The sequence below is a fragment of the Labeo rohita genome, chromosome 25, assembly GCF_022985175.1.
Source record: "Labeo rohita strain BAU-BD-2019 chromosome 25, IGBB_LRoh.1.0, whole genome shotgun sequence".
Lineage (NCBI taxonomy): Eukaryota > Metazoa > Chordata > Actinopteri > Cypriniformes > Cyprinidae > Labeo > Labeo rohita.
This window is the reverse complement of record NC_066893.1, coordinates 27,282,126-27,421,069: the sequence shown is the minus strand read 5'-3', so window position 1 is coordinate 27,421,069 and position 138,944 is coordinate 27,282,126. Positions and strand designations below refer to the sequence as shown.

The 138,944-nt window shown below is 37.9% G+C and overlaps 8 protein-coding genes and 3 long non-coding RNA genes across 15 annotated transcripts; 2 read left to right on the top strand and 9 right to left on the bottom strand.

Moving 5' to 3' along the window:
* Nucleotides 1-20,986: 20,986 nt before the first annotated feature.
* On the bottom strand, nt 20,987-23,423 carry LOC127156667 (uncharacterized). 2 transcript variants are annotated; one of them, XM_051099649.1, is made up of 3 exons: nt 23,170-23,423; nt 22,999-23,085; nt 20,987-22,748 (listed from the first exon to the last, which is right to left on the bottom strand). In XM_051099649.1, the coding sequence occupies exons 2-3, from the start codon at nt 23,075-23,077 to the stop codon at nt 21,352-21,354; spliced, it is 1,476 nt and encodes a 491-aa protein (XP_050955606.1). In that variant the 5' UTR covers nt 23,078-23,085; nt 23,170-23,423; the 3' UTR covers nt 20,987-21,351. The 2 variants fall into 2 exon arrangements, with proteins under 2 accessions (XP_050955606.1, XP_050955605.1); XM_051099648.1 differs by having other exon boundaries at nt 22,999-23,423.
* A 3,991-nt stretch (nt 23,424-27,414) lies between these two features.
* Nucleotides 27,415-33,244, bottom strand: LOC127156665 (uncharacterized). Of its 2 annotated transcripts, none has more exons than XM_051099645.1 (2): nt 33,060-33,244; nt 27,415-32,764 (listed from the first exon to the last, which is right to left on the bottom strand). In XM_051099645.1, exons 1-2 carry the CDS (start codon nt 33,136-33,138, stop codon nt 31,281-31,283), a joined length of 1,563 nt encoding a protein of 520 aa, XP_050955602.1. In that variant the 5' UTR covers nt 33,139-33,244; the 3' UTR covers nt 27,415-31,280. Both variants share the same exon structure in this region, with proteins under 2 accessions (XP_050955602.1, XP_050955603.1).
* Nucleotides 33,245-50,276: 17,032 nt separating this feature from the next.
* LOC127156671 (uncharacterized) lies at nt 50,277-52,667 on the bottom strand. Its single transcript, XM_051099655.1, has 2 exons — nt 52,364-52,667; nt 50,277-51,891 (listed from the first exon to the last, which is right to left on the bottom strand). The coding sequence occupies exons 1-2, from the start codon at nt 52,434-52,436 to the stop codon at nt 50,576-50,578; spliced, it is 1,389 nt and encodes a 462-aa protein (XP_050955612.1). The 5' UTR covers nt 52,437-52,667; the 3' UTR covers nt 50,277-50,575.
* Nucleotides 52,668-54,355: 1,688 nt separating this feature from the next.
* LOC127156669 (uncharacterized) lies at nt 54,356-56,720 on the bottom strand. The gene is made up of 2 exons (XM_051099653.1): nt 56,639-56,720; nt 54,356-55,708 (listed from the first exon to the last, which is right to left on the bottom strand). Exons 1-2 carry the CDS (start codon nt 56,709-56,711, stop codon nt 54,381-54,383), a joined length of 1,401 nt encoding a protein of 466 aa, XP_050955610.1. The 5' UTR covers nt 56,712-56,720; the 3' UTR covers nt 54,356-54,380.
* Nucleotides 56,721-73,829: 17,109 nt separating this feature from the next.
* LOC127156672 (uncharacterized) lies at nt 73,830-77,036 on the bottom strand. Of its 2 annotated transcripts, none has more exons than XM_051099656.1 (2): nt 75,288-77,036; nt 73,830-75,160 (listed from the first exon to the last, which is right to left on the bottom strand). In XM_051099656.1, exons 1-2 carry the CDS (start codon nt 75,364-75,366, stop codon nt 73,860-73,862), a joined length of 1,380 nt encoding a protein of 459 aa, XP_050955613.1. In that variant the 5' UTR covers nt 75,367-77,036; the 3' UTR covers nt 73,830-73,859. The 2 variants fall into 2 exon arrangements, with proteins under 2 accessions (XP_050955613.1, XP_050955614.1); XM_051099657.1 differs by having other exon boundaries at nt 75,438-77,036.
* A 10,901-nt stretch (nt 77,037-87,937) lies between these two features.
* LOC127156676 (uncharacterized) lies at nt 87,938-90,402 on the bottom strand. The gene is made up of 2 exons (XR_007825764.1): nt 90,193-90,402; nt 87,938-88,178 (listed from the first exon to the last, which is right to left on the bottom strand). It is a non-coding gene; the product is annotated as an uncharacterized LOC127156676 (long non-coding RNA).
* Nucleotides 90,403-90,635: 233 nt separating this feature from the next.
* On the bottom strand, nt 90,636-93,738 carry LOC127156670 (uncharacterized). Its single transcript, XM_051099654.1, has 3 exons — nt 93,630-93,738; nt 93,436-93,521; nt 90,636-93,205 (listed from the first exon to the last, which is right to left on the bottom strand). Exons 2-3 carry the CDS (start codon nt 93,512-93,514, stop codon nt 91,890-91,892), a joined length of 1,395 nt encoding a protein of 464 aa, XP_050955611.1. The 5' UTR covers nt 93,515-93,521; nt 93,630-93,738; the 3' UTR covers nt 90,636-91,889.
* Nucleotides 93,739-97,492: 3,754 nt separating this feature from the next.
* LOC127156675 (GTPase IMAP family member 2-like) lies at nt 97,493-99,071 on the top strand. The gene is made up of 2 exons (XM_051099659.1): nt 97,493-97,609; nt 97,929-99,071. The coding sequence occupies exons 1-2, from the start codon at nt 97,543-97,545 to the stop codon at nt 98,852-98,854; spliced, it is 993 nt and encodes a 330-aa protein (XP_050955616.1). The 5' UTR covers nt 97,493-97,542; the 3' UTR covers nt 98,855-99,071.
* An 11,432-nt stretch (nt 99,072-110,503) lies between these two features.
* On the top strand, nt 110,504-111,994 carry LOC127156679 (uncharacterized). The gene is made up of 3 exons (XR_007825767.1): nt 110,504-110,844; nt 111,253-111,341; nt 111,483-111,994. It is a non-coding gene; the product is annotated as an uncharacterized LOC127156679 (long non-coding RNA).
* Nucleotides 111,995-117,352: 5,358 nt separating this feature from the next.
* LOC127156678 (uncharacterized) lies at nt 117,353-117,972 on the bottom strand. Its single transcript, XR_007825766.1, has 3 exons — nt 117,889-117,972; nt 117,693-117,779; nt 117,353-117,504 (listed from the first exon to the last, which is right to left on the bottom strand). It is a non-coding gene; the product is annotated as an uncharacterized LOC127156678 (long non-coding RNA).
* A 9,352-nt stretch (nt 117,973-127,324) lies between these two features.
* On the bottom strand, nt 127,325-129,779 carry LOC127156668 (uncharacterized). 2 transcript variants are annotated; one of them, XM_051099652.1, is made up of 3 exons: nt 129,563-129,779; nt 129,404-129,490; nt 127,325-129,041 (listed from the first exon to the last, which is right to left on the bottom strand). In XM_051099652.1, the coding sequence occupies exons 2-3, from the start codon at nt 129,480-129,482 to the stop codon at nt 127,705-127,707; spliced, it is 1,416 nt and encodes a 471-aa protein (XP_050955609.1). In that variant the 5' UTR covers nt 129,483-129,490; nt 129,563-129,779; the 3' UTR covers nt 127,325-127,704. The 2 variants fall into 2 exon arrangements, with proteins under 2 accessions (XP_050955609.1, XP_050955608.1); XM_051099651.1 differs by having other exon boundaries at nt 129,404-129,779.
* Between the last annotated feature and the right edge of the window lie 9,165 nt (nt 129,780-138,944).

The following is a 138,944-nucleotide window of genomic DNA, read 5'->3' as shown; positions in this document are numbered from 1 at the left end:
TGTTGAATGCAACAGGCATTAAAGTTTGTGACAGTCTTTACATCAACAGTTGTGCAGATGTTCTCACGCAGGCTGAATGAAATGTGCAGCACGTCGACTCATTAATCATACATTTCTGATACATCTGCTCGTGTTCTTTGTGAAATGTACCACAGGGTTATTTTTCAGCACAGAGTCTAGGATTGTTTGTCAAGGTAGTGAGAGGACGAAATATATTACACTCTGAGAAATACATGTGTGCGTTTCTTTAAGCATTAGTGTGTAAGTATAACCGAGTTTTCCCCAACTTTGCCTCAAGGTGGACTTCATCATGAGCTTTCACCGATTGCTTTATGAGACAGCCTATGATAAACGAGGGCTATCTGAGGAAAACGGAAATCAAATTACCCCCGACAGGCAATCCAAATGCCCGCTAGCGCTTCCGTTGAGTCAGTAGCATGCTGTTGAGAACGAGTACTGCTCACAGATAATCAGTCAGGTAATAGTTTCCCATTCTTCAGAAATCCCAGCTGTCTGTTTGGCCCTCTTTGTGCTGCAAACGCATTAGCAGAGGGACGTCCGCTGTATTACGCAACCTTCTCAATGAAATTTCAAGGATTTGCGCATTAGCTTGTTCATTTTTGCCTGATTTGATTGCTTATGTTTCAGAGGCTTCTGTCTAAGATCTCTGAGAACAAACTTCTGACAATATTTTGATGCATTATGATGCAAAAAACAGCCAAACCCAGTGACCTTGGTAGCTTGTTTTTGTCTTAGCGTCTCCAATATGCTATATATAATTTGTAATGATCAATGTAATTAATGACATTTTACCTGAGACTGTTTGCAATCAGTCTCCTTCACATGCAGCTAATGGTTGAACATTTAGTACTGATAGCGTGAGTGCAGAGGAAGATGGAAAAACAGGTGGATGAAATGTTGTCCTCATGAGATCTTTGCTCTCTCATCTCCAAAACAAATCCATAGCAGATGGCTAATGACAGACAGACAGAGCGAAAACAACACTCCATACAGGAGTGAACTATCAGGAACACTGGAGTGAAAAAATCAAAACACCATATCACGCTGTTGCTGTGCTTTGTGCATGATTAGTATGTTGCTAGCAGCGTGTTTTAGTATGTTTCTAGGTAGTGCTATTAGTATGTTGCTGAGCTGTTCAGAGTGTTTTAATGCATTGCTATACTGTTCTGAGTGGTTTTCAGTGCGTTGCTCTGCTGTTGCTATTAGAGGTCGACCGATATTGGATTTTACAGATAACCGATACTCTACTATTTTAAAAAAACAAAAACAAAAAAAAGTAGCCTACTGAACCATACTTTGTTTTATCAATCTTAATGTTACAAATAGACTCATATTGTAAAGTGTTACCATAACATCAACAATCAAGCTAAAGATGGCCATCTTTAAATATCTGCACAAAGGCCACAGTATTGAAATTGCATACATATGGATATTGTGTGCTTTCACAATTTAACTGTTTCTCTTCTAGAACATTTGTGGTTATCTAATCAAAATATAAAAACACGTTAGTCACACAACGGGCAAAATTGCAGCACTGCGTCTAGAAGAACTCGCAGCTATCTGGTATCACACACACTGGTCACGTTCAATTCAAGCAGCGGTCTACAAGACTTTATTTGATCACCAAATGGGCAAAAGTACTGCTGTCCTTTCTCCACTAATGCAGCATCTAGTCAACAAATTCATCGCTTAGTAATAGTAAACCGATAGTTCCGCCAATTGACTATCGGTGCCGAACACTAGTGTGTTCCTGTGCTGTTCCTAAGTTTTTCCAGAGTGTTTTTGTTTTTATGTTAAATGCTGTTAGTGTGTTGCTGTGCTGTTTATAGTGTGTTACTATGCTGTTCTAAGTGTTTTAGTGTGTTGTGTTGTGTTGCTGTACTGTTGCTATGCTGTTCTGAATGTTTTTTATGTTTTTATGTTAAATGCTGTTAGTGTGTTGCTATGCTGTTCTGAGTGGTTTTTAGTGTGTTGCTGTGCTGTTCTAAGTGCTTTTAGTGTTGGTATGCTGTGCTAAGCTTTTTTGACTTATGTTTCTGTGTTAAATGCAGTTAGTGTGTTGCTCTGCTGTTGCTATGCTGTTCGAAGTGTTTTTAGTGTGTTGCTATGCTGTTGCTAACTTGTTCCAAGTGTTTCAGTTTTTGTGCTGTTGCTGTTCTGTTCTGAGTGTTTATAGTGTGCTGCTATTCTGTTTTGAGTAGTTTTCAGTGTGTTGCTGTACTGATTCTATGCTGTTTCACGTGTTTTAGTGTGTTGCTATGCTGTACTGAGTGTTTTTAGTGTGTTGCTATGCTGTTCCAAGTGTTTCAGTGTTTCTGTGCTGTTGCTATGCTGTTATGGGTGTTTTTATTGCCTTGCTATGCTGTCCGAAGTGTTTCAGTGCATTTCTGTGCTGTTCCAAATGTTTTTGTGTGTTGCTGTGTGGTTACTATGCTGTTCTGAGTGTGTTTAGTGTTGCTATGCTGTTCAGAGTGTTTTTACCCTGGTGAAAAAAACAGCATATGCTGGTAGGTATGTTTTGATGCTGGGATGCTGGGTTTTGATGCTGGTCCTTTGCTGGTTTATGCTGGTCCTTGAGTGTTTTTGTGTGTTGCTGTGCTGTTACTATGCTGGTCCGAGTGTTTTTTTGGTGTTGCTATGCTGTTGCTATGCTGTTCCAAGTGTTCCTGTGCTGTTGCTATGCTGTACTGAGCAAAGAACCAGCTTAACCAGCTAACCAGCTAAGGACCAGCTTAAACCAGCATCAACACATACCTACCAGCATATGATGTTTTTCACCAGAGTAGTGTGTTGCTATGCTGTTTTGAATGTTTTTAGTGTGTTACTATGGTGTTCCAAGAGTTTCAGTGTGTGTTCTGTGCTGTCGCTATGCTGGTCCGAGTGTTTTTTTGCTGTTGCTATGCTGTTTTAAGTGTTTTTATTGTCTTGCTATGCTGTTCCAAGTGTTCCTGTGCTGTTGCTATGCTGTACTGAGTGTTTTTAGTGTGTTGCTATGCTGTTCAGAGTGTTTTTGGTGTTGCTATGCTGTTGCTATGCTGTACTGAGTGTTTTTAGTGTTGCTATGCTGTTACTTTTCTGGGTGTTTTAGTATGTTTAGTATGTGTGTTGCTATGCTGTTCAGACTGTTTTAATGCATTGCTACTCTGTTCTGAGTGGTTTTCAGTGTGTTGCTGTTGGTATGTTTTTCCAAGTGTTTCAGTGGTTTTCTATGCTGTTCTTTTTGGTGGTTTTGGTGTGATGCTATGTGGTTGCTATGTTGTTCTGAGTATTTTTATTGCATTGCTATGCCGTTCAGATTGTTTTTAGTGCGTTGCTATGCTGTTGCTATGCTGTTCAGAGTGTTTTTAAGTGCGTTGCCATGCCGTTGCTATCCTGCTCTAATTGTTTTTAGTGCATTGCTATGCTGTTGCTATGCCATTCATAGTGCTTTTTAGTGTGTTGCTGTGCAGTTGCTAGTGTGTTCTGAGTGTCTGCCAAATGGAGTTATCCATTGAGACTGTAGATATGGACCAGATCACTCCTACAATATAAGTTTGTTGGATTTATTTTACATATTTCCGTTTTTATCCTGCAATCAATAGTAAGTAGGGAGGCTTGACATTAGATAACCAATAATACTGATTTAATAGTTGTGTAACCAAACCGAAATGCATTTTGTTTACTCTCAAGGCTAAAATAAAAGACTGAAGTATCTGCAGCCAATTTAATAATAAACTGTTGTTAGGGGATTAGGACATTATAATAGCTAGAATTTAGACTTGCCTCACCATTTAATGCGTGACTGGATAAACACCACAATAGTGTTTATATTTATGAAATATTATTCATATGACCTGACATGACCCTATCATGGATGTAAAACTCCTGGGAGACATTTTCACCATTTCCACACGGAAAGGGACATAAAAGAGAAGCCATCACATGAGCAGGACCCGCAGATGGATGAAAATATGCTCAACAGATGGAAAAAGGCAAAAACTTGTAAAACTGACTGGGAACTGACAGTGTCCCATGGAGCCATTCACTGCGTCTGAACTTCAAAGACACATCTGGATTGGCCCAAACCTCCTCCGAGAGACGTCCCCTGCGGACACAAAGAGATTTGACTCATTACACGGTTTCAGTGTCCAATGTCATGTCCAATGTCAAAAATAAAACATCAGTTTACCAGGGAATGAATGTAGTTGTAATGAGGATGTCGCATCAGGTCAGTCTCATGAAGCCTGTCAGAACCATCTTAAAGATTGTTTTTCAACCCAGGATTAAAATAATAAAGACAGTAAATTATGTGACCGTTAATCATATTTTTCTCGCAAATGTTCATTATTTTAATGCAAAAAAAGAAACAAAAACATACACAGGATTTAAGAAGACTACTCAGAAGCCTCATTGTGAGATTCGAGCATATTTCTCTTTGATGGAAATTAATGCAATGATCAAAAACTTTTGTTCCAGGCCGCATGTCATAAGCCTCCAAAGCAGTTTTGGTTTCCCCCAAAAATAGCAAATCTGAAGAGTGCATAATCTCAGAGCATATCCCTGCTGCACTGAAGTTAGACATTTGTCTGGTTGATCAAGCAGCGCCGCCGGCCTAGTTTAGCATCTCATGAGGCCCACAGGGTTGATCCGCTCCAGACTGCCACTCGGCGATAGGATTCTTTCAGAGGAGCTTCTGTTTGGCTCAGATAGTGAAATAAAACAGAAAATGTGTTTACCAAAAAGTTCTGCCTGTCAATCACGATAATGAAACCTGAATCTCATTTTCTATAATGCACTCATTTTTTATATTTATGAAATTTTGAACATATCAGAGGTGACGTGAATCAAAAATTAAAGACTAAATTTCCTTACGGCACATTACTAATCTCATTGTGCGTGCATTATGCTGTCACTGCATGTTATTCTGAATTTAAAAAACGTTTGTCTTAATAACATTTCATTGCTCTGCCTCTGAAATAACCTTCCTTTTCATGTGATGTCATTGTTTTTTTCCCAGCTATCAGGGAGCATTCTCAGAACTTTGGCTAAAGTTCTGTCAAGGTTGTTTCAAAGTTATGAACAAATGTTCTTTCAGTTGAAGTTATCTGTTTTTTATTTAATCCAAGGGGGTAGGATTTAGTAGGGACATGCCACTAACAATATCCAGTAACTAATAAATTGTTCCTAGTTTAATTTTGATCAAACAATTAAAAATGTGTGTTTGTAACCATCGTTGTTTTAATTTTGTTTTCAAGGACATGCATTTAATCCATGTGCGGAGTAAAAACATAGCACAGTTCAGTTAACCCAGTTAAAACTGAATGTACAAAGCAAACTGCTATCTGAAATATCCACAAAATAAGAAACAACACTGAAATGTGTGGTTTCCTCTTAAACCGTCACTAACTAAGTTAAAATATAGTGAATTAATCTACAAACTCGATCATAATGCACAGTGTTTCCATCTAACATGTATTTTGAGGTGCTGCTCATCATATTAATGGAGTGTTTTCACTAAGTAGCAGTAAACCGGTCACCTCACCTGAATATGTTTGTGGATTTGTGTATCTTTGGAATGCAAATGGTAGTATTTTATTTGTAAACATCATACTTTTAAGCTTATTTCAGTTAAAGGAGTAATTTACAGATAATATACTCTCACCCCCTTGTCGTCCAAGATGTTCATGTCTTTCTTTCTTCAGCCTTAAAGAAATTGTTTTTTGAAGAAAACATTTCAGGATTTTTCTCCATATAATGGACTGATATGGTGCCCTGAGTTTGAGCTTCCAAAATGCAGTTTAAATGCAGCTTCAAACGATCCCAAATGTGGTTGTAAACAACCCCAGCCGATGAAGAAGGGTCTTATCTAGCAAAACAATCGGTTGTTTTCATTAAAAAAAGTACATTTTTAATCTCAAACGCTCATCTTGTCTTGCTCTCCCTGAACTCTGTTTATTCTGGTTCAAGACAGTTAGGGTATGTCGAAAAACTGAAATCATATTTTCTCCCTCAACTCATTTCAAAATCATCCTACATCGCTGCAGAAGTACCGACCCAGTCTTTGCAAAGTGAACATGCAAAGAAGATCAAACACCCTTAACAAAAAAGGTAAAACAGCGATATAGGACGATTTTGAAGTTGAGGGACAACATGAGATGGGAATTTTTCGACATACCCTAACTGTCATGAACCGGAAAAAAAACAGTCCAGACAGAGCAAGACAAGATGAGTGTGACATTAAAAAGTATATAAATTATATTACTTTTATGAAAATAACCGATCATTTCGAGAAGTACAGAAACTGATTCAACTGAGTGAGTCATTTACGCTGGAACCACTCCAGCGTAAACCAAATCAATAGAGCCATTCATTTTCGAACTTTGACATCACTTGTGATAATTGTAAAAAGCATGTATAATGATTTGTGAAACTGAGCTTTTCTAAACTTTGAATTACCATTACCAACATTTGAATAACCATTGTGTCGCAAAATGATTCACTGTTACAAAGCACTTCAAATCGCATATCACAAATCATTTAGATCGGGACTTCAGAGCACATAACGCGAATCATTTGACTTAGATCGGAACTTCTGAGCGAGTTTGGGAATCTTTTGATTCAAATCAGAACTTAGGAGCGGTTCGTGAATCATTGCATGAATTGAATGATTCGCGCTCCGTAGTCCTGATCTGAAATTATGGTTTGCGACTCATTATTAAGATTGGAACTTCGGAATGGGTTTGTGAATCTTTTGATTCAGATCTGAACTTTGGAGCATGGATCGTGAATCATTTAATTTAGATCGGGAACTAGGTGCGAGTTTGGGAATCGTTTGATTCATATCAAGACTTCCAAGTGCGTATTGCGAGTCATTTGATTGAGGTTGAGACTTTGTAGCGCAAATCTTTTATTCATATTTTTTGTTTTTTATCAAGCAGTACAAAACATTAAAACCATTAAGGCAGTGCAGTTAAAAACAAAACAAAGAAAAAAGAAAGAAAGAAAGTAAAGAAAATCTTTGAAGAACTTTATTATAGTAAAAGTGTAGTAACCATGGGTTTAACAGAACTTTGGATAGTTTCCATATACTTGTCTTGATCAACGTTGAGTAAATAAAAAGAGAGGTTTAGAGCCAAATTATGTGTGAGAATGAAATGAAATTGAGTTAGCAAGAAAAACAAATTAAGTTATATTTTTGTATGTTCTCTTTGGAATTGTCAAACAATCCAAAGAAATCATCTTTAAAACAGGAAGAAAGGTCACTTACAAAATGAGATTGGATGAACAATCTTTTTGTGAAATTTGGATTAACTCAGTCTGTTGTTTGACCTCTTCATATTTAAGGAGAGAGTTTTATCATTTTGCAAATATTATGGGAAAGTTATGCTTTTGAATGTTCTCTGAACCACCTACATCTAGCATTAACAATTAAAAACACTGAAAACTATAATGTGCTAGAAAATAGTTGTCACTGATTTTTGTATGGGTGAACATTTTGAGAACATTAAAGCACAGATAACTTTGAACAAATGTTCTAATGTTACTGGAGGAATGTTTTTGTATAGAATTTTGAGAGAACCTACTGTACCATATACTCACCTGCTACCTTATATGTCCTTATACTCCACCCATGTATTAAATGCACGTCCTTGAAAGTGAAATTACAACAACAGTGGTTCCATATACATATATTTAATTGTTATCCATATCTATTTTATTGTTATACAGTTTATGCAAACTGCACATCGTATTTTGTTTTTAATAGAATGTTTTCAAAACATACTGTAACCCAGCTGCAACGCTATTAACTATTGTAAAAACATTTGTGCTTGCTGCAGTGAGCATTTAGCTTTAACTACGCTTGTTTAAACAAAGTTATCAGTTGTTTGAGAGGTGCAGAAGCAGGTTAACTTGTCAGAGCGATGCGCATGACGGCCCCACAGCCACGTAAGCTGATGAAAGGTTGCGTCAAATTCTCTGAACCATTAAACAGAATTACAACCTATGTCATTAAGAGGAATGACCGAGAGGAGCTTTGATTTGTGCTGGGCCCAGGAAAGAATTTCAGGGGAGAGACCGGACGAATTAAGCTGCCATATAAAGCAACGTAAGAGCTTGGGCTTCAGTGATGTGTGTGAACATTTGAAGGAAATCAGAGGGCAATGATACATTAAACAGTGTTTCACAGTGTAATTCACCTCTGCGTGATGTTCTCAAAGACTGAACATAAGGAGATGATTAGCAGGACGGCTAAATTGTATATGGATGGAAAACACAGAGGAATGTTTTTCTCATCCAATGCTGTGGAAACCAAAACTGTGTCTTGTCACGTTACAGGCTTCTCTTACTTTTTAAGTATGTAAAACGTGTTTGTATGTCTATGTGTGTGTGTGTACTTGTTCTTGCTATATTGTGGGGACCAAATGTCCCCACAAGGATAGTAAAACCTGAAATTATTGACATTGTGCACAATGTAAAAAAAAAATGATTATCTGAAAATGTAACGATGTAAACATGTTTTCTGTAAGACAATATCATTTGGTCAATATAAAAACTATAGACGTCTATGGAAAGTCCCCACAATTCACAAAAATTGTGTTTGTGTGTGTGTGTGTGTGTGTACGCATGTGTGCGTATATGCATACACACAACTATCCTAGGGCAACATGGTAATTTATGCTAGCAACATGCTAAAACATGCTAACAAGTTGTCAATGTTAATTCATGCTATAATCATGTTAGCAACTTATTAAATCATTAAGAAACATGTAAAATCATGCTAGTAACGTGAAATCATGTCAACGTGCTAAAGCATGGTAGCAACATGCTACCAATGTTTTAATCATGTTATCATTAAATCATGTATCATGCTGGCAGCATGATAAAAAAGTAGAAATGTGCTAAATCAAACATTAGCAAAGTTAAATTATGTTATTAATGTGGTGAATCATGCCAGTATTATACTAAAACATGTTAGCAATGTGCCAAGCTAGCAACGTGCCAAGCTAGCAACATGCTAAAACATGCTAGCAATGGACTGTGTGCAGCGTCGAACTTCCACTGTGTCCAGAAGTTGGGAAACCAGTTTACGGTTTACTTTGCATTGCCCAGAATATCAGTATTTAGATGTCTCCGACATGTGTCTAAAGTGATCATCAGCGATGTCCATCGTATCATGATCTCCTGCTCCAACACGCAGGCAGAACAAGGGATTTAATCTCTATATATTGAGTGATTTGAAATAGTTGAAACTAATGCGGTAAGGGTAAAATCTTTGCGTGGCAGGGGCAGCTGCCACAAAAACCTTCCACTCGACCTGCCACCGCTATATGCGCCTGCCAGTCGACCTGCCACCGCCACAGGCAGCTGCCACTCCACCCGCCACCACTATACACGCCTGCCACTCCACCCGCCACCGCCAGATATGCATCAATCGGAGATGTTTAGGCAGGCGCGACGCTTCTGTGCTGCGCACGCCATTTTGGATTTAAAGGGAGGAATAAAACATAAGTTAAGGTAGCAAATATGTAAATAAATGTAAACCTGCACTGTTTGTTTGTTTATATGCATCAATCGGAGTGTATACATGGATTTAAAGGGAGGAAAACCTAAAGTAACATAACAAATAGGTAAATAAGTATAGAATTGTCTGTTTACTTACGTGCATCAACCAAAGTGTAAACAGTGAGAGGCAGCTGCCACAAAACCTGCCATAATGTACCTTGTTTTATTCCTTGCTGCCTTAACTTATGCTTTATTGCTCTCTTTAAATCAATAATGGTGCGCGCAGCATCGAAGCGTCGCGCCTGCCTCAAAAACTCTTACTGTTTACACTCCAATTGATGCATATAAACAAACAGAAAGTGCAGTTCTATTCTTATTTGCATATTTGCTGCCTTAACTTATGCTTTATTCCTCCCTTTAAATAATGGTGCGCGCAGCACCGAAGCGTCGCGCCTGCCTCAACCGCTCTCACTGTTTACACTCCGACTGATGCATATGAACAAACAGAAAGTGCCTACAACATATTTTCTGCCTTACCGTCACTGTTTACGCGCCTGCCTCAACCGCTCTCACTGTTTACACTCCGACTGATGCATATGAACAAACAGAAAGTGCAATTCTACTCTTAGTTACATATTTTCTGCCTTACCGTATGCTTTGTTCCTCGCTTTAAATCCATAATGGCGCGCCTGCCTCAACCGCTCTCACTGTTTACACTCCGACTGATGCATATAAACAAACAGAAAGTGCAATTCTACTCTTATTTACATATTTGCTGCCTTACCTTATGCGTCATTCCTCCCTTTTAATCCGTAATTGTGCGCGCAGCACCGAAGCGTCACACTTGCCTTACTGTATTCACTGATTGACGCATATCTGGCGGTGACAGGTGCATATAGCGGTGGCAGGTCGAGTGGGAGGCAAATTCAGCAGTGGCAGGTTAAGTGGCAGGCGCACGTAGTGGTGGCAGGTCTTTGTGGCAGCTGCCCCTGCCACGCAAAGATTTTACTCCCTCTCAACTACTGTGTAGTGTCGATCGGCTGCTAGAGGCTAAGCTAGTTCCCGATGCGTTCATTTTAAATGCAGACTGTTCGTTTTTGTGTGTGTGATAATTGTATTATCAGTTGTATTGACCTTTGCCCTTTCTCAGTTTATAATAAAGATCAGGGCACAGGTGAAGTCATTGTCAGAACATTGTGCTAGCTAACATTACAAGCATTAGTAAAGCTGAGAAACTTCTCAGTTGGTGAAGCTAGGATTGATAAGCCAACATTTATAAGCTTGCTGCTTTAATAACCCAGCATTTGTATTGTTCCCGGGGATTTTGCTATGGTAATTCATGTTTAATATAACACTTAAATTAGTACGCAATGAAAAGAGTTGCTAAAATTGACAAGTGAGTTTACCTTGCTGGTCCCCAATTAGATTATGCACACTTGTTCCGTTAAGGTTATTCGTAATGTAACTCTCATATAATGAAAACAGTTAGTAGGCAGGTACGTGATGGCAAATTAAGCGTTTTTAGCTGGAATGGCTTTTAGCTGCCACAGGCATGCCTAACAAAATCTGTGGTGATACTGCTGGAGCCAAATATTGTTGCATTTCAAATGAAAATTTTAGGAAAAAAGTGTGTAAAAAAGAGTTTTATTGGTAACACTTTACAATAAGGTTCATTAGTTGACTTTAGTTAACAACGTTAGTTAACATAAACTAAGAATGAACAAGACTTCTACAGCATTTATTAATCTTAATGTTAATTACAGCATTTACTAAAGCATTATTAAAATCACAAGTTGTGCTTGTTAACATTAGTTAATGCACTGTGAACTAACATGAACGAACAATGAACGACTGTATTTTAATTAACTAACATTGCCAAAGATTAATAAATAGTGTAATAAATCTATTGTTTATTGTTCATGTTAGTTAATGCATCAACTAATGTCAACAAATGACACCTTATTGTAAAGTGTTACCGTTTTATTTTATCATCATCATCGTTTATATAACATTTAATATTTAATTGTGCATTCCCTAATGTTTACATTTAGATTACCGTCACCTTCATATCATGTTAATTATAGTATCATGTTAGTATGATGATATATACTTTTAAGTTAGATTAAAAGTGAAAAGAGCTTGTTCTTATCAATACCAGAATTATACTAATTAATTAGTAATATCAAATAAAATTTTTGGAAGTAATTGTGAAATTACATGAAGTACTTAAGTGGTTCAACAAAAGTGTACATTTTCATTTAATTACGGTTAACATGCGATTAAGTGTCCAAAAGCATTACATTTAGTTTCACATAAATATATTATTTTAAATGGTTTCCATGATAAGTACTTTTAAATGGACTCGTAGCACAATGATCTGACAATGTCTTCACCTTGCCCTGATCTTTATTAGATTAAACTATTTCAAATAACTCTATATAGAGTTTAAATCCCTTGTTCTGCCTGCGTGTTGGAGCAGGAGACCAGGCATCAATGATACGACGGCTGTCAGAGACATTTAGTAAATGCTGACATTCTGGGTGACGTGAACATAAACCGGAAACTGGTATCCCGACTTTTGGAGGCTTGTGCACATAGTCCATAGTAATGTAAAAAAGGCTAACAATGTGTTAAATCATGATAGCTATATCTTAAAACATGCTGACAATGTGCTAAATCATGTCAACAATGTGCTAAAACGGTAGAAATGTGCTAAATCAAGCATTAGCAATGTTAAATTATGTTGTTAATGTTTTAAATCATGCCAGCGTTAATATCAAAACATGTTAGCAATGTGCCAAGCTAGCAACATGCTAAAACAGGTTCGCAGCATATTAAACCATGCCAGAAGTGTGCTAAATCATGATAGCAATGTAAAAATGCTAACAATGTGTTAAATCATGATAGCAAAATGTTAAAACGTTAGCAATGTGTTAAATCATGTTAGCAACATTTTATTGCCTTTTTTAAAATCTTCAAACTTTTCAGAGTTTTTTTTTTAACTGTTAGGCAAGGCTTTGTCAAACCAAAATCAAAGTTTGTCATCAAACGTTAGTCATCTAGTTATAACCGTTAGTGTGCAGCTCCTGTTTGAATCGCCGCGAAGCTTTTCCCGCCGTGAGTCTCCTGAGAGGCTGTAACTGAAACCCAAAATAAATACAAACACTGTAGATCAGACTGTGAAAGCAAATGCCTGTTGAGGCAAACTTGTCAAGAGGTCAAATAAATCACTGATCATGCTGCTGAGAGTCAAAACCTCTGGAGATCCCTGCGGTTCAATTTCACAAATAAACGCCTGCCTCACGCCAAGATCTGATGTTATTACAAATAATTGTCTTTGAAAAATAAACGTTTACACTGGACGCGCGACAAAGCGACCGTTGCAAATTTGTCCTTCGTGTCAGTGCGAGTGCTTAAGTTAAGTCAGAAATAGAAACAGCAATCAGTTTACTGTCGGTGGTTTGTGGTGTCGGCTCGCGTCGCGCCGCATCCGGTATAGATAATTCGGTATAGATTATAATAGACTTCGTCATGTTGCGTTGCGCAGCTCACGTCCGTGTTTGACATCAGCTGAAAAATAAACTCATTTCAGAGGTGGAGCAAGTTTTGATTAAAGATTATGAAGACACATTTTATTTTCTTTGGAACAACATACACATGACTCATTCACATTTAGACCTGACACATAAATTAGCAAGGGGAATGTTACAATTATTCAACAAATATTTAATAAAGAGTCAACTTTGATATGCCAGAGAGTTCAACCTCTTTAACACTGTTCAGGTCTCGCTTTCATTGTATTGTACATCTGTGGGAGTCTTTAAAAACCTGTTAAAATATGTACAGAACAACCTATTAGCATTTATAGTGCATGTCTTTAAATAAAAAATGTGAAAAATGCTGTAAAACCCAAAGTAAACATGCAGGAGCGGCTTGGGGACGCCAATAAAATCTTGTATCAACAATTAGCTTCATTTGAATATGAAGCTCAGCGCTGCAGAGAAAGATGGATTCCAGATGGAGACTGATGTTGAGAGTAAGATCATGGAATATTATTATTCCCCGGAACGGTGACGGACAGATATGTAAACGTGCTTAGATGCTTAATACATTTCCAGCTGTGGTTGTGTGGCCTTATTTTCACACCGTCCCGATGGTGTTTCCAGAGCTGCTGGCACCTTTCCGTCTGCATTGTTTAGATGAATTCCGCACAGACGGAATTCCGAACCCCCTCCCATCCACAAATGTCTGAGATGTTATGTAATTCCCCCTTGGCCTAAATTATCGCTTCAGAGAAAGGCAGTAATATATTTGAACTCAAATTCAAAAAATTACATCACCTGTATAGAGTGAAGTTCAAAAGCGATTTGCCCTCAAAATTTACAGTTTTATTCCTTTCTGTGCAGGTTTTTACTGAGGGGTTTGTTCATATATCACACGCCTGATTTTTATTTTATTTAACTTTGTGTCTGTAAAGTTCAAATACATATCTTTATAGGGCATTTTCTTAAAATTAAGTTTTCTTTTCACCTCAGCAGCACTTGTACATCATATTTACATTTATTCCTGTGTATGCTGAAGGTTTTTATAGAGGGGTTTGTTCATATACCATTTTTTATGCATATATTTTTATACTTACATATATACTTTTTTTATTAATATGTCAACAAAATAAATGAATGCATTTATGTGTTCCAAAGTATAGCAAAAACAATAAAACTGTGATTTTTTTTTTTTTTAAAAAACTCTTTTCTATTTGAATATATTTTAAAAAAGTAACTTATTCCTGATTTCATTTCTCCAGTCATATGATCATTCAGAAATTATTCTGATATTCTGATTTGCTGATCAAAAAGCATTTATTAATAATATTATGTTGAAAACAGCTGAGTAGAATTTTTTTCAAGTTTCTTTGATGAATAGAAAGAACAGCATTTATCTGAAACAGAAATCTTTTGTAACATTATAAATGTCTTTATTATCACTTTTGATCGATTTACAGCATCCTTGCTAAATAAAAATATGAATTTCTGTCATTTCTTTCCCAAAAATGTATATACTGACTCCAAGCTTTTGAATGGTATAGTGTGTAATGTTACAAAAGCTTTTTATTTCAGATAAATGCTGATCTTTGGATCTTTGTATTCATCAAAGAATCCTGAAAAAACATTCTTGACTGTTTTAAATATTGATAATAATAATACTAAATTACTAAATGATTCTTGAACAGCAAATCAGCATATTAGAATGATTTCTGAAGGATCATGTGACACTGAAGACTGGAGTAATGATGCTGAAAATTTAGCTTTGATCACAAGAATAAATTACACTTTAAAAGTTATTTAAATAAAAAACAGCTATTTTAAATAGTAAAAATAGTTCCCTTTTTTGGATCAAGTAAATGCAGGCTTGGTGAGCAAAAGAGACTTCTTTAAAATCATAAAAAATCTTACTGTTCAAAAACTTTTGACTGGTAATGTATTTGCATTTTTACTCAATTTTTTTGTACCAAATTCACCCTGGGTGTCTTGCCTTATAAGGTACGCAAACTTCAGAAAGCTTTTGATCTCCATTTAAACCCATTAAATGTCTTACGACACTTCTAGACACATTTGTCTTTATGGAATTAAGCTAATCCTGATGTTTATTTGATTTATTCATAATGCTGAAATCTGTCAGTGAGAGATTTCTAGCTGTGATCATCCCGTGTTTCTGTTTTGATAATCAGCAGCTTCTGGCTCTGGAAGTGGAATAATTTTTTCGCCAAAATGAACACAGTTCATTTGAACAAAACGCAGATACATAAGCAAAGTCACACATCTGCTGTTCAAAAACCTTGACAAAGATGATCATTAGTGTAATTTCTCTCTTCATAAGCACATTTTTGCACAAATAATGTGCTCAGCAAAGAAAATGTTTAGTTGAGTTCAGCATACATTTTTCTTTATGAACATTCAACTTTGTTTATTAGATGTTAGCAGGATGAAAACATTGTTATTGTATTTCCTTTTCGTATTTCCTTTTGTATTTCCGGTCGATAATAACTGTCGAATAATCTTTTTCCCAGCATGATGGTGTAGTTATGACACCGACCGGCAGGGGCTAAAAAAAACAGAGTAGATCTTCACATCTTCAGCTCCAATCTGCTTTAAGATTTGAAATGAATACCCTCAGATTCTAGTGAATAGACTTTTCTGTCAGCATGAATCAAATGAGGTGAAATGATGGAGAAAGATGATCTTGAGACTAACTTCTAGCGCCTATTAGCTACATTTATCTGCTTTTACAGCTGGTGTTTAATGCTGAGGCTGGTTTAGTGCTTAGCACAGGCAAACCGAGTAACGCTGGAAGAGCAGACACCTGTGGATCAGTGCAGAGGCTGAAAAAACATGACTGAAATTTCCAAGCAGCCGCAGAGATGTTAAACAGTCGAAAATTGAGTCTGCAAGGGTAATATAAGGACACAGGGAACAGGGAATGATCTCAAAATGTTCTGGCAAGGTTCTTCTCCATAGTTCTAAACCAGAAAGTCCATCTAGTAAAGTTAACAGAATGTTCGTTCAAAGTTATCTGTTCTTTACTAATGTTAGCACAAAAATCTTACTCATACATCATTAATGGAACTTTTTAAAAATGTTTTAGTTGATTTTAAAATGTTACTACTTTTTTTTAGAATGTTTAGAGAACATTCAAAAGTAACATTTCCATATTATTTGCCAAAAGATAAATAGGAATCTTCCCTTAACATTCACATAATACATAAAATCTTCTGGAAAAGTTCTTTCAAAGTTATAAACAAAAAAAAAAGTTCTTCAGCTTGTTACTAGAATGCTTTTGATTTTTGAACAAATGTTCTCAAAATGTTACACACACAAAAAATCTTTTGCACAAAAATGTTACTGATAAATCATTTATGGAACATTTTCAAAAATGTTACTAAGATATAGAATGTTCAGATAACATTCAAAAGTAACATTTCTCACAATGTTTGCAGAATTCTAAAATGGAAAGTGTCCAAATGTTTGCATAATCAAGAAAAAACATTTTTAAAGCATTTAAGAATGGATGTTTTGAACATTTTAGAGAACATTTGTATATGTAACCACTGTTGTTGTGATTTAACTTTCAAGGACATACATTTAATAAGGCAGCCAAGTGTTTAAAGCATCCGTGCACATTTCAGTTGAATGATGTGTACCCTCTTTAACTTTGTTGCTGAATGTACAAAGCAAGCTGTTAGCTGAAATATCCACAAAATAAAACAACACTGAAATTTGCAGTTCATCGGTCAACAAGATGTGCGTGAACTGATTTCTACTTGTCAGCAACTGGACTGCAGTGGTTAATATTTAAAATATAGAGAATTAAGCTACAAATTTGATCATAATGCATAATCCATATGATATGCATTTTAAGATGCAGCTCATCATTTTCATCGTCAGAGTTTTCACTACCTCACCTGAATATCTTCGTAGATTTGTGTTGGATGTTATCTTTGAAATGTAAATATTGATATTATATTTGTAAACATCATACCCTTTTTGCTTATATCAGTTAATGTCATAAAACTACCGAGCTAAGCCAGTTGTAGTACTCACGGTGTCGTATAAACATGGCTGAAGACGCAAAAGTGGAGGAACAGACAAAGTGATTCAATTGAGTGAGTCATTTACGATGGAACCGTTCTGATGATTCAAACTTATGACTTCAGTCATTCAATTCAAGCAATTCACTAGCAAAGACCAGTTTGAAAGAGCCATTCATTTTCGAATTTCGAAATTGCATGTGAAATTAAGCTTTTGGAAACTCCAAATCAGTTAACCGTGCGTCGCAAAACAATACGGCTTGGCAACCGACGTCACTGCGCAGTGCATTCTGGGACGGCTCCGCCATATTGTGAGGCCACATCGGGCGAGACTTAAAACAACCAGTTACTACACGAAAATGTGTCGAAAACAATGTTGAAAAGTCGATTAAATGAACGAAATTTATTATACAGAGCAGTGTCCTGCACGCGGGCGGGTACCCGACAGGAGACCCGCTAAAATTGACATAACGGGTGGAATAATATTTGTGTCGGGTGCGGGATCGGATACCGTGACAGGCACGGGTATTTGCTCTTTGGACTCAATCCGGTACTGATACTCAGCTCCTCTTAAACGGTCCCGTGCTTGTGTTCACGCTCTGTCTGAAGACCGTTTAAAAGCCCTTTCACACGGGACGTGGCAAACGGTGGAATCGCTGCGCAGCTGCTGCTTCCTCTCATAGTGAAAGCGTTTTGCAGTCGAGCCGGTGTTCGGGACGCGGTCTCGGGGTGAACGTAGTGGCAAACAACAAGGTCACATTTGATTTTACTAAAAACGAAATAAACAAAACCTGACGAAAATAGTGTATGTGTTATTTGCTATTTATCTTTTATGGGACAACGACTAGCGTAATTTTCATGTCAGACAGTTAAATATGACATTTTACACATAATTGTATTTTTTATCTGGTAAACCAACTCTTATACACGCATGCTCTGGATTTTTAAAATTCATTTATTAATCTCTGTTTTTGATTGATCATACAATGTACAATTTGATTGATGGGAATTCCATTATATTTTAAATGATCTTGATTATGTTTTTAACACTCCGACATGAGCTCAGTTCTTTTGGTTGTTAATAATAATCTGTCCGAGGGGTGCGGGTTTATCAAGCAGGACCCGTGCAGGACTCTGATGCAGAGACAAACTTCTGCCGGACACAAGAAACTGATCCAAATGAGGTGCCTGCAAGAGAATGTACAGTAGGGGTTCGATCTTCAACTGGCTGGCAGGAGCTACCACTGACAGGTCATGTGACCTGATTGAACCCCCTCTCAGAATGTACTCGAGACCCCGGCGATTTGCCTCCTGTGACATTTCCAGATATTTTTGTAAGTTTAGTCTGTGGAGTGCTTATAACGAGGCTCTGTTTCGTAATTTTAAATCTATGGAAGCCCACATTCAGTTCACAAATGACTGGGTCCAAATGACTTTGGTAGCCTACAAACCGCCAAGTGAAAATTTTAAGGTGACCATATTTCTGAAATGACATTTCCTAGTTCAGTGGACAAAATCTCACTTAAATCTCACTTGTGATTATATACAATTAAAAAACGGGGACAATATGTTTTTGTTTTTTAATTGTTGTGGGATTAATATCATAATTGATCATTACAGTGATGTTTGAGGATGTTTATACAATTCAACAAAAATCACACAATGAAAAATACCAAACAGCAAAAACAGTAGGATTAGGGTGAATTCAGGTAAAATTCCAAACATCTAAAAGAACAGGATACTCAGAAATCAGGATATTGTTAAAATGAACTCTACAAAACTTTTAAAATGTCTATGGCTTTATAAAAACACATTAAAAATAAAACATTAAATATGAGAACATATGATAAATAAAACTATATTTACTGTAACACTGTTTCGAAGCGCTCCAGTCGGATCGCAAATCATTTTATTCATATCGAAACTTCAAATCGCGAATCATTTAGATCAGGACTTCCGAGCCGGTTCGCGAATCATTTGATTTAAATCTTCAACTTTGCGTATCGTGAATCATTTTATTCAGTTCAGGACTTTGGAGCGTGTATAGCGAATCATTTGTAAGACTGGACCTCTGAGAGAGTTTGTGAATCTTTTGATCCAGATCAGAGCGGGTTCGCGAATCATTTCACAAAATGAATGGTTCTTGATCCGCGCTCCGAAGTCTCGATCTGAAATGAAGGTTGGTGAATCATTATTCAGATCGGGATTTCAGAGCGTGGAACGAGAATTAATGGAAGTTTTGAACATTTGAAGAACATTCTGAAATAAAGTTTTCATAAACTAATGGGAACATTAGCAAAATGTTATTGGAACATATTTTTGTTAGCTGCGATGGTACAGTAATGGTTTCAGATGTTAAAGTAGGCTATTTTAAGTATTGTGCCTGAATGATTGCCATATTAATATGGGATTTATATTCTAAGGTTCAAAGAATAGCATATATTACTATGGTAGATGTCCAATAAAATCCAATATATTAGTATTCCATGTGAAAAATAACAATAATAACAAGAACATGAAACTTTTTACTTTTTTTTTTTTTTGAAACTGTATTTAGCTTTATAACTCCAATCTGTTTTGCTGAACTGTGGCTCTGGGCTTTGAACGGTGCTTTAATATCTAAATGAGTCATTATAAACGTTTCAAATATCTTAAATCTCCAATATTAAAAACGCCTGAAGCACCGGAGACAAAGGAAGGAATAATCTCATTGTTCACGGGTGAAAATACTTTGTAGTTCACCTCTGAACGTTTGCTTTTCCACCGTATCTGCTTCCTAGATAATCCATTGTCATTTGCTTTTGCTTTCTTTCAAAGTGAACTCTCAACCTCAGTGTCGCTACAGGAAATGACCCGTGTGTGTGAGACAAAATGGGGAGGTCTTGAAAACGCCAGTAAACTATTTTACGTGGCTCTCAGGAGCTGCTGCATAAGAGTGTTTTATACAAGCCATGAATCTTCAGGGACGACGTGTCCTCAGTAAATCACAGCTTATATTTAGTGTTTAGCTCAGTGATCTGTCAAAACACAAGCACATGTACGGAGCAAAAAGTTTTTAAAATATGACTGTGCAACAGTTTCCAACTTCCTACTTGGACAAGCTTAATTGAACTCTTGAGAAAAACAGATTTAACAAAGGCTAGAAGTGGTGTGCTGGTCTAACTTGGTTTGACCAGCCAACTGAAGTGCCCCAAACCTCTCTAAAACATCAAATCAGACTGGCTTAATCAGATCAACCAGACTGGGAGACCAACTAAACACTTTAAGCTGGTTTAAGAGGGTTTCTCTTTACCACAAAAGATCGATAGAACATCAAATCTTACTACAACTGCAGAAAAAAAGTTGCCTTTGTCTAAAGATGGTAAACTAGAAATGTCCCTCTTGAAAAGACTATAGTTTAAACTTTTACACTGCCATTTAAAAGTTTGATTTTGATTTTTAAATACTTTTGAATAAAGTCTCTTCTGCTCACCAAGGCTGCATTTAATCAATCAAAAACACAGTAAAAACAGTAAAATTGTGAAATATTAATACAATTTAAAATAGCTGTTTTCTGTGGTAATATATTTTAAGATTTAATATTTATTCATTTTAATGGCAAAGATTAATTCTCAGCAGCCATTTGGCAGTATTCAGTCATGACATGTATGGAAAATTGCTAAATATAACATGTATTAATAAAATGTACTACAGTACTAAATATCACCCTACTTTTTAGTTGAATTTAGCTTATTATAACAAAAAGGAATAAGAGAAATATGCTTGAAAAAAACATTAAAAGCTTACAGAAATGTTCTGGGTTCAATACAAGATAAATCTTAAATGAATGAAACACTTCATCTCAGTGTTTTTATTTGTGGTCATTATTTTTGCCACTTCATGGACAAAAACCAAAAGATTGCACAACAAATAACAAATTATATGTCTGGTAACAACCAAAAAACATGTTCACATTATAAAAATGTGTAAGGTATATCAAATGACACAGTGGGTAGCGAGTTTTGCAGTCAAATTGTTTTAGTCAATCAGCTGAGCCGTAAACACAATGTGACTAACGACTGTGGTAAATAAATGACATTATGGCCACACTGATTGGTTAATGACATCAGAATGACATCACAAACTTTCAAAAACAAAGCAAGCTATAATAACTTTCATATATCGCATAAATATTCAATTTAATATTGCTTTCCGAAACCTGTAGTTTGTCAGAATTCACAGCTCCTTTTGAAAAGTCATCAATAGAAAAATGCTTTTCCGAGTCATGGCACAGAATGTCCAATCAGCATTAATGAACCAAACAATAACGCTGGATAAAACAAGTACGAACCGACTAGGTATTCAATACATACCTTCACGAAACTCATCAGCATCTCTAAAGTCAGAACAGCAGAACCAATAAACACACAACCACATGAAAAACTCACTGAAGGAAGAAGTAAATTAATTACGGTGTTCTGCATGTTGGCATCTAAATTGTTAGATGCAATTACAATCATGATTATTATCAAAATTATTGTGAGCGTCACTCCAAACAGAGCTTTGAGCACAATCACGCACAAAATTGTGAGTTCGGCACCTACTGCACAGAACAGAAATAATAGGAATAATTCTCTGACACTCAGTTTTTTTAACACAAATGCTAAATTTACAAATGCAATCACACCATTTGTGACTCCAAAAGCAGCACAGCATGCTACAAAAACATCAGAGAAAGTCCTTACACTAGCAATTGATCCAAGAGTCACTCCTAGACCTACTGTAAATAAAAACTCTGTTTTGATTTTGTTACTTGACTTGCGCATTGGGAAATACTTTAGAAATGCAGCCACAACTGTGGAGCACAGAGCCAAATTTAGTGCAAAAGCAACATGTGGACTCAAAGCGTTTCTTAAAGACGCCATAAATGTCACGAGTCCAGCTAAAGTTGCCTCAAGAATTAACATTGTGTGCTTTCGTTCAGTAGCCAGAACAATCGCAATTAGTGAAATGAGCAAACTCCATCCAACCAGTCCTGAAGTGTCATGCATTTCAGATGAGACCTGATTTTCTCCAAGTTTGCCATCAATTTCTTTTAGTCTTTGTAAAAGCTCCAGCCTTTCAGCTTCTAACTGTTGAGTTCGATTCAGTGCTGTGTAAAATCTGTCACTATTGAGCCAAACTAACTTGTTTATTTCTTCTACCAGAGCTGCTTTTTCAGCAGGTTTTGGTTCGGAGTCTCTTATGATGCGAAATCTTCCTCCACACGCGTTGATCATTTCTCTGGACGCTCCTGTGAGATGTTCCTGGTGATTTTGGAGCAGAAGAACAATGCAGTACTGCAGGACTTTTGCTCCCAGCAGCTTCTGGGCTCGTTTCACAATATCACACTGTTGTGATTGTTGATCTTCCAGATTCAGGACCATTAAAACGGCGTGAGGTCCAGGAGATGAGAGATACAGCGCTTTTGTGAAGGTCTGTCTCGCTGTGTCGTCCTCACAGAGGTTTGGTCCAGTGACCAGCATCATTCTATGACCATCGTCTGTAAATACTGGAGTCTTTACAATCTCTCTGTCCTCCTGTCCATCGTCTTTCCTTCCTGACAGAAGATCTGCAGCGCTGAATCTGGAGCGACCTCTGATTCCCACTATCAGGATCCTCAGAGCCTCATCATGAGAAGCTAAAAAAAGAAGCTAAATTTGAATTAAAAGTTAACTTTGCAGTGTTTGTATGACAGAATTGTTTATGTGAACCATTTAATGTCCATGTTAATTCATTACAATGTTTATTTATTTATTTTCTGTGGTTAAACAGGCACATTTGTTTACCTACAAACTGCCACTGACTTTGCATTACAACCATGAATGCATGCACTTTCAGTTATGGAGAGTAGAATACAAATATAATAAGTAAAAGTAAAAAGAGATTACCTTCAACTTTTATAGATGTGATGTGAAAAGCAACAATCAGTGTGAGGATCCATTTTAACTGTTTCCCGTTTAGTTTCATTTTTCAGCCTGGGAATTAAAGCCCCTCTTACTCGCTTTCCAATTAATGTAATCTACAGTATAACCAATGTATGATGCATCGTGATTACTTACAGCACGATCGTTTTATTACACAGCACTGACAGTGCAGCTGAATCCTATTTCTTGGTTTGTAAAGTGAAACAAAAGTTTCACTTTTATTTTCGCTCGCGTGCTTCTTGCTGTTACAGCTATATTTAGCACGAAGTCGGATTACTATACAATGAATAATGATATAACGTAACCAAGACCGAACAACTTGAGCAAGCTCGCTTTTAAACCAACTTCATTCAATTAGTTTAGTATATAGTAGCAATATCACCGCAGCGGCTTTGAACTTTCTGGGGGCTGGGGTAGGACGGACACGTTTGACTCAAAAACCAATCAGAATGTTCACTTCTGCTGCGCGGCATGTTTCCTAACCAATCGTGTTTCGCGTTTCGAATCAGGGGGCGGGACATAACAGTGCCTGCGGTCAGTGACCTCCAACTGAACTTACTGACTCACAGTTTTTCCCAGCAAAATGTGTGTCGTTGTTTGACGATATATATACTTGTATACTGACTGAGAAAACACAATATCCCACGTGTTTATAACAGTTGTTTATAAACAGAGCTAGCGATGTTCTTTTGAAACTGTTCTTTTTGAACAGAAAAACGGTCTGATTCACACTGAATCATTCATGAAACTGTAGGACACAAACTAGATAAGTAAAGTTTGAGAACAAACTTTAAGTTGGCTTGAGAAAGCCTAGCCTGAAAGTTTGAAGCAGTTGTAAAAGTATGAAAGCAGCTAGCATGATTCAACACATTGCTTACACGATTTAACATGTTGTTAACATGTATTAGCATGATTAGTTTGTTGCTTGTATTTTATAGGCTGATTACAATGTTGTTAGCATGATTAGCATGTTAGAATAATTAGCAAATTACTAGAATGTTGTTAGCATGATTAGCAAGTTACTAGCATGTTTCTAGCCTGATTAGCATGTTGATAGCATGTTACTAGCTTGTTGTTAACATGTTTCTAGTTAACATGATTAGCATGTTACTAGCATGTTGTAGCATGATTAGCAAGATACTAGCATGTTGCTAGCATATTGCTAACATGTTTTTAACATGATTAGCATGTTACTAGCATGTTGTCAGCACGATTAGCAAGTTACTACCATGTTGTTAGCATGATTAGCATGTTACTAGCATGTTGTTAACATGTTTCCAGTATGATTAACATGTAACTAGCATGTTGTTAGCACTTTTACCAAGTTACTAGCATGTTGTTAACACGATTAGCATGTTACTAGCATGTTTCTAACATGATTAGCATGTTGCTAACACGATTAGCATGTTACTAGCATGTTACTAGCATGATTTAGATAGATTCGAAATATTAGAGTGGACGCTTAAATGGATTAGAAATAGTACATACAAGGGAAGCTTGATTGAGTCTCAAGGGATTCTGGGAGTTTAGATTTGAATTTTGTCAGTTGGAGTTTGAATAGTGTTGCTCATTTGAACATTCCGTCAGTGTAAGTCTATGGGATTTTTGGTGGTTTTGATAGTCTGGTTTATGAAAACCGTAAGCCGGATCAGTCTGAAAAGATACAGCACACCGAGTCAGACCAGTCTGAAGATCTGGACCGAGTTTGGTGGTTCTAGCTTGAAAGCTCTAGGAGGAGATAGATACCGAAATTTGGCTCAGAAGAAGCATAATAATAATATTCTTAAATAGTAGATCAGTAAGTTGACTTTCTCAAGCCAATTTAATAACGCTGGATGAAAAGGAATATTTACAATCCAAACCAGAGATGAAGATCTTTATTGAGTTCAACAGCAATGTGCAGCTTATTAATGTCTCCCACCAGGTAAAGTCGTTCTCTGACCAAAGAGTTTTAAAACATTAACAGTACACCAAAGCATTTAAAATAAATTGTATACACCATACTACTAAAATCAGATAAACATTCAGTGCCAAGGTATAGTACCACAGTATTACTATTAATATGTATGCTACAATATTACTGCCACAGTAGGCTTTTTAAAACAACATTTTGAGTAACTAAATAGGTTGAAAGTTGTTTGTAAATTATTATATCAATATATTTGAAAACTTTTTGTGGTGAATATAAAACTGATACCATAATACCAAGGCCAAATTTAGTGATATGGAGACATCTGGGCAGTCTTTATAATCTCTCTGTCCTCCTGTCATCCGACAGAAGATCTGCAGCGTTGATTCTGGAGTGACCTCTGATTCCCACTATCAGGATCCTCAGAGCCTCACCATGAGAAACTGGAAGAGAAAGTGCAAAGAAGAAACTTTTTTGCCACTGCATGGGGTAAGAAAAATAATTATTCTTCAAATCATTGGCCTTCTTTTAAGGATGTTTAGGTATCTTTTGGAGGAAAACAAAGTGCTGATTAAGAAAAATGTTTTTGTCGTGTTTGTATACAACAGCAATGACACCAAATGGCATTGATTCTCACGTGTCATGTGACTGACAGTGATTTGGCAAGTTGATAAAAAGCTGCAAGGGAGAATTGAAACTGAGAGAATATTGATAACATTAGTATACAGTGGGTACAGAAAGTATTCAGACCCCCTTAAATTTTTCACTCTTTGTTATATTGCAGCCATTTGCTAAAATCATTTAAGTTTATTTTTTTTCCTCATTAATGTACACACAGCACCCCATATTGACAGAAAAACACAGAATTGTTGACATTTTTGCAGATTTATTAAAAAAGAAAAACTGAAATATCACATGGTCCTAAGTATTCAGACCCTTTGCTCAGTATTTAGTAGAAGCACCCTTTTGATCTAATACAGCCATGAGTCTTTTTGGGAAAGATGCAACAAGTTTTTCACACCTGGATTTGGGGATCCTCTGCCATTCCTCCTTGCAGATCCTCTCCTTTTCTGTCAGGTTGGATGGTAAACGTTGGTAGACAGCCATTTTTAGGTCTCTCCAGAGATGCTCAATTGGGTTTAAGTTAGGGCTCTGGCTGGGCCATTCAAGAACAGTCACGGAGTTGTTGTGAAGCCACTCCTTCGTTATTTTAGCTGTGTGCTTAGGGTCATTGTCTTGTTGGAAGGTAAACCTTCGGCCCAGTCTGAGGTCCTGAGCACTCTGGAGAAGGTTTTTGTCCAGGATATCCCTGTACTTGGCCGCATTCATCTTTCCCTCGATTGCAACCAGTCGTCCTGTCACTGTTGGGACTGTATTGGACAGGTGATGAGCAGTGCCTGGTTTTCTCCACACATACCGCTTAGAATTAAGGCCAAAAAGTTCTATCTTGGTCTCATCAGACCAGAGAATCTTATTTCTCACCATCTTGGAGTCCTTCAGGTGGGCTTTCATGTGTCTTGCCCTGAGGAGAGGCTTCCGTCGGGCCACTCTGCCATAAAGCCCCGACTGGTGGAGGGCTGCAGTGATGGTTGACTTTCTACAACTTTCTCCCATCTCCCGACTGCATCTCTGGAGCTCAGCCAACAGTGAGTTCTTCTTTACCTCTCTCACCAAGGCTCTTCTCCCCCGATAGCTCAGTTTGGCCGGACGGCCAGCTCTAGGAAGGGTTCTGGTCGTCCCAAACGTCTTCCATTTAAGGATTATGGAGGCCACTGTGCTCTTAGGAACCTTAAGTGCAGCAGAATTTTTTTTGTAACCTTGGCCAGATCTGTGCCTTGCCACAATTCTGTCTCTGAGCTCTTCAGGCAGTTCCTTTGACCTCAGGATTCTCATTTGCTCTGACATGCACTGTGAGCTGTAAGGTCTTATATAGACAATATATCAACAATTCTGTGTTTTTCTGTCAATATGGGGTGCTGTGTGTACATTAATGAGGAAAAAAAATGAACTTGGCTGCAATATAACAAAGAGTGAAGAATTTAAGGGGGTCTGAATACTTTCCGTACCCACTGTATATATATACATATAGTTACAATTCCCAGAGAAAACAAACTGGAAAAATAATTGGAATAATGTTGGATAAATGTATCTGCCAAATGAAAACAAAATAAAATAAAAAATAAATGTTTTGTGATTTAACATTTAAGCAGGAGTTTAAATTATTGTAAAAAAAAAAAAAAAAAAAATATATATATATATATATATATATATATAAAATAAGAAATAATTCCTAGTTAAATAATTGAATAGTAGAAGAGAGCAGACACTAACCATCTGAAGATGAGATGTGAAATGCAACAATCAATATTATCAGGCAGTTTGTTTTTTTCATCTTGTTCGACCCTATCTTGTATATTACAAAGTTGGTTTTGATTTGAGAAAACAAAACAAACAAACAAAAAACTGTTCTTTATTATTAACTGTTCTTTATTATTATTTAAAGGGCTCACGTCATGCATTATTTATTTGTATTATTATATGCTTCTGAATACTTACGTGATTGAACATAAATACTCTAAGAAACAAGATTGTGTCTTTACAGTGTTATTTATTGAAAGCTGAAAGCAGTAAAATTAATCTGGATTGATTCTAGATTTTACTAGATTCTCATATGCTTTAAAAACACTTATTGCAAGAAGATGTAAAATCAAAAACATGTATAGAACTGTTATTTAGAATTACTTGATTTAGGTGAATTTCATGAATTTTATTTGAAGTGTTAAGTACAATGAAGAAAACATGTCTGTATATCACAGAGAACACAAGACTCTTAAAAATGTAAATTTCTATATTTACATATTGATTTGTCTCTCAGATTATAACTGTTGTGTCTCATTCAGTGTAGAGCAAAATTGTGATCTCGATTCAGGACCATTAAAACAGGTCCGAGAGACGAGAGAAAATGCGCAGTTGTGACATTCTGTTTTGTTTTATCATCTTCAGTGGTTTTCTGCACTGTATAATCAGCGTTAAAGAAGCCAACAGTAACGCTGGATAAAACAAAAAAGAACCGAGGAAATATTCTATATATACGTTAAGCGAAATCTCTAAAATCAGAACAATTGAAGCAATAAACAAACAAAAACATGGAAAAAACACTAAAGGAGGAAGTAACTCGATTACGGTGTTCTTCGTTTTGGCATCTAAATTTAACGCTGCAGTTATGATCACTGTTATTAGCAGAATTATTGTGAGCGTCACTCCGAACAAAGCATTAGGCACAATCACACACAACGTCACAAGTTCAGCACCCAATCCACAAAACAGAAATAACAGGAATAATTCTGGGACATTCAGCTTTTTGAGCTCCAGTAATAAATCATAAGTTACAATCGTGACTCCAAAAGCAGCACAGCATGCAATAAAAACATCAGAAAAAGTCTTTATGCCAGTGACTGAACCAAGTGTTATTCCTAAACCTACTGTAAATAAAAACTCAGTTTTCCCATTGTTTCCATTGTTACTTGACTCACGCATTGTGAAATACTTTAAAAATGCAGCCACAACTGTGGAGCACAGAGACAAATTTAGTGCAAAAGCAACATGTGGACTCAAAGTGTTTCTTAAAGATGCCATAAATGTCACAAGGCCAGCTAAAGTTACCACAAAAACTAACTTTTTGTCTGTTTGTTCAACAGCCAGATCAACTGCGATCAGTGAAATGATCAGACTCCATCCAATCAGTCCTAAACCGTCGCGCATTGCAGATGAGATCTGATTTTCCCCAAGTTTGCTGTCGATTTCACTTAGTCTTTTCAAAAGCTCCAGCCTTTTTAACTGTAGCCGTTGTCTCAATACTGAGTAAAATCTGTGATCATTGAGCCAAACCAGCTTGTCTATTTCTCCAACGAGAGCTGCTCTTTCAGCAGGTTTTGGTTCAGAGTCATTTATAACATGAAATCTTCCTCCACATGCATTGATCATTTCTCCAACAATCCCTCTGGATGCTCCTGTGAAACATTTCTGTTGATTTTGGAGCAGGAGAACAGTGCAGTACTGCAGGACTTCTTCTCCCAGCTGCTCCTGGGCTCGTTTCACAATATCACACTGTTGTGATTGTTGATCTTCCAGATTCAGGACCATTAAAACGGCGTGAGGTCCAGGAGACAAAAGATACAGCATAGTGAAGATCTGTCTCGCTGTGTCCTCCTCACAGAGGTTTGGTCCAGTGACCAGCATCATTCTACGACCCTCGTCTGTAATTACTGGAATCAGAGGTCAGTCCAGATTCATCGCTGCAGATCTTTTGTCAGGAAGGAAAGACGGCGGTCATGTATTCCTGCCATTGGTTCCCTTGTTCAATGTGTCATGTTCTGATTGGTTGTCTAAGTCATGTGTCTTGTTTCTCATTGGTTTGTTTTTGTCACGTGACCCTCATTGTTTGCTATAAGTAGCCCTCTTGTAGCCATTGTTCCTTGTCGTGTATGTATGGTGAGTTTATGTTTCTTTTCTTTGCCAAGTCAAGTCTGTATCAAGTCAAGTCTTTGTTTATTGTTTAGGGTTTGGATTCTGGATTTCACGTTTGTCTAAATAAAGCTGCAGTGGACCGATCGTTACACGTTAAACCAATCAGAATGTTAATATTGAGATTGAGGTCTCTGCAGAGCAAAAGTGGGCATTTCTGACTTTGTGGGTGTTTCTAAATCAGGGGTGCCCAAACTTAGTCCTGGATGGCAGTGTCCTGCAGATTTTAGATCCAGCTTGCCTCAACACACCTGCCAGGAAGTTTCTAGTACGTTTCCCAACTCCAGTCCTTGCGCCCCCCGCTATGCTTATTTTGCATGTCTCTCTTAGTTAAAGGAGAAGTCCACTTCCAGAACAACAATTCACAAATAATTTCCTCACCCCCTTGTCATCCAAGATGTTCATGTCTTTCCGTCTTCAGTCGTGAAGAAATTATGGTTTTTGAGGAAAACATTTTAGGATTTTTCTCCATATAATGGACTTCATTGGTGCCCCCATTTTGAACTTCCAAAATGCAGTTTAAATGCAGCTTCAAAGTGTTCTAAACGATCCCAGTCGAGGACGAAGGGTCTTATTTAATAAAACGATCAGTCATTTTTTTTGTAAAATAAAAATTTGTATACTTTTTGAACACAAAAGCTTGTGTAGCACAGGCTCTGGCAAAATATTCCTTTTTCAAATTGCCTGATAAACCACCTCATGCGAGCGTAAAATATTGTGCAATATATGGAAGTTTTTGCGAAATTGACGTGTTTCCGGTAGGCATATTTTCAGTTCGCAATTTCAGTTTGCTTAATTGAAAGGGTAATAAAAACGCAGCTACAGTTAACCAGTATTATATACCATTTGGAAAATGTGTGGTCAGTGGGTGCATTTCCGTTACAGATTTGCGCAAACTTTTGCGATATTTTATAAATGTTGATAAAAACGGTTTGGAATACACAAATTTGAAATATCAAATATCACTGTACTGTATGTTTAATTGCATAGATTATGTCATAATGTTTATAGGGTTATAAATTAAAGAGTGTTCCAAAAAGTGCCTGGTTTTGCAACAATTACCAAATGCATTAAAATAAATCAAATAATCATTTTTAATAATAATAATAATAATAATAATAATATTAAAAAGGGAAATAAAAGGGACATGTATTCAATTACAATTGAAATGTATATTAATTGTCAAGTCACCTTTATTTGACCAGTGCCTTGGACAATACAGATTGTTTCAAACTGCTTCACAGAAATATATAGGATAATAACAATCAAGTATATGTACATCAAGTAATAAGGGTCACTTAGTTTACATAATCTGAACGCTGAATAAATAAGCTTTTCATTGATGTATGTTTTTTTAAGGTAGGGCAATTTTTGCCCGAGATACAACTATTTGAAATTCTGGAATCTGAGGGTGCAAAAAAAATAAAAAATAAATAAAAATATTGCGAAAATCGTCTTTAAAGTTGTCCAAATAAAGTTCTTAGCGATGCATATTACTCATTAAAAATAGTAATTAAATGTAATTAAAATAAAAGTAATTAAAAAAAAAGTTCTGATATATTTACTGTAGGAAATTTACAAAATATCTACATGGAACATGATCTTTACTTATTATCTTTACTTATTATCTTTTTGTGATTTTTAGCATAAAAGAAAAATCGATCATTTTGACCAATACTATGTATTTTGGCTATTGCTACAAATATATCCATGCTACTTAAAACTGGTTTTGTAATCCAGAGTCACAAATATGAGACTGCTGTGATATGCTGTGATTCATTTAGGTGCTGTGTGTGACTTGTCCTTACACAGTCTACTTTCTCCAAATGACTTTTAATGTACCTAACAGTAATGCAGCATAAAACAGGTAAGATCTGACCAAGTTTTCTACAATTACTTTGAGAAAACTCATCACCAACCCTAAACTGGGAAAGACTAATGAACCAATGAGCACACAAGCACATGGCAAAATCACTATAAAAATAATGAAATGCATCACATTCTCTATAGTTTTACCTTTAAAATGGAAATGCACCATTGTAATTCCTAATATTAGAAGAATTATTGAAATCTTCACACCAAGCAGGCCAAACACATACACAAACCCCTTTGAGAGTATTGCTCCCACTGAACAAAACAGAAATGACCTGAGCACAAACAATGGAGATTCATGGGTGATAATTTCATTGTAAACTGAAAGGAATGTCAAAGCCCCAAATATGACCCCAGGAGCAGTGTAACATGCTATGAACACATCTGACCAGGTTCTGATGCTGACAATTGTTCCCAAGATCAAAGATGAACCTAGCAGAAATGGTAAACTTAATATTACTGTTGCCAAATAATATAGTAGCAAATGCAAATAAACTATTATTAACAAAGGTAAAATTAGTATTAATAAAATACTGGGTGATAGATTTGAAATGTTATAATTTGTTGTTCTAAAGTTTTTAATTAATTTGTGGTCTGTTGTAAACAAAGTTGCCACAATTGATGTTATCAAGGCCAAATTAAATGGTATAGCAACATCTGGACTCAGAAAATGTCTTAGATACACCATAAACAATACAAGTAAAGTCAATGCTGTCCCAAAAATTAAGGTTTTGTCCTTTCCTTCAGTATAAATAACAAGAGTGGTAAATAATGCAAGGAAAATCCCTCCTACAATTCCAACTGCTCCTCCTAAAATGTCATATTTTACAGACAAATGTGGATTTTCCTCAGGTAAGTCTTGAGCGGTTGCCTCAGTTTCTAACTTCTGTGTCAATACTGAGTAAAATCCGTCACCATTGAGCCAAACTAACTTGTCTATTTCTGCTACGAGAGCTGCGGTTTGAGCAAGTTTTGGTTCAGAGTCACTTATGATGTAAAATCTTCCTCCACATGCGTTGATCATTTCTCTGAACGCTCCTGTGAGACGTTTCTGGTGATTTTGATGCAGAAGAACAATGCAGTACTTCAGGACTTCTTCTCCCAGCAGCTCCTGGGCTCGTTTCACAATATCACACTGTTGTGATTGTTGATCTTCCAGATTCAGGACTATTAAAACAGCGTGAGGTCCAGGAGATGAGAGAGACAGCGCTGTTGTGAAGGTCTGTCTCGCTGTGTCCTCCTCACAGAGGTTTGGTCCAGTGACCAGCATCATTCTACGACCCTCATCTGTAATTACTGGAGTTTTTACAATCTCTCTGTCCTCCTGTCCACTGTCTTTCCTTCCTGACAGAAGATCTGCAGCACTGAATCTGGACTCACCTCTGATTCCCATGATGAGGATTCTCACTTCATCATTATGAGAAGCTGAAAAGGAAAGTTAAAGATGAAAATATCAGAAAATATTATTTGAATAAAAGATCATTTAATACATGCATTTTAATGGTGTACATTTATTAGAATGTTTCATTTTGTATTTATTTTTTTAATTTTAACCATCAAATACATTGTTACAACCATGAATCCATTACATCCAGTACAGTGGACACAGTTATTTTCAGTTATGTAAGGTAGACTACAAATATAAGTTTCTTGTACAAGATTATATTGTTTTATAAGTAAAATGAGATTAGATACACATTTACATTACATTATACATTACCTTCAGCCTTTACAGATGTGATGTGAAATGTAAGAATCAGCGTGAGGATCCATTTTGATTGTTTTCTGTTTAGTTTCATTTTAGTGAGATTAGAAGAAAAACTCTTACTTGCTTTCCAAAATCTGTTAATTTAATGTATAATCTTACAATATAAGAAAAAACTATGTAATATAACCAAAATCTGGTTAACAGTACTGACGGTGCAGCTGCATCCTGCGTCTTTGTTTGTAAAGTGAAAGTTTCACCTTTATTTCCTGTTGTGTGCTTCTTGTGTTCATGTGTACCTTGTATATGAGGCGCCACATAGGATTTGAAATTTTGAAAATAAAAAAAAGTCATGTACTGCAGTTTATTTTTTCTTAAAGGGGTCATCGGATGCCCATTTTCCACAAGTTGATATGATTCTTTAGGGTCTTAATGAAAAGTCTCTAATATACTTTAAAAATTCTCAATGGTTTTGTAAAACAACACCCTTTTTACCTTGCCAAAATCAGCTCTGCAAAAATCATCTCATTCTAAGGGGTTGTTCCTTTAAATGCAAATGAGCTCTGCTCGCCCCGCCCCTCTCTTCTCTCTGTGGAAAGACGGTCTTGTTTACTTTAGCTGCTAAACTTCCTAACTACCACGTTATAAGGAAAGGTGATTGCAAAGATTCATAAAAAACCCCTTATACTCACTTCTGCCGTAAGTGAAGCTGGATCACGAACGATTCGTGCAAATATAGACGGATATATGTAGATCGGGAGACGCATTCACTTCACAAACAAATGTAATCTACTGCATCTTCAGTGGCTCAGATGTCGGGAGTAAATGACGACCACTATGTTCATTATTACATCCAGCAACACAACACCTCAATCACTCAATCAGAGATATTCTTGTCTAACTTACATCTCTGCTCCGGCATCGAAACATGGAGGTCGGACTGTTACAGCTGATCTACAGTAAGAGCTCATGCCAATCAACTATTGTGGGAGTGTCCTCTGTGAATGTGACGCCACAACGACAGTCATCTGAGAACGGCTCGATTTGAAAAAGGGGATATTATTGTTACAGATTAATTAAAAACCACTGCATGGATTTTTATCATTATAGGGTAGATTTGTACACACACTGCCAACACACATTAATGTTCAAACAACATGAAAAAGTGAACTTCGCATCCGATGACCCCTTTAAACAGGCTGGACACACATTCAACTGTAAAACTGTATTAGTTTAAAATACTCAAGACATGTTTTATTAAATATATTGAAACTGGTGTATGTACAAATATATAGCATATAAAAGAAATAAAGGTAGAGCGAGATTGGATTTTGTGGATACAATAATAGCCACAAAAGTTTACACTGAATTAAATACCAGATACAGTTTACCATGTAAACAAAAAACCAATCATATTCAGAATTTTTTTTTTATTACAATATGAACAGCATAAAGTAAGCAATGTCATAATTCATCATCAGTAGATCATAAGCAATCACATAAGCATAAGCAATGTTTTTATTTTAAACATGCAGTTCAGATGTATTAAAGTGACTTTTCTTTTTAAGTTTAATAATCACTTTAGTCCAAATCTCTATTCTTGTTTTTCTGGCCCCAAATTTAAAACATCTGATAATTATGACTTTAAGGACCCTCTTAAAGTCCATTTTAAAGACCCAAATTATGCAGCAATGTTTTAATGGATACTACATTATTTGTTCAGCTGTTAATAGACTCTATTGAGCAAATAATGTTTGTTAAGTAATAATTGCCAGTTTTATACTGTCTGTTTAATATTTACATACAGTTATCAACTGTGAGAAATCACAACGGTGACATGATCTAAAGTAGTTCCAGGAGAATATGGAAATTAATCAGATGTTTTTATTTAGCGATAAAGGATATAGCAACAATTAGAACTAAAATATATACATAATAATCTGTTGTGCTGTATGTTAGTTGCTGTTTGTGACTTAATCTGATGCAGTCAGCCATTGATACATGACTATTAATGAACCAATCAGTAATACCACATGAAAAAGAAAAGAACTGAGCAAGATTTCTATAGCTACTTTGATAAAACTTATCACCAAGCCTAAAATGAGAAAAACTGAACCAATGAGTACACAAACACATGGAAAAACCACTATAATAACAATAAACCAGAACACATTGTTTAAAATTCCACTCATTAAATGCACACATAACATAGTAAATCCTATTATTAGCAGAAATATTGTCATCTTCACATCAAGGAGTGGAGATAACATGCTCACAAACCCCAGTGAGAGAACCGCCCCTACTGAACAAAACAGACATGACCTGAACATAAATACTGGAGATTCATGGCTAATGTTTTTGTCAGCTATTAATACAAAAGCCCCGAATGTAACCCCTGGAGCCACGTGACAAGCTATGAGCACATCTGACCACGTCCTGATGCTGAAGATTGTTCCCAAGAACACAGCTGAACCCATCCAAAACATGAAGTATTGATATTTTAATGCATCATTGTTTGTACTATTATTTGATAAATTTGACATGGCTTGACTTTTTTTGACTGCTCTAGGTACGTTTGTTATTAATGTTATCAAAACCAAAATAAATGGTATGGCAACATCCGGACGTATAAAGTATCTTAAATTGAGCAAAATGATTAGGTGTTTATAAACCTCAGAATTAAAATCCATGTTCCGTCTACGAGGGTAAACATTAGGAGCGGAAGCCAGGAAGGTCCATACTGCTCCTCCAACTGCTCCTACTAGACTTTCATAAAGTACAATCGAGAGCATATTTTCTTTATGCACATCTTGACTGGCCTTTTCTGTTTCTAACTTTTGTTTCAGTACTGAGTAAAATCTGTCACCATTAAGCCAAACTAACTTGTCTATTTCTGCTACGAGAGCTGCAGCTTGAGCAGGTTTTGGTTTAGAGTCTCTTATGAAGTAAAATCTTCCTCCACACACATTGATCATTTCTCCTGATGCTTCTGTGAGACGTTCCTGGTGATTTTGGAGCAGAAGAACAATGCAGTACTGCAGGACTTCTGCTCCCAGCAGCTCCTGGGCTCGTTTCACAATATCACACTGTTGTGATTGTTGATCTTCCAGATTCAGGACTATCAAAAAGGCGTGAGGTCCAGGAGACGAGAGAGACAGCGCTGTTGTGAAGGTCTGTCTCGCTGTGTCTTCCTCACAGAGGTTTGGTCCAGTGACCAGCATCATTCTACGACCCTCGTCTGTGATTACTGGAGTCTTTACAATCTCTATGTCCTCCTGTCCACCGTCTTCCCTTCCTGACAGAAGATCTGCAGCACTGAATCTGGACTGACCTCTGATTCCCACTATCAGGATCCTCACTTCATCATCATCATTATCTTCATCATCATCATGAGAAGCTGGAGGAGAGAGTTGAAACATCAGGCAAAGAAGACAAATATTTGCCAGTGCATGGGGTAAGAAAAATAATTAAAGATATATTCTCTATTTGTAGTGTTTGTATACAACAGCAATGACACCAAATGCCACTGATTCTCATGTCATGTGACTGACAGTGATTTGGCAAGTTGATAAAAAGCTTAAAGAGAAAATGAAACTGAGAAAATATTGCTAAAATTAGTATATATGAAAATTTCATATCTTTTGCTGATATATAATGTCTCTATTTAATTATTTTCTCTAAATTGTTAAAGATGCTACATCTTCGAATCAGATGAACAATCATGGTGCTAACAATGCTTTTATTTTAGTTCCAAATCCCAGAGAACACAAATTGAAAAAATAAATAAATAAATTACATTGGATTAAAATATCTGCCAAATGCATAAATGCATAAATGCATAAATTGTGATTTTACATTTAAGCAGGAATTAAAGTTTAAATTGTAAAATCATTCCTAGTTAAAAGACTGAATAGTAGAAAAGAGCAGATACTAACCTTCTGAAGATGAGATGTGAAATACAAGAATCAATATTAGCAACCAATTTGTTTTTATCTTATTTGACTTCATTTTACAATCACAGGTGTTGTCGCACAGAGTGAATTACAAAGTTGGTTTCGATTTTGAAAACCAAAACAACCTGTTCTGCATTTAAAGGGCTCATGTCATGCATTGTTTATTTGTATTATTATTTTTCCTGAACATGTGAGATTTTACTGCAGAAAATCTGCTGAATGAGGGAAACAGGAGAATATGTTTAAGCAAATCATTCACAAAGAGAACAAATCACCAAATAACATTTAGATCATACATTTATTAAAAACAAATACAATCGTTACAATTGATGTCCCACTGAGCAAACGACGTCCAAACGACGTCATTTCAACGTCTTTGTCGGAATATAGACATGATCTGGACGTCGGGTGGACGTCTCATGTTTGTTGGGGTGAGCCATATCAAAAAAAAAATTACAGATGCCTGAGTGAAATAACAATGAGAAAACAGTTTGCACACTGTTGCATCTGAATAATTCTGTTATTAGACATAAATGCTTTTGTAGAACATAAATACTCTAAGAAACAAGATTGTGAGTTTGCATTGTGTTTTTTATTAAAAACTGAAAGCAGTAAAATTAATCTGGGTTGATTCTAGATCTTCATATGCTTTAAAAATATATTGCAAGAAACATCAAAATGTAATTAAGATGTAAGTTTAATAACTTTTACAGAATTGTTATGTAGAATTACTTGATTTGGGTGAATTTCATGAATTCTATAAGCTGTAGTATGCAGCTACAATTGAGGACAGAGTAAAATTTATTGGAACAGCAACATTTAGACTCAGATTATTTCTTAATGTGACTATTAATATAACAAGTGCACTTAATATTGCTCCAAAATTGGAATGTTCATCCCTTTTTTAGCGAAAATAAAAATTCAGTAAAATGAAGAAAATATGTCTGTATATTACAGATAATAGCAGATTCTAAATTTCTTCATTTTACGATTTCTCTCTGATTGTCTTTTATCGTGTGAAATCTTCCTCTTCATGCACTGATCATTTCTCCAGCAGTCTTCCTTGATATAGAACTTGTTTCACAATAACACACAGTCTGATTCAGAATTCAGAACCATTACAGCGGTACGAAAGAAACTGCTTGTTGTTTTATTTATTTTCATGCAGAGGCTTTATGGGCTGTATAATCAGCACTAAAGAAGCCAACAGTAACACTGGATAAAACAAGAAAGAGCTGAGGAAGTATTCGATATATACCATAAGCAAACTCAACAACATCTCTAAAATCAGAACAACTGAAGCAATAAACACACAAGAAGATGAAAAAGTCACTGAAGGAAGAAGTAACTCGATTACTTTTATCTTCATTTTGGGGTCTAATTTGAACGCTGCAATTGCAATCACAATTATTATAAGAATTATTGTGAGCATCACTCCAAACAGAGCAGTGAGCACAATTTCACACAACACCATGAGTTCAGCACCTACTGCACAAAACCAGAATAGCAGGAGTAATTCTTGGACATTCAGTTTTTGGGGCTCGAGTGAGAAATGTATGAATTCGCAAGCCCCAGTTGTGACTCCAAAAGCAGCACAACATGCTATGGAAAAATCGGGAAAAAGTCCTAATGCTAGCGATTGATCCAAGAATCTCTCCTAAACCTACTGCAAATAAAAGCTCTGAATCAAATATTCCATTGTTTCCACCGTTTCCATTGTTATTTGGCTTGTACATTGTGAAATACTTTAAAAATGCAGCCACAACTGTGGAGCACAGAGACAAATTTAGTGCAAAAGCAACATGTGGACTCATAGTGGTTCTTAAAGACACCATAAATGCCACAAGGCCAGCTAAAGTTACCACAAAAACTAACATATTTTCCGCCTTTTCAACAGCCAGATAAACTGCGATCACTGAAATGATCAGACTCCATCCGACCACTCCTAAAATGTCACGCATTGCAGATAAGAACTGATTTTCTCCAAGTTTGCTGTCTATTTCACTTAGTCTTTTCAAAAGCTCCAGCCTTTCTGACTGTAACTGTTGTCTCAATACTGAGTAAAATCTGTGATCATTGAGCCAAACTATCTTGTCTATTTCTGCTACGAGAGCTGCAGCTTGAGCAGGTTTTGGTTCAGAGTCCCTTATGATGTAAAATCTTCCTCCACACGCGTTGATCATTTCTCTGGACGCTCCTGTGAGACGTTCCTGGTGATTTTGGAGCAGAAGAACAATGCAGTACTGCAGGACTTCTGCTCCCAACAGCTCCTGGGCTCGTTTCACAATATCACACTGTTGTGATTGTTGATCTTCCAGATTCAGGACCATTAAAACGGCATGAGGTCCAGGAGACGAGAGAGACAGCATAGTGAAGATCTGTCTTGCTGTGTCCTCATCACAGAGGTTTGATCCAGTGATCAGCATCATTCTACGACCCTCGTCTGTAATTACTGGAGTCTTTACAATCTCTCTGTCCTCCTGTCCACCATCTTACTCTCCTGACAGAAGATCTGCAGCACTGAATCTGGACTGACCTGTGATTCCCACTATCAGGATCCTCAGAGCCTCATCATGAGAAGCTGGAAGAGAAAGCGAAGCCATGCAAAGAAAAACAATTTGCAAGTGGGGTAAGAAAAATAATCAGATATATTCTCTAAAAACAAGTGTTTAGTACATTTGCCTTGTTTTAAAGACATTACAACATTTTTGCTTGAAAAGCAGACTAATGCTAATTAAGAAAAGGTATTTGCAGTGAAATGTGGTGTAGGATTTACTTTAAAACTGTTCTCACTCAGAAATTGCTATTCAGTTTCACAGATAATTAAATTTAAAAAACTGCAAGAATCATATTAAATTAAATGTAAAGTTAAATAAACTAAAAGACTATTTTCTTGCATAACATAATCCAATAACCTCTTATATATATAGATTCGAAAAATCACTTCACATATCACTGCAAGTTTGCTGAAAGTCTGAAAGTAAAAAAATGAAAAGTGAATTCTGGCTACGTAGTAGATTAATCTATAGTATTCAGACTTTTGTTGATAAACACTGTCTCTGATTGTGTATTTGCTCCAAATTATTTTAAAGGTTGTATTTTTAAATGAGAGGAACAATCATAGTGCCAAAAATGCTGTTCTTGTGATTTAAATTATGAGAGAACTCAAACTCAAACATTACACTCAAAATAAAGGTTCCAAAAGGTTGTTTTAGAAGTGATGCCATAGAAGAACCATTTTTGGCTCCCCAAAGAACCTTTCAGTGAACCGTTCTTAAAAGAACCATTTTGAAGAACATTTTAAAATGAACCTTTTTCAAATTTAAAGAAGCTTTTCTGCATTTGAAAGATTCTGTGGATGTTCAAGGTTCTTCATGGAACCATTGATGCCAATAAAGAACCTTTATTTTTAAGAGTGTAGATTAAAGCATTTGCCAAATGCATATTTAATGCTTTGAATTTGAGGTTTAAGCAGGAATTAGTTAAAATTACAATCAAATTAATAAAAAATAATTGTTGGCTAAATAGTAAAAGAGAGCAGATACTAACCTTCTGAAGATGAGATGTGAAATGCAAGAATCAATATTAGAAGCCAGTTTGATTTTCTCTTGGTTAATTCCATCTGAAGCAAGTTGCTGAGTTAGTTTTCAACGTGACAAAAACAAACAAATCCAACCTAGATTTTGCGGTTTTGTGAAAAGATTTGTGTCATTCTTGATTTATTTCGTTATTTCCCCCTGAGGGCTTTTTATAATGTTAGTAAAATAGTTTTGGGACAAAACAATCATAACTTAGCAATAATTGACCATTTTCCACCCAGTCTCTGCAATGACCATCTAAAAGAAAAACATGGTTTAGGAGCTGCTTCTCCTTTAAGGCTTATGAAAAAAAGTAAAACATCTTTACATAAGAAATAAGTATCAACATGCCCAGCCACAGCCCATGTGTGAGACTGCAGAAAACCCAGTGAATGAAGGAAACAAACAAACCTACAGATATTTATTGAAAACTAAATGTCACATTTTATGTGAAATGCTTAAACTCTTAGAAATGTTTCACTTTAATAACATTGAGGATACACACCGTTTACACACTGTAGCTCCCAAGTTACACCCCTAGTTACTAGTTATTAGGGGTTCAAGCACGTAGCGCTGAAACCCTATTGTAACTGTTAGAATGGTACAGATCAGCGATCTCCACGTAAAACTAATTGTACAGACCAAACCGTAAGTCATAGAGACTTGAAACTTGGAGAAATAGTGGTACTCACACCACCGACAACGTCACTTAGACTCACTTCAATTGGCCTGGCGGGAGCACTACAGTGATTAAAAGTACGAAATCACTCATAACTCCTAAACCATCAGTTGCAGGCTCAACTGTCTTATGTCGTTGGAATCTTTGGGTCACACCGGACAAAACGCATGCCTCAGATTCGATCATGAGCCTCTGTGAAATTTTCGATTTTTAGCAAAACCCACTTTTGTGAAATAGTCCTAGGTTTTTCGTCCGATCGGAAGCAAACCAGTCGCAAAGGGGCGCAAAAATGCTCGAAAGGGGCAGGGCCACTTTTAGTAAAATGCCTGTAACTCCTGAACGGAATGAGATATCTTCGCCAAACCCGTCCACTGGGAGGCAATGTTACATTTTTCAAGGGCGTACATAATTGCACATTGCGTGTTTTTTCACACATACATGCAATATTTGCATCATATGACAGAACTCCTTGTTCTGGACAACTTTGCCTCTAGAACCAGAAATCATTTGTCAAATGTTTGAGGAGATGTCAAAAACCTACTTTTGCAAAGTAGTCCTAGGTTTTTCGCTCAGTCTGAAAAAAACAAACAAAAAAAAACACTGCAGTACAACTCTCTGGACTCTCTAGGTCAATAATTATCAAAAAATTAAGCCTAAAGGAAAACTCAAAACTTCACAAAACCTGCTGAGCACATTCGACGGGTGATTCTAAACAAGCATGCAAAGTTTTAAAGTGCTCCTATTATGCCATTTTAAAGGTTGTTAATATTGTTTTAATAGATTCCTAAAACAGGTTTACATGTATGCAAGGTCAAAAAACACTTTAGTTTTCTCCAAAACTCCATCTGATTGGTCAGATGGCGCAGTCCTTTATGATTGGTCTACCGCATACAGTGCGTGTAGGAAAACTAAATGCCTATTGCCATTAACTTAATGCCAGCCCTGGAGAATTGTCAATACATAGAAAAGATGGCATCGATTTTACCATACCAATTCGAGCCAGAGTCTGACGATGAAACAGCTGAAGTGGCTGATCGACAAGTTAGCACAGTCTACCGTGGAAAGTGCTCACAATTTGCTTATGTAAGTGAACCGGGCACACTTCTGTGTTGTGAACTTCAACATTGTATTATGAATTAAGGCGGCTTTCACACCAAACGCGGAAAGCGCTGCGCTGGCCGCTGGGTTCAGTCAGTGCAGCCTTTCAGAGCGCAGCGGAAAAATTTCAACTCATTTGAACTTTGAGCGCAGCGCATGTGGCTTGCGCGGTCGACGCAGAAACAAGCCGTCCTCATGCGGTGCAAGCAATTGAAATGAATGGGTTTCACAGTGCAGGGCTTTCTGCATTCGGTGTGAAAGCCGCTTTGTGTGCCATCCTTTATCATTCCTCCAACTAATGAGACAGACAGACATTCAAGCTGCATCAATCACAAATTTTTAGACTACAGTGGATCCACAGCTGAACAACAGAACGTCTAGGTTACATCTGTAACCCTCGTTCCCTGAAGGAGGGAACGGAGATGTTACGTCGAGTGACGTATTTGGGATTGTACTTGGGAGCCCAATCACCTCTGAGCTAAAGAGAAAAGGCCAATGAAAATTGGCGAGTGGATCTTGCACAGCAAGCCACTCCCCGTACATACGGGTATATAAGACGGCAGTGTGCATCCACTCATTCAGGTTTTTGCTGAGGAGCCGAGCCAAAACCCAGCATTCAGCATAGTTCAGGATTGTGGCAGGGGGACGTAACGTCTCCGTTCCCTCCCTCAGGGAACGAGGGTTACAGATGTAACCTAGATGTCAGTCGTTCACTCCGACGTTACGTCGAGTGACGTATTTGGAATCGACCCATGGAAAACGCCACAATGCTGAACCACATTACGTGGCTGAACGCAAATGCTGACAGGCAAGCGTGTCAGAACAAATGGTTCGACACGTAACCTTCCCAACGCCCTGTAGGCCGAAAGAGGACTACCAGGGGTGCCAGATTTCTGAAGCATCTGTTGGGAGGGTGGAGCACATTGAATAATGTGGGATAAAGAGAAATTTTTTTTTTTTTTTTTTTTTTAGGGAAACACGGGTTAAGAGGGTATTCCCGTGGAACAATACTGAGACAGGCTGCCACAACCGGAGGCTGAAGGAGGTCCACTACTGGAGCACAGTCACGGACTACTCCGTCCTAGTCCGGGCTGCGGGGCACGGAGGACCCAGTGTTCAGAGGAACGACTGGGAAGAAAGCGCACGGATCCACAAGGAATGGCGCAGCAAGCCAACACCGAGCCTACCTCCCTGTATTGGTGTTATGTTAACACACGGGAGGAAACAGGCTCTACGTGGAGATTATAGAATCTCGCGAAGGTGTTAGGTGTCGCCTGGCCTGCAGCTCTACAGATGTCTGCTAGAGAGGCGCCGTGCCTACCACGGCTTGGGGAAGGCCAGCGAGGTCTGCCGCGTCCCGTCCAGGAGCCACACGTGGAGGTTCCACAGGTCAGGGCACGGGTGCCAGATCGTGCCCATCCCCTGAGAAAGAAGGTCCTTCCTCAGGGGAATTTTCCAGGGAGGGGCTGTCGCGAGAAGCATGAGGTCAGCAAACCAGGTTCGGGTGGGCCAATAAGGTGCAACCAGCAGAACCTGCTTCTCGTTCTCCCTGATCTTGCACAGGGTCTGTGCAAGGAGGCTCACTGGGGGAAAGGCGTACTTGAGGAGTCCCCGGGGCCAGCTGTGTGCCAGCGCGTCCCTGCCGAGGGGAGCCTCGGTCAGGGAGTAAAAGAGCCGGCAATGGGAGGATTCCGGGGAGGCAAACAGGTCTACCTGAGCCTCTCCGAATCGATTCCAAATTAGCTGGACTACCTGGGGGTGGAGTCGCCATTCTCCAGGATGGGTGAGCTGTTGTGAAAGCGCATCGGCTGCACGATTCAGCTCTCCTGGAATGTGAACAGCGCGCAATGATTTGAGCCGCGTCTGACTCCAAAGGAGGAGATGGCGGGCGAGTTGCGACATGCGACGGGAGCGTAGACCCCCCTGGTGGTTAATGTACGCTACGGTCGCTGTGTTGTCCGTGCGGACTAGCACGTGTTTGTGTCGCAGCATCTGTAGAAACCGCCAAAGCGCGAGAAACACTGCTAGCAACTCGAGGCAATTGACATGCCAATGCAGTCGAGGTCCTGTCCAGGAGCCCGAAGCTGCTTGCCCGTTGCAAACGGCACCCCAGCCCGTCATGGAGGCATCTGTGTTGACCACTACATGCCTGGACACCTGTCCTAAGGGCACTCCCGCCCGTAGGAAGGCAGGGTCTGACCACGGGCTGAAGAGAAGGCGGCACTCCGGGGTAACGCTGACCCGGAAGGTACCGCGGTGCCATGCCCATCTTGGGATCTGGTTGTGTAGCCAACGCTGAAGCGGTCTCATATGGAGCAAGCCGAGTGGTGTTACAGCGGCTGCGGCTGCGGCTGTGGCTGCCATATGCCCCAGGAGCCTCTGGAAGTATTTGAGAGGGACCGCTGTCTTGTGTCTGAAAAGTTTCAGACAGTTCAGCATTGACTGCACGCGCTCATTCGTGAGACGTGCTGTCATGTTGACCGAATCGAACTCCATACCGAGAAAAGAGATGCTCTGCACAGGGGAGAGCTTGCTATTCTCCCAGTTGACCTGAAGCCCCAAGTGGCTGAGGTGCCGGAGCACTAGGTCCCTGTGTTGACACAACAGATCTCGAGAGTGAGCTATTATTAGCCAGTTGTCGAGATAGTTGAGGATGCAGATGCCCTGACTCCACAGTGGAGCCAGGGCACCCTCCGTGAGTTTGGTAAAAAATCGGGGGGGACAGGGACAAGCCAAAGGGGAGGACTTTGTACTGATATGCTCGACCCTCGAAGGCAAACTGAAGAAACAGTCTGTGTCGAGGCAAGATCGAGACATGAACGTACGCATCCTTCAGGTCGATGGCTAGAGTTGGGGTACTCGGACTCGTACTCGGACTCGAGTCCGGTCTCGAGTACAATTTCTAGGCGACTCGGACTTGTCATGGACTCGGATGCATTTTTACTCTGACTTGACTCGGACTCAAGCCTTTCGGACTCGGAAAATATCCCGAGTCCGTCCAAGTCCAGAGACAGTTGACGGAAATGTCACTGACTCGATGCATTATCACGAAAGTGATATTTAGTATTTGCATGTGTTTTTAAGTCTTGTCCAGTAGCTACTTGAAAGCCGACGGTTTATGCGTGCACACACTCAAAGCGCGATCACAGAACGCGACTCTCAGTCAGTGTGCGAATGTCGAGTTCTCTTTCGCTTCTAATAGGTTCTGTTATTGCTACACACATGCTCGTATTAGAGACTATTCATGTAAATGAAGTCGGTTTTGTCTTAAGTAAACCTGAACAGCTGGGAGAAACACTGATGCGTCAAAATATTTGAAATGTGCGTCAGATCTTAAAGCGACAGCAGCGTAAACCTGCAGCAGCCGACCATGTCAAACAATAATCAAACAACAAAAGAAAAAGAAAATCACTCACTGTTCTTGACTGAATCACGTATTAACTGTAATAAGAATTATCTTTAATGTATACAGTGAAGATTTTGCAGTGTTTTATTTTAACATTTATTACTTCATGAAATGTCTGTAGCCTATTTCTGTAATAGCCTTTAGATAGACCTACATAAAAAAACGTACAAAAAAACCTACAATTCTATTTTAAAAAAAGATTCTATTTTAAAAAATATTCTTTTATGTGTATTTTTGATTAATATATGTATTAATACTTTTGCTTGTAAGTAATACTTGGAGTGTTTACTTGCCTTGAGCTCCAGAATGTTTTACTTACATTAGTTGATTAGTTTTTTTCTGCATTGAAATTATTATTATTTAAACATGGTGGCAGTTTCTAGCTTGAAAGAAAAATAATTTTTCTAACATCTTTGCAGCAACAGTTTTTATGGGTCCAAAACCATCTTGGCTGTGCATAATTTTTAATAATTAAATGGCCCATCATCAATTATTTTTTATATAATGTAATTTATTGTAATTAATGTAACTATAAATGCATTAAAAAATAAAACAGGTGTGAGTTTGCTGTGACTTACGGAAAGTATAGGTAGGGCTTTATACACAGTGTGTACTATTGTAAAAACTAGGTTTATCCCTCACAGCCTCATTTTCATTCAAGAAAAAAAAAGTCATATACAACCCAAAACACACACAGCCACAATCAGAAATAAAAGAGGTGCATTTTCTGCTCTTAAGGTCCCATTCACCAAGATACCTACTCCTTTACCCCCACCCTAGAATTTATACATTTACTACATCAATGAATAAAGTCAAGTCCCGCCCTATAATTTTTCACATTCTAAAACCTGTTTTACTCTAAAATATGTCACATTACATAGATCACCCATAACTTCTGTTGCATGACTTTAAGTTTGCTAAGCAGAGCATGGACACTAATTATGAGATGTTGTGAAATCAAAAATCAAAATGGCAAGATCCACTGAAGGTTTGCTTTTCTTACATGTCAAGTGACATTGCATTTTTCTAGTTGTAAAGGTTAAAAACAGGGGTGCCCAAACTCGGTCCTGGTCCTTGGTTTAGCTCCAACTTGCCTCAAAACACCTGCCAGGGGGTTTCTAGTATGCCTAGTGTAAGCTTGATTAGCTGATTCAGGTGTGTTTAATTGGGTCTGGAGCTAAAATCTGTAGGACACCGGCCCTCCAGGACCGAGTTTGGGCACCCCTGGGTTAAAACAATGTTAAGATACTGACAAACAGTAGTGTTTCCTTGGACTCGGACGGACTCGACTCGGACTCGGCCCTTTGGGACTCGGACTTGAGTCCGACTCAGCCCATTTTGGACTCGGACTCGTCTCGGACTTGATTGGTAAAAGACTCGGACTCGACTCGGACTCGACTTAGGTGGACTCGAACCCAACACTATTGATGGCTGCAAACCAATCCTGATGACGCACACATGACAGAATGCGTTTGGGGGTGAGCATCTTGAACGGTAGCCTGTGAAGGTACCGATTCAGTGCTCGAAAATCCAGGATCGGTTGTAACCCACCGCTCTTCTTGGGTACGATGAAGTACGGGCTGTAGAACCCCGACTTCATCTCGGCTGGAGGGACAGGCTCGATTACGTCCTTCGCCAGGAGGACTGCAATCTCTGCACGTAAGACAGAGGCATCTGTGTCTGACTGGACAGATGTGAAATGAATGCCTCTGAACTTGGGCGGACGCCTCGCAAATTGAATTGCGTAGCCGAGTCGTACTGTCCGGATCAGCCAGCGAGACGGGCTGGGAAGCGCTAACCAGGCCCCCAGTCGACGTGCTAGTGGAATCAGGGGGACGGTAGTGGACGTACCGGCAGTGGGGCAGCCCGGGAGGGGCAGGGGGCTGACCCCAGAGAGCGGAGCGCTCTGGAGGAAAGCCATGCTGCTGTGAGCAGCACTTACCTGCTGCCCTGGGTTCCGTGTTGGCGAAATGTGGGTCCGAGTCGGAAGCTGAGGAGACTGGGCGTCGCTCAGGAACCGAACTGGAGGCCGAAAACCTGGAGATAGAGAAGACTGCTCTTTTTTTGAGTGGGTGGCGGCAGCGTAGACACCATCCCCCGGCCTTCCCCCCGGGGGTGGGGGCAACGATGTTGAGACCGCCCGAAGAACAATCTCCTCCATCTCCAGGCTGCCCGTGTCAGGGTCGCATCGCAGCCTTGCGGGTCTTCCCTTTGGCAGGGCAGCAGGCTGCGCCGTCTTCCTGCGGCTGGCTCGACGCCCCTGCTGAGGGGTTGCCCCTTGTGGTGGTGCAGGGGGCAGAGCAGGTGTAGATGCTGCAGGGGGGCGCCCTCGGCGACGAGCAGGCGGCGGTCGAGCTCCCGACGCTTTGTCACGGCGGGGCAAGATGTGTTTAATTGCCTCAGTTTGCTTCTGGACTGCCGAGAACTGCTGGGCGAAGTCCTCGACAGTGTCGCTGAAAAAGCCAACCTGGGAGACAGGTGCGTCGAGAAAGCGACGAAAGTCAAGTACGATCCCAAATACATCACTCGACGTAATGTCGGAGTGAACGACTGAGGGGGGGAACTACAGAAGCGTGATTTAGCCGGTTAGCAAGACATGTGCAGGGTTGCTACACAACATAACATACACAACTACGTATTTTGAACAATCGCTAGAAAATACAATCTTTGTAGATTCATCTTTTGGAGAAAACAGCGTAGGATACAGCGTCTTCTCGACATGGCGTAAACCACCTGGAAATTTTACTGTTTGTGGGCGGGCAAGTTGTTTGCGATGTAGAACGTGGGCGGACATTATGCAAATGTGTTACTTTGTGACTTATAGCCGTAACAGAAAAAGATTCAAATTCCTGGCGACTCATTCAGGCGATTGTGAGCTGATTCTTTTTTTTTTTTTTTTGATAGACAGTAACTTTATTTATCGTGCACTGTCAGCTTCACAACTTTGCAGATAGTTTATGTTCACATGCAGCTACATGACACACTGCATGAAAGATCATATTTGAATAGGAGTACTTTAAGGAGATCAGACCACAGCTGGTACTATAACAGTCATAAACATTACAACACATATTCTATGGTAAATTCCCAAGACTTTGGAAAGAAAGTCTTTCTACATAATGTCTTTTTTCAAATGTGTTTAAAAGCCTTAAAACGCTTGAACCCTGGTAATCAATCTTGAAGCTATATGTATAAGTGATGCTGTAGAGCATAATTAATATGCTCAAAGAAGCAACCGTATGACTTGGCATATTTATTAAAAGCTGACAGCAGTAAAATTAATCTAGACTGATTCTAGACTTCATGCACAGCAGTATTAGATCAGCTTTTAATAGTCTTGATGATGGTGATGCATGTTTTAATGGGTTCTGATGTGACAATGATGAACAATTAATATTCATTAAGAAATGGATGTTTCATACTGTCAGTTTTATTTTTTATTTGCAAATCTCCAGATAAAAACATCTGATCAGCACAGCTGGTTAAAATCACATCAGTGTGATCTGAACTATTTCCAGTAAAACTGCACTGGTTTCTGGTTCTTTGAGGAAGTAAGTGGACATTTAACAGACGTCTTTATCCAGAGCAACTGCAGATTGTTACAGTGAGTGCCTTTGTTCATTTGTCTGACTGATGTTTTAGTAAATGGTAGATGCTACTAGCAAATGAGATCTAAACAAACAGTAATATTAAAAAGTGAAGTAAGTATATACATTCATAACAGGAGCATTTTTAATTTTTCTTTTTATACATGCAAATATTTTTTACATGCATTTAAATAGCTTTAGCAAGACAAATGATAGCCATTTTATTCCAGTAATTAAAAAAAAAAGACAATCCACCAAAGAATCCTGATAAAACAAAACATAATTTGAATTGTGGTGGAAATGACACTGTGAGGTAAATGTTCAGTAAATAAATTAAATAAAGTGAGAAAGTTTGTTGTAAGACAGATTATTATCTGAAAGTGGCTACACAGGTCCAAAAGTGATATTAGTTGAAGAAAAATCAATATATGTTTGAATACTAACACAAGCCCTTAAATCAGTATCAGTATTTTGTGGTTCAGTCACTATTACCAGCTTCAAATTACTATAAAAACAAAATGAAATAATGTACTGCATAAAAAGGAAATTAAAGAACCAACAAATACACAACAGCATGGAAAAATCAGGAAACGAATAATAATTTTCACAGCATCACTCTTTAAATGGAAATACACTACGAGAACTGCAGTTTGAGCAGGTTTTGGTTTAGAGTCTCCCATCACGTGAAATCTTCCTCCACACGCGTTGATCATTTCTCTGGACGCTCCTGTGAAGTGTTCCTGATGATTTTGGAGCAGAAGAACAATGCAGTACTGCAGGACTTCTGCTCCCAGCAGCTCCTGGGCTCGTTTGACAATATCACACTGTTGTGATTGTTGATCTTCCAGATTCAGGACCATTAAAACGGCTCTTAATAATGGAGGCAATGGCAATCAATTTTTGTAAGTTTAATATTGTCTGTTGTATTTTTATTTACAGTGAAATCTCCAGATGAAGTTAAATCACAACAACAGCATGATCTGAAAACAGCACTGGTTTGTCTGCAGACCTGCAAAGAAGCTAAGTGGACATTTAACACATTTTCATTCAGAGATAGAAGGTCTTAGCAACAATTATAACCACAATATATACATACTGAGTTAATTGTAATTTTAGTTGCTTTTTGTGACTTAATCTGAAGCAGTCTGCCTTTGACAAATTACTTTTAATAAACCAAACAGTAACGCTACATAAAGCAGGTAAGAACTGAGCAAGTTTTCTATAATTACCTTAGAAACTCATCACTAACCCTAAAATGGGAAAGACTGAACCAATGAACACACAAAGACATGGAAAAACCACTGTAATAAAAATCAAGCATATTACATTATGTAGTGTTTCATTCTTTAAACACAAACATGCCATTGTAAATCCTAATATTAGTAGATTTATTGTCATCTTTACACCAAGCTGAGTAAATAACACATTCACAAACCACAGTGAGAGTGTCGCTCCAACAGAACAACACAGAAATGCCTCAAGTGCAGAAGATTCACGACTAATATTTTCTTCGTAAAACATGAAAGCAAAAGCCCCGATTGTGACTCCAGAAGCTGCAAAAAATGCTATGAGCACATCTGACCACGTCCTGATGCTGACGATTGTCCCTAAGACCAAAGCTGCACCGTGCATAAATGGTAGATGCATCATTTTTATGAAATCGTGTACTAGCACCATGACAAAAAATACTATAATATCCCCTATGATGTACCTAGTGTCTTGACTCCAGGTAAACGTTTCTTTGATTTCTCTGGGTTCTTTTTGAAGTATGGTTGCTAGTGATGATACCAAGGCTAAATTTAGAGGTATGGAAATAACTGGTTGAAGAACATTTCTTAAATTGATCATAAACAATACAAGTGCAGCAAATTTTACCTCAGAGTTTAAATATGTGTGGCTCAGTTCACTGTAAATAACAAGAACAGAAAGTGAAATCCATCCCGCAATTCCGACTGTTTCCCTTAAACTAATATATATTACAGATAAGAGGTTATTTTTAGCTTCTAACTGTTGAGTTTCCTTCAACACTGAGTAAAATCTGTCACCATTAAGCGAAACTATCTTGTCTATTTCTGCTATGAGAGCTGCAGTTTGAGCAGGTTTACGTTCATAGTCTCTTATGATGTAAAATCTTCCTTCACACGCATTGATCATTTCTCTGGATGCTACTGTGATGTCATGTTCCTCATTATTTTGGAGCAGAAGAACAATGCAGTACTGCAGGACTTCTGTTCCCAGCAGCTCCTGGGCTCGTTTGACAATATCACACTGTTGTGATTGTTGATCTTCCAGATTCAGGACCATTAAAACAGAGTGAGGTCCAGGAGACGAGAGAAACAGCGCTGTTGTGATGGTCTGTCCCACAGTGTCCTCCTCACAGAGGTTTGGTCCAGTGACCAGCTTCATTCTATGACCCTCGTCTGTCTTTACAATCTCTCTGTCCTCCCGTCCACCGTCTTTCCTTCCTGACAGAAGATCTGCAGCGCTGAATCTGGACTGACCTCTGATTCCCACTATCAGGACCCTCACTTCATCATCATGAGAAGCTTGAAGAGAAAGTGAAAGCAGGAGTGTCAGTGGAGTAAAAAGCTAAGATGTATTCTCTGAAAATAAATATTACTTTTGCTTCTTAAGAAAATGAAATAGCTGAAGTGACCGACAGGGGAAAACATGATTACAAGATTAAAACATTTCCTTACAAAATGATCCTAATGTTGGGAAAGCAGCTATTTATTTTCAACTGTGTGAAAATTGAGGATTATTTGTTTTGTAAAATCAGTGACAGTAACATGGCAAGTTTTATGAGAAGCTAGAAGTGAAAATGAAACTTAGTGCTGCATGGACATTATCTACTTTACGTAAAAACTGTATCAGCAGATGAACGATAAGTTGCATTGGATAAAAGCATTTGCCAAATCTAAGTATTTTTTCATTGCCGTTTCTGCAAGGTTTACATTATAGTAAACTTAACAAAAACATTAATTCCTGGCCAAATAGTACAACAGAGTGAATACTAACCTTCTGAAGATGAGATGTGAAATGCTAGAGTCAATATGAGCAGCCCATTTAGTTTTGCCTTGGTTAATTTCATCTTTAAATCAGGGCTGTCGTATGAAAAAAAATGACCGTGAGTTTATGAGTTTATGATTAGCTCTACAGTCTGTGAACATATAAAAGTGTGAACAGCCCATCACATAAAACAAGAAGTCAGCTAGATTCACTTCCCTGCTGAAGGACAGCAAGTCATTATGAAAATATGCATAATTTAAACACATTTACAAAATAAGAGCTGCTGCAGTGAAAGCTCGATAGATCTGCTGAAAGAAAGGATCTGAATGTGATCGGAATATACTGAATTTATTAATTTGTAATTTATGTAGGTCAACAATGAGCTTCAAAGGGTAAAATTAACTGCAAAGGTGTCTAAACATACTTTTGATCCGTTAATGAGCATGCTATGAGGACATCTTTACAATCTCTCTGTCCTCCTGTCCACCATTTTTTCTTTCTATAAGAAGATCTGCAGCACTGAATCTGGACTGACCTCTGATTCCCATCAGGATCCTCACTTCATCATTATAATACGCAGGAAGAGAAAGTGAAACCATCATTGGGTTAAAAAAAAATGATCAAAGATATATTCTCTGAAATGAACTCCTTATAATAATGATGTTTAGATTCAAGACCACAAAAATGCTGATTAAAGGGGTCATCGGATGCCCATTTTCCACAAGCTGATATAATTGTTTAGGGTCTTAATGAGAAGTCTTTAACATACTTTGGTTAAAATTTCACAATGGTAGTGTAAAAAACACCCTTTTTACCTTGTCAAAATCAGCCCAGTTCAGAGCGAGCCATTCTATTGCATGTTCCTTTAAATGCTAATGAGCTCTGCTCACCCCGCCCCTCTCTACTGTGGGGTGACGAGCCGCTCTGTTTACTTTAGCCGCATTTAGCTGTGAAACTTGCTAACTAGCACATTATTAAGAAAAGTGTTTTGCAACGATGCATAAAAACCCTTATACTCACTTCTGCTGTAGGTGAAGCTGCATCACAAATGAGTCGTGCGAACGTTTTTATGTAGATGGCCGTGTACAATTATGTACAATTTCGAAAAATGCACTTTGAAGAAGAGAGTTTGAGTGGCCAAAGACTCTCCAAGGATCACAGCTGGAGAACTGCAGATGTTAGTCTTGGTTTTGTCTTGGTTAATTTCATTTTTTAATCTGCGGTCTTTCTCACAAAACCAGTCACACTGGGTCAAGATAACAAACGCAAACACATCTAGGTTTGGTTTCCCAATGCTCATTATAAACTTTCTTTATCAACTCAGAGGTTGATGGTAAGTTAATGATTAAATCTGGCTGTGAACCTCACACTTTCATGCAAAGATTACCATCACGTATACGTCAGCGAGATTCACTTTCCTTCTGAGGATCAAGAGATCATCATGTAAATATGAATGATTTAAACTACACACTGGTACTTTTCCTCAGTTTAAACATTTGATTTGTTTTCTGTGCTCTACTGTGAGTAAAATGTGGGTTTATGAGATTTGCAAGTCATTGCATTTGGTTTTAATTTATACTTTACACAGCATCCCAGATTTTTGTGATGTCTAAAGAGAACAGACATTTTGCAATTTTAAGATGAACATTTCTGTATTTGATCAGCTCTTAATAATGGAGGCAATAGCAATTAATTTTTGTAAGTTTAATATTGTCTGTTGTATTTTTATTTACAGTGAAATCTCCAGATGAAGTTAAATCACAAACAACAGCATGATCTGAAAACAGCATTAGTTTTTCTGCAGACCTGCAAAGAACGTAAGTGGACATTATCACATTTTCATTCAGAGATAGAAGGTCTTAGCAACAATTATAACCACAGTATATAAATACTGAGTTAATTGTGATTTTAGTTGCTTTTTGTGACTTAATCTGAAGCAGTCTGCCTTTGACAAATTACTTTTAATAAAACGAACAGTAATGCTACATAAAGCAGATAAGAACTGAGCAAGTTTTGTATAATTACCTTAGAAACTCATCACTAAGCCTAAAATGGGAAAGACTGAACCAATGAACACACAAAGACATGGAAAAACCACTGTAATAAAAATTGAACATATTACATTCTGTAGATGTTCATCATTTAAATGCAAACACACTGTTGTAAATCCTAATATTAGTACACTTATTGTCATCTTCACACCAAGCTGAGCAAATAACACATTCACAAACCCCACCGAGAGTGTCTCACCAACAGAATAACACAGAAATGCCTCAAGTGCAAAGACAGAAGATTCACGACTAATATTTTCTTCGTAAAACACAAATGCAAAACCCCCAATGGAGACTCCAGAAGCTGCATAACATGCTATGAGCACATCTGACCACGTCCTGATGCTGACGATTGTCCCTAAGACCAAAGCTGCACCTAGCACAAATGGTAGATGCATCATTTTTATGAAATCGTGTACTAGCACCATGACAAAAAATGCTATAATATCCCCTATGATGTACCTGGTGTCTTGACTCCAGGTAAATGTTTCTTTGATCTCTCGAGGTTCTTTTTGAAGTATGGTTGCTAGTGATGATACCAAGGCTAAATTTAGAGGTATAGAAATAACTGGTTGAAGAACATTTCTTAAATTGATCATAAACAATACAAGTGCAGCAAATTTTACCACAGAATTTACATATGTGTGCCTCAGTTTACTGTAAATAACAAGAGCAGAAAGTGAAATCCATCCCACAATTCCAACGGCTTCCCCTAAACTAGTATATATTACAGATGAGAGGTTACTTTCAGGTTCTAACTGTTGAGTTTCCTTCAACACTGAGTAAAATCTGTCACCATTAAGCGAAACTATCTTGTCTATTTCTGCTGCGAGAGCTGCAGTTTGAGCAGGTTTTGGTTCAGAGTCTTTTATGATGTAAAATCTTCCTTCACACGCGTTGATCATTTCTCTGGATGCTTCTGTGAGATGTTCCTGGTTATTTTTGAGCAGAAGAACAATGCAGTACTGCAGGACTTCTGCTCCCAGCAGCTCCTGGGCTCGTTTCACAATATCACACTGTTGTGATTGTTGATCTTCCAGATTCAGGACCATTAAAACGGCGTGAGGTCCAGGAGACGAGAGATACAGCATAGTGAAGGCCTGTCTCACTGTGTCCTCCTCACAGAGGTTTGGTCCAGTGACCAGCATCATTCTACGACCCTCGTCTGTAAATACTGGAGTCTTTACAATCTTTCTGTCCTCCTGTCCACCGTCTTCCCTTCCTGACAGAAGATCTGCAGCGCTGAATCTGGACTGACCTCTGATTCCCACAATCAGGATCCTCAGAGCCTCATCATGAAAAGCTGGAAGGGGGAATGAAACATTGTGCAAAGAAAAACAATATTTCTAATTGGGGTAAGAAAAATAATCAAAGATATATTCTCTGAAAAGAACATATGTGATATTACTGACAGTGATTTGACAAGAGAATAAAACTGAGTGAATTAGAGCATATACAGTTTAAGTCAAAAGTTTTCATACACCTTGCAGAATCTGCAAAATGTTTATTATTTTACCAAAATAAGAGGGATCATACAAAATGTTCAAAAAATGTTCACCCTCGGCTCGTAATGCATTGTTTTTCCTTCTGGAGCATCAGTGAGCATTTGAACCTTCTGTAATAGTTACATACGAGTCCCTCAGTTGTCCTCAGTGTGAAAAGATCATAATCATAAAATCATACAGTCATTGTTGGAAAGGGTTCAAATACACACAAAAATGCTGAAAAACCAAAGAATTGGTGGGAACTGAAGGATTTTTCTGAAGAACAGCAGAATTTTTCTGAAGAAAGGACTCATGAACAACTATTATTAAACAGAAAAACAGCTGTGGATCATTCAGGTAACAACACAGTATTAAGAATCAATTGTATGTAAACATTTTTATTAATTCAACTTTTTTTTTCTCTTGTGGACTATATGCAAACATCTTTAATGTGAGGTATCTTATTCAGGTCAGTACTAAATGAAAAATGTACATGCATTTTGTACGATCTGTCTTATTTTGTTAAAATACTTAACATTTTGCAGATTCTGCAAGGTGTATGTAAACGTTTGATCTCAACTGTAGATAAAAGTCTCAATATACATTGATATATACTTATTTTCTCTAGATTGCTTAAAATGCTGTTTTTTCCAATCAGATCAGCAATCAAGGTGCCAACAATGCTTTTATTGAATTTTTAAATCCCAGAGACACAAACTAAAAATATAAAGAAGAGAGCAGATACTAACCTTCTGTAGATGTGATGTAAAATGCAAGAACCAATATTAGCAGCCGATTAGCTTTTGTATTGTTTGACTCCATCTTATAACCGCAGATATGGTCTTAAAAAATGAATTTCAGAGCTTGTTTCATTTTGAGAAAACCAGAAAACCCTGTTATGCGTGCAAAGGGGTTGTGTTATTATCAGGGTTATGCTTTATGTTCTGTTTCATTGCGTTTTCAACGTTTCTGTCATTCCACACATTCCCATTGTATTTGACTGTGGCCATGGCCATTTACATACTTAGTGAATATCACCACCTAAATGGTGGTTTTGTAATCATTTCTTAATCTTTTTGTTTGGTCTTTACTCACTGAGAATAAGGGTTATATTGTTTGTATGATGATAAATATATAGTACGTATGTATTTGTATTATAGAAAACTCAATATTGAATCTGATATGGTTAATAACCCTATTCAAGTAGGAAAAACATTAGCTTTATGTCAAAAGGTTCATAAATATAAGTGTGGCTGGTAAAAATATCTTTGGCTAGCTAGCAGAATAGCTCATTTGTTATGAATGGAGATTAAAATGGTTAAAAAACTACTGGACATGCACCAAGCAATACAGAGCTAAAATATGTCTTGAATACACATTAGTAGCATAGTGTGGCAGGTGGGAGTAGGAAATGCTTTTCCTACTTTAATGACTGCTTACCAGGGGCATAGAATTTAGTAGGAATGCACGGGCATGTCCAAAAGTGTCCCTAGCAATAATTTTAATCAAACTATTAAATATATATGTATTTGACCTGTTGTTGTATTTTTGGCCACATCTGAAATAGGTCATACCACAGATATTACTTGAAAACCATGTACATACAAAGTTCAGCTGAATTAAGGTAATTAACTTTATGTTGTTATGGTGTTTTGTGGTTATGTGCTTCTCCCATTTGCTCTTTTTACAGTGACTATCTCTATAGACTAATACAATCAGATACAACAACAATTTTTCAAACATTCATTACAACATATATTGATAAATTTAACATTCAGTTAAATGGTATGATAGGACTGGCTGCTTTCAACTGATTTTCCATTGAACTGTCACCAACTGAACAGCAGTGGTTAAACTGTTTAAAATATAGTGAATTAAGCTGCAAACTCGATCATAATGCACAATGTTTATATCTAACATATATTTCAAGGAGTGTGTCACTGGTTAGCAGAAAACCGGTTACCTCACCTGAATATGTTCGTAGATTTGTGTTGGATGTTATCTTTGGAATGGATATTTTATTTGTAAATAGGGTTGTCAAAAGTTACCGGGTTCAGTACTTTCTGTACTGAAATTTTAAAAACGTCCATTTCCCGCTCACATTTGAACGTTGGTGAGCCAATTTTTAAACATCGCTAATTGGCCATAGTGTTCACACGCTCAACAAACATGACTGTGATTGGCTACAATGATAAGCGCTTTACACTCCTTACCGAGCACACATAAGCACCAGTGTTGGGGTAACGCATTACAAGTAACGTGAGTTACGTAATAATATTACTTTTTTCAAGTAACTAAAGTAACGCATTACATTTGAAATTCTAAGAAAATATCTGAGTTACTTTTTCAAATAAGTAACACCAGTTACTTTTTTCCCTATTTATTGACTGACAAGTCTCCTGTCGGGAAATTGGGAGTAAACTTGATGTTACTGTATTCTAGACTAAATGTGAACATGCATTAATTCATCTCACTCACAAAAAACAGATTCAGTATTCCTCAAAATGAATAAAAACAGTGAAATGCAAACTCAGAATATGATGCAACCCTGCAATAATTAAATGTTAAATAAAACAAATATCCTTTATGTATTTAATCCCATTTTATTAACCAGTGTCTTTGCTGCTGACCTTCGATGATGCAATTCAGTCATACTAATAAGCAACAATTACTTAAGATAAACTAACATTTGTGCTTCATTTTTATAGCTGAAGAGTGATCTCCTGCATAAATGTACTTTTCTTTCAGCCTGAGGTGAATTAATTTCCCTTTTGGTGTAAAAGGGTTTTTACATTAGAATCGTTTTATATTAAAAACAAAAAAACAAGCCCTGCCTAGATATAAAAAAGTAACCCAAAAATAACGTAACACATTACTTTTCATAAAAAGTAAGTAACATAATTAGTTACTTTTTCAGGGAGTAACGCAATATTGTAATGCATTACTTTTAAAAGTAACTTTCCCCATCACTGATAAGCACAACAGGAGCATTTAAAAGCTGCGTCTGTCAGCGGATCCGCCTATGTGCAGATGTATTAGAGATCCGCTGACACACGCTCCCATTGTGCTTATGTGTGAGCACTCGGTGAGGAGTGTGAAGCAGTTTCTATGTAAGTACCGGTACTTCTGATTGGGCTGAGGCTGGTATTTTAGCGAGTTTGAAGTAAAAGTATTTGATGGACGTATAATATGTGTCAAGAGCAGTCACTCAGTGTCATTATCTCATTTTTGACCAAGATGGCTTTTAGCTGGTTTTGCATCTGAACTCTTCATATATCCTCCTATGTTTGCGCGAATCATTCGTGATCCAGCTTCACTTACAGCAGAAGTGAGTATGAGGGGTTTTTTTATGAATCTTTCGCCTTTGCTAAAAATTTGCTAGTTAGCAAGTTTAGAGGCTAAACGCAGCTAAATGCGGCTAAAGTAAACAGGCTTGTCACTCCACAGAGAGCAGGGAGGGGCAGGGCGAGCAGAGATCATTTGCATTTAAAGCAGCCTCGACCACAATGAGATGATTTTTGCAGAGCTCATTTTGGCTAAAAAGGTAAAAAGGGTGTTGTTTTACACAACCATTGAGAATTTTTAACCAAAGTATATTATAGACTTTTCATTAAGACCCTAAAGAATCATATCAACTTGTGGAAAATGGGCATCCGATGACCCCTTTAAAAATTTCAGTAGCGAAAGTACCGAACCAGTTCCTTTTGACAACTCTATTTGTAAACATTATACCATTTTCACTTATTTCAGTTAATAACATAAAACTAGCGAGCTAAGCCCGTAGTAGTACTGACAATGTCGTGTAAACATGGCTGAAGACACGAAAAATGGAGAATAAACTGAATGGGTCATTTACGCTTGAACCGCTCCAACTGATTCAAACTCAAAAACAGATTTAAAAAAGCCATTCATTCATTTTAACAACACTTGTAATGGTTTTAAAAAAGCATGTATAATAATTTGTGAAACAGAGCTTTTCGAAACTACAAATCAGTTAATCCATTGCGTCACAAAATGATTCACTATTTCGAAGCGCATCGTGAATCACCTGATGATCCTGACATCAAAGCACGTATTGCGAATCATTTGATTTAGATCGAAACTGGAGACCGGGTTTGTAAATGTTTTTATTCAGATCGGAACTTCGCTTATCGCGAATCATTTGATTCAGAGCAGGACGGTTCATGAATATTTTTATTTAGATCGGAACTTCAGAGCAGGTTCATGAATCATTTAACAAATTGAATGATTCACCACGAAGTCCCGGTATAAATGATGACTCGCATATCTTTTGAATCAGACCGGAACTTACTTTGGTGCGGGTTCGCGAATCCTTGAGACCAGGACTTCGGCGCTGGTATCGTACATGTTTTTCTGATTTCTTTCTTTTTTTATTATTAAACAGTACAAAACATCAAACCATTAAGGCAGTACAGTTAAACAAAACAAAGAAAATCAAAAGAAAGAATACATAATACACAATAATGAAGAGGAGGAAATAAGTGGACATTTAACACACTTTCATCTAGAGCTATAGGATATTATAAACAATTATCTTTAAAATATAATGTGTTTTTTGTGATTTAGTTGCTTTTGTGACTTGTACTAGACTAATGCAGTCTGCTTTTGATAAATTACTATTAACAAACCAAACAATAATGCCACATAAAACAGGTAAGAACTGAGCAAGTTTTCTATTATCACTTTGAGAAAACTCACTATCAACCCTAAAATGCACTGAGTGACTAAACCAGTGAGCACACAAGCACATGAAAAAAGCATTATAAGAACAGCTAACCAGAATTCGGTTCTTAACATTTCATTCTTTAAATGGAAATGTGTCATTGTCAGTCCTAATATTAGCAAAATTATTGACATCCTCCCACCAAACACATTCACAAACCCCACTGAAAGTGTCGCCCCAAAGTTACAACACAGAAACGACCCAAATATGTATATTGAAAATGTACATCTAATCATTTTGGTGCAAAATGAGAATGCAAAAGCCCCAATTGTGACCCCAGGAGCTGCGTAACACGCTATTAGAACATCTGACCACGTCCTGATGCTGATAATTGTCCCAAAGACCAAAGCCGAACCCACCATAAACATGAAACACATCATTATAGCGTGCGGAAGTATTAGCACCCTGACACAATGCACTAGAATGTCTGCTATGATAAATCTGTTGACTTGACTCATTCTGTTAAACTCGAATTTATCAGTCACTGTGGGGTCTATTGTAAGTGTGGTTGCTAGTGATGATAATAAGGCCAAATTTAGTGGTATGGCAAGATCTGGACTTATAAAATGTCTTAGATAGACCATAAACAATACAAGTACAGTAAATGCTGCCCCAAAAATTGATATTATGTCCCTTCCTTTAGTGTAAATAACAAGAGAGGTAAGTGAAACAAGGAAAATCCATCCTACAATTCCAACTGCTCCTCCTAAAGTGTCATATATTACAGATAAGAGTGGATTCTCTTTATGCACAACTTGAATGGTTTCTTCAGTTTTTAAATCTTCTGTCAATACTGAGTAAAATCTGTGATTATTGAGCTGAACTAACTTGTCTATTTTTGCTACGAGAGCTGCAGTTTGAGCAGGTTTTGGTTCAGAGTCTCCCATCAGGTGAAATCTTCCTCCACACGCATTGATCGTTTCTCTGGATGCTCCTGTGAAATGTTCCTGGTGATTTTGGAGCAGAAGAACAATGCAGTACTGCAGGACTTCTGCTCCCAGCAGCTCCTGGGCTCGTTTCACAATATCACACTGTTGTGATTGTTGATCTTCCAAATTCAGGACTATTAAAATGGCGTGAGGTCCAGGAGATGAGAGAGACAGCGCTGTTGTGAAGGTCTGTCTCGCTGTGTCCTCCTCACAGAGGTTTGGTCCAGTGACCAGCATCATTCTACGACCCTCATCTGTAATTACTGGAGTCTTTACAATCTCTCTGTCCTCCTGTCCACCATCTGTCCTTCCTGACAGAAGATCTGCAGCACTGAATCTGGACTGACCTCTGATTCCCACTATCCTCAGGGCCTCATCATGAGAAGCTGGAAGAGAAAGTGAAGCCATGCAAAGAGAAACAATTTGCAAGTGGGGTAAGAAAAATAATCAGATATATTCTCTAAAACCAAATCTTTAGTACATTTGCCTTGTTTTAAGGACATTTCAATATTTTTGCTTGAAAAGAAGACTAAAACTGTTTTCACTCAGAAATTGCTATTAAATTTCACAGATAATTAAATAAAAAACTGGAAGAATCATATTAAATTAAATGTAAAATTACATAAACTAAAATACTTTTTCTTGCATAACGTAATCCAATAACCTCTTTGACATATCACTGCAAGTTTGCTGAAAGTGAAAATGAAACTAGCTGTGTGAACTAGGGCTAGGCAGTATAGATTAACCTATAGTATTCAGACTTTTGTTGATAAACACTGTCTCTGATTGTGTATTTGCTCCAAATTATTTTAAAGGTTGTGAGAGGAACAATCATAGTGCTAAAAATGCTGTTATTGTGGTTTTAGTTATGAGAGAACACTTGATAACAATAAGTCACATTACGCTCTTAAAAATAAAGGTTCCAAAAGGTTGTTTTTGCAGTGATGCCATAGAACTTTCTGTGAACGGTTCTTAAAAGAACCATTTTGAAGAACATTTAAAAATCTGAAGAACCTTTTTAAAATATAAAGAACCTTTTCTGCATTTGAAAGATTCTGTGGATGTTCAAGTTTCTTCATGGAACCATTGATGCCAATAAAGAACCTTTATTTTTAAGAGTTTAGATAAAAGCATCTGCCAAATGCATATTTAATGCTTTGAGTTCAAGGTTTAAGCAGGAATTAGTTAAAATTACAATCAAATTAATTACAAAAAAATCTCATTATTGGCTAAATAGTAAAAGAGAGCAGATACTAACCTTCTGAAGATGAGATGTGAAATGCAAGAATCAATATTAGAAGACAGTTTGATTTTCTCTTGGCTAATTCCATCTGTTAACCTTATTTGTCTCATGAAGCGAGTCGCTGAGTTAGTTTCGATGTGACAAAAACAAACAAATCCAACTCAGATTTTGCGGTTAGTGAAAGGATTTGTGTCATACTTGATTTATTTAATTTTTCCCCTGAGGGCTATTTATAATGTTAGTAAAATTGTTTTGCAACAAAACAGTCATAACTTAGCAATAATTGACCATTTTCCACTCAGTCTCTGCATGACTATCTACAAGAAAAACATGGTTTAGGAGCCTCTTCTCCTTTAAGGCTTGTTAAAAAAAATTTAAAACATCTTTACATAAAGAAATAAGTATCAACATGCCCAGCCACAGCCCATGTGTGAGACTGCAGAAAACCCAGTGAATAAGGGAAACAAACAAACCTACAGACATTTATTGAAAACTAAATGTCACATTTTATGTGAAACACTTTATAAACTCTTAGAAATGTTTGACTTTAATAATATTGAGGATACACTCAGAGCGAATATCAACAATTATTATAATTAAAAAAAAGTCTAACATTCGAAAACGTTCGAAAGGAGCAGGGCCGCTTTTAGTAAAATGCCTATAACCCCTGAACAGAATGAGATATCTTCACCAAACTCAGAACACTTTTATAAGAGTTCAATCTGAGGTTGCAGGACAAAAATCGTGGAGCTTGGCTATACCTACGTAACCATTTGTCTGATCAACATGAAAATTGCTGTGCGGGGCCATCATTGGTTGATGAAGTTTGAGCACCTATAAGACATGGCTAATGGAGGCCAATCGGAACAAAACTTGGTGGACCTGTTTGACTCACGGTCCCATAGGTCTGTGAGAAATTTGAAAGAAATCGGTCACTGGGAGGCGCTATAGCATTTTTCAAGGGTGTACATAACTAAGCATTGCGCATTTTTTCACACATGCACGTGGTATTCGCATCATATAACAGAACTCCTTGTTCCGGACAACTTTGCCTCTAGAAACAGAAATCATTTGTTAAATGTTTGAGAAGATGTCAAAAACCTATTTTGCAAACTAGTCCTAGGTTTTTCACTCAATCTGGAAAATTTGCTCAATCTGCAGTACAATTCTCTGGACTCTCTAGGTCGATAATTATTAAAAAATGTTGAAATTTACCCTTTGGGAAGCTATAACGGGGTCATTTATAAAAGGGGGCTGTCCCAAAATCCTATAAAGGCTAAAGGAAAAAAAACTTCACAAAACCTGCTGAGCACATGCGACAGGTGATTCTAAACAAGCATGCAAAGTTTTAAAGAGATCAGACCACAGCTGGTGCTATAACAGTCATAAATGTTACAAAACATTTGGGGGAAAGTTACTTTTAAAAGTAATACATTACGGGGACTTCCTGTGACGCCATGACTGAATAGGCATCGGAAAACGAGGTCTCCGCTAAGTTATTGTTAAACCAGCTAAAATAACAACTTATACACTGTAAATAAAACATCTTTTGCAACATAAAGATGAGCTCGTCTAGCAGATATGCCAAGTCTGGGACAAAACACGACAGTTTAAGAGAGAGAGACGAAAGGAAACGGTCGCTAAGCCCTATACAGACGCGGGCTAGCACCGAATCAGCCATTACAGATCTGGCTGGTGAACTTAAACAACTGCGAAAGGAAAATCAGCAAGGTCACATTGCAACGAAAGAATCGCTGACAAGGTTAGAAACTTCAGTCGAAGAATTGAAAGATCAAATAACAAAGCTGGAAACGCGTATCGTAGAGGCAGAGGAACGCATCAGCAACAATGAGAATTCTGTAATGCGACACGGGAGGGCAATTCGATACCTGCTGCAACGCGAGGTGATCTGCAAAACAGGCTAAGACGGAATAACTTAAGAATCTACCAAGTGCCCGAAAACAGCGAAGAAGGGAAGAATCCGGTTGAATTTGTGAAATACCTTCTCACCTCAATTTTAAACTCTCTTCCTGATGTTGAAATAAAAATCGAAAGAGCTCACAGAGCTTTGGCTCCCAAGCCAAAAGACACGAAACCACCCAGGTCTATAGTGGTGAAATTCACCGATTTTCCAGTGAAAGAAGCGATCTTACGCCAGGCATGGCTACAAAAACAAGTCATGTATAACAATAAGCGAATCTATGTCGACAACGACTACTCTCCTGAACTACAGAGAAGAAGGGCTCAGGTGCGAGATGTAATTCGACAACTTAAGAAGAAGGGCATTACTGCACGGAGCTTTTACCCGGGACAGTTGAAGATCAGCTTGGACACCGGCGACAAATCTTTCTCTACGCTGGCGGATGCCCTGCTGACACTTCAGGAACTCGGTATCAAGATGCCAATGGGGGAACGCGACGCGTTGGAGACGGAGCTGTCAAAAGCCCTGTGGCAGACGCGAAGAGGAGATTAATCAGGCTAGCTGTCCCGAAAATTAAACATCCATGTACGGGTATTATGACATCACAACCTAAAGAAATTGCAGATGCATTTAAAGATTATTATAAAATATTATATGAAAAGGATGAACAGTCAAATAAGGAAGAAAAAATAAAAACATTTCTGGATTCTGTTAAACTGAATAGACTGACGGGTGAGGAGTCTGAAGTAATGATTAGTCCCATCACAGAGGAGGAAATTAAGAAAAGTATTGGTAAACTCAAGAATAGTAAGTTGCCAGGAGTAGATGGCTCCCCTGGAGAATTTTATAAAGCTTTCATAAAAGAATTAACCTCAATTCTGTGTCGAATGTACAATTATGCATTAGAGAAAGGAGATCCCCCCAAATCATGGGCTGAGGCAGTAATAACAGTTATCCATAAAGCTGGAAAAGACCCCACTCAATGCACAGGTTATAGGCCTATAAGTCTTCTCTGCCAGGATCTAAAAATTTTAACTTCAATTAGCAGAGAGGATTCAGACACATATTAGAAAATTAGTGAAACCAGACCAGACAGGGTTTGTTAGTGGACGCCATGGTGCTGACAATGTTAGAAGAGCTCTAAACATACAGATGACTGCAGGAAAGAGAGAGGTTCCCTCAATGTTGCTTAGTTTAGATGCCGAAAAGACGTTTGATAGATTAGATTGGATGTATTTAAAACAAACACAAACATATATGGGGTTTCATGACACATTTATAAAATGGATACAAATATTCTATCATAATCCTAAATCAAGAGTTAGGGTGAACGGTCACTGTTCAGAGTTCTTTGATCTGGGGAGGGGAACAAGACAAGGAGATGCTATGTCTCCTGTCTTGTTCGCTCTGAGCATTGAACCATTGGCTGAGAGCATAAGATGCAATCATCTTATACAAGGAATAGCTGATGAGGCTGATAATTGTCAAAAGATTGCTCTATATGCAGATGACATATTATTATTTATTGAAAATCCAATTTCTTCAATACCAGCTGTTTTAGACTGTCTAGAAGTATATGAATCCATCTCTGGATATAAAATCAATTCAACTAAATCAGAAGCACTTGTGATTACTAGAGTCTGGCCGGCAGAACTAAGTGACAGAACATCTTTTAGATGGTCTAAACAGGGATTCAAATATTTAGGAGTTACCATTACTCCTAAAATTTCACAGTTGTATCAGGCAAATTATGACAAGTGTCACGAATCTGGTCTGTGTCCCGCTGTCCACCAACCACCAGATGTCACTCTCGCATCACTTACGCACTCTGACTGTCACTATACATCTCGGACTGCATCTCCCATCCTCCACCGCTCTTATTGCGTCAGTCCCCGTGACCAATCAGGCGCCCTATAAAAACCCCGCTCCTTTTTAGTGCACTTCACGGTTGGTTGTATTTTCCTGTTGTTGTTATTATTAGCGTTTCCTAGTTTCCTCGTTTCCTCGTTCCTGGTTTTGTTCTCTCGCCTGGTTTCTCGTTTGGACTGTCTAGCCGCCTGCCTTTTGGACTATTGCTCACGTTTATTGGATTACTCTCTCTCCCACTGCCTTTGATATTCCTGTCTGCTCCCGTCTCGACCCAGCCTGTACGACCATGTCTTTGTCTCGCGTTTTAAATAAAAGCTTGCATATGGATCCGCTCGCCTCTCGTCTCGTTCACTTCGTTACAGAACCAACCGTCACTACAGGATCCAGCAGCTTTTCACCCGGACAATCTTCCGACATGGACACAGACCTGATCTTAGCAAGGATCAAGCAAGGACAACGTACACTCGAACAATACATCCGTGAGTTTTTGGCCATTACTAACTACTCTACCCTCCCGGACTGCATTATTATTGAACTGTTTGCTGATGGCGTCAATGAGCCACTAAGAGCGAGGCTGAGACGCGAGGGTCCGCGCTCTTCGCTAGTGGCTTTTATGAACTTTGCGTTTTTGTGTGGGGCTCGTCATGTACTGTGGGGGTCGCGAAGGAGGTACGCGACAACGCAGACAGATCAGCCGCGCAACCCTCTCGCAGATTGGCGGTAACGCCGGATCACGACGCCACAAACAGGTTTTCTGCCTGGATCGCTCGTGAAATGGCGGCCGTAACAGAGCGTGCTCGAGCGATGGCGGCGTCAGCACAGCCCGCGCACAAGATGGCGGCCGCGACGGAGCGCGTTAACGCGATAGCGGCGACAGCGGTGCCCGTTCACAAAATGGCGGCCGCGTCGGAGCGCGTCCACACAAGGGCGGCGACGGCGGAGCCCGTACACAAGATGGCAGCGAGAACAGAGCTCTGTCACGTCACAGCCGCCATACAAGAGCCATTTAAAGTTGCAGTTACATTTCCTGAGTCAAGTCAAGTTTCCAATTTAAGTCAATTTACAGCTGCATTTCCCGAGTTAAGTCAAGTCTCCAAGTCAAGCAAGATTACAGCTCCTGTTTCTACATCAAGTCAAGTCAGAGCTGCTCCTCCTAAGGCAAGTCAAGTTACAGCCATCTTTCCTGAGCCACTGCACAAGATGGCTGCCCCGCCAGAGCCACTGCACAAGATGGCTGCCACGCCAGAGTCTGTCGCAAGGATGGCCGCTAAGCCAGCGCCCGCTAACGCCACGTCTGTCAAGCCAGCGCCCGCTAACGCCACGTCAGCCAAACCACAGCCTGCTCAGGACATCTCCGTCAAGCCACAGCCTGTTCACGTCATGTTTTCTGCTCCTGGTTCTACACCCCTCATGGCCGCACTTCCTGAAGTGGTTCCTGAGTCAAGCAAAGCCACAGTCCTGGTCCCTGAGTCGAGTTACGTCCTGCCTGAAGGCCCCGAGCCTCGCCAGGTCTCATTCGACATTTCAAGATCACAGCCTATCATGATGGCCCACGTGCTGGACACTCCTCTAGTGACTGTAAGGGCGGCTAAAATGGTGCTCCTTAATGCCACGGCGGCTACCCCCGAATCAAGTCAAGACACAGAGTCAAGCCAGGTCACGGCTGTGCCCCTCGAGTCAAGCCAGGTCACAGCTGTTCCCCACGAGTCAAGTCCCGTTACAGCTGTTGTTCCTGAGTCAAGCCATGTTGTTCAGGAGCCAAGTCCCGTTACAACGGATCTCCATGAACCAGGCCAAGCTGCTGCTGTCGTTCCAGAGCCAAGTCAAGCTTCAGCCGCTGCTCCAGAGTCAAGTGAGGCTACGGCTGTAGCTTCCAAGTCCAGTCAAGCTTCCAAATCCAGCAACGTCAAGGCGATCGTTCCTGCGTCAGGCAACGTCAGGGCCGTGGTTACTGAGTCAAGTAAAGTCATCGCTCTTCACAAGCCAGTTCAAGACACCGCTGATCTCCATGAGCCAAGTCAAGTCACCGCTGATCTCCAAGAGTCAAGTCAGCTGACTACTGAGCTTCACGAATCAAGTGAAGTCACGGCCAATCTCCACAAACTAAGTCAAACCACAGCTGATATTCATGTGCCAAATGAAGTTATTGCTGCTGTTCCAGACTCAAGTCACGTCTCGTCCGACCGCCCAGACTCAAGTCACGTCTCGTCCGACCGCCCAGACTCAAGTCACGTCTCGTCCGACCGCCCAGACTCAAGTCACGCCTCGTCCGACTGCTCAGAGTCAAGTCACACCTCGTCTGACCGCTCAGAGTCAAGTCACGCCTCGTCTGACCCTCCAGAGCCCCGTCACATCTCGTCTGTCTAGAACCTCGCCATGTCTCGTCCGACCGCTCCGAGTCAAGTCACGTCCCGCCTGACGGTCCAGAGCCTCTCCATGTTTCATCAGACCTCCCAGTGCCTCGTCAGGTCTCGTCTATTCGTCCAGAGCCAAGTCACGTCTCGTCTGACCTTCCAGAGCAGTGCCATGCCTCGTCTGATATCCCAAGTTCACAGCCTACTATGATGGTCAGTATGCTGGACCCACCACAGGGGTCAGTGAGGGCAGTGAACATCTCAGCGGCACCAACATCGCCAAGATCCATCATCAAAGAGGTCCTTTCACCCGCCACTGCTCTTCCCTTTATGGCGGTTGCCATTTGGTGTGTGTGGGCTGCACACTGTGCTCCTGAGGTCACGCCTGATCTCAAGTCTGCTCCAGAGCCCCCGTCTGGTCTCGAGTCTGCTCCAGAGGTCCCGTCTGGTCTCGAGTCTGCTCCAGAGGTCCCGTCTGGTCTCAAGTCAGCTCCTGAGGCCACGTCAGCTCACAAGCCTGCTCTAGAGCTTCCGTCTGGTCTCAAGTCTGCTCCAGAACTCCCGTCTGGTCACAAGCCTGCTCCAGAGCTCCCCTCGGTCGGAGAAGCCGCGCCAATACCTCCTGAGGTGTCAGCTTCGGCTGTGGATCCTCCCTTGGAGGTGGCGTCCCCTTACAAGCTCTCTGCTTCTCCCCCTATTCTGTCTACCTCCTCTGTCCCTGTTCTCCCCAGGTTCCAGACCATGACGCAGGTTCCAGTTCCGCCCCGGAGGGCTGCTGCGCCTCCTGTTCCGCCCCGGAGGGCTGCGGCACCTGCTCCGCCTCCTGTTCCGCCCAGGAGGGCTGCTGCACCTTCTCCCCCTATTCTGTCTGCCTCCACTGTCCCTGCTTTCCCCAGGTCCCAGACCGTGACCCAGATTCCTGTTTCACCCGAGAGAGCTGCTCCGCCTCCTGCTCCACCTCCTGTTCCGCCCCGGAAGGCCGCTCCGCCTCCTGTTCCGCCCCGGAGGGCTGCGGCACCTCCTGCTCCGCCGCCTGTTTCGCCCTGGAGGGCTCCTGCGCCTCCTGCTCCACCCTGGAGGGCGCCCGCGCCTCACGCTCTGCCTCCGGCTCCGCCCTGGAGGGCCCCGGCGTCTCCGGCTCTGCCCTGGAGGGCTCCTGCTCCGCCTCCGGCTCCGCCCTGGAGGGTACCTGCTCTGTCGGCCCTGCCTCAATCACTGGGCCCTCCACATGGACCTGGCCCTCCAACCCTCGCCCTGTCTCGCTCCCACCCCACCGCACCCCTGGACTGTTGTTCCCTTAGAGCGTCTGGAAGCCGCTCCTTGGGGCGGGGCTATGTCACGAATCTGGTCTGTGTCCCGCTGTCCACCAACCACCAGATGTCACTCTCGCATCACTTACGCACTCTGACTGTCACTATACATCTCGGACTGCATCTCCCATCCTCCACCGCTCTTATTGCGTCAGTCCCCGTGACCAATCAGGCGCCCTATAAAAACCCCGCTCCTTTTTAGTGCACTTCACGGTTGGTTGTATTTTCCTGTTGTTGTTATTATTAGCGTTTCCTAGTTTCCTCGTTCCTGGTTTTGTTCTCTCGCCTGGTTTCTCGTTTGGACTGTCTAGCCGCCTGCCTTTTGGACTATTGCTCACGTTTATTGGATTACTCTCTCTCCCACTGCCTTTGATATTCCTGTCTGCTCCCGTCTCGACCCAGCCTGTACGACCATGTCTTTGTCTCGCGTTTTAAATAAAAGCTTGCATATGGATCCGCTCGCCTCTCGTCTCGTTCACTTCGTTACAACAAGTTAATCCACACAATTAAAAAGGATTTACTAAGATGGGAGGTGTTACCACTTTCACTGTTTGGTAGGATTGAGACAGTCAAAATGAATATTTAACCTAGATTGCTCTTCTTATTTCAGCCCCTCCCCGTATGGATTCCGGCATCTACATTTAACATGCTAGATAAACTTATATCAAAGTTCATTTGGCAGAACAGACGACCCAGAATAAAACTGAAGCTGTTAACTCTAGGAAAAAGTAAGGGAGGATTGCGTGTGCCTAATTTGAGATATTATTACTGGGCTGCTCAGCTCACAGCAGTAGTGGCTTGGATTAACAATGATGTTGAAAAAGGATGGGTTAACATGGAACAGGGTTCTGCACCAAATGCCCCTTTGTCAGCACTGGCCTTTATGACACCCCAATCCCAGAAAAAGATGAAAATAAAAAATATTTGGGTTAAGCAAACTCTGAAAGTTTGGACAGCAGATAATTTATGTTATCATCAAGTGATTCTATTCTAAGAAATTCTATTACAAATCATAAGGAAAGGGAAATACTAAAAAAAGCCCCAACTAATGTGGAACAGTACTTCATTGATATAAAGAAACTGCACCCATTACATAAAAGACACGTGTCGGACATATACAGCAGACTGATGCTGGATTCAACAGATGGTACACTTAACATAAAGACAAAGTGGGAGTCTGAATTTAACGAAATTATTGAGGATGAGACTTGGGAAACCATTTGTACGGAATGTCATAAGGGCATCAATAGTCATAATTGGAAGGAGTTTGACTGGAAAACAAAAATTAGGTTTTTTAGAACACCATTGGTAATATCAAAATTTGTTAACAGTCCAGAAGCAGAGAAATGTTGGAGGGGGTGTGGAAAGGTAGGAGATCACACACATATATTTTGGGAATGTCCAAAATTATTTACTTTTTGGCAAGGGGTAAAGGTTGAGATTATGAAAATCTTGCATATAGACTTGCCTTTTACTCCCCTGTTTTTCTTGCTTGAAGAGATACCCCAGGATTTATGTAGCAAAAACCAGAGATATATACTGCATATACTCTTACTAAGTGCAAGAAAGACCATAACAATTAATTGGATGAAGCCACACCCTCCAAAAATTTCCCAATGGATAGAAAAACTTGAATCTATTTATAGAATGGAATATATGACTGCCCAACTCCAACTGAAACTAGACAGTTTTATACAAAGATGGACACCTGTTACTAGGTACCTGGATGCATTGAAAACTAACTGATCAGTAAGGATGCTTGATTTATTCCCTGTTGTATTATTTGACATCATTGTGTTTTCTTTTTCTGTATTCAATTCTTGTCTGTATTATCATTTCTTTTTCTCTGAGTTACTGCTGCTGTCAAGGAATGTTTAGTTCATTGTTTGTAATTTTCTTTAATGTATAAAAATAAAGTTAAAAAAAAAAAAAAAGTAATGCATTACAATTTTGCATTAGTTCCTGAAAAAGTAACTAATTACCTTACTTAGTTACTTTTTATGGAAAGTAATGCATTACGTTTCTTTTCCGTTACCTTTTAAATCTGGGCAGGGCTTGCTTCTTTGTTTTTAATATAAAACAATTCTAATGTAAAAGCACTTTTACACCAAAACTGAAATGAATTCACCTCAGGCTGAAAGAAAAGCACATTTATGCAGGAGATCACTCTTCAGCTATAAAAAAAAAAAATGAAGCACAAATTTTAGTTTATCTAAAGTAATTTTTGCTTATTAGTATGGTTGAATTGCATCATCGAAAGTCAGCAGCAATGACACTGGTTAATAAAATGGGATTAAATACATAAAGGATATTTGTTTTATTTAACATATTTAATTATTGCAGGGTTACATCATATTCTGAGTTTCACTGTTTGTAGTCATTTTGAGGAATACTGAATCTGTTTTGTGTGAGTGAGATGAATTAATGCATGTTCATATTTAGTCTAGAATACAGTAACATCATGTTTACTCCCAATTTCCCGACAGGAGACTTGTCAATCAATAAATGGGGAAAAAAATAACTGGCGTTATTTATTCGAAAAATATAACTAAATAGAAATTCAAAAGTAATGTGTTATTTTACTAGTTACTTGAAAAAAAATATTATTACGTAACTCGCGTTACCCCAACACTGTCTATGGTAAATTACCTGTACTTAAAAAGAAAGGCTTTATACATAATGTATTTTTATGTTTAAAAGCCTTAAAGCGCTTGAACCCTGGTAATCACTGTTGAAGCTATATTTATAAGTGATGTTGTAGAACATAATTAAAATGCTCAAAGAAGCAACAGTATGACTTGGCATATTTATTAAAAGCTGACAGCAGTAAAATTAATCCAGAATGATTCTAGACTTCACTAGATCTTCATATGCTTTAAAAACACTTCATGCACAGCAGTATTAGATCAGCTTTTAATAGTCTTGATGATGGTGATGCATGTTTTAGTGGGTTCTGATGTGACAATGATGAACAACTAATATTCGTTAAGAAATGCATGTTTCATACTGTCAGTTTTATTTTTATTTGCAGACAAATCTCCAGATAAAAACATCTGATCAGCACGGCTGGTTAAAATCACACCAGTGTGATCTGAATTATTTCCAGTAAAACTGCACTGGTTTGTCTGAAGAGCTGCAGAGGAAGTAAGTGGACATTTAACAGATGTCTTTATCCAGAGCGACTGCAGATTGTTACAGTTACAGTGCATTTGTTCATTTGTCTGACTGATGTTTTAGTAAATGGTAGCTGCTACTAGCAAATGAGATCTAAACAAACAGTAATATTAAAAAACGAAGTAAATATATACATGCATAACGGGAGCATTCAGTAATTTCTGTTTTTATTTATGCAAAATAACGTATAAAGTATCAAAGAATACTGATAAAACAAAACATAATTTGAACTGTTTTGAAAATGACATTGCGAGGTAAATGCGAGGTAAACAAATTAAAAAAACTAATGAGAAAGTGTGTTAAAAGACAGATTATGACCTGAAAGTAGCTACACAGGGTCAAAAATGTCATTAGTTGAAGAAATATGTTTGAATACACAAGCCTGAAATCAGTACCAGTATTTTATGATTGTCTCTATTACCAGCTTCAAATTACTCTAAAAACAAAATGAAATAATGTACTGCATAAAAAGGAAATTAAAGAACCAATAAATACACAACAGCATGGAAAAACCAGGAAACAAATAACAATTCTCACAGCATCACTTTTTAAATGGAAATACGCTTTTGTAAATCCTAATATTAGCAGAAATATTCCTGTTTGCACACTAAACAGAGCAAACACAGTAACAAGCCCCATTGACAGCGTCACTCCAACAAAACAAAACAGGAATAACTTGAATGCAAACATTAGAGTTGTATGAGCTTGCAACTGATCTGGTATAATAGAGTAAACAGTGTATAAATGAGCTCCGAATGCGATGCCAGGAGCAGCATGGCACGCTATGAGCACATCTGACCATGTTCGTATACTGAGAACTGTTCCCAGAGTCAGTCCTAAACCTGCTATGAACACTATACTGGGAAATGTAAAGATCATGACTAAGAACATTATGATTTGGTGTCCGTGTCGTGAATTTGCAAAGTCATGATATGCAGCGCCTATTGCAAAAGTGGAGGATAGGATCAGATTTAAAGGAACGGCAGCATCCGGACTGAGAATGTTTCTTAAAGTGATTGTAAAACTAACAAGTACAAACAGGATTTCCACAAAATGAAAATGTTCATGCCTTATTTTAGCGAAGATAAAAGCTGCGTTTAGTAAAATGAGAAAAATCCACCGTGCAGTTTCTCCTGAATTGTCATGTTTTTCTTGACTGGTGTCTAACTCTTGTGTCAACACCGAGTAAAATCTGTGAGCGTTGAGCCAAACTAACTTGTCTATTTCCGCTACGAGAGCTGCAGTTTGAGCAGGTTTTGGTTTAGAGTCTCCCATCACGTGAAATCTTCCTCCGCACGCGTTGATCATTTCTCTGGACGCTCCTGTGAAATGTTCCTGGTGATTTTGGAGCAGAAGAACAATGCAGTACTTCAGGACCTCTTCTCCCAGCAGCTCCTGGGCTCGTTTCACAATATCACACTGTTGTGATTGTTGATCTTCCAGATTCAGGACCATTAAAACAACGTGAGGTCCAGGAGATGAGACGAGCAGCGCTTTTGTGAAGGTCTGTCTCGCTGTGTCCTCCTCACAGAGGTTTGGTCCAGTGACCAGCATCATTCTATGACCCTCGTCTGTAATTACCGTTGTCTTTACAATATCTCTGTCCTCCTGTCCACCGTCTTCCCTTCCTGACAGAAGATCTGCAGCGCTGAATTTGGACTGACCTCTAATTCCCACTATCAGGATCCTCACTTCATCATCACGAGAAGCTGAAAGAGCTTGTGAAACTATCATGCAAAGTACAAAAAATGATGTAAGAAAGGTGTAAAACAAGCCTTATTGTCTCAAGTAAACTGATCTTGTTTAAACAGAAAAAGGAGACCAAAATACTGACATTAATGAGTAGTACGTTACCTTCTGCTTGTACTGACATAGTGAGAAATACCAGAATCAGTGTGAAGAGGAAGTTGGCTTTTGTCTTGGTTAATTTCATCGTACAACCTCAAGCCAAATGTAACTTTAAATATCTTTTACTCAAATCAACAGAACTAAGTTTTTACTTACGATCAGTTTGTTTACAAAACGCTGTAAGTGTTCTGTCCTGTCTTTTGTTTTGCTAAAACAACTACGATCCACAAGTGTAGGTTTCGATGACAGATTAGAAATTAAACCAGTATTACAAGTTCTTTGAAAATGGCAGAGCTCCAGACTGTGACTAGTCGGTCGCATTTTGCAAGTTTTTTTTTTCTAACGTGAGACTTAAGTTTACTAGCGATCGCACTGGTTTCAGATGAGCGCTGCCATTTCTGTTGTGTATGAGAAGCACTTATACGGCAAAAGCGGAATGAAACCGCACAGCCCCCTTGAACCGGAAGAAAGCGCAGCGCGAGCTCAGAGGAAGAGACTGACCGGTCTCACGCGTGTGTTATTAACCAGAGCTGTGAGATCCAGCAGGAAGCATTCGAGGCGAGATCTCCGATGCAAACCACGACCTACTGGTTTATACTAGCTTAAAACCCTTATAAACAGCGCTGACATTCCCAACAGCCCTGATGTGTAAAACAGGAGAAACGCTGTTTATAAACGATCCAGTTTAAATCCGTAAATCACCAACACTCATGAAGGATTAACTGTAATCAGATAAACTGTAATTATCGTATTTTGGCAGAAAGGTGGGGATATTACTAACACATTCTATTATGAATATAGTCGTGTTTAAAGAAGCCATTAACCTGCAGTGTTTTTGTTGTTGCTGCTTATGTGCATTTGTATTTATGGGTCATTTATGGGTCATTACCGGGACTCATTGCCTTTTGAGTCCCCAGTAAAGATAATGATGTTATTGCCTTAGAATTTTCAACAACATCAGTTTTGACCTTTAAGCATATTTAATTCTCTAGAATTATTTATTTATTTATTACAATTTTAAACATGTTACAGCATTTTAAACCACCAAATATCACAATTTTCCATGTCCACCCTGTCTTGGGTGCCTTTTGGACATCTTAAAACTTAAAAATTAAACATTTTTATAAAATCAATTCTTGTGTAATTATGATAGGGAGATGTAAAACGTGAAAAATAATTTCGGTCCATCTTATATATAAATTTAAGGATCCACGTACTAAATGTGTCCACCCTGTTAGGTTTTCTGACTTAATGGGGTGGACACTAACAGAGTGGACATTTTAACCTAAAATCAGCCATTACATAAGTAATCCTGGGGACAGGAAAAATTATATTTATATTTGGTGTTTTAAAATACTGTAAAATGTTTAGAATTACATATATATACACTACTGTTCAAAAGTTTGGGGTCAGTAAGACTTGTAATAGTCTTTAAAGAAGTCTCTTATGCTCATCAAGGCTGCATTTATTTGATTAAAAATATAGAAAAAAAAAACAGTAATATTGCAAAATGTTTTTACAATATAAAATAATGTTTTTTATTTTAACATACTTTAAAATAGAATTTATTCCTGTGATGAAAAGCTGAATTTTTATCAGCTGTTACTCCAGTCTTAAGTGTCACATGATCCTTCAGAAATCATTCTAATATGCGGATTTATTATTAGAATGATCAGTGTTGGATAATATCAACAGTTGTGCTGCCAAATATTTTTTGGAACCTGTGATTTTTTTTTTCAGGATTCTTTCATGAATAACAAGTTTAAAAAGTACAGTGTTTATTCAAAATATAAATATTTTATAACAATGTAAATTATTTATTATTAACGTTTTAATAGACTTTTAATTATTAACTTAATACATCCTTGGTGAATAAAAGTATTAATTTCTTAAAAAAAAAAAAATGTACTGACCCCAAACTTTTGAACGGTAGTATATATATATATATATATATATATATATATATATATACTAAAATATAATCTTATGTAAGCATTTTAAACCACCAAATATCACAATTTTCCATGTCCACCTTGTTAGGGGAATGGGTCATTCCCAGTCTTCGGTGCCTTTTGGACATCTTAACATTTAAAAATTAAACATTTTTATAAAATCAATTCTTGTGTAATTATGACAGGGAGATGTAAAACTTGAAAAATCATTTTGGTCCATCTTATATATAAATTTAAAGATCCATGTACTAAATGTGTCCACCCTGTTAGGTTTTCTGACTTAACGGGGTGGACACTAACAGAGTGGACATTTTGACCTAAAATCAGCCATTACATAAGTCTGAGAAGAAAAAAAAATGGACACAGGCCTGAGGACAGGAAAAATGATATTTGCTGTTTTAAAATGCTGTAAAATGTTTAGAATTACATATATAAAAAGATAAAATATGATCTTATGTAAGCATTTTAAACCACCAAATATCACAATTTTCCATGTCCACCTTGTTAGGGGAATGGGTCGTTCCGAGTATTTGGTACCTTTTGGACATCTTAACACTTAAAAATTGAACATTTTTATAAAATCAATTCTTGTGTAATTATGATAGGGAGATGTAAAACGTGAAAAATAATTTCAGTCCATCTTATATATAAATTTAAGGATCCATGTGCTAAATGTGTCCACCCTGACTTAATGGGGTGGACACTAACAGAGTGGACATTTTGACCTAAAATCAGCCATTACATAAGTCTGAGCAAAAAAAAAAAGCCTGTCCAATAAGAAATTGAATGTTTGTTAAAATACTACTTTTACAAAAATAAATTTCTATTTACATTTTCCATATTTCTCTTAACAGGGTGGACATGTTGAAGTTGACCACATCAAATTGGAAAGATAAAATAAGTAAAAACAGACAATTAACAAAACAGAAGGCCTTTCTCACCTTCCCCAGTTGTTTTCCCTCTAATGAAATTATGTCAGCCATTTGATATGATGTAATTTCCTTTTTACAACTTTAATTTAAAGGGCCAGCAGCTGGCAACATATAACAATGTGGATAATATTTTGAAAGACAAGCTAAAAATCTTTATTATGTTTTAAAATTCTTTTAGTATTTTTTTTTTTTAAATTTAATACTTAGAATTAGGGCTGGCAAACAATTAATCGTGATTAATTGCATACAAAATAAAAGTTTAAGTTTGCCAAATATGTGTGTGTGTGTACTGTGTGTAATTATGATGTATATATAAATACAAGCACATTCATGTACATATTTAAGAAATATTTACAAGTATATGTATTTATTATAATTTCTCTAGAATTTATATTATATATAAATAAAAATATTTTGTACATAAATAACATATTCCTCTTAAATATATACATTAATTTGTGTGTATTTATATATGCATAATAATTACACACAGTACACACACATATATTAGGCTCAAAATTTTATTGTTTGATTAATCAAGATTAATCATTTACCAGTCCTACTTAGAATATATATATATATATATATATATATATATATATATATATATATATATATTATTATTATTATTATTATTATTATTATTATATACAGTAAAAGTTTTAGGCCACTAGTATTGTCACCAGCTAAATGGTTTAAAGTAAGTTATTTCTATCTTTTGCTGTAGTGTGTCAGTAAAAAAATATCGGTTTACATTTCCAAACATTCTGTTTGCCATTAATTGTAATAATCTAGTGAGATTTTTGTTTGCACAAGGAGTCTGACAACAGCCAGTGCTCCACACAGAGATCTGATCTCATCATCATCCAGTCTGTCTCTGGAATGACATGAAGACACAGAACAAACTGAAACAGAGTAAATCCAGAAGAACTGTGGCAACGTCTCCAAGATGCTTCAAGAGACCTACCTGCAAAGCTACCTGAAAAATTTTGCGCAAGTGCACCTACACTCAAAAAAATGGTTTTGTGCCACTGTTCATTTTACCCAGGTATTTATTGTTAAAACAACACAAGTGTATTTCTTTTTCCACCAAAACACTATTGTATTGTGCTCTATTAATTTAAACTGTTTAAGTTTCCATTTTACTTGATTATCAATCGTTAAACTAACGTAAACGGTTTAATTTCGCCGTTCAAAAAACCGGATATGACATTTCCAACGCATTTTATGAAGACGGCGCGAAGGAGGTGTATCATGGCGTCGGAGCTAGAAGTACCAGTCAGGTAAGAAAATCTAAAGACTTCTTTGTGTTAAGTCAAAAATTTTAATTTCTGTAAGTGTTTTAGTCTGCTTTTAGTGTTGTTTTGCAGACGAGTGTAACTGGTATATTGCGCCGTTAATAGATAATTTCGTGCGGTTGGGATGTGAACGCGCATATGGACTGTAGTGTATTTGTACGTGTGCTTGTGGAACAGAGGATGCGGCGAAATATTAAAATTAGCGCTTTTCCGTCTTATTAATGATATATAGGCAGTTAAATAAAACCTTCCTGTGCTCTTTCTAGGCTACTCAAGTCCCAGTAAAATTAGCGTTAGCTAAAGCACGAAAGCAAGTACAAATAATACCACATTCGACTGCTGCATACTTTTAACATTTTATCTGCTATTCGTTTTTATAACAGCATACATTGATCACTGGTTTCTTCATCGCTGCCTAATTTTGGCGAAATGAAGGAATGTCACAACTTTACTGACGGAGAAAAAAAGTTTTGGCTAAGGTAAGTGAACCGCTGTATTGCCTTTTCATCCTTTATAAACAAAAGTAATAAGGGTATTTTGCATTTTCTGTTTTAGAGGAATGCACGCAGTTGTAAATGTGAACTGGTGGATGGTTAAGAAGCTGATGTGTCTTCTAGAAATCTAAACAAGTAAGACACTAAGATATATTGATATGTTAATAAATTTATGTATGCATGTATTTGTGTGTGTGTATATATGAAGAGTTCATGTGTATATTTGTATATATTAAGAGTTTTTTTTTTTTTTTTTTTTTTTTTTTTTTTTTTTTTTTAAATAATTATTCTGCATTCCAAGTAATATCTATCAAACTGTGGTTGGTTTATTTTGAATGAATATTAATAGCTCAAAAATACAGCTAACTAACACAATAAAACACAAAAAAAACAAACAAACAAACAAAAAAAACAACAACACACACACACACACAATAAAAAAACATGTTTATGAATATTAAATATTGATAAATATTAATAAAAACGGATTTATTTGTTTTTGCAAATGAACTCTTCATATGTATATGTTTGTTTGTGTGTGTGTGTGTGTGTGTGTGTGTGTATTTAATGGGTACTTTTGACTCATTCCTTTTCTTAAAAATGGTTTGAAGGCAGAAATGTGATGTTTATCATTTTATAAACTCAATGTTTTTGTGAAAAGCTGTGCCTGAACTATAAATCATGCTTTTTACAGTCATTTTATGACTTTAAATATACTCCAGATCATGTCCACCTGTCACAGGATGAACGAGACGAGAGGCGAGCGGATCCATATGCAAGCTTTTTATTGGGCGAGACAAAGACATGGTCGTACAGGCAAGGTCGAGACGGGAGCAAACAGGAATAACACAGGCAGTAGGAAAGAATAGTCCAGGAAACGAGAGCGATAATCCACAAGGCAGGCGGCTAGACAGACGTAAACGATAATGCAGGCGAGAAGTCAAAAACCACGGGAACTAGGAACTTGGAAACAGGAAAACGCTAGCAAACAACAATACAACAATCCGTGGTTAGCACGGCGAAATACAGGGGCTTTTATAGCGCCGCTGATTGGTCGTGGGTCAAGTGTAATGGCTGATGGGAAATGTAGTCCGGGGTGTGGTGCAACAGTCTGTGTGTGAAAGGGCGAGAGTGACATCTGGTGGTGAGCGGACAGCGGGACACCGACCAGATTCGTGACATAGCCCCCCAAGGAGCGGCTTCCAGACGCTCCAACAGAGTAACAGTCCAGGGAGCGGTGGGGCGGGAGTGAGACAGGGCGAGGGCTGGAGGACCAGGTCCCTGCGGAGGACCCGGTGATTGAGGCAGAACCGACAGAGCAGGTACCCTCCAGGGAGGGGCTGGAGGCGGAGCAGGAAGCGCAGGAGCCCTCCAGGGCGGAGCAGGAGGCGCAGGAGCCCTCCAGGGCGGAGCCGGAGGCAGAGCAGGAGGCGCAGGAGCCCTCCAGGGCGGAGCCGGAGGCAGAGCAGGAGGCGCAGGAGCCCTCCAGGGCGGAACCGGAGGCGGGACAGGCGACGCCCGAGCCCTCCGAGGCGGAACAGGAGGCGGGGCGATCCTCCAGGGCGGAACAGGAGGCAGAGCAGCCCTCCGGGCGGAACAGGAGGCGAAGCCGCCCTCCGGGGCGGAACAGGAGGCGGCCGCCCTCCGGGGCGGAACAGGAGGCGGAGCGGCCCTCCGGGGCGAAACAGGAGGCGGAGCGGCCCTCCGGGGAACAGGAACAGGAGGCGGAGCGGCCCTCCGGGCGGAACAGGAGGCGCAGCGGCCCTCCGGGCGGAACAGGACCCCGCTTTACGATCTGGGACCTGGGGAAAGCAGAGACAGAGGAGACAAACAGAGAAGGGAGAGAAGCAGAGAGCTTGTAGGGGGACGCCACCTCCAAGGGAGGATCCACAGCCATGGCTGACACCTCTGGAGGTATTGGCGCAGCTTCTCCGACCAAGTGGCACTCTGGAACAGGCTTGTGACCAGGCGAAAACTCTGGGGCTGGCTTGTGACTAGGCGGGAGCTCTGGAGCAGGCTTGTGACCAGACGGGAGCTCTGGAACAGGCTTGTGACCGGACGGGAGCTCTGGAACAGGCTTGTGACCGGACGGGAGCTCTGGAACAGGCTTGTGACCAGACGGGAGCTGGGGCGGAGCAGGAAACCGCGTTATGGCCTGGGACCTGGAAACAGCAGAGACAGAGGAGGTAGAGAGAATATGGGGAGAGGCAGAGAGTCTGTAGGGGGACGCCGCCTCCACGGGAGGATCCACAGCCGAAGCTGACACCTCAGGAGGCATTGGCGCGGCCTCTCCAACTGGCGGGGGCTCTGGAGTAGGCTTGTGCTTGGACAGGAGTTCTGGAGCAGGCTTGGGAGCAGACGTGACCCCAGAAGCACAATGTGCAGCCCACACACACCAGATGGCAATAGCCATTAAGGGTAGAGCAGCAGCGGGAGGTTGTGGTGGGTCCAGGGCGCTGGCTATCCCGATAGGCTGTGGTCTTGGGATGTCAGACGAGATGTGACTTGACTTGGGGTCTGGTGTGACTTGACTTGGGGACTGGGCATGACCTGACTCTGGGCCGTCAGACGGGTCATGGTAAGGCTCTGGGTGGCCAGACGAGACGTGGCTTGAGTCTGGGCCGTCAGGCGGGGCGTGGCTTGAGTCTGGGCCGTCAGGCGGGGCGTGGCTTGAGTCTGGGCCGTCAGGCGGAGCGTGGCTTGACTCTGAGCCGTCAGGCGGGGCGTGGCTTGACTCTGGGCCGTCAGGCGGGGCGTGGCTTGACTCTGGGCCGGCCGCCTTGACATTGCTCGACTTGGAAGCTTGACTGGACTTGGAAGCTTGACTGGACTTGGAAGCTTGACTGGACTTGGAAGCTTGACTGGACGCTGAAGCTTGACTGGACGCTGAAGCTTGACTGGACGCTGAAGCTTGACGGGACTTGGAAGCTTGACGGGACTTGGAAGCTTGACTGGACGCTGAAGCTTGACTGGGCGCTGAAGCTTGACTGGACGCTGAAGCTTGACTGGAGACGGAAGCTGCATTATGACAGGACCTGACAACTAGGCTTGACTCACGAGGATCTGCAGAGGCCTGGCTTGCTTCAGGAATAACAGCTGTAACGTGACTTGGCTCAGGGACGACAGCTGTGACGTGACTTAACTCATGAGGAACAGCTGTGACTTGGCTTGACTCGTGGAGAACAAGAGCTTTGGTTTGACTTGACTCTGTTGTTTGACCGGACTTGGAAGCTTGACTTGACCCTGGGGTAGCAGCCGCGACGTGAAGGAGCGCCATTTTAGCTGCCCGTACAGCCATCAGGGGTGAATCCAGCACATGTGCCATCATGATAGGCCGCGATCTTGGGATGTCAGGCGGGACGTGACTTGACTCAGGAACCACGGCTGTGACTTTGCTTGACTCGGGAACCGCTTCAGGAAGGCCGGCCCTGATGGGTGCAGACTCAGGAGCAGAAAACACAACGTGAACAGGCTGTGGCTTGACTGAGATGGCCTGAGCAGGCTGTGGCTTGGCTGACATGGCGTTAGCTGGCACTGGCTTGGCAGCCATCTTGTGCAGTGGCTCTGGCGTGGCAGCCATCTTGTGCAGTAGCTCTGGCGTGGCAGCCATCTTGTGCAGTGGCTCTGATGTGGCAGCCATCTTGTGCAGTGGCTCTGACGTGGCAGCCATCTTGTGCTGTGGCTCTGGTGTGGCGGCCATCTTGTGCAGTGGCTCTGGCGTGGCGGCCATCTTGACAGTGCTTGGCTCGGGAATGATGGCTGTAACTTGACTTGACACAGGAACCACAGTAGTAGCTTGACTTGACATAACAACTTGACTTGACTCGGGGAAAACAGCTGCAGCTTGACTTAACTTGGAGACTTGACTTGACTCAGGAAACACAGCTGCAACTTGACTCGACTTGGAAACTTGACTTGACTCGGGAAACACAGCTGCAACTTGACTTGACTCAGGAAAGGCAGCTGTGAAATGACGGAGCTCCGTTATCGCCGCCATCTGGTGAGCGCGCACTGGCGCCGCCGCCATCTTGCGAACGGGCATCGCAGTCGCCGCCATTTTGCGCACGGGCTCCGTTGTCGCCGCCAGGGTATGAACGCGCTCCGGCGCGGCCGCCATTTTGTGAACGGGCGCCGGCGCTGGCGCGATATCGCGTTGCTTCTCCGCAACATCCACAGTAAGTGAAGAACCGCTAATATGTAGTGCAATGTTTAGATATTGGCTTATAGTCCAATGGGGCTGATGTGTTGGCATTAAGGAGACGAACGGTTCAGAGAGCCCTCCACGGAAAAAGATCATTAAACACAGATCACTCATAGAAGTCTGGTGTGTTAATGTATGAAAGTCCATAACGTACTCCTCAACCGATCGCTCACCTTGCTTGAGGAGCATGATCTGTATCGCAGGGTCCTGAGCTGCTGGATCCTTGTTGACGGATTGTTCTGTCACAGGATGAACGAGACGAGAGGCGAGCGGATCCATATGCAAGCTTTTTATTGGGCGAGACAAAGACATGGTCGTACAGGCAAGGTCGAGACGGGAGCAAACAGGAATAACACAGGCAGTAGGAAAGAATAGTCCAGGAAACGAGAGCGATAATCCACAAGGCAGGCGGCTAGACAGACGTAAACGATAATGCAGGCGAGAAGTCAAAAACCACGGGAACTAGGAACTTGGAAACAGGAAAACGCTAGCAAACAACAATACAACAATCCGTGGTTAGCACGGCGAAATACAGGGGCTTTTATAGCGCCGCTGATTGGTCGTGGGTCAAGTGTAATGGCTGATGGGAAATGTAGTCCGGGGTGTGGTGCAACAGTCTGTGTGTGAAAGGGCGAGAGTGACATCTGGTGGTGAGCGGACAGCGGGACACCGACCAGATTCGTGACACCACCCTTTTGGAATAATATACATGACAATAATCACACAAATGTTTTGATCACTGAATTTGTCTTTGCTGTTAAACTATATATGGGTGCTCTTGTAACAAATTGTACTTCATGTGTTTACAGATTTGTGCAAAATATGAGACAGGCAGAATAACCATAGGCCCATTAGTGTCAACTGTCTTTGCCAGTGGGTGGATCCACACCGCAAAACTTATGAAGATGATTGCAAACCGAAGAACAGTCCTTGGACAAAGCATTAAACCCTCTTGGTCCCCACTACACAGGTAAGAACAGCTACACTCAACAAAAACTTTTGTAATCATGTTAAAGGGGTCATCAGATGCTGTTGATATGATTCTTAGAGTCTTAATGAGAAGTCCATAGCATACTTTTGTTAAAATTTCTCAGTGGTAGTGTAAAAAACACCCATTTTACCATATCAAAATCAGCCCTTTTCAGAGTGGGCCATTCTGTTGCATGTTCCTTTAAATACAGTAATGGTGGTCAGACTGTTCTCAGCTCTCACTCGGCTCATTTAGGGCAGGTCTAAGATAAGACGTTCATGTAAATCAACTATTGTGGGAGCAGCCTTGATCGGTGTGACGTCACACCAACTAGAAGCTGAGAATGACCTGATTTGAAAAAGGGCATATTACTTATAATGATTAAAAAATACCACTGGGTGGATTTTTATCATCATAGGGTGGTTGTGTACACATTCTGCCAACATGCATATATGTTCAAACAACATGTAAAAGTGAGTTTTGCATCAGATGACCCCTTTAAAACATTGTTTCACCAGCCACTGAGTTTTAGGGTTATGGTCATAGGCATTAACAAAAAAGACAGATATAATAAGAATTGGATTATTAATATAGTAAATATAAAATATATGGTATTACTGTAAACTGACAGATATTGCGAATACATTATCTTCCCAAAAACAATACATTCTAAAGCAAGGCAGGCGTGTCAAACCTGCTCTTGGAGAGCCAGTGTTCTGGAGTTTAGCTCCAACACCCCTGCCTGGAACTTTTAGTAAAACTTTGATTAGCAAACGTGTAAGACCTTTGTTCATCTTCAAAATACAAATTAAGATATTTTTGATAAAATCAGAGAGCTTTCTGACCCTGCATAGACACCAACACAACTGAAATATTCCCAAGCCCCGAAACGTAGTAAGGACTTTGATATAATATCCATGTGACATCAGTGGTTCAACCATAATTTTACAAAGCTACAAGAATACTTTTTATGGGTAAAGAAAACAAAATAACTACTTTATTCAACAATTCTTCTCCTCCAAATCACATATTTTGCCATTATGGAGAGTATCATGATGCATGCACATTGCTTTCCTCTGCAAGCAAACAAGGCCCAGCGCATACATGTTCTACGTCAGCAGAACCACACGCATGCGTTATGCAAAGAGGTACTCTCGATAATGGCAGAAGACGCAATTTAGAGAAGAATTGTTGAATAAAGTCAATATTTTTGTTTTCTTTGCACACAAAAAGTATTCTCACTGCTTTGTAAAATTATGGTTGAACCACTGATTTTTACACTGTTTTACTGGTGTCCTTACTACGTTTCTGGGTCTGGGAGCATTTCAGTTGCATTACTGTCTATGCCGGGTCAGAAAGCTCTCAGATTTCATCAAAAATATCTTTATTTGTGTTCCGAAGATGAATGAAGGACTTGTGGGTTTGGAACGACATGAGGGTGAGTAATTAATGACAGAATTTTCATTTTTGGGTGAACTATCCCTTTAATTGGGAATATTGCTAAACTCTGCAGGACAGTGACTTTCTGTGCTGATCTGGTCCAGTACTGTTATAGTTTCATTTTCCACTGTAATGTTAGTTAGAATTCCATCTGAACTGCTTGCCTGTATTTCCCGTAAGGAAATGATCAGACAGAATAATAATGACATTTTTCAAATGTTTTTTTTTTTTTTTTTTTTTTTTTAGAAAAATGTAAAGGCTAAATCTCATGAATTTTGTTGTTGTCTGCATCTTTAGACTAATGACGTTGAAGTACCCAAATGAAGACACTAGCAGTGTTATTATGGAGTATATGGTAAGTTGTTTTATTGATTAATTTATTTATTTATTGGTATTTTCAAGGATGATAAATGGTAAGGTAAATTTAATACGCAAGAATTTGAGTACTCCATTCTTTTAAATATCCTCTCTAGGATACAGACGTTGGCAGCACTCAGGAGGTGATCCAGAGGAATCATGGGAATCTATGTCATACGATTTGAAGGTGCAGACATTGAAGACAGCACAGCAGATGTTGGAGTGTTGGAAGATAAAGTTCTTCAGGACCTTAGCAGTAAACCCTATGAAAAAACATGTTGCTGGGACTGATATATGGACTAAACTTGAACTCCTGAAATCAGGTACATTTGGAGTATTGCAGAAGTTATTTCTGGAGCCAGTTCCTGTTCCTGGATTAAGGTTTGATTGGTTACCTTTATATGCCAATTAGAAAATGACAGTAGTTTAATATTTCTGTAATTTTGTAATGTGGTTGTAACTGTAATTGTTGCTCTTGTTTAACAAATACACTTGATAATTTGTGACATCTTGTCTTTTGTGATTCATTGCAAAATAATCACACAAAAAATGCTTCGTTGAAGGGAGTAAGTTTAACTTGAAATCATTTAGTTAAAGTAACTAGAACCAATTGGATGGAACCGCTGTCCATAATTTAAATGAGTTGTCTGAAACAAACTTCCTTATGTTGATAAAGTGAAACATATTTAGCCAGTTTTTAATAAACCAAAACATGTTCACTAAACTTAACCGGTTTAAGTTACAGGGAAGTGAATAAATTGAGTTGGTTGGACATTACTATTTCACATAAATTCTTCCTCATTCAGCTGTGTTGTCACAACACAAAGAGTTTGCATAGATTCAAAAAATTCCATTCATGTTCATCAAAAACAATTTGGTTGTGTGGAACCACTGTCCATAATTGAATTAAGTAGGTTTAAAGAATCATTTTTTTGAGTGTAGGGCAAAAGCTGCTGTAAACGCAAAGAATGGTCACACCAAATGTTGATTTCATTTAGTTGATAGAAGGTAATTGATAAAGAAAATCTATTTATGACAGCATCCTCATTTTACAGCATTTTTACACAAGTGCCTAAAACTTTTAACAGTGCTGCACCTTTGCAGGTAGGTTTCTTGAAGCATCCTGGAGACTTTGTCACAGTTCTTCTGGATTTAGTCTGTCTGAGTTTGTTCTGTTTCTTCATGTCATTCCAGACAGACTGGATGATGATGAGATCAGATCTCTGTGCAGAGCACTCGCTGTTGTCAGACTCCTTGTGCAAACAAAAATCTCACTGGATTATTACGATTAATGGCAAAATGAATGTTTGGAAGTGTAATCTGATATTTCCTACTGACACACTACAGCAACAGACTGACTTTAAGTGACTTTATACCATTTTTTAGCTGATGAAAATACTAGTGGCCTAAGACTTTTGCACAGTACTGTATATTAGAATACAACTATTTTTGATATAACAAAAAAAAACAAAAAAAAACTAAAATTTGCTTAAAGGTCAAAAGGTGTTATTTATGTCAAAGACAACTTCAAAATTGATGTTGTTGAAAATTTTAAGGCAATAATATCATTCTGTACTGGGGACACAAAAAGCACCGAATCCCAGGAATGACCTTAATACGAAATGTTTAAACTACTGTTTTTCATAACAAATACCATAGAAACCACAGTTATATTTTACCCTGGTATTGAGTTGCCATCCCTTATGAAAATTAATCATATTTTTATTGTAGTTGTTTAACTGCAGTAAATATGGTTTCTGGTTGTATTTGATTACATCTGTAAATAGATAGTTTTACTAGAAATACCATGGTTAAACTATGGTTAGTGTAGCAAATTGTGGAAGGCGGACGGGGCCAAAGTCTTTGGAGAATTTGACCATGTCAACATGCACTGTTTGTCTGCATTAACGCAACAACAAACACAGAAGCCAATAAAATTGCTGTATTTGAGACTGTATTTGCATATGTGATGCTATATAGTATATAATATAATATATATATATATTCTATATTGGTGGTGCAAGATGTAAACAATGCCACTGAACCAAACAGAACCTGCAAATTTTGCTGATTATTGCTGCTGAAAAGGGTCATTTATTGTCATGTTTTGGCCTGTACTAATCTGTCGAACCAGGAAAAACATTTGGAGTAGGCTACTATAGACTGCCGAAAGTTATAACAAATCAAGGAGAAGAGTGCAAAAGACTGTCTGAGGAACAAAATACATTTGTAGTTAGTCAAACTGAACTAGGATTTCCAGGGCAAGAATCTTGACAACATTTGTGTTTGTTCATATCATTTCTGGTTAGGTAGGTGAAATATTAGGCTAATGTCTTAACTAATACTGCTCATACGTATCTTTCCCACCTATTAACTTTAGTTTGTCAAAATATTGCCTTTTCCTACTAACCAAGTACTTCTCTATTTGATTTAGCAGCTTCTGCATATTTTTTCAATGGTTTAGACAGCAAAAATTAGCAGAACAACATATTCAGTAGTACATTAACCATGCATTCCATGCTGTTGTTTACAACCAAGTATCTCCAGTATAGCCACTGACCAAATTATGATGTAAGTGCAAACTCTCTATAAGTTTATACAAAAACATCTGACATCATGTTTATTCATGAAGGATGTAATTACTGGTATGCAAACATCTAACATTACATTATAACACTGCCAGAATGTGTGGGTCTACATATGCGAAAGATACGCAGTCAAAATTGCTGCGTTATAGCGGAAAAACAGTGCAAGTTGCATTCCATGCATTCCATTTCCTTCCGTGTTTCCTGTTCCCTTTCTCACATGTATTTGTAAAAAATTTTTTTTATAAAAAATCTTAAAAATAAAGGTGCATAGATGGCATAGAAGAACCTTTTTTGTCTAAATGGTTCCATAAAGAACCTTTGACATCTGAAGAACCTTTGTGTTTCGCAAAAGGTTCTTTGTGGTGAAAGAAGGTTCTTCAGATTATAAAAAAGGTAAGAAAGACATGATTCTTTAAAAAACCTTTGACTGAATGGTTCTTTGTTGAACTAAAAATGGTTCTTCTATGGCATCGCTGAGAAGAACGTTTTAAAGCACCTTTATTTTTAAGAGTGTAACAGATGAAAAATAAACTGCATTTGATAAAAGCATTTGAGAAATGTATAAATGTAAATCAAATTTATATTATTGTAAAATTAATAATAATAATAATAATAATAATAAAACTCGTCATAAAACGTTTAAATCCTTGCTTAATAGTGGAAGAGAGCAGGTACTTACCTTCTGAGCATGAGATGTGAAATGCTAAAGTCAGTATGAGCAGCCTGTTTAGTTTTGCCTTGGTAGATTTCATTTTTTCATCTGAGGTCTTTCTCATAAAACAAGTCACACTGAAGTGATTGCAAGTTTGCAAACACAAACAGATTGGGTTTGGTTTCCCAATGCTCGCTATAAACTTTCTTTATCAACTCAGGGGTTTATCGTGAGTTTATGATTAACTCTGGCTGTGAACCTCACACTTCCATGTGCACAACAGTGTGTTTCACTTCCCTTTTTAATTACAAGAGATCGTTTATAAATATAAATGATTTTAACTACTGGTAATTTACAAAGTAAAAGGAAACACTGACAGAAATTTCTTAGTATATAAATACAAGTCAATTTATTTATTAGTTAGTTAATTTATATAGGCCCACAACAAGCTTAAAAATGTGTGCATAAAACTAAAACATTGAAAAACCAGTTTAAAAACAATGTAAACAGTTCTATTCTTTAAATGAAAATACACTATTGTAAATTCAAATATTTGCAGAATTTAACCCTTGTGCATCAATTTAAAAAAGTTACACATAGGTTCATAGAGGACAAAAGTGTCCATGTCAAAAACTCTCATAAAATTTAAAGCTTGGGAGTACAGACTTAAGTTTGGTCTTATTTTAAAGAAGACCCTTGGCAGATTATTGTTGAAGTTAAAAAAGTTGTAAAAATTGAAACCAAAAATGTTATAGAGGTTTAAGTTCATGAAAGTGTTTTTAAATATATATTTTATATAACAATTTGTACTAAAATTGATAGAAAATCAAAGCCATAAATCTAAACAAGTTGTGTTCCAAACGTGAGGTTGATATCTCAAAAAAATAGCTTTTAGTAAGATTTTGTTTAGGTGCAGTACCAAACTTTTCCCATTAGATTCCAGGAGTATCATTTCTCTCTCTCAAACATTACACGTGCGCGCACACAAACACACTGACTCTATAATATGCATAAGCAGAAAACAGGAATAAAGCGAAAATTTGCTTTATATGCCAAACTTGAAAAAAATGGCACCACAGTAAAAAATAGTACAAATTTTAATTCTGAAGACTTGCCAACAGAATGAAAGCCTATTAACAAATACTGCATATTTTAATGCTGAATGGCCCTGGGATTAAAAATTGCAGTTTTAATGGGTTTCAATGAGGACATTTTTGTCCAAAAGGTGTTGAGGAACTATTTTTTGTACCTAGTGTAAATTAGATTTATTGAAGGAAATGAGGGTGAAATATTACAATTCCAGTAAAAATACACACCTGAGCCAAAAAATTATGCAGTTAGCATTAACACAGGCAGAGAAAATTATCATATCAAAAATATGTTTTTAAAAGCTTATGATTATTATACATTTGAGGCATTTGGTTGCAACTACATGAGATAACCTATACAATTTAATGTTAAATGCAAAGTGTGAAAGTTTTTTTTTTTTTTTTAATACATGCACCATAAAAAAAATCCATTACATTTTATGCAAAATTATGCAAACAGTGTTAAAATGTGATTTAATTGTGTGCATTTAAATTTTTTTGACACAATGAATTGTTTCTTTCATGATAATATTTTCTACACCTGTATGAGATCTAAAAAATAACACTATGATGAATATCTAACGCTGGATGTTTAGAAGTAGACAAATAAAACTTTCGCTCTACATGAAGTGCCATTTATAAAACTAAAATGACAGAACCAATAAATACACAACAACATGGAACTATCAGGATAAAAACTGCAAACAGAAACATTTCCATCTTATAATGGAAACCGCCTGTTGTAAATCCCAATATTGCCAGAGTTGTTGTCATCTTCACACCCAGCAGAGTAAACATCCAACAGAACACAGTTACTAACCCCATTGACAGCATCGCTCCCAATGAACAAAACAGGAATGACTGAAATGCAATGTTGAGAACAGTCCCGTCATTCTTTTGATTGGACGAAGTGCAAAACACTGTGGTTAAAATAGCCCCGAGCGTGACGCCAGGAGCCGCACTGCATGCTATGAGCACATCTGACCACGTCTTTATGCTGGTCACTGTTCCCAGGATCAGTCCTAAAGGTAATCCTAAAATGAACAATACAAGTACAAAAAACCTAAACAGTATGTTTAACTCCAGTAACCTAATGCATGTAGTTGTAATAACACACAATGTGCAAAGAGTCATATTTATCGGTACAGCAACATTCGGACTCAGATTATTTCTTAATATGACCAAGAAAATAGCAAATACGCATAATACTGCTCCAAAACTACAAAGTTCATGCTTCCCTTTGGTGAAAATAACAACAGCACTGAGTACAATAAAGAAAATCCATCCTACAGTTCCAACTCCTCCTGAAGTGTCATATATTACAGACAAGACTGGATTTTCATCATTTATATTTCTGTTGGTCTCTTCTTTAAGTTTGTTCTCAATTTCTTGTAGTCTTTGTAGAAGTTCCAGCTTTTCCGTTTCTAACTTTTGTGTCAACACTGAATACGTTCTGAGCCAAACTAACTTGTCTACTTCTGCTAGAAGAGCTGCTTTTTCAGCAGGTTTTGGTTTAGAGTCTCCCATCACGTGAAATCTTCCTCCACATGCGTTGATCATTTCTCTGGACGCTCCTGTGAGATGTTCCTGGTGATTTTGGAGCAGAAGAACAATGCAGTACTGCAGGACTTCTTCTCCCAGCAGCTCCTGGGCTCGTTTCACAATATCACACTGTTGTGATTGTTGATTTTCCAGGACCATTAAAACGGCATGAGGTCCAGGAGACGAGAGAAACAGCGCTGTTGTGAAGGTCTGTCTCGCTGTGTCCTCCTCACAGAGGTTTGGTCCAGTGACCAGCATCATACGACCCTCGTCTGTAATTACTGGAGTCTTTACAATCTCTCTGTCCTCCTGTCCACCATCTTTCCTTCCTGACAGAAGATCTGCAGCGCTGAATCTGGACTGACCTCTGATTCCCACTATCAGGATCCTCAGAGCCTCATCATGAGAAGCTGGATGAGAAAGTTACAGACAAAAACATTGAAAGGAATCATGTAAATATTCCTTGAAGCAACCTAGAAGTAACTAATCTGCTACGATTATGGTGAAATCAAGGTCATTAATAATTATTGTATATAAAATTATTATTGCGCTGAATGATTACGTTCTTGTTTTGAAGTAAAAGTGTGATTTAATAACGCATGCATCAGATGTTTAAACATACAGAGCGCATATACATTACCATCAACATGTATAGATGTCATGTGGAATGCTAAAATCACTGTGAGGATCCTTTTTGTTTCTATTCTGGTTAGTTTCATTTTCAACCTGAAGAATAAAGCGACTGTTAAACGCTGCGGAATTTACTCTGTGACTTTAAATAACTTAAATCTGCTTGGTTTAGTCTTACAATATATGAATCACCGTTTTACTTACGATCGTTGCCGAAAAATTTAGTTTTTGGCTTGACGTAACTTGAAAGTTTCACTACTGATAGCGCTCACGTGTTTCCCGTTACAGGCAGAGCCGAATTTTACGGAACCCCTTAAGGGACATGGTGGTGAAAAAAATCAGAGTGAGTGAAAAAAAAATTCAGGGTGGGAGGAAAAATATTTTTCAGATTTTTTTGCGTTCCCTCGCAAAACTTTGCGTTCTCTCGCAAAGTTTTTTGCGTTCTCTCGCAAAGTTTTTGCGTTCTCTTTTTGCGTTCTCTCGCAAAGTTTTTTGCGTTCTCTCGCAAAACTTTTGCGTTCTCTCGCAAAGTTTTTTGCGTTCCCTCGCAAAACTTTTGCGTTCTCTCGCAAAACCGGTTGGGTTCGGACAAACACTTCCTGTTTACTCAGCTCAGTATGTTCACAACGGAGCGGTTCATATAAGTTTTATACTGAACTTGAACTCAAGTGGCCTATTATAGAAATACAGTCATTTAATTGCTTATAGTTTAAGGCACGATTTGGGAAAATCCTAAAACGCTTAATGTGGATTAATGTACTAAAACAGTGACAGCGGAGGCCCAATTCGGTATTAATAAATGCTATTCATACTAATAAAAATTTTAATATTAATAGCATTACTCTCAATAAAGCAGTCATAAATGCAACTTGCTTTTCTTCCCACAGAAAACCTTTAGGATACAGAAAACGCTTAATGGAAGCTAATGGACGAATTAAGACGGTATTTGTAGTTACAGTGGTTTAAGTATAGTAACCATGGTTAATTTGTTTGCTGCTTGTTTAAAAAAAAAAAATTATAAGTTTTTGAAAGGAAAAATAAAACAAACAAGTCACGTAGCCTGTTAGTCCCATTTTATTCAGAAATAATACTACCAGCAGGCCTACAGCGTGTTATAATACCAACATTATAAACACACATAGCCTAGGCCATTAGTTCCCTGCACTTCACAGCAAATCCTTTAAATTTAACCGTATTCAGAACAGACCAAAAACTAAAACCAAAAAACTATAACTTATTCATTTTTAATGAATACATATAATATAATGCAGTATATAATAATAGGTATAAGCTTATAGCTATAAATAAACTAAAAGAAATAATTTAAAGCGAAACTGAAAGTATGGGCTCACGTATGGCTCTCCTTCAGCACAAATCCAAATGTTTCCATATTCACAATGTATTTGCAGCTAAACCATTAAATTAACCGGGCTTTGTACGTTCCAATATCGACATGAAAAAATCATAGTGAACAAAAATGTGCTGCAGTGGATTGGACCGGTGCTCACGCTGTACGACACAGACTAATACAGACTATTTGAACTGACTAGTGTAAGTTTGTATCTGTTTGGGTGATTCTGTGTATTATTTCAATAATGAACAGGCTGCGAGGCGCCAGCGCGATCAAACAGCTGAAATATAAAAACTGTAAAAAAAAAAAAAAAAAAAAAAATGTATATATATATATATATATATATATATATATATATATATATATATATATATATATAAAAACTGTCTTCCATACAGAAAAATACCCTGTGCGAGTTATTGTTTTTCATGTTTAAAATAGGAGAATGCAATATCCAAACGACTGCAAATGCAACATTTATTTTATATAGCAGTTCAACAAAAAGGGTAATATTAAGTGACATTTTAAATGTAGCCTACATTTTAAACACGTTTGTTATATTTAACGAAATAATAATAGTTCCAACGAAATCCGCAACAGAACTGGCGTCTCTCCAAGCAACAGCGGTGTTTCGTTTCTGAATTAATCTGCAGCTTTGAACCATTCGGAGAGTCCGTGATTAATCACCCATTCATAACTACAACCATTTGCTTAGTTATTGAATGAATGAATGAATGAATGACGGGACGCCTTGCTCATTAAGACAGTGACATGCCGCCACCTACTGGAACGTTTGAGAACCACTAGTTTAATGGATTACTTCATTAATTGCCTATTTTTAATAAAACATAAAATGTTGGCTTTTTATATCATTGTCTTCTTATATTAAGCTAAGGTACATTGGAGAGCTTTCTGTTCATATTCGGGGCTTACCTGCTTTCTTACATTTAAAATGTATAACAAACTCTATACCGAGTTCGGCCTTTTATACTCTATTATCCCGTTATTTTTTTTTCTGGGGGATACGCTTAACGTGCAATTTAGCGGGTTACGTTTATATACTGAGCTATTCTGGTATATAAGGTGTGTACTGAACTTGGTCCTACAGTGTTTTACATTTTAGAATGTACCAAAATCGTGCCTTGATGTATTTATATAATAGCCTACTTGAGTCCAAGTTCAGAATCAAACTCTATGAGTCGCTCAATTGCGAACGTGCAATGTAGGAACCACTACAAGCTGTAAAGTAAACAGATAGTGTTTGTCCGAACTCAACTGGTTTTGCGAGGGAACGCAAAAAAGTTTTGCGAGGGAACGCAAAAAAGTTTTGCGAGGGAATGCAAAGTTTTGCGAGAGAACGCAAGAGTTTTGCGAGGGAACGCAAAAAAGTTTTGCGAGGGAACGCAAAGTTTTGCGAGAGAACGCAAAAGTTTTGCGAGGGAACGCAAAAAACTTTGCGAGAGAACGCAAAAGTTTTGCGAGGGAACGCAAAAGTTTTGCGAGGGAACGCAAAAAACTTTGCGAGAGAACGCAAAATTTTGCGAGGGAACGCAAAGTTTTGCGAGGGAACGCAAATGTTTTGCGAGAGAACGCAAAAAAATCTGAAAAATATTTTTCCTCCCACCCTGAATTTTTTTTCACTCACTCTGATTTTTTTCACCACCATGTCCCTTAAGGGGCTCCGTAGAATTTCGACTCCCTGTCAGAATTCCACTACCCTGCGCGTGCACGCGCATGACGTCATTTGTTGACATTCGTTGCGGCCAAATGAATTTAATATTTGTGTTGCCCTCTCATTTTCAGTTAATTTTATTTATTTCATGTAGTCCTTATGTGGATAAACATGGCTTGTTAAATGTATTGAGAACATACTGAGTTGTTTTTGTGAAATTCATTTTTAAATGACGAATAAAATAGCCAAAATAAAAAAGCTCTGCACAGTTTGCTGTTCATAGCTTTTTGAAATCAATCTTTTTCATCCAAGTTACGCCCACCATCATCAAACAAGTCTCAAGTCTTCTCATTTTTTGATAAACCAAGAGGGTATGAGATAGGTCTTGTAATCTATTATTTGGCAGCAAATAGCAGGATCATGGCATACATGCAAAATAAGTAATTGGTTTTTGGCAATTGTCAGCAAATCATTTATTTACTTAAAGTAACATTTAATTGCTGACATGAAATGTTGTATTTCTTGAGAAATGTTAGATTATATACATTAAAATATAAGTGATACACTGATTTGATAATACATTATTACACTGAAATTTGAAAATATAATTTTGTAATTCTATTTTTATATGCTGATATAATAATGTGGGAAAGAGCTGGCTTTCATCCAGGACTTTCGAGTGAGTTTAAAATACTGCGCTGTTTCAACAACATTTTTCGTACTTGAATAAGGTTGGTAACCATGTCAGATTCAATATTGAGTTTTCTATATTTCTAAAATAAACATAGATATGTCTTATATAATTAGCATCAAACAAACAATATAACCCATATAAACAATAAGACTGGGAATTGATTACAAAACCACTATTTAGATGGCGATATTCACTAAGTTTGAAAATGGCCATGGCCACAGTCAAACGCACTGGGAATGTGTGGAATGACAAAAAGGTTAAAAAACACATTGAAAAAGAAAAGAAAGCATAACCATAACAATGACATGACCCCTTTACATGCATAACAGGTTTTTTCTGGTTTCCTCTAATCAAAACTTGCTCTAAGCTTCAATTTTGAGACCATACCTGCGGTTACAAGATGAAGTCAAACAACGCAAATCGGCTGCTAATATTGATTCTTGCATTTTACATCACATCTTTAGAAGGTTAGTATCTGCTCTCTTCTTTATCTTTTTAGTTTGTGTTCTCTAAGATTTGACACTACAATAAAAGCATTGTTGGCACCTCAAGTGTTGATCTGTTTGGAAAATACAGCATTTTAAGCAATTCAGAGTAAATAAGTATATATCAACAAAAGATATGAATAATATTGACAAATTTTTCTATGTGCTCAAGTTTTATCAAACTTGCCAAATCGCTGGCAAGTTATATTCAGTATATTCAGAGAATATACTGTTGATCATTTTTCTTACCCTACTGGCAAATATTGTTTTTCTTTGCATGATGTTTCAATTTCTCTTTCAGCTTCTCATGATGATGATGTGAGGATCTTGACTGTGGAAATCAGAGGTCAGTCCAGATTTAGTGCTGCAGATCTTCTGTCAGGAAGGACAGATGGTGGACAGGAGGAGAAAGAGATTGTAAAGACTCCAGTAATTACAGACGAGGGTCGTAGAATGATGCTGGTCACTGGACCAAACCTCTGTGAGGAGGACACAGCGAGACAGATTTTCACTATGCTGTATCTCTCGTTTCCTGGACCTCACGTCGTTTTAATGGTCCTGAATCTGGAAAATCAACAGTCACAACAGTGTGACATTGTGAAACGAGCCCAGGAGCTGCTGGGAGAAGAAGTCCTGCAGTACTGCATTGTTCTTCTGCTCCAAAATCACCAGGAACATCTCACAGGAGCATCCAGAGAAATGATCAACGTGTGTGGAGGAAGATTTCACATCATAAGAGACTCTGAACCAAAACATGCTCAAGCTGCAGCTCTCGTGGCAGAAATAAAGAAGTTAGTTTGGCTCAATGATCACAAATTTTACTCAGTATTGAGACAACAGTTACGGTCAAAAAGGCTGGAGCATTTGAAAAGACAAAGTGAAATAGATGACAAACTTGTAGAAAATCAGGTCTCATCTCCAAGGCATGCCATTTTAGTAGTGATCGGATGGAGTCTGATAATTTTGCTGATCACAGTTCTGCTAATAATCATGTTAACCGCAGACCTCAGCTTCAGGCACTATATAATTGTCTTGAAACTTTTGCTTTTATGTTTTTGTGTGTTTATCGCTTCAGTTGTTCTGATTTTAGTGTTGTTGTTGTTGAGTTTGCTTAAAGTTTATATAGAATACTTCCTCAGTTCTTTCTTGTTTTATCCAGTGTTACTGTTGGTTTCTTTAATGTTGATTTTCAGTCCACAGAAGAGGACAAATCAAAACAGAACATAACAAGTGAGCAGTTTCTCTCATTTTCTGGACTTAATAGTATTTTAACGGTACTGAATCAAGAATCAAAACTGCGTGATATTGTCAAACAAGTCCAAAAAATGTAGCATGTCAGGGCAGATAACACGAGTTACGTAATCAAATTACTTTTTTTCAAGTAACTAGTAAAGTAATGCATTACTTTTTAATTTACAAAAACATATCTGAGTTACTTTTTTTTTTTTTTTACCATTTATTGATTAAAAGCTCTTCCTCTTATTACTTAAGCCCTGTGTTCTCCTGAGTTTCTTGGTCCTGTATTGAAGTTAATTTGAGTTGATGTGTTTGTGGTGGTTTCTTGCTCCTAGTTTCTGTCCAGAGTTTAAGTTTATATTAAAGACTGTTATTTTGAACTTCTCCTGCGTTGTGCGCATCTCTGCTCACCACACATCTGTGACAATATGATGCAAACCTGCAATAATTAAATGTTAAATAATAACAAATATCCTTTATCTATTTGATCCCATTTTATTAACCAGTGTCTTTGCTACTGATCTTCAATGATCCAATTAAAGTATACCAATAAGCAAAACTATTTATAACTAAATGTTAGTTTATAACAAGATAAACTAACATTTGTTCTTCTTTTTTATTGCTGAAGAATGCTGAACTTTTTTCTTCTGTGTTCTGCTGTACAGACATGAATAAACATTTTCTTCAGCCTGAGGCTTTCGGTGTGAAAGAGCTTTTACATTTGTCAAAAATATAATGTTTTATAATAAAAATAAACAAGCAAGCCCTCCACAGATTTAAAAAAGAACGCAAAAGTAACGTGACACGTAATGCAATATTGTAATTCATTACTTTATACATTAACTTTTCCCACACTGGACAAAAAAATGTAACATCATATAGAAAAATATTCTGAATGTAAAAAAAAATCAAATACTGTCAAAGCAGTTGCATTTAGGTGAACATCTTCACAAGTGTTACAGGTTTTAACTTTCATTACCATCTATACAAAAGAGGAAAACTTAGGAATAATTTTGTACTGTAATGTTAACATGGACCATGTAACAAATACTGCAATGATTTATAAACAGTAGAAAGTATCATTCCTGTTTTGTAAAGAAATTTTACAAAAGAAAACATTGTATAATGCTACACTTGTTAGTGTTTTTTAGGTTGTTGTGTTCTGAGTGATAAAGTTAGTTATGTAAGAGTTATTTAAGAATGAGTTGATTTGAGGCATTAATTAAGTGTTTTGGTAGTTTTAGTGCAGTTTGAATGTGAAATGAACTGCTGTGTCAAGTTCAACGAACATAAGTAACTCTTGTAGCAGAAATAGACAAGGTAGTTTGGCTTAATGATCACAATTTTGCTCTGAATGAGACACAACAGTAATAGTCTGAGAGACAAATCAATGAAGAAATTTACATGTTGAAGAGTTTTGTCTTGTCTGTAATATACAGATATATTTTCTTCATTATACTAAATACTGTTGATATTTTCACTAAAGAAAGGCATGAACTATAACTTCGGAGCACTATTATGTTATTTTAATGGTCACATTATGTTGCTGTTCCAATCAATTTTACTTCTTCCTCAGTTTTGGTTTCATACTACAACTTACAAAATTCATGTAATTTACCTTAAACAACTAACTCTGCAAAACAGTTCTGTACGAGTATGTGATCTTACATCTTCATTACATTTTGATCGTTCTTGCAATAAGTGTTTTTAAGCATTTATGAAGATCTAGTGAAGTCTAGAATCAATCTCGATTAATTTTACTGCTTTCAGCTTTCAATAAAAAACACAATGCAAAGTCACAATCTTGTTTCTTGGAGTATTTATGTTCTCCAAAAGCATTTATATCTAATAACTGCAGTATTCTGAAGCAATAGCGTGCAAATGGTTTTCTTGTTGTTTCATTCAAGCATCTGTACTTATTTCTGATGTGCATCTCATCAGTTGTGACATTTTGTTTACAATAAATGTCTGATTGAAATGCTTTTTGGGGTTTTGTTATCTTTGTGAATGATTTGCTCAAACATATTCTCCCGTTTCCCTCATTCACTGGATTTTCTACAGTAAAGTCTCACACATGTGCAGGGAACACAACAATACAAATGCAATAATACACAACATGCGCTCTTTAAGAACTGTAATTCTCTTGGTGCAACAACACCTGGTTATAAGATGAAAACAAACTGGCTGTTCATATTGATTATATGAACTCATAGCGTGTTACGTGGCACCTGGGGTCACAGTCGGGGCTTTTGCATTTACAGCTGTCAGAAACATGAGCCATGAATCTCCAGTCTTTACGGATATGTCATTTCAGTTTTGTTCAGTGGGGGCGACACTTTCAGTGGGGTTTATGAAAGTGTTATTTCCACTGCCTGATGTGAAGATGCTAATATTAGGATTTACTATGGCATGTTTGCATTTAATGAATGAAACTTTAAAGACTGTGATCTGTTTCACTGTTATTATGGTGGTTTTCCCACGCGTTTGTGTGCTCATTGGTTCAGTTTTTCTCATTTTAGAGTTTGGTGATGAGCTTTCTCATGGTAATTATAGAAAACTTGGTCAGTTCTTTCCTGTTTCATGTGCATTAATAGTCATTTGTCAAAGGCTGACTGCATCAGATTAAGCTACAAATGGCAACTAATATACAGTACAACAGGTTGTTATATATGTATTTTAGTTCTAATCGTTGCTATACTCTTTATCTCTGGCTGAAAACAATTCTGTTGTGATTTCACACAGTTGTTCTCATCTGGAGATTTAACTGTTTGTAAATATTAAACAGCAGTATGAAAATTGCAAATATTACTTAACCAATATTATTAGTTCAATAGTGTTGCATCAGAATTCACTAATCATGCTCCTCCTTCTTAGTCTATTAACAGCTGATCAAATAATGTAGTATCCATTAAAACATTGCTGTACATTTTGTCAATTTAATAAATTTGAACACTACACATTTAAAGTAAAAACATTGCTTATGCTTATGCGATTACTTATGATCTGCTGTTACCTTACGCTGCTGTTCATATTGTAATAATATTTTGTGCTGGATTATATATATATATATATATATATATATATATATATATATGGGTTGTTGACGTGACATGGCAAATCGTAGCAAATCGTTAAACACTCGTTAAACATCTCTTTGTCCTACATGGACCTGTTGTTATAACAGCTGCAGTGATATTAGATTTTTTACAGTTTTTGAGCCAAATCTCAAAACTGTCCTATGGTGTGACTGTCTCAAGCATGGTTCAATCAATTTCAACTTTTATAAATTTAAAAGAAAAGTTAATAAATACCTCCATCATAATTCTCACAAGTGCTGTTTTAGTGAATGGCAATCATTTTTTTCATCCATATATATTGAGTGTTTACTGTTGCCCTTTGCATTGTTGATCTACTATTTCCTATTTAATACTGTACAGCTGCCTTGTCACAATTCAGTATTGTTAAAGGCGATATATAAATAAAGGTGATTTGATTTGATTTGATATATTTTTGAAAGCGTAGGAGCTTGATACATTTTGTCTCTGAAAACCATGTCCTCTGGTGTGACACCATATATTGATTTTAAATTAGCCAATTCCAAAGAAAACTTAAAATTGGTTGAAGTACCCCATTTGAAGCCCACTGTCAAGCCCATGACATGTGCACATGGAACATTTTTCTCTTAAAATTGTTCAAGTGTTACATTTTGGTTATAAGATGAAAACAAATACCATGCAAACTGTTTTCTCGTTGTTTCAGTCAAACATCTGTAGTTATTTCTGATGTGCATCTCATCAGTTGTGACATTTTGTTTTCAGTAAATGTCTGATTGAAATGCTTTTTGGGGATTTGTTGTCTTTGTGAATGATTTGCTCAAACATATTCTGCCGTTTCTCTCATTCATTGGATTTTCTACAGTAAAGTCTCACACAAGTGCAGGGAAAACTGGGGTCTGCTGTGACTGCTGGGGTCACAATCTGGGCTTTTGCATTCACAGCTGTCAGAAACATGAGCCGTGAGTCTTTACATATATGTCATTTCAGTTTTGTTCAATGGGGGCGACACTCTCAGTGGGGTTTATGAAAGTGTTATTTCCACTGCCTGATGTGAAGATGCTAATATTAGGATTTACTATGGCATGTTTGCATTTAATGAATGAAACTTTAAAGACTGTGATCTGTTTCACTTTTATTATGGTGGTTTTTCCATATGTTTGTGTGCTCATTGGTTCAGTTTTTGTCATTTTAGGGTTGGTGGTGAGTTTTCTCAAGGTATTTTTAGAAAACTTGGTCAGTTCTTTCCTGTTTGATGTGGTATTACTCATTGACTTATTAATAGTCATTCGTCAAAGGCTGACTGCATCAGATTAAGCCACAAATGGCAACTAACATACAGTATGACAGATTATTATTTATGTATTTTAGTTCTAATTGTTGCTATACTCTTTATCTCTGGATGAAGACAACTTCTGCACCAATTCAGCTCTCCTGGAATTAATTCAGATCATGTTTCTGTTGTGATTTCTCACATTTGTTCTCATCTGAAGATTTAACTGTATGTAAATATTAAACAGCAGTATGAAATGTTGTTCAAATATGTATGACCTGTTGTTATAACAGCTGCAGTGTTATTAGATTTTTTACATTTTTGAGCCAAATCTCAAAACTGTCAGTTTATTTTTGGAACCACTACAAAAGTGTTATGTTTTGTTGTCCTTTCGTATGACACCCCTAAATTGTATTTTTTAATTAAAATTTGATGTCGGTGTCGAGAAACTTCAGTTGAAAAAGTTGAGGGCAGAATCAAATGTACAAGAACAGCCACATTTGAATTCAGATTATTTTAATGTGACCATAAAAAATAACAAGTGCACATGCAGTTTCTTAAAAATTACAACGTTCACGCCAGTATAGAACTTGCTTCAGTGTCACAGTTCTGATTCTTTATTTTCCAGATTCAGGGCCATTAAAATGGTGTAAAGTCCAAGAGAAGAGAGAATCTCTGCTGTATCCTCATCAGAAGCTTTCTGGACTCTTTTATCAGTAATGCTGGATAAAACAAGAACGAACCAAGCAAGTATTCTGTAAATACCTTACACAAACATCACTAAAATCAGAATAACTGAAGCAATAAACACACAACCACTCGAATGACCATGTTCTTCATAATGGGCTCTAATTTGAACCTTGCAATTGTGATCATGATTATTAACATAATTATTGTGAGCGGCACTCCAAACAAAGCAGTGAGCACAATTGCACACAACACCATGAGTTCAGCACTTACTGCACAAAACAGAAATAACAGGAGTAATTCTTGGACAGTCAGTTTTTGGGGCTCGAATGATAAATTTATGAATTCATAAGCTCCAATTGTGACTCCAAAAGCAGCACAACATGCTGTGAAAACATCAGAAAACGTCCTTATGCTAGCAGTTGATCCAAGGGTTACTCCTAAACCGACTGTAAATTTAAAAAAAAAGTCATCTTTTTCTTTGTATCATTTGACTTGCACACTGGTAAATAGTTTAAAGAGGCAGCCGCAACTGTGGAGCACAGAGCCAAATTTAGTGAAAAAGCAATATGTGAATTTAGAGCGTTTCTTAGAGATGACATAAATGTGACGAGTGCAGCCTAAAGTTGCCGCAAAAATGAACATTTTATCCGTCTGTCCAGTTGCCAGAACAACTGCAATCAGTAAAATGATCAGACTCAATCCGGCCATTCCTAAAGTGTCACGCACTGCAGATGAGACCTGATTTTCTCCAAGAAACATATCTATTTCACTTAGTCTTTTTAAAAGCGCCAGTCTTTCTACCTGTAACTGTTGTGTCAATACTGAGTAAAATCTTTGATCATTGAACCAAACTAACTTGTCTATTTCTGCTACGAGAGCTGCAGCTTGAACAGGTTTTGGTTCAGAGTCTCTTATGATGTGAAATCTTCCTCCACATGCGTTGATCATTTCTCTGGATGCTCCTGTGAAATGTTCCTGGTGATTTTGATGCAGAAGAAAAATGCAGTACTGCAGGACTTCTGCTCCCAGCAGCTCCTGGGCTCGTTTCACAATATCACACTGTTTTGATTGCTGATCTTCCAGATTCAGGACCATTAAAACGGTGTGAGGTCCAGGAGACAAAAGAAGCAGCGCTGTTGTGAAGGTCTGTCTCGCTGTGTCGTCCTCACAGAGGTTTGGTCCAATGACCAGCATCATTCTACGACCCTCATCTGTAATTACTGGAGTCTTTACAATCTCTCTGTCCTCCTGTCCACCATCTGTCCTTCCTGACAGAAGATCTGCAACACTGAATCTGGACTGACCTCTGATTCCCACTATCAGGATCCTCACTTCATCATCACGAGAAGCTAAAAGAGAAAATTAAACTTTCATACAAAGAAAGAAATGGGGTAAGAAAGGTATATTCTTTGAAAACAAGATTATTTTATGCAATTTTGCTAATCATTTTTTTTTGTAAGGAGTTTTAGAAATTTGTACTGTAAAAAGCATACTAGAAGTTAAGTAAGTCGTACAAGTTTGCAATAACATCAGGGTGAGTGAATGAAGTTTTGGGTTAACAGTAATGAGCAGGTACCTTCTGCTTGTACAGGTATGGTGTGAAATACCAGAATCAGCATAAAGAGCCAGTTGGGTTTTATCTTGGTTAATTTCATCATACAACCTAGAGTGTACAATCAAATGAATCTTTAAGTAGCTTTAAATGACTCAAATTGCCCAGTGTCACGCTCAGACGAAGCACACGAACAACGACGTAAATAAACGAAAGGCATTTAATAAATCCAACAGGGAACACAGGAGACACAGGAACACAGGGTAGTAACATTAACGTCCAACAAAGCAAGAGGGGAAACACACGCTATATATACACACAGACTGATTACAGACACAGGTGTTGACAATGAGGGAGAAACCAAAATACACAGAACTGCAGGGGAGATGATGGGAGAAACCAACTAGAAAGTCCAGGGGTGTGACATTACCTCCCCTTCCCGGAAGGCGCGTCCTCGCGCCGACAAACAGGGACAACAAGATGTACAAAGTCTTAGGAGGGGGCTTCGGTGGAGGACGGACTCCCGGGAGGAGGGCAAAAGATGGAGTCCAGGGTGATGACGGGATATTCCATGGAGGTGATGATGGAGGGAGGAGCCAAGGAGGTGACAGGAGGGGGCTGGAGCAGGAAGAGCCAGGTGAGACCCAGACCACAGCCATGATGGAGCCCCACGGTGGAGCCGATGGAGGGAGGAGCCATGGTGGAGGAAAGGCTAACGACTCCATGGGGCCGACCGACAGAGGCGGAGCAGGTGGTGGTAGAGCCCGAGGCGGAGACGGAGAGCCGATGATCCTGGACGATCCCGAGGATCCGGAGGGCCCAGGCGGAGCCCAAGGCTCTGGCGACCGAGGCGGAGGCGGAGATCCGGAGGTCCGCGGCGGAGCCGGAGCGACAGAGGACCGAGGCTGTGCCCGCGGGAGGGAGGAGGTCCACAGAGCCGGAGGGACGGAGCGACGAGGCGCAGCCGGAGGAGTGGAGTCCAGAGGTGAAGGTGGGGCGACGACTGACCAGGGCGGAACCGGAGGGACGATGGAGCCCTGTGGAGCTGGTGGACCGACGGGCGACGGTGGAGACGAGGGAGCTGAGAGACGTGGTGGAGCCGCAGGGTCGGAGGGCCGAGGTGGAGTCCAGGACTCAGAGGCTGGAGGCGAAGATGAGGGATCCTCCAGCCATGACACCGATGGAGACTGGCAGACCTGCGGCGAACCCACCGCACAGATGGTGGGCTGAGGGTGAGCAGATGGGCTGCCAGGAGACAGCGGTGGCAGGACTGAGGCCGCAGAAACAATAGACAGAGGGAGGGTGGGTGGGAAATCCAGGCAGTCAGGTAATTTAGATGGTGGAAGGAGAGCGGGCATGTCTTCATATATATCTTCAAAGACACTAGTCAAATTTTGTTCCAGAAAAAATTGTCCCAGATCCAGGCGTTGCTCACCCTCAGCGGTGGTGCAGTGGGCGGTGCTGTCCTCAGCACCCTCACGCCCATCAGGAACGTCCACCGTCGCAGGCTCTGTGGCCGGCTCTCGCACCTGGTCAGACGCAAATTCCTCCAGCTCCGTGGCGATCGCTCGCTCTGTCGCTCCGATGGGCGATGGCTCCTGGGTCGTGCTGGTAGCGTGGGATCCGTCTGCGGTGGGCTCGGGCTCGTGCTCCGCGTGTCGGGGTGGTGGTTGGCTGGGTTCTGGGTCCGGAGTGGCACTAGCGAGACTCTCCAAGGAGCAGGCGGGGAACGAGGGTTTGTTTCTCGCCAGTGTCCACTCCACAAATGCGGCGAAATCCGCTCGAGGGCCGTCCTCGGACTCGACTTCTCAAATGTTTTTACTTACGGTCAGTTTATTTAGAAACGCTGTAAGTGTAGTTCTGTCCTGTCTCCTGCTTTGCTCAGACATCTATGTCCAACAAGGGTTTAGATGTTCCATTAGATACTAAACCAGTGTGACAGGGTTTTTATGGGCAAAGGTTTTGACATTTTTAAAGAAGACCTATTGTGCATTTTTTTCATGTTTAACGTTCTTTAGTGCATATTGTTGCTTTGAGCATGAAAAAGGTCTGCAAAGTTCAGTGCAAAAAGATTGCTGTAAATTTTACAGTAACTTACTGGCAGATGGATGGACGTGCAGTACTATAATGGCTTTACTGTATTTCATTTACAGTATTATTACTAGTGATCGACCGATATTGATTTTGTATTACCGATACCGATTATTTGCATAATTATGTGCCCGATAACCGATATGCAGAACCGATATTTATTTACTGTTATAAAGTAAATCAGTGACTGAGTAAATTAAGTCCATAGTTCACTTTGGTTTTTCCTCCTGTAAGTCATCTTAAAAAATGTTGAAAATTAGCATATAACAAAAAAATATAACAAACAAAACATCATATTTTATTGTATTTCTCAACTGGTATGTTATATCAGAATTACTAATATTGTTTTCGTCTTTCTATTCTGAAATGCCTGCTGACAGCGCGGTTTATCTATGCATTTACATAGAAGTATACTCAAATTGTGATCGCTGGCAAAGATAATAAATCATTTCCATAGGGTTGTATATATTTAGAAGTGTATTCGAAAAATAATGGTTATATAGTAAATGTTAATATAATTGAGGGTGTTTTAAACTTTTGTTAAAAGTTACATGCGGTGGCTATCAGAGCATCAACCCGGTGAGTGAACGTAGAGCCCTGCATTTCAAGTAATAATTTTGAGCTTTCTATAGGTATATTTATCATGTCTGTGCGGTTTGTATTTGCTGAGTTTCGGTTTATTTTTGTGAAGCGCTCCTGTTGATATAACAGAAAGCGCATAATGATTGTTTTATAAAAGCACCGTTTGCAACGTTTTGTTGATATTGTGAATACACACAAATAAAAGTAGACCCTTTACAGTTCCGAATGTTTTACTCTACCTTTATGAGCAAAAATGACGGAATAATTAAATTGTTTCCACTGAAAGAAATGTGATTAGTGATCGCGCTGGCGCCTCCGTGTCCTGTAAGCAGCTTTAGCTTCCATTTTCCACACAAACCACTGGGTATGTGCCTAATAGCGCACATTTATCCAAGTTTAACATTGAACTAACTTTGCTTTATACTTTAACTCTTTTAGGCCTATATATATAGATTTTATTTAAGGCAAAGATTATTAAGTGAGTGAGTTCGAGCTTTCTTACGACGGTTTAAGCTTATGTGTGACTTCATAAGACTAATGAACATACAGCAGAGAGAGAATTAAATTCAGCGTTTTCATTTCCAACATGTGCTCATTCATGGCTGTATATTATTTATTTCAGGCAAAGTTATGTTTATTGGGACAGAACTTGAATTAATTTACGTGACTGTAAGTTCGTCTCTATTTCTTAGAGCCAAGCTGCATAAACTAATTACATCAGGCATTTCTGTATCACATCTAATATGAGCATTAATGCCTGTTATATTAAATAAAGTTGACTAATTACAGCAAAGCAAGAAAGTAGGCTATGCTTTACCTTTGCACGCCGTTGTTGTCGGGTCTCCCCTCAGGCGCGCTATATGTGCGCAATTCTCAAAACAACCACAAGATGGTGCCGTTTATCGGTGAACCCGATATTACAAAACAGATAACCTATTATGGTAAAATGCTTAAATATCGGGGGAAAATATCGGTAAATCGATATATCGGTCGATCTCTAATTTTTACCATATTTTCAATTACAATATCAGTTTTAATAAATTCAGAGTGTATTTTCATTTAGTGTACACATTTTTTTTTACCTGTAAAAACAATCCAACTGTGGTACAGCACTGTAATTCAAGATTTTTTTTTTTGGCATTTGTTGACCCAAAGAATGTAATTGTTTAAATTAATTAATTCAATTTCGTTTGTGCGTTAAAATTAAAAGAGTTGTGTTGACAGAATTAAAAGAAGTAATTCTTCAAATTTACACAGCTCAGTTAATTAAAATGAATGCAACAGAGTTGTGTTGCTTCTGCAGTACCGCACATCGGTCAGTAGGTGGAGTAAAATCTGCACATGCGCAGTTGGAAAACACCACAAGAAGGAACGAAGCACAGGTGAGCACAAGATCACTCTTCAGCTCATTTAGATCGGGGCCATTTTATGAGAATCAAAGACGGAGAATTACACTGCAAAACGACAACGTGTTTTCCTCTAGTGAACAGACAGGTGAGATTTTCACTTTTTATGCATTTATATTGAGACTATAACAACATTTGAATCATTACTCACTTGTAATGCTGCGTTGTGTATGGTATTGTCACGAAGTTGCCATATGCCTCCTGTCTTCTTTCACATTATAGTTAGATACATTTTTGTTTTATGCATTTATGTGAAATTTTATACTTGTTGAACTTTTATATACATTACATCATCCAAAATAAATGTAAATGACATTAAATTGCTAGTAATGAATGGTTACTCCATTTTAACTGATAGTTTTGTGCTTGTACAGCAGTTTTATCACCTTCTAATGTCAGTTTTAATAACTTAATTAATAATCTTAAAAGGTGGTGTTGGCACATTGTTATTGTGCAAAAAAAAAAAAAAAAAAAAAAAAAAAAAAAAAACACATGGCAATAAGCATATTTGACATTTAATTAAGATGACATCTAGCTGTTTAATGTAAGCTTGTTTGTTTGGTCATCTAACACGTTTTAACTTAAGTTTAGTAGTTTGCAGTTTTTCATATTTTGTTATTATTCTTTTGTGACTCCCATTCTTTTTCTCCCTTACAGAGTTTTGAAACTTGAAGGCCTGTAGAGTCCTGTATGTGGCTGTGCAGAGATTATGGATCGTCTCAGGCCTCCAGATCAAAGCTTTTAAAGCACTTCAGGTTGGTACATGGACATTATGGCCGTAAACACAAATATCCATGTGCATATTCTAACTGTCCATGCACTTTTAAAACCTGGAATGCACTGCGGTCCCACTTATCCACATCACATGGCAGTGAGCAGCTACCTCAAAATTCTAGCCAAACTACAGTGATAAATTGTCATGTTTGTGCTGTTACTGACATTCCTTCAGTAAATGATTAGTGAATTCAAGAACAGATGGCCAGCACTCTTTACTGAGCGAGAGGTATGTCTTTAATGTCATGTCAGCTGATTAATTGCTTGGATGTTGTTATAGTTCTAAACTATGATTTGAAGTACTTTAGATGTAATTCAGGTTTGTTCATTTATAGTAAATGTGTATTATCTGTGAGTGCTGGTAAAGGAAGTGTATGATGATGTCCTGTCAAAAATTGATCAGCTCCCTGATGGAATTCAGCAGGATTACAACAATTCCTTTGGTGTCCAAATTCATGGGTCAGCTTGATCATTTCTCCTCTCAGCTCCTCAAAAATTTCAAAAAGAAAGGAGGAGTAGCTGCACAGAAGATCACAGACATCCTGTCAGTTTTGGATCAGGTATGTTCTATAAATTCTTCATCAATTCTCATAATTCATAATAGGTCAAACTAATATTTTATCCAAATATGATTATTTTGTTATTTTTAACTCATCCTTCATTCAATCTTTTTTATACTAAAATTATGGATTAAAAGTTAAAGGTGAATTTTCATTCTAAAGCTCCAAATATCATGATTTTTTTCTTTTGAAGGATCACCTTCTGCCTCTGTTATACTTTAACAGAGTTATTTTTGCAACTACAATTAGAACAGCTCAGATGTTCAAGATAATTGTGTATCCCATGCAGTGCTTCTGATTTGGGACCACTTGACTTTCGTGAAATAAAGCAGTGGGATAATTTGCGTAATTCTACTTAAATTTAAGATGTACAGCAAAAAGTACTAATTCTCATTTCATTTTGATTAGAGCATCACCATTGAAAAAAGCATGAATGCATCCTGAAAGCCTTAGTGGTCTACCTAAATGAAGATCCTTCAAACATAGTGAAGTACATGGTAAGCTACTTACAGTTGTTGTTTTTTTTTAAGAAACTTTTCATATTTTTCTCTAAAACCAGTTCCTATTTTTACCTTTGATCTATTGGTAATTGTTTTATTTTGTACTTAATATTTGTACTTGTCTTTTGTTATTTTTAGGACACTGAACATGATGAAGCCCAAATTTTGATGAGCAAAACCACTCTCAGAATCTATGCCATCAAATGTGAAGGGGCAGATGTTGCAGACCCATACGAAGATGTTGGTGTCATCATCGAAGGCATTTAAGTATTTGAAAACTTGGACAATGTAGCTAATGCTTGTTCCATGATGGTTGGTCTAATTTATGCATTAAACTTGGCTTACCCCCAGGATCTGAGATATACTTTTGAAATGTTTCAAAAGTTTTTAATGGAACTCGATGCCAACAAGCTGTTAAACAAAGTCCAGGTCTTAAAAAATAAACTCCTTTCATAGGCACTGTAACTTGAAACGAGGTTGTTAGCTGATTTTTCAAGAAGGTGTACTTTATACCGTTAAAGAAGGCTGTTAATTTTTTCCAAGTATAAAAAGCATTTTTGTCAATCCTTTCATTTAAAGGCTGCATGCTTTTATTTTACTTTATACTTTTATTAGTATTATAATACTATTTTGTTAAGACAGCATGTAGATTTTGAAAACATTTTATTGTTGAAAAAACAATAGAAAGTGTTCACTGTAAAACATTGTAAAAATGTTATTTAATAAACAATGAAACTGAAACTTTTTTCCTATCTCATTTTTAACATAACAATATTAAGTTTAGAGTAATTGAACTTAATTAACTAAATAGATTAATACAAAACAACGAATGTTACATTGATTGAACTAAACAAAATTACATGTTCCCTGAAATAAATATTCTTTCTTAAAGGCAACTTAAGTTACGTGGAACCTGTTGACATAAAAAAGTTAAGTAATCCCAACGTATCATTTTTTTGAGTGTAAAATAAAATCTTACTCCAGCAAAAGTAAAAAAAAATAAAAGTACAAAAGTACTCCATTTTTGATGTACTTAAGTAAAAAAGTATTGCTAGACAGATTTGTTTTTTGTTGCAATTTTATATAGGCTACTTAATTTAATTTTATATTAGCATATGGTTTTTTTTATAATCCTACTGCTCAAAATACCTTGGATTTTCCCAAAATAACCACTATATGGAGTCAATACATATTTTTGTTGTTGATATGGACTACGTTGATGAGAGTGATGTAGTAATGTTCACTCTGAAGCTTACACTGCGATGTACCTGAGAGAAAACAGATTTGACCATCTAATTTTAACCTGTAAAAAAAAAGTTTTAAAACTTGTTGTTTTGAGGACGGCTTGTTCCTGCTTCGACCAAAGCGCACGCACAGCGGAGCGCTCGCGCCTCAGACAAAGTTCAAATGAGTTGTTCAAATGAACTTTTGCCGCTGCGCTCTGAAGGGCTGCACTGTTCCCAGCGCAGCGCTTTCCGCATTCGGTGTGAAAGCCGCTGTTGCGATTTAGCTCAAAACGGAAATGTATATAAATTACAATTGTGATTACTTACAATTATTTATATCAGCTGCCAGTAGTAACTGTAGCAGGATTAATTTTCCATCAACTAATCTGTTTGTCCAGCGAACATTCAGTATAAATTTTATATCAACTCTAAGAAATGATATTTTCTTGGCCACAGTAAATAACTTTCTTAAAGTACCATTGCATTAGAGCATGTAGCTTGAATCGGTATCATACACTGTAAAAAATAAAAAACACAATTTGTTGAGTCAGCTTAAAATAATTTGTTACCTGGCTGCCTTGAAATTTTAAGTTCAGTCAACTAAAATAAGTTTAGTCAACTTGAAATGTTAAGTTGTACTAAGTAACAACTTAGATAGTGTCTGCTAAACTTAACAGATGGGTAAGTAACCCAGCTGCCTTAAAATTTTAAGTTGATTCAACTCAAATATCTAAGTTGTCACTTAGTATAATTTAACATTTCAAGTTGAATAAACTTTTTTTGAGTTGACTGAACTTAAAATTTTAAGGCAGCCAGGTTACAAATTATTTTAAGTTGACTCAACAAATTGTTTTTTACAGTGTAAAGGGACATTAATTTCGCAAGGCAGAATCAGAATCAAAACTCATGTAATTTGTGCACAAGAGCTTAACAAAGGACTGACACATAACTAATCTAAACAAACAAACATTAAATCACTCATACATGGGGGAAGGGTCAGTGAGAAGCAATTAGAGAGACAAGAGAATGTAGCTATGAAAAGAGTCAGTTAACCACCTGAGTGAAACCATCAGTGCTGTCTACAGCTTAAACTAAACCTCTGTTTTGTTTAGTTAAATGTACAATACTTGCATTGCCTTGGTCGTTGAACAAGTGTCCGAATGCAGTCTTGGGTGAAAGTCTTGATGGTTTGGAGCAGTGGTGGTTTTGGAATCGCGATCACGTTCTTCTGGGTCAGAAGAGTACTGAACTCCAAAGATGTTCTGATTCGATGGTGACTGGGAGTTTCTTCCCAGGTGAAAAGTGAAGAAGAACCAAGAGCTGAGAGGGACCCAGCTGAAGTCCTGTGATCTTTGGGGAATGGAAAGACAAGGCCGCAAGGCCTGGTGAACGCTTAGGGAAGTCCTGCAGAGTTCTAGCTCAATTTCTTAGGTTCTAAAAGATCCACTGACTGACTGAGGTGAGTCATGAAGATGAATTCATGTCTGGCTCTTTGTGGTAAAGAGCCACAGCTCTGTATGTTGGGCACAGCTCTGCCGGGCACGCCCTGTGCCAGCTCAGGCTCCCTGTGGGTTCATCCACATGGGCAGCAATCAGAAAATGTTGCAGACGAAGAAGAGAGTGAAGAGAAAGAGAAGAAACTCTTGGGATGCATTTATTAAAGTCTCTGGAAGCTACACCTCCAGGAGGTCCGAGAGCCAATAGCGATTTTCACCTTTGGAGGGAAAGTTTACAACTATATGCCATCTTTTAGATGATCAAAATACGAATTCAAAGAGACCAAACATGGCATAGGTGGTTTATACGACTAGTCATCTATCATAACGCATGCATAAAACAGTAGAAAGGCAAATACAAATACAACAGACAAAAACTAAAATACAATGCAGTAATACTGTACACAGTTACCTGGGCTATATGTGATAGGAAGGTCAAAGAAAGGTTTGTCTGAGAATGAATAAGAAAGACTCTATTTCTATAGGCATTGTGTCTTTCCTATGGGCAAATGTGCATTCCTTTGGGCAATACAACCTGTTATCAGATGGTCGTCCTGGCAACTGAGCCCTTTGTTAGTTGCTTTGGGGGGGGGTTGTCTCCAGAGCTCCAGCATATAGCTGGCTTGTTGGGTTTAAAGACTATTTGATAAATGTAACAAATAACTGTATGTCTGATTGGTCCAGATGCTGCACCGCCTTAATTCATTATACAGTGTTGAAGTTTACAACATAGAGGTGTGCCCGGTTCGCTTACATATGCAAATTGCGAGCACTTTTCATGGTAGACCGTGCTAACTTGTCGATCAGCCACTTCAGCCGTTTCATTGTCAGACTCAGTCTCGAATTGGTATGTTAAAATCGATGCCATCCTTTCTATGTATTGTCAATCAGTTTTGGCAATGGCCATTTTGTTCTCTGACACGCTGTACGTGGTAGACCAATTATAAAGGACTGCGCCATCTGACCAATCACATCAGTGAGGGCTCACGGAAAGGAGGGGTTTAGAGAGACTGATTCTTCGAACTTTAGAAACTGATTCTGATTCTTCGAACTTCATTTAGAAATGGGGTAAAATTAAATCTATTTTTGGAGAAAACTAAAGTGTTTTTTGACCTTGCATACATGTAAACTTGTTTTGGGAGTCTGTTAAAACAATATTAGCAACCTTTACAATGGCATAATAGGAGCACTTTAATGAATATAGTTTGAATATCAATTATATTTAGCTGTGCCGCACATGCAGCAGGGGGCCAGAAAAGTTTCAGTAACATACTGATTGACTAAGAAACTGAATTCTGTTGATGAAAATGATTTTGTTTTCTTTAAAAACAGGTTGATATTGTTTGTATCAAAATTAAACTTTCTTTCTCTTTCGATATGTTCAAAATTAAATAGAAATGCTTTATTAACTACCATTTCTGTCCTTTAGTGTGACATAATGTCCTATGGTGTGACACACATAAAAGCCACAGATTTGTTTTTATCTCAAAATATCTTAAAAAACAGCTGAGTATTGCAATAGGGGAGATACTGTATAAATATCACTCATCTTAAAATGGTTTAATTTTCAGCAGTTTTGAACAAACAACAGCAAAGTTTGTCTTCTTGTCAAAGTTTGTCTTGAAATTGTCCACTACATAAATATATGCATTTCTTCATCAAAAATTGTTTACAAAATAATAATTTTCACTGCCTACTTGTCAACTACCCATATATATGTATATATAGGATTTTATCTTTTTATGCAAAATTATGCAAAAATGTGAAAATATGGTTCAGTTATGTGTATCTATGGTCTTAATGGTAGTAAATATTCCTGTGGTCAGTCCTACATCTGTTATGAACATTACACTGGGCAATTAAGAAAGCATGAATGAAAACATTAAGATTTAACTTCAGTTAAAATGTTGAGGGCAGAATCAAACTTACAAGAACAGCCACATTTGAATTCAGATTATTTAAATGTTATCATAAAAATAATAAGCGGACATAATATTTCTTAAAAATTACAAAGTTCATGCCAATATAGAACTTGCTTCACAATGTCACAGTTCTGATTTTTATTTTCCAGATTCAAGACCAGAGAAGAGAGAATCTCTGCTGTATCCTCATCAGAAGCTTTCTGGACTCTTTTATCAGTAATGCTGGATAAAACAAGAACGAACCAAGTAAGTATTCTGTAAATACCTTACCCAAAATCTCTAAAATAAGAATAACTGAAGCAATAAACACACAACCACTCGAATGATCATTTTCCTCATAATGGGCTCTAATCTGAACCTTGCAATTTTGATCATGATTATTAACATAATTATCCATACAAAGCAGTGAGCACAGTTGCACACAACACCACGAGTTCAGCACTTACTGCAAAAAACGGAAATAACAGGAGTAAGTCTTTGACAGTCAGTTTTTGGGGCTCGAATGATAAATTTATGAATTCATAAGTTACAATTGTGACAACAAAAGCAGCACAACATGCTGTGAAAACATCAGAAAACATCATTATGCTAGCAGTTGATCCAAGGGTTACTCCTAAACCGACTGTAAATTAAAAAAAAAAGTCAACTTTTTTTTTTGTATCATTTGACTTGCACACTGGTAGATAGTTTAAAGAGGCAGCCGCAACTGTGGAGCACAGAGCCAAATTTAGTGAAAAAACATGTGAATTTAGAGCGTTTAGAGATGACATAAATGTGATGAGTGCAGCTAAAGTTGCCACAAAAATGAACATTTTAGTCTGTTCAGTTGCCAGAACAACTGCAATCAGTGAAATGATCAGACTCAATCCGGCCATTCCTAAAGTGTCACGCACTGCAGATGAGACCTGATTTTCTCCAAGAAACATATCTATTTCACTTAGTCTTTTTAAAAGCGCCAGTCTTTCTACCTGTAACTGTTGTGTCAATACTGAGTAAAATCTGTGATCATTGAGCCAAACTAACTTGTCTATTTCTGCTACGAGAGCTGCAGCTTGAGCAGGTTTTGGTTTAGAGTCACTTATGATGTGAAATCTTCCTCCACATGCGTTGATCATTTCTCTGGATGCTCCTGTGAAATGTTCCTGGTGATTTTGGTGCAGAAGAACAATGCAGTACTGCAGGACTTCTGCTCCCAGCAGCTCCTGGGTTCGTTTCACAATATCACACTGTTGTGATTGTTGATCTTCCAGATTCAGGACTATCAAAACGGCGTGAGGTCCAGGAGACGAGAGAGACAGTGCTGTTGTGAAGGTCTGTCCCGTTGTGTCCTCCTCACAGAGGTTTGGTCCAGTGACCAGCATCATTCTACGACCCTCGTCTGTAATTACTGGAGTCTTTACAATCTCTCTGTCCACCTGTCCACCGTCTTCCCTTCCTGACAGAAGATCTGCAGCACTAAATCTGGACTGACCTCTGATTCCCACTATCAGGATCCTCATTTCATCATCACGAGAAGCTGGAAGAGAAAGTTAAACTTTCATACAAAGAAAGAAATGGGGTAAGAAATCAAGTACATTTATATTTTTTTGTAAGGAGTTTTAGAAATTTGTACTGTAAAAAGCATACTAGAAGTAAGTCATACAAGTTTGCAATAACATCCGGGTGAGTGAATGAAGTTTTGGGTTAACAGTAATGAGCAGGTACCTTCTGCTTGTACAGGTATGGTGTGAAATACCAGAATCAGCATAAAGAGCCAGTTGGGTTTTATCTTGGTTAATTTCATCATACAACCTAGAGTGTACAATCAAATGAATCTTTAAGTAGCTTTAAATGACTCAAATTGCCCAGATTAACAAAACTAGAAGTGTTACGAAAAATCTTCTCAAATGTTTTTACTTACGGTCAGTTTATTTAGAAACGCTGTAAGTGTAGTTCTGTCCTGTCTCCTGCTTTGCTCAGACATCTATGTCCAACAAGGGTTTAGATGTTCCATTAGATACTAAACCAGTGTGACAGGGTTTTTATGGGCAAAGGTTTTGACATTTTTAAAAAAGACCTACTGTGCATTTTTTTCATGTTTAACGTTCTTTAGTGCATATTGTTGCTTTGAGCATGAAAAAGGTCTGCAAAGTTCAGTGCAAAAAGATTGCTGTAAATTTTACAGTAATTTTATCGGCAGCTGAATTTCTGGAATAATAAAAATACAAAAATCAATTACACATTACTTTAGAAAAAGGTAAACATTGCAACCTAAAATGAAGGCATAAGTCAAGAAATTGAGGCATTTATGTAGGCCTATTTACACACTATTTAATTCAGCTCAGAGGGACATGAATGCACTTGAACTGAACTGAATCATTTAACGGGTGATTCATTCAAGAACGAAATACCGTCATGTTGCTCAAAGACACAAAACAGTGCTGTGGCTGTGTTTCAAAGGGTTATTTGTTGGCGAAATGGAGCAAAAACAGGCAATATGCTGTCTAAAACATAAGTCTCTTAATATTGACTTCTTGTTTATTGATGAACTGTTGCATAAAATCAGTATCACATTTGTAATCATGCTGAGACACTCTTCGTTTTATATTGACTAACTTTCTAACTTTCTGTGTTACAGAGAGAAATCAACATAAATGGCACTTAGTCTTTCACAAAACAGCTAATGGACCTTTATCGCACTGGAATTGAACACCGGAAGCGCTTGTCGAAGCAGTGTATCGATTCTTCCGGTTATGTATATTTTTCAATATGCTGTAATCACTAGTTGAATAAAAGCCTGTTAAAATGAGCATCTGCAGGATGATATCAAAATCCGGACATTTTCAGAGACAGGCGAAGAAAAATTATGATGATTACTGTGCACAGAATTTTCCAAACGCAACGGAACTTTTAGTTTTAATCCAACGTACCGATCTGAGAAACCCATGGCTCATAAACATGCGTGATTTCACCACACTGCATCAGTGCTGCAATGTGTGAGACCTGATGAATAAGATCAGAATCAACATATTTATTAATTTGTATGAAATTTTAGTCTTTATTTTGTCATTTTTCATTCACAGACATTGCACTGTATGTAATTCACGTTTATGCCAAAATTCTTAATTAATACTCAAATCATGCTGTCAACACGTTATACTGTTTAAGATTAATTAGCTAAAATGTTCAACATTGTTATTTCTTTAAGGCAACGCCCGCGCATTCATTCATCTATTTTAATACCGCTCTTACGAAAATTAACATGGTATGTGTAGTAAAACTATGGCAATACAAATGGAAATCAGTCTGTGGAAAAAAAATAAAATATAACATGGTTACTACATTTACTATAGTAAATCCATGGTTAATTTTGTAAGGGTGTTTATTTAAAATGCATTTTAATGTAAACAGGTATAAAATATGATGAGAAAAACAAAAAATTGTTAATGAGAAGACTCATTGACTGCAGCAGGTTAAATTAATTTATTATTCAGAATGCACATTTGGAAGAGAAATATATCAATAGGAACATTTCAGCAGGTGATATGAGATGTAGGCCTAAACATCCTCAGTTTCGAAATGTATACTCCACGCGAACGTGCTCCAGCGTAATATTTTAGAAGGACCGCAATTCATCCCAGGCATCTCATCTGTGTTGTGTCAGGAAATCCTGACAACTGAGGCAGTGTGTCGTCGTTTAGAATAAAAGCAGCCAGGTACACTGCAGTAACACCGGTGAAAGAAAGGAAAGAGAAGATTCTCGCACTAGCTTTCATTGCATTGCGATGGGACCGGAAGTGGGGATACACTGCTTCACTTACCGGATATAGGAAGTGAGATAAAGGTCCATTTAGGGACATCATAACATCATAGGGACATCATTTTTTTTTTTTTTTTTTTTTTTTTTTTTTTTTTTTTTATTGCAACACTTTACAACCAAACAAAGTACATAGTCACAATCCAGAAAATAACCAATCTTGTTCAGCCTTGGTTGAGCATAACCAAAAATAGAACAAAATAAAGCATCAATATTAAATGTTAAAAATTAAATTTAAATTAAATAAATGAAATTTTTAGTTTACTCACCAGATATATAAAGCCTTAATGGCACAGTTGTTATGTGAATATACAGCTTGCATCAGTCATTATACAATGTCATTATAATATGACATTTTGATAAGTTAACATTAAACTTTAGTAATTAGAACTTTAAAATAACCATGTATGAATGCATGGTGGTGGTGCTTAAGATAGTTTCTATAAAAATTATTGTTTCTATAAAAAAGGGGAAGAAAAACAAAAAATAATACTGAACAGATAACAAAACTACTTCGAATTCTACTACTAATAATATAAAACTCACTAAAGATTAATGAGCTGCCGGGTTCATGAATATTAATCACGTTGTCTGCGTTCGCTCGAACTGATTTGCTCAAATCAGAACAGGGCCGATAATAGGTGAGCGCCAGCCGATGAGATTGTCGTTTGTGCATTAGTTCTGCCTACTACCGGAGAAGCCGGCAGTTCTTAAAAGCTGAAGAATTCCAAAGGAAAAAAAGAATATTGTTTACCTGTAGCGCATCAATTCTGCATGGTATATAATACTCTCTCGCTCTGTATCTTTCTTTGCATGTGTGTGAGACAAAGTGATGGCTATTCGTGTCCCTTCACACTAGAGTTTACGGTCATATACAAGTACGCTGCGCATCCATTCAGATCAAAGTCCCTTTAAGGCAAGTCATTTTACTTGGCGGCCATCTTTGAAATGCCTCTCGGGCAGCCAAGTTCAGCAATGGTGTTGATTAATGGATTGGCACATGGTTTGTCTAAAAGCCTATGTAAAACACCACACAGACAAATAACATAAAAATCTTGATTTTTACTACAGGGGGGACTTTAAAAACTGTATGTTAAACTACATAATCATAGAAAATTATGCAAATATGTCTAATCGTTAATCGTTAGCTCGGAATAGGTCATTGTTGACACAAAAGGCTGAAACGTCTTATGGTGTGACAGAAAATGTCCTTTGACGCCTGTACTGTCACACCACAGAACAAAGATGTCACACCAGAGGACAAGGTCTCTTTAAGAAGCATTTTAAATGATTAAACACTGTCCTTTAGTGTGACATAATGTCCTATGGTGTGACACATAAAAGAACCACAGATTTGTTTCTATCTCAAAATATCTTAAAAAAAAAACATATTAGTATTAAAAAAACAAGTATTGCAATAGGGGAGATACTGTATAAATATCACTCATCTTAAAATGGTTTAATTTTCAGCAGTTTTGCGAACAATAGCAAAGTTTGTCTTCTTGTCAAAGTTTGTCTTGAAATTGTCCACTACATAAATACATGCATTTCTTCATCAAAAATTGTTTACAAAATAATCATTTTTACTGCCTACTTGTCAACTATCCATATATATGTATTTTGTCTTTTTATGCAAAATTATGCAGAAATGTGAAAACATGGTTCAGTTGTGTGAATCGATGGTCTTAATGGTAGTAAATATTCCTATGGTCAGTCCTAAATCTGTTATGAACACTACATCGGGCAATTAAGAAAGCATGAATGAAAACATTAAGATTTGATGTCTGTGTCATGAAACTTCAGTTAAAATGTTGAGGGCAGAATCAAACTTACAAGAACAGCCACATTTGAATTCAGATTATTTTAATGTTATTATAAAAATAATAAGCGGACATAATATTTCTTAAAAATGAGAAAGTTCATGCTAATATAGAACTTGCTTCACAATGTCACAGTTCTGATTCTTTATTTTCCAGATTCAGGGCCATTAAAATGATGTGAAGCCTAAGAGAAAGGAGAATCTCTGCTGTATCCTTATCAGAAGCTTTCTGGACTCTTTTAATGCTGGATAAAACAAGAACGAACCAAGCAAGTATTCTGTAAATACCTTACGCAAACATCTCTAAAATAAGAATAACTGAAGCAATAAACACACAACCACATAGAAACATCACAAAAGGAGCATGCAAATTACCATTTTCCTCATAATGGGCTCTAATTTGAACATTGCAATTGTGATCATGATTATTAACATAATTATTGTGAGCGGCACTCCAAATAAAGCAGTGAGCACAATTTCACACAACACCATGAATTCAGCACCTACTGCACAAAACAGAAATAACAGGAGTAATTCTTGGACAGTCAGTTTTTGGGGCTCGAATGATAAATTTATGAATTCATAAGCTCCAACTGTGACTCCAAAAGCAGCACAACATGCTGTGAAAACATCAGAAAACGTCTTTATGCTAGCAATTGATCCAAGGGTTACTCCTAAACCGACTGTAAATTTAAAAAAAAAGTCATCTTTTTTTTTTGTATCATTTGACTTGCACACTGGTAAATAGTTTAAAGAGGCAGCCGCAACTGTGGAGCACAGAGCCAAATTTAGTGAAAAAACAACATGTGAATTTAGAGCGTTTAGAGATGACATAAATGTGACGAGTGCAGCTAAAGTTGCTGCAAAAATTAACATTTTGTCCGTCTGTGCAGTAGCCAGAACAACTGCAATCAGTGAAATGATCAGACTCCACCTAACCATTCCTAGAGTGTCAAACATTACAGATGAGACCTGATTTTCTCCAAGAAAGATATCTATTTCACTTAGTCGTTTCAGAAGCTCCAGTCTTTCTAACTGGAATTGTTGTCTCGATACTGAGTAAAATCTTTGATCATTGAACCAAACTAACTTGTCTATTTCTGCTACGAGAGCTGCAGTTTGAGCAGGTTTTCGATCAGAGGAACTTATGATGTGAAATCTTCCTCCACATGTGTTGATTATTTCTCCAGCAATCCCTCTGGATGCTTCTGTGAAATGTTCCTGGTGATTTTGGAGCAGAAGGACAGTGCAGTACTGCAGGACTTCTTCTTCCAGCAGCTCCTGGGCTCGTTTCACAATATCACACTGTTGTGATTGTTGATCTTCCAGATTCAGGACCAATAAAACGGCGTGAGGTCCAGGAAACAAAAGAGACAGCGCTGTTGTGAAGGTCTGTCTCGTTGTGTCCTCCTCACAGAGGTTTGGTCCAGTGACCAGCATCATTCTACGACCCTCGTCTGTAATTACTGGAGTCTTTACAATCTCTCTGTCCTCCTGTCCACCGTCTTTCCTTCCTGACAGAAGATCTGCAGCACTGAATCTGGACTGACCTCTGATTCCCACTATCAGGATCCTCAGAGCCTCATCATGAGAAGCTGAAAAGAAAAGTGAAACTATTATGCAAAGAAAGAAAATGGGATAGGAATGGTATGTTCTTAAAAAAAAAAATAGAAGCACAAGCAATTGTTGCTTCTAAAGATTTATAATGAGGCTAAAACACTGATTTAGAAGAAGGAAAGTCATTTGAAGTTTGGAATGACATCAGGATGAGTAAATGAAGACAATCATTAGCTACAGGTAAAACAATTAATTTGACACGTTTGGTTTAATGGTAACGAGCATGTACATTACCTTCTGCTTGTACGGACATGGTGTAAAATACCAGAATCAGTGTGAAGAGCAAGATGGGGTCTGTCTCGTTTAGTTTCATTGTACAATCTAATACAATATAGCCAAGTTTAACTTCAAAGATCTGTGAATCAAGTTAGCCAGATTAACAAAACTATAAAACTATAAAAATTTAATTTTTATTTTTTACTTACAGTCAGTTTATTTGGAAACACTCTAAAATATAGTTATGTCCTGTCTTTTCTTTTGCTAAGACAGCTACGCTCGACGAGGATTGCTTCTAAAGTAAACCTAAAATTAGATACCAAACCAGTAGGACACGATTTCGAAAGTTTAAAAAATTTTGCTTTACAGGAAGTTTCTGCCTACTGTATGTTTTTCATTGGTCACTATTTTTGTCCACCAATGTTCACCAGTGAACACCGCATTCAAGTATGTTGTTTCATAGTTGTTTCAAATCTCTCTGCATATTTTCTCATATCTTTACACGAGGCATATCTACTTTCTCTATGGCGAGGCCTTGCAAACATTTGCGTCACCCAAAAATGAACATTCTGTCATTAATTACTCACCCTCTTGTCATTCCAAACCTGTAAGACCTTTGTTAATCATTGGGACACAAATTAAGATATTTTTGATGAAATCAAAAAGCCTACAGACAATAATGTGGAATAAAAGTATGCATATTTGGCATGCTATCCAGGGAGAGGGCTCCGAGCTCAGTAATTCCTCCTGAGCCTGGGGTACTCCCTCTCGTTTGGAGCAGCTAGGGCTATCGATTAGGGTGGACACAACCAGGATCGTTCTGTCGATTATTTTCTTTGGGTAGAGAGGCTCGGAATTTCTGGGAATCTAGATTGACGCCCAGGAATTCGATGGAGGTACAGGGACCTGTGGTTTTGTCTAGGGCAAGGGGAATCCCAAGATGCGAGAACACTTTTTGGGCTGTCGAAAGGTGTGCAGCTGGGAGTTGGGAGGCGAGATGATCATCTGTCATCTAAGAGATGGATAAGGTAAGGTATTGCGTGATTATTGGAGAGTATCCAGCAGATGAGCTCTGATAGCATGTCAAATATTTTTGGGCTGCTTCTGCAGCCGAATGTGAGGAGGACGGTGAAGTAAAATTTATTGCGTCAGCATATGCAGAATACACTGTAAAAAACAATTTGTTGAGTCAACTTAAAATAATTTCTAACCTGACTGCCTTAAATGTACTAAGTAACAACTTAGATATTTGTGTTTGCTAAACTTAACAGATGGGTAAGTAACCCGGCTGCCTTAAAATTTTAAGTTGATTCAAATCAAATATCTAAGCTGTCACTTAGTGTAATTTAACATTTCAAGTTGAATAAACTTTTTTTGAGTTGACTGAACTTAAAATTTTAAGGCAGCCAGGTTAGAAATTATTTTAAGTTGACTCAACAAATTGTGTTTTTTATTTTTTACAGTGTAGGTGTATCTGAAATCTAAGTGAATGGGCATTACCTTGAAGGCTGCGATCTGCGTCTTTAATTAGGGCAATGGTCGATATCATGGTAGTGAAGGGAAAATTCTTAGAGCAGAATAAGGCTGTTGGTACTTGAAAATGGGAATTATGTGGGGAGGAAAGATCGATTATGAGGCGTTTTGCCTGAGAATTTCCTGGTGGTGACACCGACTTATTTTCCCGGTTCTTACTTATGAATTCAGTTCACTGGAGACTCACTCTAAACGGATCATTTGAATCAGTCAGTTGTCGACTCGAGAACAGCTGCAATCAAATCATTCCAATTCGTGAATGAATCTTTTGGTGTGATATGCGAACTGATTTAACAGGTACGTTGAAAATAATCAGTTTTTGTTCATGAATCAGACACCGCTTCTGTGTCTCGGAGCATGTGATATATTATAAGGAGTAACGATATGTTTTAGAAAATGTTGTGAAGTAAAAAGTACAGTCTTATACTTTGGACTGTAATGAGGTAAAAGTTACTCAAAGTAAAACTACTCCAGTAAAGTACAGATACTTGAAAAATGTACTTAAGTACACCACTGGTAAAGTGTAATTTATTCCTGTAAATTTATTCCTGTAAATTTTCAGTATCTTTACTTGTCTTCAGTATCACATGATCCTTCAGAAATCATTCTAATATGCTGATAAACATTTATTATAATTATTGTTATTATTACCAATATATTAAACATTTGGTGAAATGTTTGTTTCTCATTTTGCAGTGTCTTCAGACCACCCCAAAGTAGCATGGGAAAATTATCCCAGAATTAAAGGAGAAGTCCATTTCCAGAACAACATTTTACAAATAATGTACTCATCCCTTGTCATCCAAGATGTTCATGTCTTTGTGTCTTCAGTCGTAAAGAAATTATGGTTTTGAGGAAAACATTTAGGATTTTTCTCCATATAATGGACTTCATTGGTGCCCCGAATTTGAACTTCCAAAATGTAGTTTAAATGTGGCTTCAAAGGACTCTAAACAACCCCAGCAAAGGAAGAAAGGTCTTGTCTAGCGAAACGATCGGTCATTTGTTTTTTTCCCGAAAAATAACAATTTGTATACACACAAGCTCATGTAGCACTAGCTCTGGGATGTACGTTCACGACCCTAAGTTCATCATCTGTGTACTCTGGCTCAAAATGGTAGAGTATGGCGAAAAACTCCATCTTATTTTCTCTTACAACTTCAGAATCATCCAACATCGTTGTACCTTTTTGTTTGTAAACAGCGTTTGACTTACTTGCGCTTTTTTAGTCTTTGCGCGTTCGCTTTGTAAACACTGGGTCTGTAGTTCCGCCTACGTTCCGCGTGACCTTTCGACGTGATTCAATAGTACGTACACTGTAAAAAACAATTTGTTGAGTCCACTTAAAATAATTTGTGACCTGACTGCCTTATAATTTTAGGTTCAGTCAACTCAAAAAAACGTTTATTCAACCTGAAATGTTAAATTATACTAAGTGACAACTTAGATATTTGAGTTGAATCAACTTAAAATTTTAAGGCAGCTGGGTTACTTACCCATCTGTTAAGTTTAGCAAACACAAATATCTAAGTTGTTACTTAGTACAACTTAACATTTCAAGTTGACTAAACTTATTTTACTCAACTTAAAATTTTAAGGCAGCAGGGTAACAAATTATTTTAAGCTGACTCAACAAATTGTGTTTTTTATTTTTTGCAGTGTAGCGTCATGGACGTGCATCCCAGACCTAGTGCTACACAAGCTTTTGTGCTTAAAAAGAATACAAATTTTTATTTTCCAAAAAAAAAAAAAAGACCAAACGTTTCACTAGATAAGACCCTTCTTCCTCGGCTGGAATTGTTTAGAGTCCTTTGAAGCTGCATTTAAACTACATTTTGGAAGTTCAAAATCTGGGCACTAATGAAGTCCATTATATGAAGAAAAATCCTGAAATGCTTTCCTTAAAGACCATAATTTCTTTACGACTGAAGACAGAAAGACATGAACATCTTGGATGACAAGAGGGTGAGTAAATTATTTGTAAATTGTTGTTCTGGAAGTGGACTTCTCCTATCTCAAACCAGATTTGGGAAGAGGGACTGAAGCAAATTCATGCCTGGTCTATTAATGCAAGATTACAACCTGAGATTTTGGAATAATATATTTTGGTGGTACTCACAATGTTTTTGGAGTAGATATCAGTCCAGATCTTAAATTAGCTTGGTTTGGATTTTCTGACCCCATATTAGCGTTGACACATTCTCAGTAGTTCTCTTATGTTCAGTAAGGTGGTGGCTAAAAGGGTGATCTTTTTGTAAAAAAAAGGGTGATCTGGATTAGAAGTCCACTTTACCAGCCAGTTTTCAAAAATGGCCGGCTGAAATGGTTGCAAGTAAATGAGAACTAAACAAAAACTGAAAATTAAGTGCTTAATTGTTTAATTGTTAACTGTTAAACACAATACATAATGTGAGATGTGGTGGAAATTACATTATGATGTAAATGAATTTTCATGTGTATCTTAAACATTTGTTAGTAGGCAGACATTTTAAATTGTAATATTATTTTACAATATCACAGTTTTTACTGTATTTTTGAGGAAATAAATTCACCCTTGGTGAGCAAGAGAGACATCTTTCAAAAACATCTTATTTTAAACATAACCACCAGTGTACATAAGTCCAAAAATACATATTATAAAAGCTTCAGTATGTGGCTGAAATACTAACATACACCCAAAATCCCTTTTAGCATTAACAGTCTTCTGTGATATAATCACTATTAACAGCTTCAAATTACTGTAAAAAATGTATTAAAAACTGTGTAAACAGTACATAAAGTATTAATGAAATACTGTGTAAAAGTAAAATGAAAGAACCAATAAATACACAACAGCATGGAAAAATTAAAAAAAAAACTACAACTGTCACAGAGTCACTCTTTAAATAGAAATACACACTTGTACAAATTAATATTAGTATCATTATTGCCATCTTACCATCAAACAGAGCAGTTACAATCACAAACCCCACTGAAAGTGTCGCTCCCACTGAACAAGACAGGAATAACTTGAATGCAAAGGCTATAGTTTGTATCTGATTCGGTACAACGGAATAAACTGTGCATAAATAACCAAAGAATGTGATCCCAGGAGCAGCATGGCACGCTATGAGCACATCTGACCATGTTCGTATACTGAGAACTGTTCCTAGGATCAGTCCTAGACCTGCTATAAACACTACAATAGGAAATGCAAAGATCATATTTAAAGACACTATGATTCGATGCAAACGTCGTGATTCTGACAAGTCATTATATGCAATAGCTATTACAAAAGTTGATGACAGAATCAAATTTAAAGGAACAGCAACATTTGGATTCAGAATATTTCTTAAAGCGAATGTTAGACAAACAAGTGCAAACAGTATTTTTCCAAAATTAAAAACTTTATGCCTTCCTCTAGCGAACATAAGTGCAGCATTCAGTAAAAGGAGTAAAATCCATCCTTTGATCCCAAATGCTCCTCCTAAAGTGTCATATAATACAGGCAAGAGAAGATTTTCTTTATGCACGGTCTTTTCTGTTTCTAACTCTTGAGTCAATGAAGAGTAACATCTTTTACCTCTGAACTGAACTAACTTGTCTATTTCTGCTACGAGAGCTGCAGTTTGAGCAGGTTTTGGTTCAGAGTCTCCCATCACGTGAAATCTTCCTCCACATGTGTTGATCATTTCTCTGGATGCTCCTGTGAAATGTTCTTGGTGATTTTGGTGCAGAAGAACAATGCAGTACTGCAGGACTTCTGCTCCCAGCAGCTCCTGGGTTCGTTTCACAATATCACACTGTTGTGATTGTTGATCTTCCAGATTCAGGACTATTAAAACGGCGTGAGGTCCAGGAGACAAGAGAGACAGCGCTGTTGTGAAGGTCTGTCTCGCTGTGTCCTCCTCACAGAGGTTTGGTCCAGTGACCAGCATCATTCTACGACCCTCATCTGTGATTACTGGAGTCTTCACAATCTCTCTGTCCTCCTGTCCACCGTCTTTCCTTCCTGACAGAAGATCTGCAGCGCTGAATCTGGACTGACCTCTGATTCCCACTATCAGGACCCTCACTTCATCATCATGAAAATCTGGAAGAGAGAGTGAAACCGCCATGCGAAGAAAGAAATGAGGTAAGAATGGTATACAGTAGTCAACACTGGAAGAGGATTAAAACATTTCATCAAAGTTGTCCTAAAACCAAAACAATACCCATACTTGTCTTAGGACAATTTTGAGGAACTTTTGTGATCCATTTCAATTGTTGACTACTGTATTCTTTGAGAAAAAGATTATATTATGCAATTTTGCTTCTTAAGTACATTGATATTTTTGTAAGGAGTTTTAGAGGTTTTATACTGGAAAAAGAGACCAATATACTTAAGTCATACAAGTTTGACATCAAGGTGAGTAAATACATTTTAGGGTTAACAGTAATGAGTGGTTACATTACCTTCTGCTTGTACAGGTATGGTGTGAAATACCAGAATCAGCATGAAGAGCCAGCTGGGTTTTATCTTAGTTAATTTCATTTTGCAACCTAGAGCATGCATGTAGCCAAATTAAACTTTAAGTAACTGTGACTCAAAATCTTAAAAATGTTTTTACTTACAGTCAGTTTGTCTAGAAACGCTGTAAGTGTAGTTCTGTCCTGTCTCCTGCTTTGCTCAGACATTTATATCCAACAATGGTTTAGATGTTCCCTTAGATATAAACCAGTGTGACAGGGTTTTTATGGGCAAAGGTTTTAACGTTAAAAGACTGTATTTTTTTCATGTTTAACATTCTTTAGTGCATTATGATGCTTTGAGCATGAAAAAGATCTGCAAAGTTACAAAGAACAAAGTCACTCCAAATGGACTTATTTACTATAGCAGCTGTTTCTGAACTCCCTGAAATGTCTTGACTGTAGTCCTGGTTTACCTCTGGGAATATTTTCCCTTTTAAATGATTATTATGTGTGTGTGTTTTTTTTTTTTGTTTGTTTGTTTGTTTGTTTTGTTTTTTTTTTTTTTTGTTTTTGTTTTTTTGTTTTTCAAACATGAAAACCTGTTCTAGTTGATCCCAAAAACAAAATCAAGCCCTTGTAAAAAGGCATAATATGGCCTCTTTAAGTTGGTGTATATTGTCATTCCTAGTTTCAACTAGCTACAAATTTAACTTTTTCTTTTTTGTCTAATAAAATTCTAGAGATAAAGATTTTTGCTGAAAGTTTCTGCAAGCATTTTTATTGGTCAGGCCACTAGTTTTTTCCACTAATGTTTTTCACAAGATGAGAGAAACAGCACTGTTGTGAAGGTCTGTCTCGCAGTGTCCTTCCTCACAGAGGTATGGTCCATTGACCAGCAAAGTATTTTGAAAGTATTTTATTTAAATAATCATGTCTTTCATCATGTATTTTAATAGTTTGTGTTAACAGTTATGTACATTTGGGCTTTATGTTACATCTTCTGTTGTTTAATGAATGTTTATTGCATTATTTAAGTATTGTGTGTTACCATGATGGTGTTTTGTGTTTGCATGAATGACTCTGTGCTAGTATATACTTCTGCTTGTGGCCAAGCTACTTGTGATGAGCTTTGATTCTTCATGTGGCTTTCTCTTTAACCACCTGCATTATTATGGTGGATGTCCCTATATTTAAGGTACAAAACAGATTTTAATAGCAGTGTGTGTCGTTGAATTTACTGGTTTACATTTAAATTTTCTTGTTTGTAAGTTACAGTTTTGTACTGTAAAACGTACAGTTTTTGGTTATAAATGTGTTTACAGTTTTTTTTTTTTTTTTTTTTTTTTTTTTTTTTTTACAAAATTATTCTGGCAACCACAGCTGCCAAAATTATTTTGTAAAAACCACGGATTTTTTTACAGTCTAACTAACTGTGTTTATATGTAAATCTTGTGTGTTTTGACAGTATTAGAGCAATCAAATGATATCTAAGATAACTACGCAGGCTTTACATGCAAATAATGTATTTTTGTTAGCTGAAATAATGTTTGTTTGTTGAGCTGAAGCGGGGAGACAAAGTAAATACAGCGTATTGCTTGAGATAGATGTTGTGTTTTGTTAGTAAATGTTTAATTATATTACTAGTGTTGCCTCCTTTGTACACTATTGCACTATTGCATATATTGCATCTGACACTGGTGTTACTTTTGTTTTGTAAGGTGATCCCACACTTTCGAACGTTTCACCCTTGCCGCCATAGGCATATTGCCATAGTCGGTGTTACCGGTTTTACCGGTGTTAAGCCGCAACACCGCTTTTATCACTTGTTTTGTTTATATATATATATATATATATATATATATATATATATATATATATATATATATATATATATATATATATATAAATATATATTGTAATAAAAATAATTTAGTTCAGTTAGAGAACAGACAGTATTGAAAACTGATCGCAGCTACCCAATGCAGTGTACAGATAAAGATCTGAGATGACAGACGTATCTCAGATCCGCTGCAGGAGTCCGATTTAATTAATTACATGAGCAGAGTGAGTCGAGATGATGAGTGAGGTGAGAAAAGGCAAGACGTTGGCTAAAGATTTAGTTTCGAAACGAAAAACTAAAGCGCCTGTTTTAAAAAGGTTTTAGTTTTTGAAAGCCCTGTTGACTGTTGCCGAAGGTGATTTTGGAAGCTCATTGGAAGAGCATTTGTTTCTTATTCATTTGGTTCCACCGTGTTTGCTGATTTTCAGTATTTTTCAGTATTTTTTATAATTTTTATAATTAAAATTTATACTTTATTATTTATACTTTATTTTTTTTTTTTTTTATTTTTTTTTACATTAGGCTTAACCATGTGTTTTATTCGTTTTGTTAATAAATTTATCATTCTATGTTTAATGAGTTTGTCTTACTGCTTTGTTGTTGTTTATTCAGTCAGTTGACACCGAATTGCCGCTAATTAAAAAGTGAAAGTAAAATGCGCACGGGCATTTACAAGCTATTTAAAAGCGAGGAAAAGAGCGGAAAACTAACGAACTACCCTTACCCCTAACCCTACCACTATACCTGATAAACACTTTGTTATTAAATACCCTTGAGGCACTTTATTTCTACCTTTCGAATATTTCCCTATTTTTATTGAAAATAAACGCCTTTCCGATCTGATATGTGATAAGAAAATGTAGAAGAACGAGTTTGGCAAAAGGCGGACTCCAACTCAGGTCGATTGCATCAAAAGGCATATGCCATTGTTATCATCGTTTAGCAGGTGTCTTTTGTAATGTTATACATTTCGTCCAGACACTGGTTGGTGGAGTTGCTGTAAATAGCCTGGAATGGGTTGAGATGTTCGATTAGATACTAGACCAGTGTGACGTGTTTTGGAATGGGCAAAAGAGGTGAAATTTTTAAGTTAGTCTATATTGCTTATCTACACTCTAAAAAATGCTGGGTTAAAAACAACCCAACTTGGGTTATTTGGCAACCCAGCGCTGGGTAAATATTGGACGGAACACATGCTGGGTTATTTTGACCCACCTGGTTGGGTCACATGTTTTTACCAAACATTGCTGGGTTATTTTATTTAAGTCAACTACTGTTTAGAAATTATTATATTGCTAGTTTAAAATGGACTGAAACTTACAAAAACACACAGTACTAGAGGCAATAGCAATAATCAAAAGATGAACATTTATTTTTAAAGCAAGAACACATGGACAAAATACAAAACATTGAATTTGGGTGATCTAGTTCACAATATTACATACATTTAAACTCGTTTAAAGGAGTCATCGGATGCCCATTTTCCACAAGTTGATATGATTCTTTAGAGTCTTAATGAAAAGTCTATAATATATAAAAATTCTCAATGGTTGTGTAAAACAACACCCTTTTTACCTTGTCAAAATCAGCTCTGCAAAAATCATCTCATTCTGGTCGAGGCTGCTTTTAATGCAAATGAGCTCTGCTCGCCCCGCCCCTCTCTTCTCTCTGTGGAGTGACCAGCCTGTTTACTCTAGCCACATTTAGCTGCCTTTAGCCGCTAAACTTGCTAACTAGCACATTATTAGGAAAAGCCATGGCAAAGATTCATAAAAAAAAAAAAAATCTTTATACTCCCTTCTGCTGTAAGTGAAGCTGGATCACAAATGATTCGCGCGAACATAGACGATATATGTAGATCGGGAGGCGCATTTCCTTCACAAACAAATGTAATTTACTGCATCTTTAGCGGCTCAGATGTCAGGAGTAAATGACGACCACTATGTTCATTATTACATCCAGCAACACAACACCTCAATCGCTCAATCCGAGATATTCTTGTCTAACTTAAATCCGTGCTCTGGCATCGAAACATGGAGGTCGGACTGTTACAGCTGATCTGAGGTAAAACGCTCATGTCAATCAACTATCGTGGGAGCGGCCTCTGTGGGTGTGACAGCACACTGACAGTTGTCTGAGAATGGCTCGATTTGAAAAGGGGATATTATTTTTATAGATTAATTAAAAACCACTGCATGGATTTTTATCATTACACAGATTTGTACATACACAGCCAACACACATTAATGTTCAAACAACATGAAAAAATGAATTTAGCATCCGATGACCCCTTTAACAAGCATTTTAGGCATAAAAAATGAAACATTTAAAAGTAGAATTTTAATTGTAGTGTATTCAACCATTCTCTGTAATCTTTTTACCAAGATAGCACTAATTCTCATGCCGGTGTGTTGCCGAAATCTGAGCCGATGAAGGGTTGCTGTTCGCGGGGTTAACTGCGAACTTCAGACTGCGGCCTCACATTTCACTCGTAGCTGAAAGATGGCATGACTGACTCCAAAAACTGCCCATAAACAAACAGTACTGACATTAAAGAACAGTTTAAGATTAAACTCAGTACAATAACAAATAAAATTCATTTATTTTATGCAAGGCAAAAGGCGTTTTCATCCTGCAAAATCTTATCCTTATATTGCCTTGTGTAAATACTACAATTTACAGCACAGTAAAGACTTTATTAAGTAAATAAAATGTATACAAACCTTTATTACGCTGAAGAAGTGCAAATCGGCGTCCCTGAGAACCTTGCGCTCGTTTGTTTGATTTTTTTTTTTTTTTTTTTTTTTTTTTTTTTTGGATTATTGTTTAATGTTTGTCTATTGTCTTATTTGTGGAAGTGGAAGAATGACTATTGGAAAGTTTTGTTCTTATTGTTCTTATTCCTGGGGTTCATTCTATGGACTGTTGGCCTGTCCGAATTATGTTTGGAGACGCAAACCACAATCGCACGTGGGAGCTGGAGGATGGATATGAGCAGCGTAAAACCACCGCTCGTACGACAGTACAGCCGAAAGACTTTGCTGGAGATAAACTTAAAAAATAAGAGCCCACCCAAATCTTTTTTATACACTGTTTTGTCTATATTTTAAAAAGCTATAAAAATAAAAGTTCTGGATTGCACAGACCACTTTCCCCTCTGATTGAAAGTGCACCTTGCCACAGTGCTAGCAGCACAGTTTCAGGATTATCTGATGTGGAATTACAAAATAAGAGCCCACCCAAATCTGATTTATTTGTTGTTTTGTCTATATTTTAAAAGGCTATAAAAATAAAAGAAAAAAATGAAAGTGGTCTGTGCAATCTAGAACTTTTATTTTTATAGCCTTTTAAAATGTAGACAAAACAACAAATAAATCAGATTTGGGTGGGCTCTTATTTTGTAATTCTACATCAGATAATCCTGAAACTCTGCTGCTAGCACTGTGGCAAGGTGCACTTTCAATCTGAGGTGAAAGTGATCTGTGCAATCTAGAACTTTTAATTTTATAGCTTTTTAAAAGTAGAGACAGAGAATATACATACATATATGAGAGCTATGGTAAAAATCACGTTCTAGACGAGCACCATTTGGATCAGTTCTCTGACGCTTTTACCGTAATACGCTGTTTATGCGCGACCGTCGAAATAAAGTGGCGGGTAGATTGACCGTGCTTTTCGACTTGGCGGCTGGCCTGACCGCAGTGGAAAAGATTAGATCGAAACGTAAGAAACGAGGAAGGAGAGGCGGTATTCGGAATCGCTTCCGACGGCGATGTACTCGGCCGCCTTTGCCGTCCATTATTTTCAGTAATCTGCGCTCACTGGACAACAAGGTGGACATCATAAGATCTTATACAAGGTACTGTAACGAATTTCGGGAGGCATCTCTGTTGTGCTTTACAGAAAGCTGGTTACAATCTACAATGCCCGACTCTCTTTTTGAAGTACCTGGATTCACCTTTGTGCGAGCGGACAGGGATAAATACTCGGAAAAAGGAAAGGAGGTTGGATGTGTGTGTACATAAACGAAAATTGGTGCCAAGCGTACTCTGTGAAATGTAAAATCTGTGATCCAAACGTGGAAATTCTAGGCATGACTTTAAGACCTTTTTATCTGCCAAGAGAGTTTGGATGCATTCTTTTGTTTGTGGTGTACATCCCGCCCAGTGGCAAACCAACACAAGCGGCCAGCCTGATTGCTGAACGTGTACATGAACTGCAGCTCAGTTACACAGATGCACCTGTGATTGTACTTGGAGACTTAAATCATTGTAACTTGGAATTTGTGTTACCAGGATTTGAACAATATGTAAAGACAGAAACAAGAAAAAACAATATCCTTGACAAATGTTCTGTAAATGTTAAGGATGCTCATGTGTCTAGGTGTAGACCACAAATACTTAACTCTGATCATAATGTGGTCCATATGATTCCAGTCTATAAGACTAAATTTAAAAAAGGTAAACCGGAAAAGAAAGTGATTAGGTTGTGGTCGAATGAAACTAGAGAAGAATTGAAAGCTTGCCTTGAATGGACAGACTGGGAAATCTTTATGAAAGGACTGAAGTGATAAATGACTATATTAATTTCTGTGTACAGCTAGTTATTCCTACTCAGGAGATTACAGTTTATCCAAATAACAAATCATACATAACGAAAGATATTAAGGAAGTTATGAATCAGAGAAAAATAGCTTTTAAAAATAAGAACTTGACACTACTTAGAAAAAACACTAAAAACCAAACTAAAGGAAGCTAAGGCATCTTATAGACAACGCCTAGAAGATGAGTTTCAGGCCAATAATAGTAAGAAGGTGTGGAATATTTTAAAAACAATGACAGGACTAACATCATTAAATAAATCAATTATGACAGATAATCAGATTTGTTTTGCCAATGAATTAAATACTTATTTTTCTAGATTTGAGATTACTAATAACTGCATCAACTATAATGAACTACTTGGCACAGTTGTACCTTCTTCCTTAGAAAAGATTGTTATTGATGTTGATGATGTTAGGAAGATGTTTCAGTCTACAAATACAAGAAAAGCGGCGGGACCTGATGGATGTAGTCCTTGTCTTTTAAAACATTTTGCTTATGAGTTGGCACCACTTTTTTCAGGAATCTGTTGACACGCAGATTGTCCCTAGGTTATGGAAAACCTCATATATAAAACCACTGCCTAAAATTTCATGTCCAAAGGAATGCAAGGATTATAGTCCTATAGCTCTTACTTCAGTCATAATGAAATGCTTGGAAAGAATTTTACTTAAACATCTGGTGAGCACTATTAAGCACAAACTTGATCCATGTCAATTTGCCTATAAGCAAGGTTGCAGTACGGAGGATGCTGTGGCAGCTTTGGTGCATATTATTTCTAAATATTTAGATAAACCTAATACTTATGTGAGAACTCTTTTCTTAGATTTTTCCTCAGCATTCAATACAATTCGAGCTGATATTTTGGTGTCTAAACTTCTTAGGTTGGATGTAAATCCCTATTTGATTCGCTGGTATGTTTCTTTTCTTACAAATAGAACTCAGATGGTTAAACTGAATACAACTCTGTCAACTGTAGTTAAAACAAATGTTGGAGCACCCCAAGGCTGCGTTAGTTCTGCTATGCTTTTCACTGTGTACACAGATGACTGTCGTGTGGATAGGTCTAATCAATTCATCTTAAAGTACGCTGATGATACTGCATTAATATCTGTGCTGAATGATGTAGATGGTACAGGACTGCACCAACAGGGGGTGAATAAATTAGTAGAGTGGTGCGATAACAATGCTCTTGTGATTAACATTAAAAAAACAGAGGAGATTGTATTTAGGTCTACATCTGATGTATTTACAAAGCCCGTAGTTATACATGGTGAAAACATTAGACAAGTAGAAAAGTATAAGTATTTAGGTGTAATAATAGACAATAAGGTATCATGGAAAGATCATATTGATAGTTTGTGTAATAAGACAAAGCAGAAAATTTATTTTCTGCGTCGTCTTAGGTCTTTTGGAGCATCAAAACAGATTCTTGGATTATTCTTTATGTCTGTAATTATGAGTGTCTTACAGTATTGCAATTCTGTTTGGTACATGAGCTTGTCTGTGAGGCTAAAGACAAAGTTGAGAAACCAAATTAAAATCTGTTTAAAGATAGTAGGACAGCCTCTTGAAAAGTTATACGAACTTTCTTATCGTAAGAACCTCTTAAGGCTGGCTAAGAATATTGTTTCTAATCCTAGTCATGTATTGTATCATGAATTTGTGCTGTTACTATCTAATCGTCGATTTAAAGTCCCAATATTTAATCGAGTGAAATTAAAACATTCCTTTGTGCATCAGGCTGTCCTAGAACTGAACAAGGTCCATATAAAATGAAAACAAAGGATTTTTTTTTTTTTTTTGTAGTAGTATTATATTGTATTTGTTGTGTTTATGTTTAGGAATCGTGTTTGTAAAGAGTGTGCAACAAACATACTGTTATGCAAGAAAAATTTCAGTCTTAAAGTTTGACAATAAAGTATATCAATATCAATCAATCAAAAAAAGCCCACTGTTATGATCTGGTCGGTGAGCTGCGGACTGCTCACCACCAGACGTCGCTCTCGCCTTTTTGTCACGCACGGACTGTCACACTACACCCCGGACTACACTCCCCATCAGCCATTGCACTTCACCCCCGTCCAATCAGAGACAGTATAAATACCCCGGTCTTCCTGTCACTCCTCGCCGAGTATTGAATTGTTACTATCGTTCATACAAAGCGTTTCCCCTTGCCATTCTGTGTTTTGTTTTCTTGTTGTTTAAACTCTCGCCTGTCTTCACGGATTACTCTCTGCCTAGCCCTTCTCTGATTTCGTTCGCCGCTGTATTGACCCTTGCCTGGATTTAGGATTACTCTTGTCTCGTCGTCCATACACCTGCCTGCCGTTGTCTGACCCTGCCTGCCTGACCATGTCTATGTCCAATCCCGTTAATAAAAGTATGCAAATGGATCCGCTCGTCTCTCGTCTCCCTCTCCACGTTACACCCACGCTCTGACTGTAACTCAGCAGCTGGGTTGTTTCGTCAGAGACAGGCTCAGCCCAGCGGTTGGGAAGAAAAAATAACCCAGCGTTAAAAATGGCCCAGCAACTTAGTTACAGAAAAACTACCCAGCACCTGGGTAAAAAATATTAAAAATAACCCAATAAAATGACCCAACAAGTTGAACCTAGCATTTGGGTTAAACAAAAACCCAGCACCTGGGTAAAAAATATTAAAAATAACCCAATAAAATGACCCAACAAGTTGAACCTAGCATTTGGGTTAAACAAAAACCCAGCACCTGGATAAAAATATTAAAAATAACCCAATAAAATGACCCAATGGTCTGAACCCAGCATTTGGGTTAAAAAAAATAACCCATCATTTTTTTGACTGTACCTAAACATTTTTTTTTTGCGTTTTTGTGTAAAAATTGCTGAAACTAAATAAGCCTCCCCTAGCATTTTTTCAGTGGTCAAGCCACTATTTTTGTCCACCAGTATTTTTCACATTCAAGTATATTGTTTTACAGTTCTTTAAATCCCTCTGCACATTCAGTCGTATATTATACGTTTAGCATGAGGCAATCACAGATTTGCTCTCTCCATGCTGAGGCCTTGCAAACATTTACGTAATGTTAACAATTTAGGAAAGCTGCTGCAAATAATCTTTAAAG

Coding starts and splice junctions, on each gene's coding strand:
- LOC127156667 (XM_051099648.1), bottom strand. CDS start 23,077: ATGAAACTAAACGGGAAACAGTTAAAATGGATCCTCACACTGATTGTT. Junction 22,749..22,998: donor CACATCTATAAAAGTTGAAG/GTAATCTCTTTT, acceptor TTCTTTTTTTAG/CTTCTCATGATGAGGCTCTG.
- LOC127156665 (XM_051099645.1), bottom strand. CDS start 33,138: ATGAAACTAAACAGAAAACAATCAAAATGGATCCTCACGCTGATTCTT. Junction 32,765..33,059: donor CACATCTGTAAAGGCTGAAG/GTAATGTATAAT, acceptor TTTCCTTTTCAG/CTTCTCATAATGATGAAGTG.
- LOC127156671 (XM_051099655.1), bottom strand. CDS start 52,436: ATGAAATTAACCAAGGCAAAACTAAATGGGCTGCTCATATTGACTCTA. Junction 51,892..52,363: donor TCACATCTCATCTTCAGAAG/GTTAGTATTCAC, acceptor TTTCTCTTCAAG/CTTCTCATGATGATGAAGTG.
- LOC127156669 (XM_051099653.1), bottom strand. CDS start 56,711: ATGGAGTCAAACAATACAAAAGCTAATCGGCTGCTAATATTGGTTCTT. Junction 55,709..56,638: donor TTACATCACATCTACAGAAG/GTTAGTATCTGC, acceptor TCCCCCTTCCAG/CTTTTCATGATGAGGCTCTG.
- LOC127156672 (XM_051099656.1), bottom strand. CDS start 75,366: ATGAAATTAACCAAGACAAAAGCCAACTTCCTCTTCACACTGATTCTG. Junction 75,161..75,287: donor TATGTCAGTACAAGCAGAAG/GTAACGTACTAC, acceptor TTTGCATGATAG/TTTCACAAGCTCTTTCAGCT.
- LOC127156670 (XM_051099654.1), bottom strand. CDS start 93,514: ATGAAACTAACCAGAATAGAAACAAAAAGGATCCTCACAGTGATTTTA. Junction 93,206..93,435: donor GACATCTATACATGTTGATG/GTAATGTATATG, acceptor TTTCTCATCCAG/CTTCTCATGATGAGGCTCTG.
- LOC127156675 (XM_051099659.1), top strand. CDS start 97,543: ATGAAGTCAAACAACGCAAATCGGCTGCTAATATTGATTCTTGCATTT. Junction 97,610..97,928: donor TTACATCACATCTTTAGAAG/GTTAGTATCTGC, acceptor TTTCTCTTTCAG/CTTCTCATGATGATGATGTG.
- LOC127156668 (XM_051099651.1), bottom strand. CDS start 129,503: ATGCATGCTCTAGGTTGCAAAATGAAATTAACTAAGATAAAACCCAGC. Junction 129,042..129,403: donor CATACCTGTACAAGCAGAAG/GTAATGTAACCA, acceptor TCTCTCTTCCAG/ATTTTCATGATGATGAAGTG.